Here is a 144,179-nt window from a genome sequence, read left to right as displayed (position 1 = left end):
TGGTGCTTTTCTCCATTCTATATTGTCACTCACTGCCTAATCTAATTCAGGCCCTCCGATTCACACAACCCCGTGATGTTTTTCTCACTCCTACTACTGAATGGCCTGTTAGAAAACCTTACATTGTGCACCACACCGCAATGTTTTTCAGAAACATATACTACATTGCAACTGCATGTTTCCTGACATCTACATGATGACCACCGCAGGGTGCTTTTCTCCATCCTACATTGCCACTCACTGTCTATCCTGATTCAGGCCCTCTGATTCACACCACACCATGATGTATTTCTCACTCCTACTAGTGAATGGCCTGTTCGAAACCCTCACAATGCGCATCGCCCCGCGATGCTTTTCAGAACCCTACGCTACATTGTCACAGCATGTTTCCTGACCTCCCGATCATGACCTCCCCGTGGTGCTTTTCTCCATCCTATGTTGCCACTCACTGCCTATCCTGATTCAGGCCTTCCAATTCACACCACCCCATGATGTATTTCTCTCTCCTACTAGTGAATGACATGTTAGAAACCCTTACAATGCGCACCACCCCGTTTTTTTTTTTTCAGAAACCTGTCCTATGTTGGCACTGCATGTTTCATGACCTCCCCATGCTGACCACACTGTGGTGCTTTTCTCCATCCTACATTGCCACTCACAGCCTATTCTAAATCAGGCCGTCCGATTCACACCACCCCGTGATGTTTTTTTCACTCAAACTTCTGAATGGCTTGTTAAAGAGCCTTACAATGCGCACCACCCCCCCCCGATATTTTTCCGAAACATTTCCTACATTGCCATTGCATGGTTCCTGACCTCCCCATGTTGACCACACCGTGGTGCTTTTCTCCATCCTACATTGCCACTCATGGCATACCATGATTCAGGCCCTCCGATTCACACCACCCCGTGATGTTTTTCTCACTTCTACTAGTGAATGGCCTGTTAGAAACCATTAAAATGCGCACCACTCTGCGATGTTTTTCAGAAACCTATCCTACAATGCCACTGCATGTATCCTGACCTCCCGATCCTGACCACCCCATGGTGCTTTTCTACATTCTATGTTGCCACTCAATGCCTATCATAATTGAGGCCCTCCGATTCACACCACCCCGTGATGATTTTCTCTGTCCTACTAGTGAATGGCCTGTTAGAATTCCAATTCTCACCAGCGCAATGTTTTTCAGAAACCTATCCTACATTGCCACAGTATGTTTCCTGACCTATCCATGCTCACCATGCCGTGGTGCTTTTCTGCTTCCTATGTTGCCACTCACTGCCTATCCTGATTCAGGCCTTCCAATTCACACCACCCCGTGATGTATTTCTCTCTCCTACTATTGAATTGCCTGTTAGAAACCCTTACAATTCTCACCACCCCACGATGTTTTTCAGAAACCTATCCTACATTGCCACTGCATGTTTCCTGACCTCCCCATGCTGACCACCCCGTGGTGCTTTTCTCCATCCTACATTGCCACTCATGGCATACCATGATTCAGGCCCTCCGATTCACACCACCCCGTGATGTTTTTCTCACTTCTACTAGTGAATGGCCTGTTAGAAACCATTAAAATGCGCACCACTCTGCGATGTTTTTCAGAAACCTATCCTACAATGCCACTGCATGTATCCTGACCTCCCGATCCTGACCACCCCATGGTGCTTTTCTACATTCTATGTTGCCACTCAATGCCTATCATAATTGAGGCCCTCCGATTCACACCACCCCGTGATGATTTTCTCTGTCCTACTAGTGAATGGCCTGTTAGAATTCCAATTCTCACCAGCGCAATGTTTTTCAGAAACCTATCCTACATTGCCACAGTATGTTTCCTGACCTATCCATGCTCACCATGCCGTGGTGCTTTTCTGCTTCCTATGTTGCCACTCACTGCCTATCCTGATTCAGGCCTTCCAATTCACACCACCCCGTGATGTATTTCTCTCTCCTACTATTGAATTGCCTGTTAGAAACCCTTACAATTCTCACCACCCCGCGATGTTTTTCAGAAACCTATCCTACATTGCCACTGCATGTTTCCTGACCTCCCCATGCTGACCACCCCGTGGTGCTTTTCTCCATCCTACATTGCCACTCACTGCCTATCCTAATTCAGGCCCTCTGATTCACACCACCCTGTGATGTTTTTCTCACTCTTGTAGTGAATGGCATGTTAGAAACCCTTACAATGCGCACCACCCCGTTTTTTTTTTTTTTCAGAAACCTGTCCTATATTGGCACTGCATGTTTCATGACCTCCCCATGCTGACCACCCTGTGGTGCTTTTCTCCATCCTACATTGCCAGTCAATGCCTATCCTAATTCAGACCCTCCGATTCACACAACCCCGTGATGTTGTTCTCACTACTACTAGTGAATGGCCTGTTAGAAACCCTTACAATGCTCACCACCCTGCGATGTTTATCAGAAACCTATTCTACATTTCCACTGCATGTTTCCTTGCCTCCCCATGCTGACAAACCTGTGGTGCTTTTCTCCATCCTACATTGCCACTCACAGCCTATTCTAAATCAGGCCCTCCGATTCACAACACCCCGTGATGTTTTTCTCACTTCTACTAGTGAATAGCCTGTTAGAAACCCTTAAAATGCGCACCACTCTGCGATGTTTTTCAGAAACATATCCTACATTGCCACTGCATGTATCCTGTCCTCCCGATCCTGACCACCCCATGGTGCTTTTCTCCATCCTAGATTGCCACTCAATGCCTATCATAATTCAGGCCCTCCGATTCACACCACCCCGTGATGTTTTTCTCACTCCTACTAGTGAATGGACTGTTAGAATTACAATTCTCACCAGCGCAATGTTTTTCAGAAGCCTATCCTACATTGCCACTGTATGCTTCCTTACCTATACATGCTCACCATGCCGTGGTGCTTTTCTCTTTCCTATGTTGCCACTCACTGCCTATCCTGATTCAGGCCTTCCAATTCACACCACCCCGTGATGTATTTCTCTCTCCTACTAGTGATTGGCCTGCTAGAAACCCTTACAATGCGCACCACCCCGCGATGTTTTTCAGAAACCAACCTACATTGCCAATGCGTGTTTCCTGACCTCACCATGCTGACCACCCCGTGTTGCTTTTCTCCTTACTACATTGCCATTCACTGCCTATCCTAATTCAGTACATCCAATTCACGTCACCCCGTGATATTTTTCTCACTCTTCCTAGTGAATAGCCTGTTAGAAACCCTTACAATTCGCACCACACCGCGATGTTTTTCAGAAACCTATACTACATTGCCACTGCATATTACCTAACCTCCCCATGCTGACCACACCGTGGTGCTTTTCTCCACTTTACATTGCCACTCACTGCCTATCCTAATTCAGGCCCTCCGATTCACACCACCCTGTGATGTTTTTCTCACTCCTACTAGTGAATGGCCTGTTACAAAGCCTTACAATGCACAACACCCCGCAATGTTTTTCAGAAACTTATCCTACATTGGCAATGCATGTTTCCTGACCTCCCCATGCGGACCACCCTGTGGTGCTTTTCCCCATCCTACCTTGCCACTCACTGCCTATCCTAATTCAGAACATCTGATTCACACCACCCCTTGATGTTTTTTTCACTCCTACTAGTGAATGGCCTGTCAGAAACAGTTACAATGGGCACCACCCCGTGATGTTTTTCATAAAACTATCCTACATTGCCACTGAATGTTTCGTGACATCCCCATCTGACCACCCTGTGGTGTTTTTCTCCATCCTACATTGCCACTCACTGCCTATCCTGATACAGGCCCTCCGATTCACATCACCCCGTGATGTTTTTCTCACTTCTACTAGTGAATGGCCTGTTAGATACCCTTTCAATGCGCACCACCCTGCGATGTTTTTCAGAAACCTATCCTAGATTGCCACTGAATGTTTCCTGACCTCCCGATCCTGACCAACCGTGGTGCTTTTCTCCATTCTACATTGCCACTCCCTGCCTATCATAATTCAGGCCCTCCGATACACACCACCCCGTGATATTTTTCTCACTCCTACTAGTGAACGGCCTGTTAGAAACACTTACAATTCTCACCACCACGATGTTTTTCAGAAACCTATCGTACATTGCCACTGCATGATTCCTGACCTCCACATGCTGACCACCCCGTTGTGATTTTCTCCATTCTACATTGCCACTCACTGCCTATCCTGATTCAGGCCCTCCGCTTAACACCACACTGTGATGTTTTTCTCACTCATAGTAGTGAATGGCCTGTTACAAACACTTAAAATGAGCATCACCCCGCGATGTTTATCTGAAACCTATGCTATTTTGCAACTGCATGTCTCCTGACCTCCCCATGCTGACCACCCTGTGGTGCTTTTCTCGATCCTACATTACCACTCACTGCCTATCCTAATTCAGGACCTCCGATTCACACCACCCCGTGATGTGTTTCTCACTACTACTAGTGAATGGCCTGTTAGAAAACCTTACAATGCGCACCACCCCGCGATGTTTTTCAGAAACCTATCCTCCATTGCCACTGCATGTTTCCTGACCTCCCCATGCTCACTAACCCGTGGTGCTTTTCTCCATCCTACATTGCCACTCACTGCCTATCCTAATTCAGGCCCTCCTATTCACACCACCCTGTGATGTTTTTCCACTCCTACTAGTCAATGGCCTGTTACAAACCCTTTCAATGCGCACCATCCCGCAATGTTTTTCAGAAACCTATCCTACATTGCCACTGTATGATTCCTGACCTCCCCATGCTTACCACCCGGTGGTGCTTTTCTCCATCCTACATTGCGAACTGCCTATTCAGATTCAGGCCCTCTGATTCACACCACCCCGTGATGTTTTCTCACTCCGACTATTGAATGTCCTTTTAGGAAACCTTACAATTCGCACCTCCCCGTGATGTTTTTCAGAAACATATCCTACATTGCCACTGCATGTTTCCTGACATCTCCATTCTGACCACCCCATGGTGCTTTTCTCAATCCTACATTGCCACTCACTGCCTATCCTGATTCAGGCCCTCCGATTAACACCACACCGTGATGTTTTTCTACTCCTACTACTGAATGGCCTGTTAGAAAACCTTACAATGCGCACCACCCCGCAATGTTTTTCAGAAATATATCCTACATTCCAACTGCATGTTTCCTAAAATCTCCATGCTGACCACCGCATGGTGCTTTTTCCATCCTACATTGCCACTCACTGTCTATCCTGATTCAGGCCCTCCGATTCACACCACACCATGATGTATTTCTCACTCCTACTAGTGAATGGCCTGTTCGAAACCCTAACAATGCGCATCACCCCGCGATGCTTTTCAGAAACCTATCCTACATTGTCACAGCATGTTTCCTGACCTCCCCATCCTTACCTCGTCGTGGTGCTTTTCTCCATCCTACATGGCCACTCACTGCCTATCCTGATACCGGCCCTCCGATTCACACCAGCCCGTGATGTTTTTCTCACTCCTACTAGTGAATGGCCTGTTAGAAACCCTTACAATGCGCACCACCCGCGTTGTTTTTCAGAAACCTATCCTACATTGCCACTGCATGTTTCCTGACTTCCCCATGCTGACCACCCCTGGTGCTTTCCTCCATCCTACATTGCCATTCACTGCCTATCCTAATTCAGGACCTCTGATTCACAACACACCATGATGTATTTCTCACTCCTACTAGTGAATGGCCTGTTAGAAACCCTTACAATTCTCACCACCCCGCGATGTTTTTCAGAAACCTATCCTACATTGCCACTGCATGTTTCCTGACCTCCCCATGCTGACCACCCCGTGGTGCTTTTCTCCATCCTACATTGCCACTCACTGCCTATCCTAATTCAGGCCCTCTGATTCACACCACCCTGTGATGTTTTTCTCACTCTTGTAGTGAATGGCATGTTAGAAACCCTTACAATGCGCACCACCCCGTTTTTTTTTTTTTTTCAGAAACCTGTCCTATATTGGCACTGCATGTTTCATGACCTCCGCATGCTGACCACCCTGTAGTGCTTTTCTCCATCCTACATTGCCACTCAATGCCTATCCTAATTTAGGCCCTCCGATTCACACAACCCCGTGATGTTGTTCTCACTACTACAAGTGAATGGCCTGTTAGAAACCCTTACAATGCTTACCACCCTGCGATGTTTATCAGAAACCTATTCTACATTTCCACTGCATGTTTCCTTGCCTCCCCATGCTGACAAACCTGTGGTGCTTTTCTCCATCCTACATTGCCACTCACAGCCTATTCTAAATCAGGCCCTCCGATTCACAACACCCCGTGATGATTTTCTCACTTCTACTACTGAATGGCCTGTTAGAAACCCTTAAAATGCGCACCACCCTGCGATGTTTTTCAGAAACATATCCTACATTGCCACTGCATGTATCCTGACCTCCCATGTTGACCACACCGTGGTGCTTTTCTACATCCTATATTGCCACGCAATGCCTATCATAATTCAGGCCCTCCGATTCACACCACCCCGTGATGATTTTCTCACTCCTACTAGTGAATGGCCTGTTAGAATTACAATTCTCACCAGCGCGATGTTTTTCAGAAACCTATCCTACATTGCCACTGTATGTTTCCTGACCTATCCATGCTCACCATGCCGTGGTGCTTTTCTCCTTCCTATGTTGCCACTCACTGCCTATCCTGATTCAGGCCTTCCAATTCACACCACCCCGTGATGTATTTCTCTCTCCTACTAGTGATTGGCTTGCTAGAAACCCTTACAATGTGCACCACCCCGCGATGTTTTTCAGACACCTATACTACATTGTCACTGCATGTTTCCTGACCTCCCCATGCTCACCATGATGTGGTGCTTTTCTCCATCCTACATTGCCTCTCAATGCCTATCCTGATTCAGGCCTTCCAATTCACACCACCCCGTGATATATTTCTCACTCCTACTAGTGAATGGCCTGTTAGAAAGCCTTACAATGCGCACCACCCGGCGATGTTTTTCAGAAACCAACCTACATTGCCAATGCGTGTTTCCTGACCTCACCATGCTGACCACCCCGTGTTGCTTTTCTCCTTACTACATTGCCATTCACTGCCTATCCTAATTCAGAACTTCCAATTCACATCACCCCGTGATATTTTTCTCACTCTTCCTAGTGAATAGCCTGTTAGAAACCCTTACAATTCGCACCACCCCGCGATGTTTTTCAGAAACCTATACTACATTGCCACTGCATGTTTCCTCACCTCCCCATGCTGACAACACCGTGGTGCTTTTCTCCACTTTACATTGCCACTCACTGCCTATCCTAATTAAGGCCCTCCGATTCTCACCACACCATGATGTATTTCTCACTCGTACTAGTGAATGGCCTGTTAGAAACCCTTACAATGCGCACCAACCCGCGATGTTTTTCAGAAAGCTATCCCACATTGCCACTGCATGTTTCCTGAGCTCCCCATGCTGACCACCCCGTGGTTTTTTCTACATCCTACATTGCCACTCACTGCCTCCCTGACTCAGGCCCTCCGATTCACACCACCCCGTTATGATTTTCCCACTCCTACTAGTGAATGGATTGTTAGAAACACTTACAATGCGCACCACCCCGCGATGTTTTTCAGAAACCTATACTAGATTGCCGCTACATGTTTCCTGACCTACACATGCGCACCATGTCGTGGTGCTTTTCTCCATCCTACCTTGCCACTCACTGTCTATTCTGATTCAGGCCTTCCAATTCACACAACCCCATGAAATATTTCTCACTCCTACTAGTGAATGGCCGGTTAGAAACCCTTTCAATGGGCACCACCCTGCGATTTTTTTCAGAAACCTATCTTAAATTGGCCCTAAATGTTTCCTGACTTCCACATCCTAATCACCCCGTGGTGCTTTTCTACATCCTACATTGCCACTCACTGCCTATTCTGATTCAGGCCGTCCGATTCACAGCACCCCGTGATGTTTTTCTCACTCCTATTTGTGAATGGACTGTGAGAAACGCTTACAATTCCCACCACCCCGCGATGTTTTTCAGAAAACTATAATACATTGCCACTGCATGTTTCCTAACCTGTCCATGCTGACCAACCCGTCGTGCTGTTCTCCTTCCTACATTGCCACTCACTACCTATCCTAATTCAGGCCCTCCGATTCACACCACACCATGATGTTTTTGTATTTCTACTAGTGAATGGCCTATTAGAAACCCTTACAATGCGCAACACAACTCGATGTTTCACAGAAACCTATCCTACATTGCCACCGCATGTTTCCCGACCTCCCCATCCTGACCACCCCGTGGTGCTTTTCTCCATCATACAATGCCACTCACTGCATATTCTAATTCAGGCCCTCTGATTTGCACCACCCCGTGATGTTTTTATCACTCCTACTAGTGATTTGTCTGTTAGAAACCCTTACAATGCCCACCACCCCGCGATGTTTTTCAGAAACCTTTCCTATATTCCCACTGCATGTTTCCTGACCTCCTCATGCTGACCACCCCATGGTGCTTTTCTCCATCCTACATTGTCACTCCCTGCCTATCCTAATTCAGGCCCTCCGATTCACACCACCCCTGATGTTTTTCTCACTACTACTATTGAATGGCCTGTTCGAAACCCTTACAGTGTGCACCACCCCGGGACGTTATTCACAAACCAATCCTACATCGCCACTGCATGTTTCCTGACCTCCCCATGCTAACCACCCTGTGGTGTTTTTCTCCATCCTACATTGCCACTCACTGCCTATTCTAATTCTGGCCCTCCGATTAACATCACACCATGATGTTTTTCTCACACCTACTAGTGAATGGCCTGTTAGAAACCCTTACAATGCTCACCACCGGGCGATGTTTTTCAGAAACCTATCCTACATTGCCAATGCAAGTTTCCTGACCTCCGCATGTTGACCGCCCATGGTGCTTTTCTCCATCCTACATTGCCACTCACTGCCTATCCTAAATCAGGTCCTTTGATTCACACCACAACGTGATGTTTTTCTCACTCCTACTAGTGAATGGCCTGTAAGAAACCCTTATAATGCGCCCCAACCCGCTATTTTTTTCAGAAACCTATCCTAAATTGCCACTGCATGTTTGCTGACCTCTCCATGCCGACCACCCTGTGGTGCTTTTCTCCATCCTACATTGCCACTCACTGCCTATTTTGATTCAGGCCCTCTGATTCACAGCACCCCGTGATGTTGTTCTCACTCCTATTAGTGAATGGCTTGTTAGAAACCCTTCCAAAGCGCACCACCCCGAAATGTTTTTCAGAAACCTATCCTATATTGCCACTGCATGATTTCTGACCTCCACATGCTGACCACCCCGTTGTGCTTTTCTCCATTCTACATTGCCACTCACTGCCTATCCTGATTCAGGCCTTCCGGTTAACACCACACTGTGATGTTTTTCTCACTGGTACTAGTGAATGGCCTGTTACAAACACTTAAAATGAGCATCACCCCGCGATGTTTTTCCAAAACCTATCCTACTTTGCCACTGCAAGTCTCCTGACCTCCCCATGCTGACCACCCTGTGTTGCTTTTCTCCATCCTGCATTAACACTCACTGCCTATCCTAATTCAGGACCTCTGATTCACACCACCCCGTGATGTGTTTCTCACTACTACTAGTGAATGGCCTGTTAGAAACCCTTACAATGCGCACCACCCCGCAATGTTTTTCAGAAACCTATCCTACATTGCCACTGCATGTTTCCTGACATCACCATGCTCACCAACCCGTGGTGCTTTTCTCCATCCTACATTGCCACTCACTGCCTATACTGATTCAGGCCCTCCGATTCACACCACACCGGGATGTTTTTCTCACTCCTACTAGTGAATGGCCTGTTAGAAACCCTTACAATGCGCATCACTGGGCGATGTTTTTCAGAAACCTATCCTACATTGCCACTGCAAGTTTCCTGACCTCCGCATGTTGACCGCCCCATGGTGCTTTTCTCCATCCTACATTGCCACTCACTGCCTATACTAATTCAGGCCCTTTGATTCACACCACAACGTGATGTTTTTCTCACTCCTATTAGTGAGTGGCCTGTAAGAAACCTTTATAATGCGCACCAACCCGCTATTTTTTCAGAAACCTATCCTACATTGCCACTGCATGTTTGCTGACCTCTGCATGCCGACCACTCCGTGCTGCTTTTCACCATCCTACATTGCCAATCAATGCCTATTTGGATTGATGCCCTCTGATTCACAGCACCCTGTGATGTTGTTCTCACTCCTACTAGTGAATGGCCTGTTAGAAAACCTTACAATGCGTACCACCCTGCGATGTTTTTCAGAAACCTATCCTACATTGCCACTGCATAATTCCTGACCTCCCCATGCTCACCAACCCGTGGTGCATTTCTCCATCCTACATTGCCACTCACTGCCTATCCTAATTCAGGCCCTCCGATTCACACCACCCTGTGATGTTTTTCTCACTCCTACTAGTGAATGGTCTGTTAGAAACCCTTACAATGCGCACCACCCCGTGATGTTTTTCAGAAACCTATCCTACATTGCCACTGCATGTTTCCTGACCTCCCATGCTGACCACTCCTGGTGCTTTTCTCCATCGTACATTGCCACTCACTGCCTATACTGATTCAGGCCCTCCGATTCACACCACACCATGATGTTTTTCTCAATCCTACTAGTGAATGGCCTGTTAGAAAACCCTACAATGCGCACCACCCCGCAATGTTTTTCAGAAACCTATCGTACATTGCCACTGTATGATTCCTGACCTCCCCAGGCTGACCACCCTGTGGTGCTTTTATCCATCCTACATTGCGAACTCACTGCCTAATCAGATTCAGGCCCTCTGATTCACACCACCCCGTGATGTTTTCTCACTCCTACTAGTGAATGTCGTTTAAGAAACCATTACAATGCGCAACACCCCGCGATGTTTTTCAGAAGCGTATCCTATTTGCCACTGCATGTTTTTGACCTCCACATGCTGACCAGCACTGGCAATTTTCTGCATCCTACATTGTCACTCACTGCCTATCCTGATTCAGGCACTCCAATTCACACCACACTGTGACGTTTTTCTCACTCCTACTAGTGAATGGCCTGTTAGAAACCATTATTTTGCGCACCACCCCGCGCTGTTTTTCCGAAACCTATCCTACATTGCCACTGCATGATTCCTGACCTCCCCAAGGTGACCAGCCCATTGTGCTTTTCTCCATCCTACATTGCCACTCAATGCCTATCTGATTCAAGCCCTCCGATTCACACCACACCGTGTGGTTTTTCTCACTCTTACTAGTCAGTGGCCTGTTAGAAACCCTTACAATGCACACCACCCCGCGATGTTTTTCAGAAACCTGTCCTACATTGCCACAGCATGTTTCCTGACCTCCCCATGCTGACCACCCCGTGGTGCTTTTCTCCATCCTACATTGCCACTCCCTGCCTATCCTAATTAAGGCCCTCCGATTTACACCACCCCGTGATGTTTTTCTCACTCCTACTAGTGAATGGCCTTTTAGAAACCCTTACAATGCGCACCACCCCGGGATGTTTTTCAGAAACGTATCCTACATTGCCATTGCATGTTTCCTGACCTCCCCATGCTGACCACCCCGTGGTGCTTTTCTCCATCCAACATTGCCACTCACTACCTATCCTGAGCCAGACACTCCGATTCACACCACCCCGTGATATTTTTCTCAATCCTACTTGTGAATGGTCTTTTAGAAACCCTTACAATGTGCATCACCCCTCGATGTTTTTCAGAAACCTATCCTATATTCCACTGCATGTTTCCTGACCTCCCCATGCTGACCACCCGGTGGTGCTTTTCTCCATCCTACATTGCAACTCACTGGCTATCCTTATTCAGACCCTCTGATTCACACCACCCCGTGATGTTTTTCTCACTCCTACTAGTGAATGTAATGTTACACACCCATACAAAGCGCACAACCCCGCGATGTTTTTCTCACTCCTACTAGTGAATGTAATGTTACACACCCATACAATGCGCACCACCTCGCGATGTTTTTCAGAAACCTATCCTACATTGCCACTGCAGGTTCCCTGACCTCCACATGCTGACCACCCCGCGGTGCTTTTCTCCATCCTACATTGTCACCCACTGCCTATTCTAATTTAGACCCTCCGATTCACAACACCCCGTGATGTTTTTCAGAAACCAACCTACATTGCCAATGCGTGTTTCCTGACCTCACCATGCTGACCACCCCGTGTTGCTTTTCTCCTTACTACATTGCCATTCACTGCCTATCCTAATTCAGTACATCCAATTCACGTCACCCCGTGATATTTTTCTCACTCTTCCTAGTGAATAGCCTGTTAGAAACCCTTACAATTCGCACCACACCGCGATGTTTTTCAGAAACCTATACTACATTGCCACTGCATATTACCTAACCTCCCCATGCTGACCACACCGTGGTGCTTTTCTCCACTTTACATTGCCACTCACTGCCTATCCTAATTCAGGCCCTCCGATTCACACCACCCTGTGATGTTTTTCTCACTCCTACTAGTGAATGGCCTGTTACAAAGCCTTACAATGCACAACACCCCGCAATGTTTTTCAGAAACTTATCCTACATTGGCAATGCATGTTTCCTGACCTCCCCATGCGGACCACCCTGTGGTGCTTTTCCCCATCCTACCTTGCCACTCACTGCCTATCCTAATTCAGAACATCTGATTCACACCACCCCTTGATGTTTTTCTCACTCCTACTAGTGAATGGCCTGTCAGAAACAGTTACAATGGGCACCACCCCGTGATGTTTTTCATAAAACTATCCTACATTGCCACTGAATGTTTCGTGACATCCCCATCTGACCACCCTGTGGTGTTTTTCTCCATCCTACATTGCCACTCACTGCCTATCCTGATACAGGCCCTCCGATTCACATCACCCCGTGATGTTTTTCTCACTTCTACTAGTGAATGGCCTGTTAGATACACTTTCAATGCGCACCACCCTGCGATGTTTTTCAGAAACCTATCCTAGATTACCACTGAATGTTTCCTGACCTCCCGATGCTAACCAACCGTGGTGCTTTTCTCCATCCTACATTGCCACTCCCTGCCTATCATAATTCAGGCCCTCCGATACACACCACCCCGTGATATTTTTCTCACTCCTACTAGTGAACGGCCTGTTAGAAACCCTTACAATTCTCACCACCACGATGTTTTTCAGAAACCTATCGTACATTGCCACTGCATGTTTCCTGACCTCCCATGCTGACCACTCCTGGTGCTTTTCTCCATCCTACATTGCCACTCACTGCCTATATTGATTCAGGCCCTCCGATTCACACCACACCATGATGTTTTTCTCAATCCTACTAGTGAATGGCCTGTTAGAAAACCTTACAATGCGCACCACCCCGCAATGTTTTTCAGAAACCTATCGTACATTGCCACTGTATGATTCCTGACCTCCCCAGGCTGACCACCCCGTGGTGCTTTTATCCATCCTACATTGCGAACTCACTGCCTAATCAGATTCAGGCCCTCTGATTCACACCACCCCGTGATGTTTTCTCACTCCTACTAGTGAATGTCGTTTAAGAAACCATTACAATGCGCAACACCCCGCGATGTTTTTCAGAAGCGTATCCTATTTGCCACTGCATGTTTTTGACCTCCACATGCTGACCAGCACTGGCAATTTTCTGCATCCTACATTGTCACTCACTGCCTATCCTGATTCAGGCACTCCAATTCACACCACACTGTGACGTTTTTCTCACTCCTACTAGTGAATGGCCTGTTAGAAACCATTATTTTGCGCACCACCCCGCGCTGTTTTTCCGAAACCTATCCTACATTGCCACTGCATGATTCCTGACCTCCCCAAGGTGACCAGCCCATTGTGCTTTTCTCCATCCTACATTGCCACTCAATGCCTATCTGATTCAAGCCCTCCGATTCACACCACACCGTGTGGTTTTTCTCACTCTTACTAGTCAGTGGCCTGTTAGAAACCCTTACAATGCACACCACCCCGCGATGTTTTTCAGAAACCTGTCCTACATTGCCACAGCATGTTTCCTGACCTCCCCATGCTGACCACCCCGTGGTGCTTTTCTCCATCCTACATTGCCACTCCCTGCCTATCCTAATTAAGGCCCTCCGATTTACACCACCCCGTGATGTTTTTCTCACTCCTACTAGTGAATGGCCTTTTAGAAACCCTTACAATGCGCACCACCCCGGGATGTTTTTCAGAAACGTATCCTACATTGCCATTGCATGTTTCCTGACCTCCCCATGCTGACCACCCCGTGGTGCTTTTCTCCATCCAACATTGCCACTCACTACCTATCCTGAGCCAGACACTCCGATTCACACCACCCCGTGATATTTTTCTCAATCCTACTTGTGAATGGTCTTTTAGAAACCCTTACAATGTGCATCACCCCTCGATGTTTTTCAGAAACCTATCCTATATTCCACTGCATGTTTCCTGACCTCCCCATGCTGACCACCCGGTGGTGCTTTTCTCCATCCTACATTGCAACTCACTGGCTATCCTTATTCAGACCCTCTGATTCAGACCACCCCGTGATGTTTTTCTCACTCCTACTAGTGAATGTAATGTTACACACCCATACAAAGCGCACAACCCCGCGATGTTTTTCTCACTCCTACTAGTGAATGTAATGTTACACACCCATACAATGCGCACCACCTCGCGATGTTTTTCAGAAACCTATCCTACATTGCCACTGCAGGTTCCCTGACCTCCACATGCTGACCACCCCGCGGTGCTTTTCTCCATCCTACATTGTCACCCACTGCCTATTCTAATTTAGACCCTCCGATTCACAACACCCCGTGATGTTTTTCAGAAACCAACCTACATTGCCAATGCGTGTTTCCTGACCTCACCATGCTGACCACCCCGTGTTGCTTTTCTCCTTACTACATTGCCATTCACTGCCTATCCTAATTCAGTACATCCAATTCACGTCACCCCGTGATATTTTTCTCACTCTTCCTAGTGAATAGCCTGTTAGAAACCCTTACAATTCGCACCACACCGCGATGTTTTTCAGAAACCTATACTACATTGCCACTGCATATTACCTAACCTCCCCATGCTGACCACACCGTGGTGCTTTTCTCCACTTTACATTGCCACTCACTGCCTATCCTAATTCAGGCCCTCCGATTCACACCACCCTGTGATGTTTTTCTCACTCCTACTAGTGAATGGCCTGTTACAAAGCCTTACAATGCACAACACCCCGCAATGTTTTTCAGAAACTTATCCTACATTGGCAATGCATGTTTCCTGACCTCCCCATGCGGACCACCCTGTGGTGCTTTTCCCCATCCTACCTTGCCACTCACTGCCTATCCTAATTCAGAACATCTGATTCACACCACCCCTTGATGTTTTTCTCACTCCTACTAGTGAATGGCCTGTCAGAAACAGTTACAATGGGCACCACCCCGTGATGTTTTTCATAAAACTATCCTACATTGCCACTGAATGTTTCGTGACATCCCCATCTGACCACCCTGTGGTGTTTTTCTCCATCCTACATTGCCACTCACTGCCTATCCTGATACAGGCCCTCCGATTCACATCACCCCGTGATGTTTTTCTCACTTCTACTAGTGAATGGCCTGTTAGATACCCTTTCAATGCGCACCACCCTGCGATGTTTTTCAGAAACCTATCCTAGATTGCCACTGAATGTTTCCTGACCTCCCGATCCTGACCAACCGTGGTGCTTTTCTCCATTCTACATTGCCACTCCCTGCCTATCATAATTCAGGCCCTCCGATACACACCACCCCGTGATATTTTTCTCACTCCTACTAGTGAACGGCCTGTTAGAAACCCTTACAATTCTCATCACCACGATGTTTTTCAGAAACCTATCGTACATTGCCACTGCATGATTCCTGACCTCCACATGCTGACCACCCCGTTGTGATTTTCTCCATTCTACATTGCCACTCACTGCCTATCCTGATTCAGGCCCTCCGCTTAACACCACACTGTGATGTTTTTCTCACTCATAGTAGTGAATGGCCTGTTACAAACACTTAAAATGAGCATCACCCCGCGATGTTTATCTGAAACCTATGCTATTTTGCAACTGCATGTCTCCTGACCTCCCCATGCTGACCACCCTGTGGTGCTTTTCTCGATCCTACATTACCACTCACTGCCTATCCTAATTCAGGACCTCCGATTCACACCACCCCGTGATGTGTTTCTCACTACTACTAGTGAATGGCCTGTTAGAAAACCTTACAATGCGCACCACCCCGCGATGTTTTTCAGAAACCTATCCTCCATTGCCACTGCATGTTTCCTGACCTCCCCATGCTCACTAACCCGTGGTGCTTTTCTCCATCCTACATTGCCACTCACTGCCTATCCTAATTCAGGCCCTCCTATTCACACCACCCTGTGATGTTTTTCCACTCCTACTAGTCAATGGCCTGTTACAAACCCTTTCAATGCGCACCATCCCGCAATGTTTTTCAGAAACCTATCCTACATTGCCACTGTATGATTCCTGACCTCCCCATGCTTACCACCCGGTGGTGCTTTTCTCCATCCTACATTGCGAACTGCCTATTCAGATTCAGGCCCTCTGATTCACACCACCCCGTGATGTTTTCTCACTCCGACTATTGAATGTCCTTTTAGGAAACCTTACAATTCGCACCTCCCCGTGATGTTTTTCAGAAACATATCCTACATTGCCACTGCATGTTTCCTGACATCTCCATTCTGACCACCCCATGGTGCTTTTCTCAATCCTACATTGCCACTCACTGCCTATCCTGATTCAGGCCCTCCGATTAACACCACACCGTGATGTTTTTCTACTCCTACTACTGAATGGCCTGTTAGAAAACCTTACAATGCGCACCACCCCGCAATGTTTTTCAGAAATATATCCTACATTCCAACTGCATGTTTCCTAAAATCTCCATGCTGACCACCGCATGGTGCTTTTTCCATCCTACATTGCCACTCACTGTCTATCCTGATTCAGGCCATCCGATTCACACCACACCATGATGTATTTCTCACTCCTACTAGTGAATGGCCTGTTCGAAACCCTAACAATGCGCATCACCCCGCGATGCTTTTCAGAAACCTATCCTACATTGTCACAGCATGTTTCCTGACCTCCCCATCCTTACCTCGTCGTGGTGCTTTTCTCCATCCTACATGGCCACTCACTGCCTATCCTGATACCGGCCCTCCGATTCACACCAGCCCGTGATGTTTTTCTCACTCCTACTAGTGAATGGCCTGTTAGAAACCCTTACAATGCACACCACACGCGTTGTTTTTCAGAAACCTATCCTACATTGCCACTGCATGTTTCCTGACTTCCCCATGCTGACCACCCCTGGTGCTTTCCTCCATCCTACATTGCCATTCACTGCCTATCCTAATTCAGGACCTCTGATTCACAACACACCATGATGTATTTCTCACTCCTACTAGTGAATGGCCTGTTAGAAACCCTTACAATTCTCACCACCCCGCGATGTTTTTCAGAAACCTATCCTACATTGCCACTGCATGTTTCCTGACCTCCCCATGCTGACCACCCCGTGGTGCTTTTCTCCATCCTACATTGCCACTCACTGCCTATCCTAATTCAGGCCCTCTGATTCACACCACCCTGTGATGTTTTTCTCACTCTTGTAGTGAATGGCATGTTAGAAACCCTTACAAGGCGCACCACCCCGTTTTTTTTTTTTTTTTCAGAAACCTGTCCTATATTGGCACTGCATGTTTCATGACCTCCGCATGCTGACCACCCTGTAGTGCTTTTCTCCATCCTACATTGCCACTCAATGCCTATCCTAATTTAGGCCCTCCGATTCACACAACCCCGTGATGTTGTTCTCACTACTACAAGTGAATGGCCTGTTAGAAACCCTTACAATGCTTACCACCCTGCGATGTTTATCAGAAACCTATTCTACATTTCCACTGCATGTTTCCTTGCCTCCCCATGCTGACAAACCTGTGGTGCTTTTCTCCATCCTACATTGCCACTCACAGCCTATTCTAAATCAGGCCCTCCGATTCACAACACCCCGTGATGATTTTCTCACTTCTACTACTGAATGGCCTGTTAGAAACCCTTAAAATGCGCACCACCCTGCGATGTTTTTCAGAAACATATCCTACATTGCCACTGCATGTATCCTGACCTCCCATGTTGACCACACCGTGGTGCTTTTCTACATCCTATATTGCCACGCAATGCCTATCATAATTCAGGCCCTCCGATTCACACCACCCCGTGATGATTTTCTCACTCCTACTAGTGAATGGCCTGTTAGAATTACAATTCTCACCAGCGCGATGTTTTTCAGAAACCTATCCTACATTGCCACTGTATGTTTCCTGACCTATCCATGCTCACCATGCCGTGGTGCTTTTCTCCTTCCTATGTTGCCACTCACTGCCTATCCTGATTCAGGCCTTCCAATTCACACCACCCCGTGATGTATTTCTCTCTCCTACTAGTGATTGGCCTGCTAGAAACCCTTACAATGTGCACCACCCCGCGATGTTTTTCAGACACCTATACTACATTGTCACTGCATGTTTCCTGACCTCCCCATGCTCACCATTATGTGGTGCTTTTCTCCATCCTACATTGCCTCTCAATGCCTATCCTGATTCAGGCCTTCCAATTCACACCACCCCGTGATATATTTCTCACTCCTACTAGTGAATGGCCTGTTAGAAAGCCTTACAATGCGCACCACCCGGCGATGTTTTTCAGAAACCAACCTACATTGCCAATGCGTGTTTCCTGACCTCACCATGCTGACCACCCCGTGTTGCTTTTCTCCTTACTACATTGCCATTCACTGCCTATCCTAATTCAGAACTTCCAATTCACATCACCCCGTGATATTTTTCTCACTCTTCCTAGTGAATAGCCTGTTAGAAACCCTTACAATTCGCACCACCCCGCGATGTTTTTCAGAAACCTATACTACATTGCCACTGCATGTTTCCTCACCTCCCCATGCTGACAACACCGTGGTGCTTTTCTCCACTTTACATTGCCACTCACTGCCTATCCTAATTAAGGCCCTCCGATTCTCACCACACCATGATGTATTTCTCACTCGTACTAGTGAATGGCCTGTTAGAAACCCTTACAATGCGCACCAACCCGCGATGTTTTTCAGAAAGCTATCCCACATTGCCACTGCATGTTTCCTGAGCTCCCCATGCTGACCACCCCGTGGTTTTTTCTACATCCTACATTGCCACTCACTGCCTCCCTGACTCAGGCCCTCCGATTCACACCACCCCGTTATGATTTTCCCACTCCTACTAGTGAATGGATTGTTAGAAACACTTACAATGCGCACCACCCCGCGATGTTTTTCAGAAACCTATACTAGATTGCCGCTACATGTTTCCTGACCTACACATGCGCACCATGTCGTGGTGCTTTTCTCCATCCTACCTTGCCACTCACTGTCTATTCTGATTCAGGCCTTCCAATTCACACAAGCCCATGAAATATTTCTCACTCCTACTAGTGAATGGCCGGTTAGAAACCCTTTCAATGGGCACCACCCTGCGATTTTTTTCAGAAACCTATCTTAAATTGGCCCTAAATGTTTCCTGACTTCCACATCCTAATCACCCCGTGGTGCTTTTCTACATCCTACATTGCCACTCACTGCCTATTCTGATTCAGGCCGTCCGATTCACAGCACCCCGTGATGTTTTTCTCACTCCTATTTGTGAATGGACTGTGAGAAACGCTTACAATTCCCACCACCCCGCGATGTTTTTCAGAAAACTATAATACATTGCCACTGCATGTTTCCTAACCTGTCCATGCTGACCAACCCGTCGTGCTGTTCTCCTTCCTACATTGCCACTCACTACCTATCCTAATTCAGGCCCTCCGATTCACACCACACCATGATGTTTTTGTATTTCTACTAGTGAATGGCCTATTAGAAACCCTTACAATGCGCAACACAACTCGATGTTTCACAGAAACCTATCCTACATTGCCACCGCATGTTTCCCGACCTCCCCATCCTGACCACCCCGTGGTGCTTTTCTCCATCATACAATGCCACTCACTGCATATTCTAATTCAGGCCCTCTGATTTGCACCACCCCGTGATGTTTTTATCACTCCTACTAGTGATTTGTCTGTTAGAAACCCTTACAATGCCCACCACCCCGCGATGTTTTTCAGAAACCTTTCCTATATTCCCACTGCATGTTTCCTGACCTCCTCATGCTGACCACCCCATGGTGCTTTTCTCCATCCTACATTGTCACTCCCTGCCTATCCTAATTCAGGCCCTCCGATTCACACCACCCCTGATGTTTTTCTCACTACTACTATTGAATGGCCTGTTCGAAACCCTTACAGTGTGCACCACCCCGGGATGTTATTCACAAACCAATCCTACATCGCCACTGCATGTTTCCTGACCTCCCCATGCTAACCACCCCGTGGTGTTTTTCTCCATCCTACATTGCCACTCACTGCCTATTCTAATTCTGGCCCTCCGATTAACATCACACCATGATGTTTTTCTCACACCTACTAGTGAATGGCCTGTTAGAAACCCTTACAATGCTCACCACCGGGCGATGTTTTTCAGAAACCTATCCTACATTGCCAATGCAAGTTTCCTGACCTCCGCATGTTGACCGCCCATGGTGCTTTTCTCCATCCTACATTGCCACTCACTGCCTATCCTAAATCAGGTCCTTTGATTCACACCACAACGTGATGTTTTTCTCACTCCTACTAGTGAATGGCCTGTAAGAAACCCTTATAATGCGCCCCAACCCGCTATTTTTTTCAGAAACCTATCCTAAATTGCCACTGCATGTTTGCTGACCTCTCCATGCCGACCACCCTGTGGTGCTTTTCTCCATCCTACATTGCCACTCACTGCCTATTTTGATTCAGGCCCTCTGATTCACAGCACCCCGTGATGTTGTTCTCACTCCTGTTAGTGAATGGCTTGTTAGAAACCCTTCCAAAGCGCACCACCCCGAAATGTTTTTCAGAAACCTATCCTATATTGCCACTGCATGATTTCTGACCTCCACATGCTGACCACCCCGTTGTGCTTTTCTCCATTCTACATTGCCACTCACTGCCTATCCTGATTCAGGCCTTCCGGTTAACACCACACTGTGATGTTTTTCTCACTGGTACTAGTGAATGGCCTGTTACAAACACTTAAAATGAGCATCACCCCGCGATGTTTTTCCAAAACCTATCCTACTTTGCCACTGCAAGTCTCCTGACCTCCCCATGCTGACCACCCTGTGTTGCTTTTCTCCATCCTGCATTAACACTCACTGCCTATCCTAATTCAGGACCTCTGATTCTCACCACCCCGTGATGTGTTTCTCACTACTACTAGTGAATGGCCTGTTAGAAACCCTTACAATGCGCACCACCCCGCAATGTTTTTCAGAAACCTATCCTACATTGCCACTGCATGTTTCCTGACATCACCATGCTCACCAACCCGTGGTGCTTTTCTCCATCCTACATTGCCACTCACTGCCTATACTGATTCAGGCCCTCCGATTCACACCACACCGGGATGTTTTTCTCACTCCTACTAGTGAATGGCCTGTTAGAAACCCTTACAATGCGCATCACTGGGCGATGTTTTTCAGAAACCTATCCTACATTGCCACTGCAAGTTTCCTGACCTCCGCATGTTGACCGCCCCATGGTGCTTTTCTCCATCCTACATTGCCACTCACTGCCTATACTAATTCAGGCCCTTTGATTCACACCACAACGTGATGTTTTTCTCACTCCTATTAGTGAGTGGCCTGTAAGAAACCTTTATAATGCGCACCAACCCGCTATTTTTTCAGAAACCTATCCTACATTGCCACTGCATGTTTGCTGACCTCTGCATGCCGACCACTCCGTGCTGCTTTTCACCATCCTACATTGCCACTCAATGCCTATTTGGATTGATGCCCTCTGATTCACAGCACCCTGTGATGTTGTTCTCACTCCTACTAGTGAATGGCCTGTTAGAAAACCTTACAATGCGTACCACCCTGCGATGTTTTTCAGAAACCTATCCTACATTGCCACTGCATAATTCCTGACCTCCCCATGCTCACCAACCCGTGGTGCATTTCTCCATCCTACATTGCCACTCACTGCCTATCCTAATTCAGGCCCTCCGATTCACACCACCCTGTGATGTTTTTCTCACTCCTACTAGTGAATGGTCTGTTAGAAACCCTTACAATGCGCACCACCCCGTGATGTTTTTCAGAAACCTATCCTACATTGCCACTGCATGTTTCCTGACCTCCCATGCTGACCACTCCTGGTGCTTTTCTCCATCGTACATTGCCACTCACTGCCTATACTGATTCAGGCCCTCCGATTCACACCACACCATGATGTTTTTCTCAATCCTACTAGTGAATGGCCTGTTAGAAAACCCTACAATGCGCACCACCCCGCAATGTTTTTCAGAAACCTATCGTACATTGCCACTGTATGATTCCTGACCTCCCCAGGCTGACCACCCTGTGGTGCTTTTATCCATCCTACATTGCGAACTCACTGCCTAATCAGATTCAGGCCCTCTGATTCACACCACCCCGTGATGTTTTCTCACTCCTACTAGTGAATGTCGTTTAAGAAACCATTACAATGCGCAACACCCCGCGATGTTTTTCAGAAGCGTATCCTATTTGCCACTGCATGTTTTTGACCTCCACATGCTGACCAGCACTGGCAATTTTCTGCATCCTACATTGTCACTCACTGCCTATCCTGATTCAGGCACTCCAATTCACACCACACTGTGACGTTTTTCTCACTCCTACTAGTGAATGGCCTGTTAGAAACCATTATTTTGCGCACCACCCCGCGCTGTTTTTCCGAAACCTATCCTACATTGCCACTGCATGATTCCTGACCTCCCCAAGGTGACCAGCCCATTGTGCTTTTCTCCATCCTACATTGCCACTCAATGCCTATCTGATTCAAGCCCTCCGATTCACACCACACCGTGTGGTTTTTCTCACTCTTACTAGTCAGTGGCCTGTTAGAAACCCTTACAATGCACACCACCCCGCGATGTTTTTCAGAAACCTGTCCTACATTGCCACAGCATGTTTCCTGACCTCCCCATGCTGACCACCCCGTGGTGCTTTTCTCCATCCTACATTGCCACTCCCTGCCTATCCTAATTAAGGCCCTCCGATTTACACCACCCCGTGATGTTTTTCTCACTCCTACTAGTGAATGGCCTTTTAGAAACCCTTACAATGCGCACCACCCCGGGATGTTTTTCAGAAACGTATCCTACATTGCCATTGCATGTTTCCTGACCTCCCCATGCTGACCACCCCGTGGTGCTTTTCTCCATCCAACATTGCCACTCACTACCTATCCTGAGCCAGACACTCCGATTCACACCACCCCGTGATATTTTTCTCAATCCTACTTGTGAATGGTCTTTTAGAAACCCTTACAATGTGCATCACCCCTCGATGTTTTTCAGAAACCTATCCTATATTCCACTGCATGTTTCCTGACCTCCCCATGCTGACCACCCGGTGGTGCTTTTCTCCATCCTACATTGCAACTCACTGGCTATCCTTATTCAGACCCTCTGATTCACACCACCCCGTGATGTTTTTCTCACTCCTACTAGTGAATGTAATGTTACACACCCATACAAAGCGCACAACCCCGCGATGTTTTTCTCACTCCTACTAGTGAATGTAATGTTACACACCCATACAATGCGCACCACCTCGCGATGTTTTTCAGAAACCTATCCTACATTGCCACTGCAGGTTCCCTGACCTCCACATGCTGACCACCCCGCGGTGCTTTTCTCCATCCTACATTGTCACCCACTGCCTATTCTAATTTAGACCCTCCGATTCACAACACCCCGTGATGTTTTTCAGAAACCAACCTACATTGCCAATGCGTGTTTCCTGACCTCACCATGCTGACCACCCCGTGTTGCTTTTCTCCTTACTACATTGCCATTCACTGCCTATCCTAATTCAGTACATCCAATTCACGTCACCCCGTGATATTTTTCTCACTCTTCCTAGTGAATAGCCTGTTAGAAACCCTTACAATTCGCACCACACCGCGATGTTTTTCAGAAACCTATACTACATTGCCACTGCATATTACCTAACCTCCCCATGCTGACCACACCGTGGTGCTTTTCTCCACTTTACATTGCCACTCACTGCCTATCCTAATTCAGGCCCTCCGATTCACACCACCCTGTGATGTTTTTCTCACTCCTACTAGTGAATGGCCTGTTACAAAGCCTTACAATGCACAACACCCCGCAATGTTTTTCAGAAACTTATCCTACATTGGCAATGCATGTTTCCTGACCTCCCCATGCGGACCACCCTGTGGTGCTTTTCCCCATCCTACCTTGCCACTCACTGCCTATCCTAATTCAGAACATCTGATTCACACCACCCCTTGATGTTTTTCTCACTCCTACTAGTGAATGGCCTGTCAGAAACAGTTACAATGGGCACCACCCCGTGATGTTTTTCATAAAACTATCCTACATTGCCACTGAATGTTTCGTGACATCCCCATCTGACCACCCTGTGGTGTTTTTCTCCATCCTACATTGCCACTCACTGCCTATCCTGATACAGGCCCTCCGATTCACATCACCCCGTGATGTTTTTCTCACTTCTACTAGTGAATGGCCTGTTAGATACCCTTTCAATGCGCACCACCCTGCGATGTTTTTCAGAAACCTATCCTAGATTGCCACTGAATGTTTCCTGACCTCCCGATCCTGACCAACCGTGGTGCTTTTCTCCATTCTACATTGCCACTCCCTGCCTATCATAATTCAGGCCCTCCGATACACACCACCCCGTGATATTTTTCTCACTCCTACTAGTGAACGGCCTGTTAGAAACCCTTACAATTCTCACCACCACGATGTTTTTCAGAAACCTATCGTACATTGCCACTGCATGATTCCTGACCTCCACATGCTGACCACCCCGTTGTGATTTTCTCCATTCTACATTGCCACTCACTGCCTATCCTGATTCAGGCCCTCCGCTTAACACCACACTGTGATGTTTTTCTCACTCATAGTAGTGAATGGCCTGTTACAAACACTTAAAATGAGCATCACCCCGCGATGTTTATCTGAAACCTATGCTATTTTGCAACTGCATGTCTCCTGACCTCCCCATGCTGACCACCCTGTGGTGCTTTTCTCGATCCTACATTACCACTCACTGCCTATCCTAATTCAGGACCTCCGATTCACACCACCCCGTGATGTGTTTCTCACTACTACTAGTGAATGGCCTGTTAGAAAACCTTACAATGCGCACCACCCCGCGATGTTTTTCAGAAACCTATCCTCCATTGCCACTGCATGTTTCCTGACCTCCCCATGCTCACTAACCCGTGGTGCTTTTCTCCATCCTACATTGCCACTCACTGCCTATCCTAATTCAGGCCCTCCTATTCACACCACCCTGTGATGTTTTTCCACTCCTACTAGTCAATGGCCTGTTACAAACCCTTTCAATGCACACCATCCCGCAATGTTTTTCAGAAACCTATCCTACATTGCCACTGTATGATTCCTGACCTCCCCATGCTTACCACCCGGTGGTGCTTTTCTCCATCCTACATTGCGAACTGCCTATTCAGATTCAGGCCCTCTGATTCACACCACCCCGTGATGTTTTCTCACTCCGACTATTGAATGTCCTTTTAGGAAACCTTACAATTCGCACCTCCCCGTGATGTTTTTCAGAAACATATCCTACATTGCCACTGCATGTTTCCTGACATCTCCATTCTGACCACCCCATGGTGCTTTTCTCAATCCTACATTGCCACTCACTGCCTATCCTGATTCAGGCCCTCCGATTAACACCACACCGTGATGTTTTTCTACTCCTACTACTGAATGGCCTGTTAGAAAACCTTACAATGCGCACCACCCCGCAATGTTTTTCAGAAATATATCCTACATTCCAACTGCATGTTTCCTAAAATCTCCATGCTGACCACCGCATGGTGCTTTTTCCATCCTACATTGCCACTCACTGTCTATTCTGATTCAGGCCCTCCGATTCACACCACACCATGATGTATTTCTCACTCCTACTAGTGAATGGCCTGTTCGAAACCCTAACAATGCGCATCACCCCGCGATGCTTTTCAGAAACCTATCCTACATTGTCACAGCATGTTTCCTGACCTCCCCATCCTTACCTCGTCGTGGTGCTTTTCTCCATCCTACATGGCCACTCACTGCCTATCCTGATACCGGCCCTCCGATTCACACCAGCCCGTGATGTTTTTCTCACTCCTACTAGTGAATGGCCTGTTAGAAACCCTTACAATGCGCACCACCCGCGTTGTTTTTCAGAAACCTATCCTACATTGCCACTGCATGTTTCCTGACTTCCCCATGCTGACCACCCCTGGTGCTTTCCTCCATCCTACATTGCCATTCACTGCCTATCCTAATTCAGGACCTCTGATTCACAACACACCATGATGTATTTCTCACTCCTACTAGTGAATGGCCTGTTAGAAACCCTTACAATTCTCACCACCCCGCGATGTTTTTCAGAAACCTATCCTACATTGCCACTGCATGTTTCCTGACCTCCCCATGCTGACCACCCCGTGGTGCTTTTCTCCATCCTACATTGCCACTCACTGCCTATCCTATTTCAGGCCCTCTGATTCACACCACCCTGTGATGTTTTTCTCACTCTTGTAGTGAATGGCATGTTAGAAACCCTTACAATGCGCACCACCCCGTTTTTTTTTTTTTTTTCAGAAACCTGTCCTATATTGGCACTGCATGTTTCATGACCTCCGCATGCTGACCACCCTGTAGTGCTTTTCTCCATCCTACATTGCCACTCAATGCCTATCCTAATTTAGGCCCTCCGATTCACACAACCCCGTGATGTTGTTCTCACTACTACAAGTGAATGGCCTGTTAGAAACCCTTACAATGCTTACCACCCTGCGATGTTTATCAGAAACCTATTCTACATTTCCACTGCATGTTTCCTTGCCTCCCCATGCTGACAAACCTGTGGTGCTTTTCTCCATCCTACATTGCCACTCACAGCCTATTCTAAATCAGGCCCTCCGATTCACACCACCCCGTGATGATTTTCTCACTTCTACTACTGAATGGCCTGTTAGAAACCCTTAAAATGCGCACCACCCTGCGATGTTTTTCAGAAACATATCCTACATTGCCACTGCATGTATCCTGACCTCCCATGTTGACCACACCGTGGTGCTTTTCTACATCCTATATTGCCACGCAATGCCTATCATAATTCAGGCCCTCCGATTCACACCACCCCGTGATGATTTTCTCACTCCTACTAGTGAATGGCCTGTTAGAATTACAATTCTCACCAGCGCGATGTTTTTCAGAAACCTATCCTACATTGCCACTGTATGTTTCCTGACCTATCCATGCTCACCATGCCGTGGTGCTTTTCTCCTTCCTATGTTGCCACTCACTGCCTATCCTGATTCAGGCCTTCCAATTCACACCACCCCGTGATGTATTTCTCTCTCCTACTAGTGATTGGCCTGCTAGAAACCCTTACAATGTGCACCACCCCGCGATGTTTTTCAGACACCTATACTACATTGTCACTGCATGTTTCCTGACCTCCCCATGCTCACCATGATGTGGTGCTTTTCTCCATCCTACATTGCCTCTCAATGCCTATCCTGATTCAGGCCTTCCAATTCACACCACCCCGTGATATATTTCTCACTCCTACTAGTGAATGGCCTGTTAGAAAGCCTTACAATGCGCACCACCCGGCGATGTTTTTCAGAAACCAACCTACATTGCCAATGCGTGTTTCCTGACCTCACCATGCTGACCACCCCGTGTTGCTTTTCTCCTTACTACATTGCCATTCACTGCCTATCCTAATTCAGAACTTCCAATTCACATCACCCCGTGATATTTTTCTCACTCTTCCTAGTGAATAGCCTGTTAGAAACCCTTACAATTCGCACCACCCCGCGATGTTTTTCAGAAACCTATACTACATTGCCACTGCATGTTTCCTCACCTCCCCATGCTGACAACACCGTGGTGCTTTTCTCCACTTTACATTGCCACTCACTGCCTATCCTAATTAAGGCCCTCCAATTCTCACCACACCATGATGTATTTCTCACTCGTACTAGTGAATGGCCTGTTAGAAACCCTTACAATGCGCACCAACCCGCGATGTTTTTCAGAAAGCTATCCCACATTGCCACTGCATGTTTCCTGAGCTCCCCATGCTGACCACCCCGTGGTTTTTTCTACATCCTACATTGCCACTCACTGCCTCCCTGACTCAGGCCCTCCGATTCACACCACCCCGTTATGATTTTCCCACTCCTACTAGTGAATGGATTGTTAGAAACACTTACAATGCGCACCACCCCGCGATGTTTTTCAGAAACCTATACTAGATTGCCGCTACATGTTTCCTGACCTACACATGCGCACCATGTCGTGGTGCTTTTCTCCATCCTACCTTGCCACTCACTGTCTATTCTGATTCAGGCCTTCCAATTCACACAAGCCCATGAAATATTTCTCACTCCTACTAGTGAATGGCCGGTTAGAAACCCTTTCAATGGGCACCACCCTGCGATTTTTTTCAGAAACCTATCTTAAATTGGCCCTAAATGTTTCCTGACTTCCACATCCTAATCACCCCGTGGTGCTTTTCTACATCCTACATTGCCACTCACTGCCTATTCTGATTCAGGCCGTCCGATTCACAGCACCCCGTGATGTTTTTCTCACTCCTATTTGTGAATGGACTGTGAGAAACGCTTACAATTCCCACCACCCCGCGATGTTTTTCAGAAAACTATAATACATTGCCACTGCATGTTTCCTAACCTGTCCATGCTGACCAACCCGTCGTGCTGTTCTCCTTCCTACATTGCCACTCACTACCTATCCTAATTCAGGCCCTCCGATTCACACCACACCATGATGTTTTTGTATTTCTACTAGTGAATGGCCTATTAGAAACCCTTACAATGCGCAACACAACTCGATGTTTCACAGAAACCTATCCTACATTGCCACCGCATGTTTCCCGACCTCCCCATCCTGACCACCCCGTGGTGCTTTTCTCCATCATACAATGCCACTCACTGCATATTCTAATTCAGGCCCTCTGATTTGCACCACCCCGTGATGTTTTTATCACTCCTACTAGTGATTTGTCTGTTAGAAACCCTTACAATGCCCACCACCCCGCGATGTTTTTCAGAAACCTTTCCTATATTCCCACTGCATGTTTCCTGACCTCCTCATGCTGACCACCCCATGGTGCTTTTCTCCATCCTACATTGTCACTCCCTGCCTATCCTAATTCAGGCCCTCCGATTCACACCACCCCTGATGTTTTTCTCACTACTACTATTGAATGGCCTGTTCGAAACCCTTACAGTGTGCACCACCCCGGGATGTTATTCACAAACCAATCCTACATCGCCACTGCATGTTTCCTGACCTCCCCATGCTAACCACCCCGTGGTGTTTTTCTCCATCCTACATTGCCACTCACTGCCTATTCTAATTCTGGCCCTCCGATTAACATCACACCATGATGTTTTTCTCACACCTACTAGTGAATGGCCTGTTAGAAACCCTTACAATGCTCACCACCGGGCGATGTTTTTCAGAAACCTATCCTACATTGCCAATGCAAGTTTCCTGACCTCCGCATGTTGACCGCCCATGGTGCTTTTCTCCATCCTACATTGCCACTCACTGCCTATCCTAAATCAGGTCCTTTGATTCACACCACAACGTGATGTTTTTCTCACTCCTACTAGTGAATGGCCTGTAAGAAACCCTTATAATGCGCCCCAACCCGCTATTTTTTTCAGAAACCTATCCTAAATTGCCACTGCATGTTTGCTGACCTCTCCATGCCGACCACCCTGTGGTGCTTTTCTCCATCCTACATTGCCACTCACTGCCTATTTTGATTCAGGCCCTCTGATTCACAGCACCCCGTGATGTTGTTCTCACTCCTATTAGTGAATGGCTTGTTAGAAACCCTTCCAAAGCGCACCACCCCGAAATGTTTTTCAGAAACCTATCCTATATTGCCACTGCATGATTTCTGACCTCCACATGCTGACCACCCCGTTGTGCTTTTCTCCATTCTACATTGCCACTCACTGCCTATCCTGATTCAGGCCTTCCGGTTAACACCACACTGTGATGTTTTTCTCACTGGTACTAGTGAATGGCCTGTTACAAACACTTAAAATGAGCATCACCCCGCGATGTTTTTCCAAAACCTATCCTACTTTGCCACTGCAAGTCTCCTGACCTCCCCATGCTGACCACCCTGTGTTGCTTTTCTCCATCCTGCATTAACACTCACTGCCTATCCTAATTCAGGACCTCTGATTCACACCACCCCGTGATGTGTTTCTCACTACTACTAGTGAATGGCCTGTTAGAAACCCTTACAATGCGCACCACCCCGCAATGTTTTTCAGAAACCTATCCTACATTGCCACTGCATGTTTCCTGACATCACCATGCTCACCAACCCGTGGTGCTTTTCTCCATCCTACATTGCCACTCACTGCCTATACTGATTCAGGCCCTCCGATTCACACCACACCGGGATGTTTTTCTCACTCCTACTAGTGAATGGCCTGTTAGAAACCCTTACAATGCGCATCACTGGGCGATGTTTTTCAGAAACCTATCCTACATTGCCACTGCAAGTTTCCTGACCTCCGCATGTTGACCGCCCCATGGTGCTTTTCTCCATCCTACATTGCCACTCACTGCCTATACTAATTCAGGCCCTTTGATTCACACCACAACGTGATGTTTTTCTCACTCCTATTAGTGAGTGGCCTGTAAGAAACCTTTATAATGCGCACCAACCCGCTATTTTTTCAGAAACCTATCCTACATTGCCACTGCATGTTTGCTGACCTCTGCATGCCGACCACTCCGTGCTGCTTTTCACCATCCTACATTGCCACTCAATGCCTATTTGGATTGATGCCCTCTGATTCACAGCACCCTGTGATGTTGTTCTCACTCCTACTAGTGAATGGCCTGTTAGAAAACCTTACAATGCGTACCACCCTGCGATGTTTTTCAGAAACCTATCCTACATTGCCACTGCATAATTCCTGACCTCCCCATGCTCACCAACCCGTGGTGCATTTCTCCATCCTACATTGCCACTCACTGCCTATCCTAATTCAGGCCCTCCGATTCACACCACCCTGTGATGTTTTTCTCACTCCTACTAGTGAATGGTCTGTTAGAAACCCTTACAATGCGCACCACCCCGTGATGTTTTTCAGAAACCTATCCTACATTGCCACTGCATGTTTCCTGACCTCCCATGCTGACCACTCCTGGTGCTTTTCTCCATCGTACATTGCCACTCACTGCCTATACTGATTCAGGCCCTCCGATTCACACCACACCATGATGTTTTTCTCAATCCTACTAGTGAATGGCCTGTTAGAAAACCTTACAATGCGCACCACCCCGCAATGTTTTTCAGAAACCTATCGTACATTGCCACTGTATGATTCCTGACCTCCCCAGGCTGACCACCCCGTGGTGCTTTTATCCATCCTACATTGCGAACTCACTGCCTAATCAGATTCAGGCCCTCTGATTCACACCACCCCGTGATGTTTTCTCACTCCTACTAGTGAATGTCGTTTAAGAAACCATTACAATGCGCAACACCCCGCGATGTTTTTCAGAAGCGTATCCTATTTGCCACTGCATGTTTTTGACCTCCACATGCTGACCAGCACTGGCAATTTTCTGCATCCTACATTGTCACTCACTGCCTATCCTGATTCAGGCACTCCAATTCACACCACACTGTGACGTTTTTCTCACTCCTACTAGTGAATGGCCTGTTAGAAACCATTATTTTGCGCACCACCCCGCGCTGTTTTTCCGAAACCTATCCTACATTGCCACTGCATGATTCCTGACCTCCCCAAGGTGACCAGCCCATTGTGCTTTTCTCCATCCTACATTGCCACTCAATGCCTATCTGATTCAAGCCCTCCGATTCACACCACACCGTGTGGTTTTTCTCACTCTTACTAGTCAGTGGCCTGTTAGAAACCCTTACAATGCACACCACCCCGCGATGTTTTTCAGAAACCTGTCCTACATTGCCACAGCATGTTTCCTGACCTCCCCATGCTGACCACCCCGTGGTGCTTTTCTCCATCCTACATTGCCACTCCCTGCCTATCCTAATTAAGGCCCTCCGATTTACACCACCCCGTGATGTTTTTCTCACTCCTACTAGTGAATGGCCTTTTAGAAACCCTTACAATGCGCACCACCCCGGGATGTTTTTCAGAAACGTATCCTACATTGCCATTGCATGTTTCCTGACCTCCCCATGCTGACCACCCCGTGGTGCTTTTCTCCATCCAACATTGCCACTCACTACCTATCCTGAGCCAGACACTCCGATTCACACCACCCCGTGATATTTTTCTCAATCCTACTTGTGAATGGTCTTTTAGAAACCCTTACAATGTGCATCACCCCTCGATGTTTTTCAGAAACCTATCCTATATTCCACTGCATGTTTCCTGACCTCCCCATGCTGACCACCCGGTGGTGCTTTTCTCCATCCTACATTGCAACTCACTGGCTATCCTTATTCAGACCCTCTGATTCACACGACCCCGTGATGTTTTTCTCACTCCTACTAGTGAATGTAATGTTACACACCCATACAAAGCGCACAACCCCGCGATGTTTTTCTCACTCCTACTAGTGAATGTAATGTTACACACCCATACAATGCGCACCACCTCGCGATGTTTTTCAGAAACCTATCCTACATTGCCACTGCAGGTTCCCTGACCTCCACATGCTGACCACCCCGCGGTGCTTTTCTCCATCCTACATTGTCACCCACTGCCTATTCTAATTTAGACCCTCCGATTCACAACACCCCGTGATGTTTTTCTCATTCCTACTAGAGACTGTAACGTTACACACCAATACAATGCGCACCACCCCGCTATGTTTTTCAGAAACCTATCCTACATTGCCACTGCATGTTCCTGACCTCCCCATGCTGACCACCCCGTGGTGCTTTTCTCCATCCTACATTGCCACTCACTGCCTATCCTAATTCAGACCCTCCGATTCACAGCACCCCGTGATGTTTTTCTCACTCCTACTAGTGTATGTAATGTTACACACCCATACAAAGCGCAAAACCCCGTTATGTTTTTCTCACTCCTACTAGTGAATGTAATGTTACACACACATACAATGCGCACCACCGCGCGATGTTTTCCAGAAACCTATCCTACATTGCCACTGCATGTTCCCTGACCTCCGATCCTGACAACCCCGTGGTAGTTTTTTCCCAGCTATATTGCCACTCACTGCCTATCCTAATTAAGACCCTCCGATTTACACCTCCACGTGATGTTTTTCTCACTCCTACTAGTGAATGTAATGTTACTCACCCATACAATTCGCACCACCACGCGATGTTTTTCAGAAACCTATGCTACATTGCCACTGCATGTTCCCTGATCTCCCCATGCTGACCACCCCGCGGTGCTTCTCTCCATCCTACATTGCCACTCAATGCCTAACCTAATTCAGACCCTCTGATTCACACCACCCCGTGATGTTTTTCTCACTCCTACTGGTGAATGTAATGTTACACACCCATACAATGCGCACCACCCCGCGATGTTTTTCAGAAACCTATCCTACATTGCCACTGCATGTTCCCTGATCTCCCCATGCTGAATACCCCGCGGTGCTTTTCTCCATCCTACATTGCCAATCACTGCCTATCCTATTTCAGACCCTCTGATTCACACCACCCCGTGATGTTTTTTTCACTCCTCCTAGTGAATGTAATGTTACACACCCTTACAATGCGCACCACCCCGCGATGGTTTTCAGAAACCTATCCTACAGTGCCACTGCATGTTTCCTGACCTCAACATCCTGACCACCCCGTGGTGCTTTTCTCCATCATACATTGCCACTCACTGCCTATCCTGATTCAGGCCCTCTGATTCACACCACCCCGTGTTGTTCTTATCACTCCTACTAGCCAATGGCATGTTAGAAACCCTTACAATGCGCACCATCCCGTGATGTTTTTCAGAAACCTATCCTAGATTGGCACTGCATGTTCTCTGACTTCCACATGCTGACCACCGAGTGGTGCTTTTCTCCATCTTACATTGCCCCTCACTGCCTATCCTGATGCAGGCCATCCTATTGACAGCACCCCGTGATGTTTTTCTCACTCCTACTCGTGAATGGCCTGTTAGAAACCCTTACAATGCGCACCACCCCGCGATGTTTTTCAGAAACCTATCCTACATTGCCACTGCAAGTTTCCTTACCTCCCCATGTTGACCGCCCAATGATGCTTTTCTCCATTCTACATTGCCACTCACTACTTATCCTAATCCAGCCACTCCGATTCACAACACCCTGTGATGTTTTTCTCACTCCTAGTAGTTAATGGCCTGCTGGAAACCCTTACAATGCGCACCACCCCGCGATGTTTCTCAAAAACCTACCTACATTGCCACTGCATGTTTCCTGACTTCCACATGCTGACCTCCCATGGGTGCTTTTCTCCATCCTACATTGCCACTCACTGACTATTCTAAATCAGGCCCTCCGATTCACACCACCCTGTGATGTTTCTCTCACTCCTATTAGTGAATGGCCTGTTAGAAACACTGACAATGTTCACCACCTCGCGATGGTTTTCTGAAACCTATCCTACAGTACCACTTCATGTTTCCTGACCTCAAAATCCAGACCACCCCGTGATGCTTTTCTCCATCCAATCGTTGCCACTCACTGCCTATCCTGATGCAGGCCATCCGATTCACAGCACCCCGTGATGTTTTTCTCACTCCTACTCGTGAATGGCCTGTTAGAAACCCATAAATGCGTACCACCCCGTGATGTTTTTCAGAAACCTATCCTACATTGCCACTGCATGTTTCCTGACCTCCCCATGCTGACCACCCCGTGGTGCTTTTCTCCTTCCTACATTGCCACTCACTGCCTAATAAAATTCAGGCCCTCTGATTCACACAACCCCATGATGTTTTTCTCACTCCTACTAGTGAATGTAATGTTACACTCCCATACAATGGGCACCACCCCCGGATGTTTTTCAGAAACCTATCCTACATTGCCACTGCATGTTCCCTGACCTCCCGATGCTGAGCACCCCGCGGTGTTTTTCTCCATCCTACATTGCCTCTCACTGCCTATCCTAATTCAGACCCTCCGATTCACACCACCCCGTGATGTTTTTCTCACTCCTACTAGTCAATGGCCTGTTAGCAACCCTTACAATGGGCACCACGACGTGATTTTTTTCAGAAACCTATCTTACATTGGCCCTGCATGTTTCCTGACTTCCACATTATAATCACCCAGTGGTGCTTTTCTGCATACTACATTGCCACGCACTGCCAATCCTGATTCTGGCCGTCCGATTCATACCACCCCGTGATGTTTTTCTCACTCCTACTTGTGAATGGCCTGTTAGAAACACTTACAATTCGCACAACCCAGTCATGTTTTTCAGAAAACTATCCTACATTTCCACTGCATGTTTCCTGACCTGTCCATGCTGACCACACTGTGGTGCTTTTCTCCATCCTACATTGCCACTCACTGCCTATCCTAATTCAAGCCCTCCGATTCACACAAGACTGTGATGTTTTTCTCACTCCTACAAGTGAATAGCCTGTTAGAAATCCTTAAAATGCGCACCAGCCCGCGATGTTTCTCACAAACCAATCCTAAATTGCCATTGCATGTTTCCTGACCTCCCCTTGCTGACCACCCCGTGGTGCTTTTCTCCATTCGACATTGCCACTCACTGACTATTCTGCTTCATGCCCTCCGATTCACACCTCCCCGTGATGTCTTTCTCTCTCCCACTAGTGAATGGCCTGTTAGAAACCCTTACATTTCGCACCACCCCGTGATGGTTTTCAGAAACCTATCCTACAGTGCCACTGCATGTTTCCTGACCTCAACATCCTGACCACCCCATGGTGCTTTTCTCCATCCTACATTGCCACTCACTGCCTATCCTGATTCAGGCCCTCCGATTCACACCACCCCGTGTTGTTCTTCTCACTCCTAGTAGTCAATGGCCTGTTAGCAACCCTTACAATGCGCACCATCTCGTGATGTTTTTCAGAAACCTATCCTAGATTGGCACTGCATGTTCTCTGACTTCCACAGGCTGACCACCGAGTGGTGCTTTTCTCCATCTTACATTGCCACTCACTGCCTATCCTGATGCAGGCCATCCTATTCACAGCAGCCCGTGATGTTTTTCTTACTCCTACTCCTGAATGGCCTGATAGAAACAGTTACAATGCGCACCACCCCGCGATGTTTTTCAGAAACCTATCCTACATTGCCGCTGCAAGTTTACTTACCTCCCCATGTTGAACGCCCAGTGGTGCTTTTCTCCATCATACATTGCCACTCACTGCTTATTCTAATCCAGGCACTCCGATTCACAACACCCTGTGATGTTTTTCTCACTCGTACAAGTGAATGGCCTGTTGGAAACCTTTACAATGCGCACCACTCTGTGATGTTTCTCAGAAACCTACCTACATTGCCACTGCATGTTTCCTGACCTCCCCATGCAGAACCAACACGTGGTACTTTCCTCCATGCTACATTGCCACTCACCGCCTATCCTAATTCAGGCTCTCCAATTCACACCACCACATGATGTTATTCTCACTCCTACTAGTGAATGGCCTGTTAGAAACCCGTACAATGCGCACCACCCCGCGATGTTTTTCAAAAACCTATCCTACATTGCCACTGCAAGTTTCCTGACCTCCCAATGTTGACTGCCCCATGGTGCTTTTCTCCATCCTACATTGACAAACACTGCTTATCCTAATCCAGGCCCTCCGATTCACAACACACTGTGATGTTTTTCTCACTCCTACTTGTGAATCGCCTGTTGGAAACACTTACAATGCGCACCACCCCGTGATGTTTCTCATAAACCTACCTACATTGCCACTGCTTGTTTCCTGACCTCCCCATGCTGAACCAACCCGTGGTACTTTTCTCCATGCTACATTTCCACTCACTGCCTATCCTAATTCAGGCCCTCCAATTCACACTGCCACGTGATGTTTTTCTCACTCCTACTAGTGAATGGCCTGTTAGAAACCCGTACAATGCGCACCACACCGCGATATTTTTCAAAAACCTATCCTACATTGCCACTACATGTTTCCTGACCTCCCCATGCTGAACAACCCTTGGTGCTTTTCTCTTTCCTACATTGCCACTCGCTTCCTATCTTAATTCAGGCCCTCCGAATCACACAACCCCGTGATATTTTTCTCACTCCTACTAGTGAATGGCCTGTTAGAAACCCTTACAATGCGCACCACCCCGCGATGTTTTTCAGAAACATATCCTACATTGCCACTGCATGTTTCCTGACATCTCCATGCTGACCACCCCGTGGTGCAATTCTCCATCTTACATTGCCACTCACTGCCTATCCTAATTCTGCCCCTCCGATTCACACCACCCCATGATGTTTTTCTCACTCCTACTAATGAATGGCTAGTTAGAAACTTTTTCAATGGGCACCACCACGCGATTTTTTTCAGAAACCTATCTTACATTGGCCCTGCATGTTTCCTGACTTCCACATCCTAATCACCCCGCGGTACTTTTCTACATCGTACATTGCCACTCACTGCCTATTGTGATTCAGGCCGTCTGATTCACACCACCCCATGTTGTTTTTCTCACTTCTACTTGTGAATGGCCTGTTAGAAATGCTTACAATTCGCACCACCACGCGATGTTTTTTAGAAACCTATCATACATTGCCACTGCATGTTTCCTGACTTCCACAAGCTGACCACCCATGGGTGCTTTTCTCCATCCTACATTGCCTCTCACTGACTATGCTGATTCAGGCACTCTGATTCACACCACCCCGTGATGTTTCTCTCACTCCTATTAGTGAATGGCCTGTTAGAAACCCTTACAATGCACACCACCCCGCAATGGTTTTCAGAAACCTATCATACAGTGCCACTGCATGTTTCCTGACCTCAACATCCTGACAACCCCGTGGTGTTTTTCTCCATCCTACATTGCCACTCACTGACTATCCTGATTCAGGCCCTCCAATTCACAGCACCCCGTGATGTTCTTCTCAGTCCTACTAGTGAATGACCTGTTAGAAACCCTTACATTGCGCACCACCCCGTGATGTTTCTCAGAAACCTACCTACATTGCCACTGCATGTCTCCTGAGCTCCCCATGATGACCACCCCGTGGTGCTTTTCTCCCTCCTACATTGCCACTCACTGCCTATCCTAATTGAGGCCCTCCGATTCAAACCACCCCGTGATGTTTTTCTCACTCCTGCTATTGAATGGCCTGTTAGAAACCCTTACAATGCGCACCACCCGCGATGTTTTTCTGAAAACTATCCTACATTGCCACAGCATGTTTCCTGACCTCCCCATGCTCACAATCCCGTGGTGCTTTTCTCCATTTTACATTGCCACTCACTGCCTATCCTAATTCAGGCACTCCGATTTACACCACCCTGTGATGTTTTTCTCACTCATACTAGTGAATGGCCTGTTTGAAATCCTTACAATACGCACCGCTCTGCGATGTTTTTCAGAAACCTATCCTAAAATGCCACTGCATGTTTCATGACCTCTCCATGCTGACCACCCCTGGTGCTTTTCTCCATTCTACATTTCCACTCACTGCCTATACTGATTCAGGCCCTCCGATTCACACCACACCGTGATGTTTTTCTCACTCCTACTAGAGAATGGCCTTTTACAAACCCTTACAATGCGCATCACCCCGTGATGTTTTTCAGAAACCTATCCTATTTGCCAAGGCATGTTTCCTGACGTCCACATGCTGACCACCCATGGCGCTTTTCTCCATCCTACATTGTCACTCACTGCCTATCCTAATTCAGGCCCTCCTATTCACACCACCCCCGATGTTTTTCTCACTCCTTCTAGTGAAGGCCCTTTAAGAAGCCCTTACAATGCGCACCACCATGCGATGGTTTTCAGAAACCTATCCTACATTGCCACTCCATGTTTCCTGACCTCCCCATGCTGACCACCCCGTGGTGCTTTTCTCCATCCTACATTGCCACTCACTGCCTATCCTAATTCAGACCCTCCGATTCACACCACCCCTTGATGTTTTTCTCACTCCTACTAGTGAATGTAATGTAACACACACCCATACAATGCGCACCACCCCGCGATGTTTTTCAGAAACCTATCCCACATTGCCACTGCATGTTCCCTGACCTCCCCATGCTGACCACCCCGTGGTGCTTTTCTCCATCATACATTGTCACTCACTTCCTATCCTAATTCAGGCACTCCGATTCACACAATCCCTGATGTTTTTCTCACTTCTACTACTGAATGGCCTGTTAGAAACCCTTACAATGTGCAACACCCCGGGATGTTTTTCAGAAACCTAACCTACATTGCCACTGCATGTTTCCTCACCTCCGCATGCTGACCACCCCGTGGTGCTTTTCTCCATCCTACATTGCCACTCACTGCCTATCCTAATTCAGGCCCTCTGATTCACACCACCCCGTGATGTTTCTCTCACTCCTATTAGTGAATGGACTGTTAGAAACCCTTACAATGCACACCACCCCGCAATGGTTTTCAGAAACCTATCCTACAGTGCCACTGCATGTTTCCTGACCTCAACATCCTGACAACCCCGTGGTGTTTTTCTCCATCCTACATTGCCACTCACTGACTATCCTGATTCAGGCCCTCCGATTCACAGCACCCCGTGATGTTCTTCTCAGTCCTACTAGTGAATGACCTGTTAGAAACCCTTACATTGCGCACCACCCCGTGATGTTTCTCAGAAACCTACCTACATTGCCACTGCATGTTTCCTGACCTCCCCATGCTGAACCAACCCGTGGTACTTTTTTCCATGCTACATTGCCACTCACTGCCTATCCTAATTCAGGCCCTCCAATTCACACCACCACATGATGTTTTTCTCACTCCTACTAGAGAATGGCCTGTTAGAAACCCGTACAATGTGCACCACCCCGCGATGTTTTTCAAAAACCTATCCTACATTGCCTCTGCAAGTTTCCTGAACTCCCAATGTTGACTGCCCCATGGTGCTTTTCTCCATCCTACATTGACATACACTGCTTAGCCTAATCCAGGCCCTCCGATTCACAACACCTTGTGATGTTTTTCTCACTCCTACTTGTGAATCGCCTGTTGGAAACCCTTACAATGCGCACCACCCCGTGATGTTTCTCAGAAACCTACCTATATTGCCACTGCAAGTTTCTTGACCTCCCCATGCTGAACCAACCCGTGGTACTTTTCTCCATGCTACATTTCCACTCACTGCCTATCCTAATTCAGGTCCTCCAATTCACACAACCACGTGATGTTTTTCTCACTCCTACTAGTGAATGACCTGTTAGAAACCCATAAATGCGCACCACCGCGCGATGTTTTTCAGAAAACTATCCTACATTGCCACTGCATGTTTCCTGACCTCCCGATGCTGACCACCCCGTGGTGCTTTTCTCCTTCCTACATTGTCACTCACTGCCTAATAAAATTGAGGCCCTCTGATTCACACAACCCCATGATGTTTTTCTCACTCCTACTAGTGAATGTAACGTTACACACCCATACAATGCGCACCACCCCCGGATGTTTTTCAGAAACCTATCCTACATTGTCACAGCATGTTTCCTGACCTCCCCATGCTCACCATCCCGTGGTGCTTTCTCCATTCTACATTGCTACTCACTGCCTATTCTAATTCAGTCCCTCCGATTCACACCACCCTGTGATATTTTTCTCACTCATACTAGTGAATGGCCTGTTAGAAACCCTTACAGTACGCACCACCCCGCGATGTTTTTCAGAAACCTATCCTACATTGCCACTGCATGTTTCATGACCTCTCCATGCTGACCACCCCTGGTGCTTTTCTCCATTCTATATTTCCACTCACTGCCTATACTGATTCAGGCCTTCCGATTCACACCACACCGTGATGTTTTTCTCACTCCTGCTAGTCAATGGCCTGTTAGAAACCCTTACAATGTGCACCACCACGCGATGTTTTTTAGAAACATATCCTACATTGCCCCTGCATGTTTCCTGATATCTCCATGCTAACCATCCCTTAATGCTTTTCTCCATCCTACATTGCCACTCACTGCCTCTCCTAATTCAGCCCCTCCGATTCACAACACCCCATGACGTTTTTCTCACTCCTACTAGGGAATGGTCTGTTAGAAACCATTTCAATGGGCACAACCACGTGATTTTTTTCAGAAACCTATCTTACATTGGCCCTGCATATTTCCTGAATTCCACATCCTAATCACACCGTGGTGCTTTTCTACATCCTACATTGCCACTCACTGCCTATCCTGATTCAGGCCGTCCGTTTCACACCACCCAGTGATGTTTTTCTCACTCCTTCTTGTGAATGGCCTGTTAGAAACGCTTACAATTCGCACCACCACGCGATGTTTTTGAGAAAACTAACCTACATTGCCACTGCATGATTCCTGACAAGTCCATGCTGACCACCCCGTGGTGCTTTTCTCCTTCCTACATAGCCACTCACTGCCTAACCTAATTCTGGCCCTCCAATTCACATCACACCGTGCTGTTTTTCTCACTCCTACTAGTGAATGGCCTATTAGAAATCCTTACAATGCGCACCACACCGCGATGTTTCTCATAAACTTATCCAACATTGCCACTGCATGTTTCCTCACCTCCCCATGCTGACCACCCCTTGGTGCTTTTCTCTTTCCTCTATTGCCACTTAGTGCCTATCCTAATTCAGGCCCTTCGATTCACACCTCCCAGTGATGTTTTTCTCACTCCTACTATTGATGGGCCTTTAAAAAACCTTACAATGCGCACCTCCAAACGATGTTTTTCAGAAACCTATCCTACATTGCCACTGCATGTTTCCTGCCCTCCCCATGCTGACCACCCCTGGGGGTTTTCTCCATCCTACATTACCACATACTGCCTATCCTGATTCAGATAATCCGATAGACACTACACCGTGATGTTTTTCTCGACCCTACTAGTGAACGGCCTGTTAGAAACCCTTACAATGCGCACCACTCCGCGATGTTTTTCAGAAACATATCCTACATTGCCACTGCATGTTTCCTTCCCTCCCCATGCTGACCAACCCGTGGTGCTTTTCTCCATCCTACATTGCCACGCCCTGCCTATCCTAATTAAGGCCCTCCAATTCACACCACCCCGTGATGTCTTTCTCACTCCTACTAGTGAATGGCCTGTTAGAAACCCTTACAAGGCGCACCACCCAGAGATGTTTTTCAGAAACTTATCCTACATTGCAACTGCAAGTTTCCTGATATCTCCATGCTAACCATCCCTTAATGCTTTTCTCCATCCTACATTGCCACTCACTGCCTCTCCTAATTCAGCCCCTCCGATTCACAACACCTCATGACGTTTTTCTCACTCCTACTAGGGAATGGTCTGTTAGAAACCCTTTCAATGGGAACAACCACGCGACTTTTTTCAGAAACCTATCTTACATTGGCCCTGCATGTTACCTGACTTCCACATGCTAATCACCCCGTGGTGCTTTTCTACATCCTACATTGCCACTCAATGCCTATCCTGATTCAGGCCATCCGTTTCACACCACCCCGTGATGTTTTTCTCATTCCTACTTGTGAATGGCCTGTTAGAAATGCTTACAATTCGCACCACCACGCAATGTTTTTGAGAAATCTAACCTACATTGCCACTGCATGATTCCTGACCTGTCCATGCTGACCACCCCGTGGTGCTTTTCTCCTTCCTACATTGCCACTCACTGCCTATCCTAATTCTGGCCCTCCGATTCACACCACACCGTGATGTTTTTCTCACTCCTACTAGTGAATGGCCTATTAGAAATCCTTACAATGCGCACCACACCACGATGTTTCTCATAAACTTATCCAACATTGCCACTGCATATTTCCTGACCTCCCCATCCTGTCCACCCCGTGGTGCTTTTCTCCATCATACATTGCCACTCACTGCCCATTCGAATTCAGGCACTCCGATTCGCACCACCACGTGATATTTTTCTCACTCCTACTGGTGAATGGCCTATTAGAAATCCTTACAATGCGCACCACACCACGATGTTTCTCATAAACTTATCCAACATTGCCACTGCATGTTTCCTGACCTCCCCACGCTAACAACCACGTGGTGCTTTTCGTCATTCTACATTGCCACTCACTGCATATTCTGATTCAGGCCCTCCAATTAACACCATACTGTGATGTTTTTCTCACTCATACTAGTGAATGGCCTGTTACAAACACTTAAAAGGCACATCACCACGCGATGTTTTTCCGAAAACTATCCCATTTTGCCACGGCATGTCTCCTGACCTCCCCATGATGACCACCCCGTGGTGCTTTTCTCCCTCCTACATTGCCACTCACTGCCTATCCTAATTGAGGCCCTCCGATTCAAACCACCCCGTGATGTTTTTCTCACTCCTGCTATTGAATGGCCTGTTAGAAACCCTTACAATGCGCACCACCCGCGATGTTTTTCTGAAAACTATCCTACATTGCCACAGCATGTTTCCTGACCTCCCCATGCTCACAATCCCGTGGTGCTTTTCTCCATTTTACATTGCCACTCACTGCCTATCCTAATTCAGGCCCTCCGATTTACACCACCCTGTGATGTTTTTCTCACTCATACTAGTGAATGGCCTGTTAGAAATCCTTACAATACGCACCGCTCTGCGATGTTTTTCAGAAACCTATCCTAAAATGCCACTGCATGTTTCATGACCTCTCCATGCTGACCACCCCTGGTGCTTTTCTCCATTCTACATTTCCACTCACTGCCTATACTGATTCAGGCCCTCCGATTCACACCACACCGTGATGTTTTTCTCACTCCTACTAGAGAATGGCCTTTTACAAACCCTTACAATGCGCATCACCCCGTGATGTTTTTCAGAAACCTATCCTATTTGCCAAGGCATGTTTCCTGACTTCCACATGCTGACCACCCCTGGCGCTTTTCTCCATCCTACATTGTCACTCACTGCCTATCCTAATTCAGGCCCTCCTATTCACACCACCCCCGATGTTTTTCTCACTTCTTCTAGTGAAGGCCCTTTAAGAAGCCCTTACAATGCGCACCACCATGCGATGGTTTTCAGAAACGTATCCTACATTGCCACTCCATGTTTCCTGACCTCCCCATGCTGACCACTCCGTGGTGCTTTTCTCCATCCTACATTGCCACTCAATGCCTATCCTAATTCAGACCCTCCGATTCACACCACCCCTTGATGTTTTTCTCACTCCTACTAGTGAATGTAATGTAACACACACCCATACAATGCGCACCACCCCGCGATGTTTTTCAGAAACCTATCCCACATTGCCACTGCATGTTCCCTGACCTCCCCATGCTGACCACCCCGTGGTGCTTTTCTCCATCATACATTGTCACTCACTGCCTATCCTAATTCAGGCAATCTGATTCACACAATCCCTGATGTTTTTCTCACTTCTACTACTGAATGGCCTGTTAGAAACCCTTACAATGTGCAACACCCCGCGATGTTTTTCAGAAACCTATCCTACATTGCCACTGCATGTTTCCTCACCTCCGCATGCTGACCACCCCGTGGTGCTTTTCTCCATCCTACATTGCCACTCAGTGCCTATCCTAATTCAGGCCCTCCGATTCACACCACACCGTGATCTTTTTCTCACTCCTACTAGTGAATGGCCTATTAGAAATCCTTACAATGCACACCACACCGCAATGTTTCTCATAAACTAATCCAACATTGCCACTGCATATTTCCTGACCTCCCCATCCTGTCCACCCGTGGTGCTTTTCTCCATCATACATTGCCACTCACTGCCTATTCTAATTCAGGCCCTCCGATTAACACCACACTGTGATGTTTTTCTCACTCATACTAGTGAATGGCCTGTTACAAACACTTAAAATTCGCATCACCCCGCGATGTTTTTCCGAAAACTATCCTATTTTGCCACTGCATGTCTCCTGACCTCCCCATGCTGACCACCCCGTGGTGCTTTTCTCCATCCTACATTGACACTCACTGCCAATCCTAATTGAGGCCCTCCGCTTCGCACCACCCTGTGATGTTTTTCTCACGCCTACAATTGAATGGCCTCTTAGAAACCATGACAATGCCCACCACCCGCGATATTTTACCGAAACCTATCCTACATTTCCACAGCATGTTTTCTGACCTCCACATGCTCACCACCCCGTGGTGCTTTTCTCCATCCTACATTGCCACTCACTGCCTATCCTAATTCAGGCACTCCGATTCACACCACCCCTGATGTTTTTTTCACTCCTACTACTCAATGGCCTGTTAGAAACCCTTACAATGCGCACCACCCCGCGATTTTTTTCTGAAAACTATCCTATTTTGCCACTGCATGTCTCCTGACCTCCCCATGCTGACCACTCCGTGGTGCTTTTCTCCATCCTACATTGCCACTCACGGCCAATCCTAATTGAGGCCCTCCAATTCACACCACCATGTGATGTTTTTCTCACTCCCACTATTGAATAGCCTGTTAGAAACCCCTACAATGCGCACCACCTGCGATGTTTTACAGAAACCTATCCTACATTGCCACTGCATGTTTTCTGAACTCCACATGCTCACCAACCCGTGGTGCTTTTCTCCATCCTACATTGCCACTCACTGCCTATCCTAATTCAGGCCCTCCGATTCACATCACCCTGTGATGATTTTCTCACTCCTACTAGTGAATGGCCTGTTAGAAACCCTTACAATACGCACCACCCCGCGATGTTTTTCAGAAACCTATCCTACATTGCCACTGCATGTTTCATGACCTCTCCATGCTGACCACCCCTGGTGCTTTTCTCTTTCCTAAATTGCCAGTCAATGCCTATCCTAATTCAGGCCCTCCGATTCGCACCACCACGTGATGTTTTTCTCACTCCTACTAGTGAATTGTCTGTTAGAAACCCTTACAATGCCCACCACCCCGTGATGTTTTTCAGAAACCTATCCTACATTGCCACTGCCTGTTTCCTGACCTCCCCATGTTGACCAGCCGATTGGTGCTTTTCTCCATCCTACATTGTCACTCACTGCCTATCCTAAATCAGGCACTCCGATTCACACCACCCCTGATGTTTTTTTCACTCCTACTACTCAATGGCCTGTTAGAAACCCTTACAATGCGCACCACCCCACGATGTTTTTCAGAAACCTATCCTACATTGCCACTGTATGTTTCCTGACCTCCCCATGCTAACCACCCCTATTGTTTTTCTCCCTCCTACATTGCCACTCCCTGCCTATCCTAATTAAGGCCCTCAGATTCACACCACCCAGTGATATTTTTCTCGCTCCTACTGGTGAAGGGCCTTTAAAAAACCTTACAATGCGCACCACCACAGGATGTTTTTCAGAAACCTATCCTACATTGCCACTGCAGGTTTCCTGCCCTCCACCATGCTGACCACCCTTGGTGCTTTTCTGCATCCTACATTACCACTTCCTGCCTATCCTGATTCAGCTCCACCGATTCACACCACACTGTGATGTTTTTCTCGCCCCTACTACTGAATGGCCTGTTAGAAACCCTTACAGTGCGCACCACTCCGCGATGTTTTTCAGAAACCTATCCTAAATTGGCACTGCATTTTCCTGACCTCCCCATGCTGACCATCCCGTGGTGCTTTTCTCCATCCTACATTCCCACTCCCTGCCTATCCTAATTAAGGCCCTGCAATTCACACCACCCCGTAATTTCTTTCTCACTCCTACTAGTGAAGGGCCTGTTGGAAACCCTTACAATGTGCATCACCGCGCGATGTTTTTCAGAAACCTATCCTACATTGCCATTGCAAGTTTCCTGACCTCCCCATGTTCACCACCCCATGGAGCTTTTCTCCATCATACATTGCCACTCACTGCTTATCCTAATCCAGGCCCTCCGATTCACAACACCCTGTGATGTTTTCCTCATTCCTACTAGTGAATGGCCTGTTAGAAACAGTTACAATGCGCACCACTCCTCGATCTTTTCAGAAACCTATCCTACATTGCCACTGCATGTTTCTTGACCTCCCCATGCTGAACCAAACCGTGTTACTTTTCTCCATGCTACATTGGCTCTCTCTGTCTATCCTAATTCAGGCCCTCAAATTCACACCACCAGGTGATGTTTTTCTCACTACTACTAGTGAATGGCCTGTTAGAAACCCATACAATGCGCACCACCCCGCGATGTTTTTCAGAAACTTATCCTACATTGCCACTGCATGTTTCCTGACATCTCCATGCTGACGACCCCCTGGTGCTTCTCTCCATCCTACATTCCCACTCACTGCATCTCCTAATTCAGCCCCTCAGATTCACAAACCCCATGATGTTTTTCTCACTCCTACTAGTGAATGGCCTGTTAGAAACCCTTTCCATGGGCACCAACACGCGATTTTTTTCAGATACCTATCTTACATTGGCCCTGCATGTTTCCTGAGTTCCACATCCTAATCACCCCGTGATGATTTTCTACATCCTATATTGCCACTCACTGCCTATCCTGATTCAGGCCGTCCGATTCACACCACCCCATGATGTTTTTCTCACTCCTACTAGTGAATGGCCTGTTAGAAACCCTTTCCATGGGCACCAACACGCGATTTTTTTCAGATACCTATCTTACATTGGCCCTGCATGTTTCCTGAGTTCCACATCCTAATCACCCCGTGGTGCTTTTCTACATCCTACATTGCCACTCACTGCCTATTCTAATTCAGGCCTTCCGATTCGCACCACCACATGATATGTTTCTCACTCCTACTAGTGAATTGTCTGATAGAAACCCTTACAATGCCCACCACCCCGTGATGTTTTTCAGAAACCTATCTTACATTGCCACTGCATGTTTCCTGACCTCCCCATGCTAACCACCCTATTGGTGCTTTTCTCCATCCTACATTGTCACTCATTGCCTATCCTAATTCAGGCCCTCCGATTCACACCAAACCTGATGTTTTTCACACTCCTACTACTGAATGGCCTCTTAGAAACCCTTACAATGTGCCCAACCCCGCGATGTTTTTCAGAAACCTTTTCTACATTGCCACTGCATGTTTCCTGACCTCCCCATGCTAACCACCCCGTGGTGTTTTTCTCCATCTTACATTGCCACTCCCTGCGTATCCTAATTAAGGCCCTCCGATTCACACCACCGCGTGATGTTTTTCTCACTCGTAGTAGTGAATGGCCTGTTAGAAACACTTACAATGTGCACCACCGGGCGATGTTTTTCAGAAAACTGTCCTACATTGCCACTTCAAGTTTCCTGAACTCCCCATGTTGACCGCCCCGTGGTGCTTTTCTCCATCCTACATTACCACTCACTGCCTATCCTAATTCAGGCCCTCCGATTCACACCACACCGTGATGTTTTTCTCACTCCTAGTAGTGAATGGCGTGTAAGAAAGCCTTACAATGCGCACCACGCATCGATGTTTTTCAGAAACCTACCCTATTTGCCAATTGCATGTTTCCTGACCTCCACATGCTAACCAACCCTGGCGCTTTTCTCCTTCCTACATTGTCACTTACTGCCTATCCTATTTTAGGCCCTCTGATTCACAACACCCCTGATGTTTTTCTCACTCCTACTAGTGAAGGGCCTTTAAGAAACCCTTACAATGCGCACCACCCCGCGATGTTTTTCAGAAACCCATCCTACATTACCACTCCATGTTTCTTGCCCTCCCCATGCTGACCACCCCTGGTGCTTTTCTCCATCCTACTTTGTCACTTACTGCCTATCCTGATTCAGCCACTCTGATTCACACCACACCGTGATGATTTTCTCACTCCTAATATTCAATGGCCTGTTAGAAAACCTTACAATGGGAACTACCCCTCGGTGTTTTTCACAAACCAATCCTACATTGCCAATACATGTTTCCTGACCTCCCCAGGCTGACCAACCCATGGTGCTTTTCTCCATCCTACATTGCCACTCAATGCCTATATTAATTCAGGCCCTCCGAGTCACTCCACCCCGTGATGTTTTTCTCAGTCGTACTAGTGAATGGCCGGTTAGAAAGCCTTACAATGCTCACCACGCGGAGATGCTTTTCAGAAACCTATCCATCATTGCCACTGCATGACCCCCATGCTGACCACCCGCTGGTGCTTTTGTCCATCCTACATTGCCACTCACTGCCAATCCTAATTCAGGCCCTAAGATTCATACCACCCCATGATGTTTTTCTCACTCCTACAAGGGAATGGCCTGTTAGAAACCCTTACAACACGAACCATCCCGCGATGTTTTTCAGAAACTTATCCTGCATTGCCATTGCATGTTTCCTGATCTTCCCATGCCGACCACCCCTGGTGCTTTTCTCCATCCTACATTGCCACTCACTGCCTGTACTGATTCAGGCCCTCCAATTCACACCACCCCATGATGTTTTTCTCACTCCTACAAGGGAATGGCCTGTTAGAAACCCATACAACGCGAACCAGCCCGCGATGTTTTTCAGAAACCTATCCTGCATTGCCATTGCATGTTTCCTGATCTCCCCATGCTGACCACCCCTGGTGCTTTTCTCCATCCTACAATGTCACTCACTGCCTAGCCTAATTCGGATCCTCCGATTCACATGACCCCAGATGTTTTTCTCACTGCTACTAGTGAATTGCCTGTTAGAAACCCTTACAATGCGCACCACCCCGCGATGTCTTTCAGAAACCTAACCTACATTGCCACTGCATGTTTCCTGACCACCCCAAGCTGAGCCACCCCGTGGTACTTTTCTCCATGCTACATTGCCACTCACTGCCTATCCTAATTCAGGCCCTCCAATTCACAGCACCACGTGATGTTTTTCTCACTCGTACTAGTGAGTGGCCTGTTAGAAACCCTTTCAATGGGCACCACCACGCGATTTCTTTCAGAAACTTATCTTACATTGGCCCTGCATGTTTCCTGACTTTCACATCCTAATCACCCTGTCGTGCTTTTCTACTTCCTACATTGTCAGTCACTGCCTATCCTAATTCAGGCCCACCGATTCACACGACCCCAGATGTTTTTCTCACTCCTACTACTGAATGGCCTGTTAGAAACCCTTACAATGTGCACCACCCCGCGAAGTTTTTCAGAAACCTCTCCTACATTGCCACTGCATGTTTCCTGACCTCCCCATGCTAACCACCCCGTGGTGTTTTTCTTCATCGTACATTGCCACTCCCTGCCTATCCTAATTCAGGCCCTCTGATTAACATCACCACGTGATGTCCTTCTCACTCCTACTAGTGAATGGCCTGTTAGAAACCCTTACAATGCGCAACACCCCTCGATCTCTCAGAAACCTATCCTACATTGCCACTACAAGTTTCCTGATTTCACCATGTTGACAGCCCCATGGTGATTTTCTCCATCCTACATTGCCACTCACTGCCTATCCTAATTCAGGCCCTTTGATTCACACCACAACGTGATGTTTTTCTCACTCCTACTCGTGAATGGCCTGTAAAAAACCCTTATAATGCGCACCAACAAGCTATTTTTTTCAGAAACCTATCCTACATTGCAACTGCATTTTTCCTGACCTCTCCATGCCTACCACCCCTTGGTGCTTTTCTCCTTCCTACATTGCCACTCAGTGCCTATTTTGATTCAGGCCCTCTGATTCCCAGCACCCCGTGATGTTGTTCTCACTCCTACTAGTGAATGGCCTGTTAGAAACCCTTACAATGCGCAACACCCCGCGATGTTTTTCAAAATCCTATCCTACATTGCCACTGCATGATTCCTGACCTCCTCATGCTGACCACCCCGTTCTGCTTTTCTCCATTCTACATTGCCACTCACTGCCTATCCTGATTCAGGCCCTCCGGTTAACACCACAAAGAGATGTTTTTCTCACTCATACTAGTGAATGGCCTGTTACAAACACTTAAAATGCGCATCACCCCGCGATATTTTACCGAAACCTATCCTACTTTGCAACTGCATGTCTCCTGACCTCCACATGCTGACCACCCCGTGGTGCTTTTCTCCATCCTACATTGCCACTCACTGCCTATCCTAATTCAGGACCTCGGATTCACACCACACCGTGATGTGTTTCTCACTCCTACTAGAGAATGGCCTGTTAGAAACCCTTACCATGCGCACGACGCCGCGATGTTTTACAGAAACCTAACCTACATCGCCATTGCATGTTTCCTGACCTCCCCAAGCTGAGCCAACCCATGGTAGTTTTCTCCATGCTACATTGCCACTCACTGCCTATCCTAATTCAGGCCATTTGATTCACACCACAACGTGATGTTTTTCTCACTCCTTGTCGTGAATGGCCTGTAAGAAACCCTTATAATGCGCACCAACACGCTGTTTTTTTTCAGAAATCTATCCTACATTGCCACTGCATTTTTCCTGACCTCTCCATGCCTACCACACCGTGGTGCTTTTCTACATCCTACATTGCACTCACTGCCTATCCTGATTCAGGCCGTCCGATTCACACAACCCCGTGATGTTTTTCTCACTCCTACATGTGAATGGCCTGTTAGAAACGCTTACAATTCGTCCCACCCCGCCATGTTTTTCAGAAACCTATCCTACATTGCCATTGCATGTTTCCTGACCTGTCCATGCTGACCACCCCGTGGTGCTTTTCTCCTTCCTACATTGCCACTCACTGCCCATCCTAATTCAGGCCCTCTGATTCACACCACACCGTGATGTTTTTCTACTCCTACTAGTGAAAGGACTATTAGAAACCATTACAATGCGTACCACACAGCGATGTTTCACAGAAACCTATCCTACATTGCCACTGAATGTTTCCAGACCTCCCCATTCTGACCACCCCGTGGTCCTTTTCTCCATCATAGATTGCCACTCATTGCCTATTCTTATTCAAGACCTCCGATTCGCACAACCCCGTGATGTTTTTCTCACTCCTACTAGTCAATTGTCTGTTAGAAACCCTTACAATGCGCACCACCCCGCGATGTTTTCCAGGAACTTATCCTACATTGCCACTGCATGTTTCCTGACCTCCTCATGCTGACCACCCCATGGTGCTTTTCTCCATCCTATATTGTCACACGATGCCTAACCTAATTCAGGCCCTCCGATTCACACAACCCCGTGATGTTTTTTTCACTCCTACTACTGATTGGCCTGTTAGAAAACCTTACAATGCGCACCACCCTGCAATGTTTTTCAGAAACATATACTACATTGCAACTGCATGTTTCCTGAAATCTCCATGCTGACCACCACATGGTGCTTTTCTCCAACCTACATTGCCACTCCCTGTCTATCCTGATTCAGGCCATCTGATTATCACCACACCATGATGTATTTCTCACTCCTACTAGTGAATGGCCTGAGCGAAACCCTAACAATGCGCATCACCCCGCGATGCTTTTCAGAAACCTACCCTACATTGTCACAGCATGTTTCCTGACTTCCCCATCCTGACCTCCCCGTGGTGCTTTTCTCCATCCTACATTGCCATTCACTGCCTATCCTAATTCAGGCCCTCTGATTCACACCACACCATGATGTATTTCTCACTCCTACTAGAGAATGGCCTGTTAGAAACCCTTACAATGCGCACCACCCCGCGAGGTTTTTCCGATTCCTATCCTACATTGCCACGGCATGATTCCTGCCCTCCCCATACTGACCAGCCGTGGTGCTTTTCTCCATCTTACATTGCAAATCAGTGCCTATACTAATTCAGACCCTCCAATTCAATCCTCCCCTTGGTTTTTTTCTCAGTCCTACTAGTGAATGGCCTGTTAGAAACACTTACAATGCGCACCACCCCGCGATGTTTTTCAGAAACCTATCCTATATTGCCATTGAATGTTTCCTGACCTCCCCATGCTGACCATCCCGTGGTGATTTTCTCCATTCTACATTGCCAGTCACTGCCTATCCTGATTCAGCGCCTCCGATTCACACATCCCCATGATGTTTTTCTCACTCCTACTAGTGAATGGCCTGTAAGAAACCCTTACAATTCGCAACACCCCGCGATGTTTTTCAGAAACCTATCCTTCATTGCCACTGCAAGTTTCCTGACCTCCCCATGCTGACCACCCAATGGTGCTTTTGTCCATCGTACATTTCCACTCCCTGCCTATCCTAATTCAGGCCCTCCGATTCACACCACCCCATGATGTTTTTCTCACTCCTACAAGGGAAGGGATTGTTAGAAACCCTTACAACGCGAACCAGCCCGTGATGTTTTTCAGAAACCTATCCTGCATTGCCATTGCCTGTTTCCTGATCTCCCCATGCTGACCACCCCTGGTGCTTTTCTCCATCCTACATTGCCACTCCCTGTCTATCCTGATTCAGGCCCTCTGATTAACACCACACCATGATGTATTTCTCACTCCTACTAGTGAATGGCCTGAGAGACACCCTAACAATGCGCATCACCCCGCGATGCTTTTCAGAAACCTACCCTACATTGTCACAGCATGTTTCCTGACCTCCCCATCCTGACCTCCCCGTGGTGCTTTTCTCCATCCTACATTGCCATTCACTGCCTATCCTAATTCAGGCCCTCTGATTCACACCACACCATGATGTATTTCTCACTCCTACTAGTGAATGGCCTGTTAGAAACCCTTACAATTATCACCACCCCACGATGTTTTTCAGAAACCTATCCTACATTGCGACTGCATGTTTCCTGACCTCCCCATCCTGACCTCCCCGTGGTGCTTTTCTCCATCCTACATTGCCACTCACAGCCTATTCTAAATCAGGCCGTCCGATTCACACCACCCCATGATGTTTTTTTCACTCCTACTTCTGAATGGCTTGTTAAAAAGCCTTACAATGCGCACCACCCCCCGATGTTTTTCAGAAACCTATCCTACATTGCCATTGCATGTTTCCTGACCTCCCCATGTTGACCACCACGTGGTGCTTTTCTCCATTCTTCATCGCCCTTACTGCCTATCCTGATTCAGGCCCTCCGATTCACACCACCCTGTGATGTTTTTCTCATTCCTACTAGTGAATGGGCTGTTAGAAACCCTTACAATGCGCACCACCCCGCGATGTTATTCAGAAACCTATTCTACATTGCCACTGCATGTTTCCTTGCCTCCCCTTGCTGACAAACCCGTTGTGCTTTTTTCCATCCTACATTGCCACTCACAGCCTATCCGAATTCAGGCCCTCCGATTCACACCACCCCGTGATGTTTTTCTCACTCCTACTTGTGAATGGCCTGCTACAAAACCTTACAATGCGAATGACCCCGCGATGATTTTCAGAAATTTATCCTGCATTGCCATTGCATGTTTCCTGACCTCCCCATGTTCACCATCCTGTGGTGCTTTTCTCCGTCCTACATTGCCACTCACTGTCTATCTTGATTCAGGCCCTCCGATTCACACCACACCCTGAAGTATTTCTCACTTCTACTAGTGAATGGCATGTTAGAATCCCTTACAAGGTGCACTACCCCGCAATGTTTTTCTGAAACCTATCCTACATTGCCACTGCATGTTTCCTGACCTCCCCATCCTGACCACCCCGTGCTGCATTACTCCATTATACATTGCCACTCACTGCCTATTCTAATTCAGGCCCTCCGATTCGCACCACCCCGTGATGTTTTTCTCACTCCTACTAGTGAATTGTGTGTTAGAAACCCTTACAATGTGCACCACCCTGCGATGTTTTTCAGATACCTATCTTACATTGCCACTGCATGTTTCCTGACCACCTCATGCTGACCACCCCATGGTGCTTTTCTCCATCCTACATTGTCACTCACTGCCTATCCTAATTCAGGCCCTCCGATTCACACCACCCTGATATTTTTCTCACTCCTACTACTGAATGGCCTGTTACAAACCCTTACAATGCGCAACACCCCGCGAAGTTTTTCAGAAACTTATCCTACATTGCCACTGCAAGTTTCCTGACCTCACCATGTTGACTGCCCCTTGTTGCTTTTCTCCATCTTACATTGCCACTCATTGCCTATTCTAATTCAGGCCCTTTGATTCACACCACAACCTGATGTTTTTCTCACTCCTACTAGTGAATGGCCTGTAAGAAACCCTTATAATGCGCACCATCCCGCTATTTTTTTCAGAAACCTATACTACATTGCCACTGAATGTTTCCTGACCTCTCCATGCCTACCACCCTATGGTGCATTTCTCCTTCCTACATTGCCACTTAGTGCCTATTTTGATTCAGGCCCTCTGATTCCCTGCACCCCGTGATGTTGTTCTCACTCCTACTATTTAATGGCCTGTTAGAAACCCTTACAATGCGCACCACCCCGCGATGTTTCTCAGAATCGTATCCTACATTGCCACTGCATGATTCCTGACCTCCACATGCTGACCACCCCGTTGTGCTTTTCTCCATTCTACATTGCCACTCACTGCCTATCCTGATTCAGGCCCTCCGGTTAACACCACAATGAGATGTTTTTCTCACTCGAACTAGTGAATGGCCTGTTAAAAACACTTAAAATTCGCATCACCACGCGATATTTCACCGAAACCTATCCTACTTTGCCACTGCATGTCTCCGGACCTCCCCTTGCTGACCACCCGCTGGTGCTTTTGTCCATCCTACATTGCCACTCACTGCCTATCCTAATTCAGGCCCTAAGATTCATACCACCCCACGATGTTTTTCTCACTCCTACTACTGAATGGCCTGTTAGAAACCCTTACAATTCGCACCATGCCACGATGTTTTTCAGAAACCAATCTACATTGCCATTCCATGTTTCCTGACCTCCTCATGCTCACCACCCCAAGGTGCTTTTCTCCATCCTATATTGTCACTCACTGCCTAACCTAATTCAGGCCCTCCGATTCACACAACCCCATGATGTTTTTCTCACTCCTACTACTGAATGGCCTGTTAGAAATCCTTACAATGCGCACCACCCCGCAATGTTTTTCAGAAACCTAGCATACATTGCCACTGCATGTTTCCTGACATCAGCATGCTGACCACCGCATGGTGCTTTTCTCCATCCTACATTGCCACTCACTGTCTATCCTGATTCAGGCCCTCTGATTCACACCACACCATGATGTATTTCTCACTCCTACTAGTGAATGGCCTGATCGAAACACTAACAATGCGCATCACCCCGCGATGCTTTTCAGAAACATACCCTACACTGTCACAGCATGTTTCCTGACCTCCCCATCCTGACCTCCCCGTGGGGCTTTTCTCCATCCTACATTGCCACTCACTGCCTATCCTGATTCAGGCGCTCCGATTCACACAACCTCGTTATGTTTTTCTCACTCCTACTACTGAATGGCCTGTTAGAAACCTTTACAATGCGCACCACACAGCGATGTTTCACAGAAACCTATCCTACATTGCCACTGCATGTTTACAGACCTCCCCATCCTGACCACACCGTGGTGCTTTTCTCCATCATACATTGCCACTCACTGCCTATTCTAATTCAAGCCCTCCAATTCGCAAAACCCTATGATGTTTTTCTCACTCCTACTAGTGAATTGTCTGTTAGAAACCCTTACAATGCACACCACGCCACGATGTTTTTCAGGAACCTATCCTTCATTGCCACTGCAGGTTTCCTGACCTCCTCATGTTGACCACCCCATGGTGCTTTTCTCCATCCTACATTGTCACTCAATGCCTATCCTAATTCAGGCCCTCCGATTCACAACCCCGTGATTTTATTCTCACTCCTACTACTGAATCGCCTGTTAGAAAACCTTACTATGCGCACCACCCCGCGATGTTTTTCAGAAACATATCCTACATTGCAACTGCATGTTTCCTGACATCTCCATGCTGACCACCGCATGGTGCTTTTTCCAACCTACATTGCCACTCACTGTCTATCCTGATTCAGGCCCTCTGATTCACACCTCAACATTATGTATTTGTCACTCCTACTAGTGAATGGCCTGTTCGAAACCCTAACAATGCGCATCGCCCCGCGATGCTTTTCAGAACCCTACGCTACATTGTCACAGCATGTTTCCTGACCTCCCGATCCTGACCTCCCCGTGGTGCTTTTCTCCATCCTACATTGTCACTCACTGCCTATCCTGATTCAGGCCTTCCAATTCACACCACCCCGTTATGTTTTTCTCACTCCTACTATTGAATGGCCTGTTAGAAGCCCTTACAATGCACACCACCCGGGTTGTTTTTCAGAAACCTATCCTACATTGCCACTGCATGTTTCCTGAATTCCCCATGCTGACCACCCTATAGTGCTTTTCTCCATTCTACATTGCCACTCAATGCCTATCCTAATTCAGGCCCTCCGATTCACACCACCCCGTGATGTTGTTCTCACTACTACTACTGAATGGCCTGTTAGAAACCCTTACAATGCGCACAACCCTGCGATGCTTATCAGAAACGTATTCTACATTGCCACTGCATGTTTCTTGCCTCTCCATGCTGACAAACCTGTGGTGCTTTTCTCCATCCTACATTGCCACTCACAGCCTATACTAAATCAGGCCGTCCGATTCACACCAACACGTGATGTTTTTTTCACTCCTACTTCTGAATGGCTTGTTAAAAAGCCTTACAATGCGCACCACCCCCCGATGTTTTTCAGAAACCTATCCTACATTGCCATTGCATGTTTCCTGACCTCCCCATGTTGACCACCCCGTGGTGCTTTTCTCCATTCATCATTGCCCTCACTGCCTATCCTAATTCAGGCACTCCGATTCACACCACTGTGTGATTGTTTTCTCACTCCTACTAGTGAATGGCCTGCTACAAACCCTTACAATGCGAACGACCCCGCGATGATATTCAGAAATTTATCCTACATTGCCATTGCATGTTTCCTGACCTCCCCATTCTCACCAACCTGTGGTGCTTTTCTCCATCCTACATTGCCACTCACTGTCTATCCTGATTCAGGCCCTCTGATTCACACCACACCATGATGTATTTCTCACTCCTACTAGTGAATGGCCTGATCGAAACACTAACAATGCGCATCACCCCGCGATGCTTTTCAGAAACCTACCCTACACTGTCACAGCATGTTTCCTGACCTCCCCATCCTGACCTCCCCGTGGGGCTTTTCTCCATCCTACATTGCCACTCACGGCATATCCTGATTCAGGCCCTCCGATTCACACCACCCCGTGATGTTTTTCTCACTTCTACTAGTGAATGGCCTGTTAGAAACCATTAAAATGCGCACCACCCTGCGATGTTTTTCAGAAACCTATCCTACATTGCCACTGCATGTATCCTGACCTCCTTATCCTGACCACCCCATGGTGCTTTTCTACATTCTATATTGCCACTCAATGCCTATCATAATTGAGGCCCTCCGATTCACACCACCCCGTGATGATTTTCTCAGTCCTACTAGTGAATGGCCTGTTAGAATTACAATTCTCACCAGCGCGATATTTTTCAGAAACCTATCCTACATTGCCACTGTATGTTTCCTGACCTATCCATGCTCACCATGCCGTGGTGCTTTTCTGCTTCCTATGTTGCCACTCACTGCCTATCCTGATTCAGGCCTTCCAATTCACACCACCCCGTGATGTATTTCTCTCTCCTACTAGTGAATGGCCTGTTAGAAATCCTTACAATTCTCACCACCACGCGATGTTTTTCAGAAACGTATCCTACATTGCCACTGCATGTTTCCTGACCTCCCCATGCTGACCACCCCGTGGTGCTTTTCTCCATTCTACATTGCCACTCACTGCCTATCCTAATTCAGGCCCTCTGATTCACACCACCCTGTGATGTTTTTCTCACTCTTGTAGTGAATGGCATGTTAGAAACCCTTACAATGCGCACCACCACGTTTTTTTTTTTTTTTTTTTTTTTCAGAAACCTGTCCTATATTGGCACTGCATGTTTCATGACCTCCCCATGCTGACCACCCTGTGGTGCTTTTCTCCATCCTACATTGCCACTCAATGCCTATCCTAATTCAGGCCCTCCGATTCACACAACCCCGTGATGTTGTTCTCACTACTACTAGTGAATGGCCTGTTAGAAACCCTTACAATGCTCACCACCCTGCGATGTTTATCAGAAACCTATTCTACATTTCCACTGCATGTTTCCTTGCCTCCCCATGCTGACAAACCTGTGGTGCTTTTCTCCATCCTACATTGCCACTCACAGCCTATTCTAAATCAGGCCCTCCGATTCACAACACCCCGTGATGTTTTTCTCACTTCTACTAGTGAATGGCTTGTTAGAAACCCTTAAAATGCGCACCACCCTGCGATGTTTTTCAGAAACATATCCTACATTGCCACTGCATGTATCCTGACCTCCCGATCCTGACCACCCCATGGTGCTTTTCTCCATCCTAGATTGCCACTCAATGCCTATCATAATTCAGGCCCTCCGATTCACACCACCCCGTAATGTTTTTCTCACTCCTACTAGTGAATGGGCTGTTAGAATTACAATTCTCACCAGCGCGATGTTTTTCAGAAGCCTATCCTACATTGCCACTGTATGTTTCCTGACCTATCCATGCTCACCTTGCCGTGGTGCTTTTCTCCTTCCTATGTTGCTACTCACTGCCTATCCTGATTCAGGCCTTCCAATTCACACCACCCCGTGATGTATTTCTCTCTCCTACTAGAGATTGGCCTGCTAGAAACCCTTACAATGCGCACCACCCCGCGATGTTTTTCAGACACCTATACTACATTGCCACTGCATGTTTCCTGACCTCCCCATGCTGACCACCCCGTGGTGCTTTTCTCCATTCTACATTGCCACTCACTGCCTATCCTAATTCAGGCCCTCTGATTCACACCACCCTGTGATGTTTTTCTCACTCTTGTAGTGAATGGCATGTTAGAAACCCTTACAATGCGCACCACCACGTTTTTTTTTTTTTTTTTTTTTTTTTCAGAAACCTGTCCTATATTGGCACTGCATGTTTCATGACCTCCCCATGCTGACCACCCTGTGGTGCTTTTCTCCATCCTACATTGCCACTCAATGCCTATCCTAATTCAGGCCCTCCGATTCACACAACCCCGTGATGTTGTTCTCACTACTACTAGTGAATGGCCTGTTAGAAACCCTTACAATGCTCACCACCCTGCGATGTTTATCAGAAACCTATTCTACATTTCCACTGCATGTTTCCTTGCCTCCCCATGCTGACAAACCTGTGGTGCTTTTCTCCATCCTACATTGCCACTCACAGCCTATTCTAAATCAGGCCCTCCGATTCACAACACCCCGTGATGTTTTTCTCACTTCTACTAGTGAATGGCCTGTTAGAAACCCTTAAAATGCGCACCACCCTGCGATGTTTTTCAGAAACATATCCTACATTGCCACTGCATGTATCCTGACCTCCCGATCCTGACCACCCCATGGTGCTTTTCTCCATCCTAGATTGCCACTCAATGCCTATCATAATTCAGGCCCTCCGATTCACACCACCCCGTAATGTTTTTCTCACTCCTACTAGTGAATGGGCTGTTAGAATTACAATTCTCACCAGCGCGATGTTTTTCAGAAGCCTATCCTACATTGCCACTGTATGTTTCCTGACCTATCCATGCTCACCTTGCCGTGGTGCTTTTCTCCTTCCTATGTTGCTACTCACTGCCTATCCTGATTCAGGCCTTCCAATTCACACCACCCCGTGATGTATTTCTCTCTCCTACTAGAGATTGGCCTGCTAGAAACCCTTACAATGCGCACCACCCCGCGATGTTTTTCAGACACCTATACTACATTGCCACTGCATGTTTCCTGACCTCCCCATGCTGACCACCCCGTGTTGCTTTTCTCCTGACTACATTGCCATTCACTGCCTATCCTAATTCAGAACATCCAATTCACGTCACCCCGTGATATTTTTCTCACTCTTCCTAGTGAATAGCCTGTTAGAAACCCTTACAATTCGCACCACCCCGCGATGTTTTTCAGAAACCTATACTACATTGCCACTGCATGTTTCCTGACCTCCCCATGCTGCCCACACCGTGGTGCTTTTCTCCACTTTACATTGCCACTCACTGCCTATCCTAATTCAGGCCCTCTGATTCACACCACCCCGTGATGTTTTTCTCACTCCTACTAGTGAATGGCCTGTTACAAAGCCTTACAATGCACAACACCCCGCAATGTTTTTCAGAAACCTATCCTACATTGGCAATGCATGTTTCCTGACCTCCCCATGCGGACCACCCCGTGGTGCTTTTCCCCATCCTACCTTGCCACTCACTGCCTATCCTAATTCAGAACATCTGATTCACACCACCCCTTGATGTTTTTCTCACTCCTACTAGTGAATGGCCTGTCAGAAACAGTTACAATGGGCACCACCCCGTGATGTTTTTCATAAAACTATCCTACATTGCAACTGAATGTTTCGTGACATCCCCATCTGACCACCCTGTGGTGCTTTTCTCCATCCTACATTGCCACTCACTGCCTATCCTGATACAGGCCCTCGGATTCACACCACCCCGTGATGTTTTTCTCACTTCTACTAGTGAATGGCCTGTTAGATACCCTTACAATGCGCACCACCCTGCGAAGTTTTTCAGAAAACTATCCTACATTGCCACTGCATGTTTCCTGACCTCCCGATCCTGACCAACCATGGTGATTTTGTCCATTCTACATTGCCACTCCCTGCCTATCATAATTCAGGCCCTCCGATACACACCGCCCCGTGATATTTTTCTCACTCCTACTAGTGAACGGCCTGTTAGAAACCCTTACAATTCTCACCACCGCGATATTTTTCAGAAACCTATCGTACATTGCCACTGCATGATTCCTGACCTCCACATGCTGACCACCCCGTTGTGATTTTCTCCATCCTACATTGCCACTCACTGCCTATCCTAATTCAGGCCCTCCTATTCACACCACCCTGTGATGTTTTTCCACTCCTACTAGTGAATGGTCTGTTACAAACCCTTGCAATGTGCACCAACCCACGATGTTTTTCAGAAACCTATCCTACATTGCCACTGCATGTTTCCTGACCTCCCATGCTGACGACTCATGGTGCTTTTCTGCATCCTTCATGGCCACTCACTGCCTATAATGATTCAGGCCCTCCTATTCACACCACACCGTGAGATTTTTCTCACTCCTACTAGTCAATGGCCTGTTACAAACCCTTACCATGCGCACCATCCCGCAATGTTTTGCAGAAACCTATCCTACATTGCCACTGTATGATTCCTGACCTCCCCATGCTTACCACCTGGTGGTGCTTTTCTCCATCCTACATTGCGAACTAACTGCCTATTCAGATTCAGGCCCTCCGATTCACACCACCCCGTGATGTTTTCTCACTCCTACTAGTGAATGTCCTTTTAGGAAACCTTACAATTCGCACCACCCCGCGATGTTTTTCAGAAACATATCCTACATTGCCACTGCATGTTTCAGGACCTGTCCATGCTGACCACTCCGTGGTGCTTTTCCCTTCCTACATTGCCACTCACTGCCTATCCTAATTCAGGCCCTCCGATTAACAAGACACCGTGATGTTTTTCTACTCCTACTAGTGAATGGCCTATTAGAAACCTTTACAATGCGCACCACACAGCGATGTTTCACTGAAACCTATCCTACATTGCCACTGCATGTTTCTGGACCTGTCCATGCTGACCACTCCGTGGTGCTTTTCCCTTCCTATATTGACACTCACTGCCTATTCTAATTCAAGCCCTCCGATTCGCACAACCCCGTGATGTTTTTCTCACTCCTACTAGTGAATTGTCTGTTAGAAAACCTTACATTGCGCACCACTCCGCGATGTTTTTCAGGAACCTATCCTTCATTACAACTGCATGTTTCCTGACCTCCTCATGCTAACCACCCCATGGTGCTTTTCTCCATCCTACATTGTCACTCACTGCCTATCCTAATTCAGGCCCTCCGATTCACAACCTCGTGATGTTTTTCTACTCCTACTACTGAATGGCCTGTTAGAAAACCTTACAATGCGCACCAACCCGCGATGTTTTTCCGAAATATATCCTACATTCCAACTGAATGTTTCCTGACATCTCCATGCTGACCACAACATGGTGCTTTTTCCATCCTACATTGCCACTCACTGTCTATCCTGATTCAGGCCCTCCGATTCACACCACACCATGATGTATTTCTCACTCCTACTAGTGAATTTCCTGTTCGAAACCCTAACAATGCGCATCACCCCGCGATGCTTTTCAGAAACCTATCCTACATTGTCACAGCATGTTTCCTGACCGCCCCATCCTTACCTCCCCGTGGTGCTTTTCTCCATCCTACATTGCCACTCACTGCCTATCTTGATTCCGGCACTCCGATTCACACCACCCGTTATGTTTTTCTCACTCCTACTATTGAATGGCCTGTTAGAAACCCTTACAATGCGCACCACCCGCGTTGTTTTTCAGAAACCTATCCTACATTGCCACTGCATGTTTCCTGACTTCCCCATGCTGACCACCCCTGGTGCTTTTCTCCATCCTACATTGCCATTCACTGCCTATCCTAATTCAGGCCCTCTGATTCACACCACACCATGATGTATTTCTCACTCCTACTAGTGAATGGCCTGTTAGAAACCCTTACAATTCTCACCACCCCGTGATGTTTTTCAGAAACCTATCCTACATTGCCACTGCATGTTTCCTGACCTCCCCATGCTGACCACCCCGTGGTGCTTTTCTCCATCCTACATTGCCACTCACTGCCTATCCTAAATCAGGCCCTCTGATTCACATCACCCCGTGATGTTTTTCTCACTCTTGTAGTGAATGGCATGTTAGAAACCCTTACAATGCGCACCACCCCGTTTTATTTTTCGGAAACCTGTCCTATATTGCCACTGCATGTTTCATGACCTCCCCATGCTGGCCACCCTGTGGTGCTTTTCTCCATCCTACATTGCCACTCAATGCCTATCCTAATTCAGGCCCTCCAATTCACACAAAGCCGTGATGTTGTTCTCACTACTACTAGTGAATGGCCTGTTAGAAACCCTTACAATGCTCACCACCCTGCGATGTTTATCGGAAACCTATTGTACATTTCCACTGCATGTTTCCTTGCCTCCCCATGCTGATAAATCTGTGGTGCTTTTTTCCATCCTACATTGCCACTCACAGCCTATTCTAAATCAGGCCATCCGATTCACACCACCCCGTGATGTTTTTTTCATTTCTAGTAGTGAATGGCCTGTTAGAAACCCTTACAATGGGCACCAGAACCCCGATGTTTTTCCGAAACCTATCCTACATTGCAATTGCATGTTTCCTGACCTCCACATGTTGACCACACCGTGGTGCTTTTCTCCATCCTACATTGCCACTCAAGGCATATCCTGATTCAGTCCCTCCGATTCACACCACCCCGTGATGTTTTTCTCACTTCTACTAGTGAATGGCCTGTTAGAAACCCTTAAAATGCGCACCACCCTGCGATGTTTTTCAGAAACCAATCCTACATTGCCATTGCATGTATCCTGACCTCCCGATCCTGACCACCCCATGGTGCTTTTCTCCATCCTAAATTGCCACTAAATGCCTATCATAATTCTGGCCCTCCGATTCACACCACCCTGTGATGTTTTTCTCACTCCTACTTGTGAATGGCCTGTTAGAAACGCTTACAATTCGCACTACCCGCCATGTTTTTCAAAAAACTATCCTACATTGCCACTGCATGTTTCCGGACCTGTCCATGCTGACCACTCCGTGGTGCTTTTCCCTTCCTACATTGCCACTCACTGCCTATCCTAATTCAGGCCCTCCGATTAACAAGACACTGTGATGTTTTTCTACTCCTACTAGTGAATGGCCTATTAGAAACCTTTACAATGCGCACCACACAGCGATGTTTCACTGAAACCTATCCTACATTGCCACTGCATGTTTCTGGACCTGTCCATGCTGACCACTCCGTGGTGCTTTTCCCTTCCTACATTGACACTCACTGCCTATTCTAATTCAAGCCCTCCGATTCGCACAACCCCGTGATGTTTTTCTCACTCCTACTAGTGAATTGCCTGTTAGAAACCCTTACAATGCGCACCACTCCGCATTGTTTTTCAGGAACCTATCCTTCATTACAACTGCATGTTTCCTGACCTCCTCATGCTAACCACCCCATTTTGCTTTTCTCCATCCTACATTGTCACTCACTGCCTATCCTAATTCAGGCCCTCCGATTCACAACCTCGTGATGTTTTTCTACTCCTACTACTGAATGGCCTGTTAGAAAACCTTACAATGCGCACCAACCCGCGATGTTTTTCTGAAATATATCCTACATTCCAACTGCATGTTTCCTGACATCTCCATGCTGACCACAACCTGGTGCTTTTTCCATCCTACATTGCCAAACACTGTCTATCCTGATTCAGGCCCTCCGATTCACACCACACCATGATGTATTTCTCACTCCTACTAGTGAATGGCCTGTTCGAAACCCTAACAATGCGTATCACCCCGCGATGCTTTTCAGAAACCTATCCTACATTGTCACAGCATGTTTCCTGACCGCCCCATCCTTACCTCCCCGTGGTGCTTTTCTCCATCCTACATTGCCACTCACTGCCTATCCTGATTCCGGCACTCCGATTCACACCACCCGTTATGTTTTTCTCACTCCTACTATTGAATGGGCTCTTAGAAACCCTTACAATGCACACCACCCGCGTTGTTTTTCAGAAACCTATCCTACATTGCCACTGCATGTTTCCTGACTTCCCCATGCTGACCACCCCTGGTGCTTTTCTCCATCCTACATTGCCATTCACTGCCTATCCTAATTCAGGCCCTCTGATTCACACCACACCATGATGTATTTCTCACTCCTACTAGTGAATGGCCTGTTAGAAACCCTTACAATTCTCACCACCCCGTGATGTTTTTCAGAAACCTATCCTACATTGCCACTGCATGTTTCCTGACCTCCCCATGCTGACCACCCCGTGGTGCTTTTCTCCATCCTACATTGCCACTCACTGCCTATCCTAAATCAGGCCCTCTGATTCACATCACCCCGTAATGTTTTTCTCACTCTTGTAGTGAATGGCATGTTAGAAACCATTACAATGCGCACCACCCCGTTTTATTTTTCGGAAACCTGTCCTATATTGCCACTGCATGTTTCATGACCTCCCCATGCTGACCACCGTGTGGTGCTTTTCTCCATCCTACATTGCCACTCAATGCCTATCCTAATTCAGGCCCTCCAATTCACACAAAGCCGTGATGTTGTTCTCACTACTACTAGTGAATGGCCTGTTAGAAACCCTTACAATGCTCACCACCCTGCGATGTTTATCGGAAACCTATTCTACATTTCCACTGCATGTTTCCTTGCCTCCCCATGCTGATAAATCTGTGGTGCTTTTTTCCATCCTACATTGCCATTCACAGCCTATTCTAAATCAGGCCATCTGATTCACACCACCCCGTGATGTTTTTTTCATTTCTACTAGTGAATGGCCTGTTAGAAACCCTTACAATGGGCACCACGACCCCAATATTTTTCAGAAACCTATCCTACATTGCAATTTCATGTTTCCTGACCTCGACATGTTGACCACACCGTGGTGCTTTTCTCCATCCTACATTGCCACTCAAGGCATATCCTGATTCAGTCCCTCCGATTCACACCACCCCGTGATGTTTTTCTCACTTCTACTAGTGAATGGCCTGTTAGAAACCCTTAAAATGCGCACCACCCTGCGATGTTTTTCAGAAACCTATCCTACATTGCCATTGCATGTATCCTGACCTCCCGATCCTGACCACCCCATGGTGCTTTTCTCCATCCTAAATTGCCACTAAATGCCTATCATAATTCTGGCCCTCCGATTCACACCACCCTGTGATGTTTTTCTCACTCCTACTTGTGAATGGCCTGTTTAAACGCTTACAATTCGCACTACCCCGCCATGTTTTTCAAAAAACTATCCTACATTGCCACTGCATGTTTTCAGACCTGTCCATGCTGACCACTCCGTGGTGCTTTTCCCTTCCTACATTGCCACTCACTGCCTATCCTAATTCAGGCCCTCCGATTAACAAGACACTGTGATGTTTTTCTACTCCTACTAGTGAATGGCCTATTAGAAACCTTTACAATGTGCACCACACAGCGATGTTTCACTGAAACCTATCCTACATTGCCACTGCATGTTTCTGGAACTGTCCATGCTGACCACTCCGTGGTGCTTTTCCCTTCCTACATTGACACTCACTGCCTATTCTAATTCAAGCCCTCCGATTCGCACAACCCCGTGATGTTTTTCTCACTCCTACTAGTGAATTGCCTGTTAGAAACCCTTACAATGCGCACCACTCTGCGTTGTTTTTCAGGAACCTATCCTTCATTACAACTGCATGTTTCCTGACCTCCTCATGCTAACCACCCCATGGTGCTTTTCTCCATCCTACATTGTCACTCACTGCCTATCCTAATTCAGGCCCTCTGATTCACAACCTCGTGATGTTTTTCTACTCCTACTACTGAATGGCCTGTTAGAAAACCTTACAATGCGCACCAACCCGCGATGTTTTTCCGAAATATATCGTACATTCCAACTGCATGTTTTCTGACATCTCCATGCTGACCACAACATGGTGCTTTTTCCATCCTACATTGCCAAACACTGTCTATCCTGATTCAGGCCCTCCGATTCACACGACACCATGATGTATTTCTCACTCCTACTAGTGAATGGCCTGTTCGAAACCCTAACAATGCGTATCACCCCGCGATGCTTTTCAGAAACCTATCCTACATTGTCACAGCATGTTTCCTGACCGCCCCATCCTTACCTCCCCGTGGTGCTTTTCTCCATCCTACATTGCCACTCACTGCCTATCCTGATTCCGGCACTCCGATTCACACCACCCGTTATGTTTTTCTCACTCCTACTATTGAATGGGCTCTTAGAAACCCTTACAATGCGCACCACCCGCGTTGTTTTTCAGAAACCTATCCTACATTGCCACTGCATGTTTCCTGACTTCCCCATGCTGACCACCCCTGGTGCTTTTCTCCATCCTACATTGCCATTCACTGCCTATCCTAATTCAGGGCCTCTGATTCACACCACACCATGATGTATTTCTCACTCCTACTAGTGAATGGCCTGTTAGAAACCCTTACAATTCTCACCACCCCGTGATGTTTTTCAGAAACCTATCCTACATTGCCACTGCATGTTTCCTGACCTCCCCATGCTGACCACCCCGTGGTGCTTTTCTCCATCCTACATTGCCACTCACTGCCTATCCTAAATCAGGCCCTGTGATTCACATCTCCCCGTGATGTTTTTCTCACTCTTGTAGTGAATGGCATGTTAGAAACCCTTACAATGCGCACCACCTCGTTTTATTTTTCGGAAACCTGTCCTATATTGCCACTGCATGTTTCATGACCTCCCCATGCTGACCACCGTGTGGTGCTTTTCTCCATCCTACATTGCCACTCAATGCCTATCCTAATTCAGGCCCTCCAATTCACACAAAGCCGTGATGTTGTTCTCACTACTACTAGTGAATGGCCTGTTAGAAACCCTTACAATGCTCACCACCCTGCGATGTTTATCGGAAACCTATTTTACATTTCCACTGCATGTTTCCTTGCCTCCCCATGCTGATAAATCTGTGGTGCTTTTTTCCATCCTACATTGCCATTCACAGCCTATTCTAAATCAGGCCATCTGATTCACACCACCCCGTGATGTTTTTTTCATTTCTACTAGTGAATGGCCTGTTAGAAACCCTTACAATGGACACCACCACCCCGATGTTTTTCCGAAACCTATTCTACATTGCAATTGCATGTTTCCTGACCTCCACATGTTGACCACACCGTGGTGCTTTTCTCCATCCTACATTGCCACTCACGGCATATCCTGATTCAGTCCCTCCGATTCACACCACCCCGTGATGTTTTTCTCACTTCTACTAGTGAATGGCCTGTTAGAAACCCTTAAAATGCGCACCACCCTGCGATGTTTTTCAGAAACCTGTCCTACATTGCCATTGCATGTATCCTGACCTCCCGAACCTGACCACCCCATGGTGCTTTTCTCCAAACTAAATTGCCACTAAATGCCTATCATAATTCTGGCCCTCCGATTCACACCACCCCGTGATGTTTTTCTCACTCCTACTAGTCAATGGCCTGTTAGAATTACAATTCTCACCAGCGCGAATTTTTTCAGATACCTATCCTACATTGGCAATGCATGTTTCCTGACCTCCCCATGTGGACCACCCCGTGCTGCTTTTCCCCATCCTACATTGCCACTCACTGCCTATCCTAATTCAGAACATCTGATTCACACCACCCCTTGATGTTTTTCTTACTCCTACTAGTGAATGGCCTGTAAGAAACCCTTACAATACACACCACCCCGTGATGTTTTTCAGAAAACTATCCCACATTGCCACTGAATATTTCGTGACATCCCCATGCTGACCACCCTGTGGTGTTTTTCTCCATCCTACATTGACACTCACTGCCTATCCTGATTCAGGCCCTCCGATTCACACCACCCCGTGATGTTTTTCTCACTTCTACTAGTGAATGGCCTGTTAGATACCCTTACAATGCGCACCACCCTGCGATGCTTTTCAGAAACCTATCCTACATTGCCACTGCATGTTTCCTGACCTCCCGATCCTGACCAACCGTGGTGCTTTTCTCCATTCTACATTGCCACTCACTTCCTATCATAATTAAGGCCCTCCGATACACACCGCCCCGTGATGTTTTTCTCACTCCTACTAGTGAATGGCCTGTTAGAAACCCTTACAATTCTCACCACCGCGATGATTTTCAGAAACCTATCCTACATTGACACTGCAGGTGTCCTGACCTCTCCATGCTGTCCACCCCTTGGTGCTTTTCTCCATCCTACATTGCCACTCACTGCCGATCCTAATTCAGCCCCTCCGATTCTCACCACACCATGATGTATTTCTCACTCGTACTAGTGAATGGCCTGTTAGAAACCCTTACAATGCGCACCAACCCGCGATGTTTTTCAGAAAGCTATCCCACATTGCCACTGCATGTTTCCTGAGCTCCCCATGCTGACCACCACGTGGTTTTTTCTACATCCTACATTGTCACTCACTGCCTCCCTGACCCAGGCCCTCCGATTCACACCACCCCGTTATGATTTTTCCACACCTACTAGTGAATGGATTTACAATGCGCACCACCCCGCGATGTTTTTCAGAAACCTATACTACATTGCCGCTACATGTTTCCTGACCTCCACATGCTCACCATGTCGTGGTGCTTTTCTCCATCCTACATTGTCACTCACTGTCTATTCTGATTCAGGCCTTCCAATTCTCACAACCCCATGAAATATTTCTCACTCCTACTAGTGAATGGCCGGTTAGAAAACCTTTCAATGGGCACCACCCCGCAGTTTTTTTCAGAAACCTATCTTAAATTGGCCCTAAATGTTTCCTGACTTCCACATCCTAATCACCCCGTGGTGCTTTTCTACATCCTACATTGCCACTCACTGCCTATTCTGATTCAGGCCGTCCGATTCACAGCACCCCGTGATGTTTTTCTCACTCTTATTTGTGAATGGACTGTTAGAAACGCTTACAATTCCCACCACCCCGCGATGTTTTTCAGAAAACTATAATACATTGCCACTGCATGTTTCCTAACCTGTCCATGCTGACCAACCCGTCGTGCTGTTCTCCTTGCTACATTGCCACTCACTGCCTATCCTAATTCAGGCCCTCCGATACACACCACACCATGATGTTTTTGTATTTCTACTAGTGAATGGCCTATTAGAAACCCTTACAATGCGCAACACAACTCGATGTTTCACAGAAACCTATCCTACATTGCCACTGCATGTTTCCCGACCTCCCCATCCTGACCACCCCGTGGTGCTTTTCTCCATCATACAATGCCACTCACTGCCTATTCTAATTCAGGCCCTCTGATTTGCACCACCCCGTGATGTTTTTATCACTCCTACTAGTGATTTGTCTGTTAGAAACCCTTACAATGCCCACCACCCTGCGATGTTTTTCAGAAACCTTTCCTACATTCCCACTGCATGTTTCCTGACCTCCTCATGCTGACCACCCCATGGTGCTTTTCTCCATCCTACATTGTCACTCCCTGCCTATCCTAATTCAGGCCCTCCGATTCACACACCCCCTGATGTTTTTCTCACTACTACTATTGAATGGCCTGTTTGAAACCCTTACAGTGTGCACCACCCCAGGATGTTTTTCAGAAACCAATCCTACATCGCCACTGCATGTTTACTGACCTCCCCATGCTAACCACCCCGTGGTGTTTTTCTCCATCCTACATTGCCACTCTCTGCCTATCCTAATTCACGCCCTCCGATTAACATCACACCATGATGTTTTTCTCACACCTACTAGTGAATGGCCTGTTAGAAACCCTTACAATGCGCACCACCGGGCGATGTTTTTCAGAAACCTATCCTACATTGCCACTGCAAGTTTCCTGACCTCCGCATGTTGACCGCCCAAGGTGCTTTTCTCCATCCTACATTGCCACTCACTGCCTATCCTAAATCAGGTCCTTTGATTCACACCACAACGTGATGTTTTTCTCACTCCTACTAGTGAATGGCCTGTAAGAAACCCTTATAATGCGCACCAACCCGCTATTTTTTTCAGAAACCTATCCTAAATTGCCACTGCATGTTTGCTGACCTCTCCATGCCGACCACCCTGTGGTGCTTTTCTCCATCCTACATTGCCACTCACTGCCTATTTTGATTCAGGCCCTCTGATTCACAGCACCCCGTGATGTTGTTCTCACTCCTATTAGTGAATGGCTTGTTAGAAACCCTTCCAATGCGCACCACCCCGAAATGTTTTTCAGAAACCTATCCTACATTGCCACTGCATGATTTCTGACCTCCACATGCTGACCACCCCGTTGTGCTTTTCTCCATTCTACATTGCCACTCACTGCCTATCCTGATTCAGGCCTTCCGGTTAACACCACACTGTGATGTTTTTCTCACTCGTACTAGTGAATGGCCTGTTACAAACACTTAAAATGAGCATCACCCCGCGATATTTCACCGAAACTTATCCTACTTTGCCACTGCATGTCTCCGGACCTCCCCATGCGTACCACCTGCTGGTGCTTTTGTCCATCCTACATTGCCACTCACTGCCTATCCTAATTCAGGCCCTCTGAACACACCATCTTGTGATGTTTTTCCACTGCTACTAGGGAATGGTCTGTTAGAAACCCTTGCAATGCACACCACCCCGCGCTGTTTTTCAGAAACCTATACTACATTGCCACTGCATGTTTCCTGACCTCCCATGCTGACCACCCCTGGAGCTTTTCTCCATCCTACATTGCCAATCACTGCCTATACTGATTCAGTCCTTCCAATTCACACCACACCGTGATGTTTTTCTTACTCCTACGAGTGAATGGCTTGTTAGAAACCCTTATAATGCGCACCATCCGGCAATGTTTTTTAGAAACCTATCCTACATTGCCACTGTATGATTTCTGATCTCCCCATGCTGACCACCGGTGGTGCTTTTCTCCATCCTACATTGCGAACTCACTGCCTATTCAGATTCAGGCCCTCCGATTCACACCACCCCGTGATGTTTTCTCACTCCTACTAGTGAATGGCCTTTTAGAAACCATTACAATGCGCAACACACCACGATTTTTTTCAGAAAACTATCCTATTTGCCACTGCATGTTTCTTGACCTAACCATGCTGACCACCACTGGCGCTTTTCTCCATCCTACATTGTCACTCATTGCCTATCCTGATTCAGGCACTCCGATTCACACCACCCCTTGATGCTTTTCTGACTCCTACTAGTGAATGGCCTTTTAGAAACCCTTACAACGCACATCACCCTGCGATGTTTTTCAGAAACCTATCCTATTTGCCACTGCATGGTTCCTGACCTCCACATGCTGACCACCGCATGATGATTTTTCCATCCTACATTGCCACTCACTGTCTATCCTGATTCAGGCCCTCCAATTCACACCACACTATGATGTATTTCTCACTCCTACTAGTGAATGGTCTGTTCCAAACTCTAACAATGTGCATCACCCCGCGATGCTTTTCAGAAACCTACCCTACATTGTCACAGCATGTTTCCTGACCTCCCCATCCTGACCTCCCCGTGGTGCTTTTCTCCATTCTACATTGCCACTCACTGCCTATCCTGATTCAGGCCCTCCAATTCACACCACCCCATTATGTTTTTCTCACTCCTACTATTGAATGACCTGTTAGAAACCCTTACAATGCGCACCACCCGCGTTGTTTTTCAGAAACCTATCCTACATTGCCACTGCATGTTTCCTGACTTCCCCATGCTGACCACCCTTGGTGCTTTTCTCCATGCTACATTGCCATTCACTGCCTATCCTAATTCAGGGCCTCTGATTCACACCACACCATGATGTATTTCTCACTCCTACTAGTGAATGGCCTGTTAGAAACCCTTACAATTCTCACCACCCCGCGATGTTTTTCAGAAACCTATCCTACATTGCCACTGCATGTTTCCTGACCTCCACATGCTTACCGCCCCGTGGTGCTTTTCTCCATCCTACATTGCCACTCACTGCCTATCCTTATTCAGGCCCTCTGATTCTCACCACCCCGTGATGTTTTTCTCACTCTTGTAGTGAATGGCATGTTAGAAACCCTTACAATGCGCACCACCCCGTTTTTTTTTTTTTCAGAAACCTGTCCTATATTGCCACTGCATGTTTCATGACCTCCCCATGCTGACCACCCTGTGGTGCTTTTCTCCATCCTACATTGCCACTCAATGCCTATCCTAATTCAGGCCCTCCGATTCACACAACCCCGTGATGTTGTTCTCACTACTACTAATGTATGGCCTGTTAGAAACCCTTGCAATGCGCACCACCCTGCGATGTTTATCAGAAACCTATTCTACATTTTCACTGCATGTTTCCTTGCCTCCCCATGCTGACAAACCTGTGGTGCTTTTCTCCATCCTACATTGCCACTCACAGCCTATTCTAAATCAGGCCGTCCGATTCACACCACCCCGTGATGTTTTTTTCACTCCTACTTATGAATGGCTTGTCAAAAAGACTTACAATGCGCACCACACCCAAATGTTTTTCCGAAACCTATCCTACATTGCCATTGCATGTCTCCTGACCTCCCCATGTTGACCACACCGTGGTGCTTTTATCCATCCTACATTGGCACTCAGGGCCTATCCTAATTCAGGCCCTCGGATTCACACCAAACCATGATATATTTCTCACTCTTACTAGTGAATACCCTGGTAGAAACCCTTACAATGCCCACCACACAGTGATGCTTTTCAGAAAACTATCCTACATTGCCACTGCATGTTTCCTGACCTCCCCATGCTGAACACACCATGGTGCTTTTCTCCACTTTACATTGCCACTCACTGCCTATCCTAATTCAGGCCCTCCGATTCACACCACCCCGTGATGTTGTTCTCACTCCTACTAGTGAAAGGCCTGTTAGAAAGCCTTTCAATGCACAACACCCTGCAATGTTTTTCAGAATCCTATCCTTCATGGGCAATGCATGTTTCCTGACCTCCCCATGCAGACCACCCCGTGGTGCTTTTCGCCATCCTACATTGCCACTCACTGCCTATCCTAATTCAGAACATCTGATTCACACCACCCCTTGATGATTTTCTCACTCCTACTAGTGAATGGCCTGTCGAGAACCCTTACAAAGTGCACCACCCCGTGATGTTTTTCAGAAACTATCCTACATTGCCACTGCATGTTTCCTGAACTCCCCATGCTGACCACCCCTTGCTGTTTTTCTCCATCCTACATTGCCACTCACTGCCTATCCTGATTGAGGGCCTCTGATTCACACTACCCCGTGAGGTTTTTCTCACTCCTACTAGTGAATGGCCTGTTAGAAACACTGACAATACGCACCACCCTGCGATGTTTTTCAGAAACCTATCCTACATTGCCACTGAATGTTTCGTGACATCCCCATGCTGACCACCCTGTGGTGCTTTTCTCCATCCTACATTGCCACTCACTGCCTATACTGATTCAGTCCCTCCGATTCATACCACCCCGTGATGTTTTTCTCACTTCTACTAGTGAATGGCCTGTTAGATATCCTTACAATGCGCACCACCCTGCGATGTTTTTCAGAAACCTATCCTACATTGCCACTGCATGTTTTCTGATCTCCCGATTCTGAGCAACCGTGGTGCTTTTCTCCATTCTACATTGCCACTCACTGCCTATCATAATTCAGGCCCTCCGATACACACCACCCCGTGATGTTTTTCAAACTCCTACTAGGAAATGCACTGTTAGAAACCCTTACAATGCGCACCACCCCGCGATGTTTTTCAGAAACCTATACTACATTGCCACTGCATGTGTCCTGACCTCTCCATGCTGTCCACCCCTTGGTGCTTTTCTCCATCCTACATTGCCACTCACTGCCTATACTGATTCAGGCCTTCCAATTCACACAACCCCTTGATGTATTTCTCACTCCTACTAGTGAATGGCCTGTTAGAAACCCTTTCAATGGGCACCACCACGCGATTATTTTCAGAAACCTATCTTACATTGGCCCTACATGTTTCCTGACTTCCACATCATAATCACCCATGTGGTGCTTTTCTACATCCTACATTGCCTCTCACTGCCTATCCTGATTCAGGCCCTCGGATTCACACCACCCCGTGATGTTTTTCACACTTGTACTAGTGAATGGCCTGTTAGAAACCCTTACAATGCGCACCACCCTGCGATGTTTTTCAGAAACCTATCCTACATTGCCACTGCATGTATCCTGACCTCCCAATCCTGACCACCCGATGGTGCTTTTCTCCATCCTACATTGCCACTCAATGCATATCATAATTCAGGCCCTCCGATTCACACCACCCCGTGATGTTTTTCTCACTCCTACTAGTGAATGGCCTGTTAGAAACCCTTACAATGCGCACCACCACGCGAAGTTTTTCAGAAACCTATCCTACATTGCCACTGCATGTTTCCTGACCTCCCCACCCTGACCACCCCTTGTTGCTTTTCTCCATACTACATTGCCACTCACTGTCAATCCTGATTCGGGCCCTCTGATTCACACCAAACCATGAGGTATTTCTCACTCTTACTAGTGAATGCCCTGGTAGAAACCCTTACAATGCCCACCACACAGTGATGCTTTTCAGAAAACTATCCTACATTGCCACTGCATGTTTCCTGACCTCCCCATGCTGAACACACCGTGGTGCTTTTCTCCAATTTACATTGCCACTCACTGCCTATCCTAATTCAGGCCCTCCGATTCACACCACCCCGTGATGTTGTTCTCACTCCTACTAGTGAAAGGCCTGTTAGAAAGCCTTTCAATGCACAACACCCCGCAATGTTTTTCAGAATCCTATCCTACATTGGCAATGCATGTTTCCTGACCTCCCCATGCGGACCACCCCTTGGTGCTTTTCCCCATCCTACATTGCCACTCACTGCCTATCCTTATTCAGAACATCTGATTCACACCACCCCTTGATGTTTTTCTCACTCCTACTAGTGAATGGCCTGTTAGAAACCCTTACAATGCGCACCACCCTGCGTTGTTTTTCAGAAACCTATCCTACATTGCCACTGCATGTATCCTGACCTCCCGATCCTGACCACCCCATGGTGCTTTTCTCCATCCTACATTGCCACTCAATGCCTATCCTAATTCAGGCCCTCCGATTAACATCACCCCATGATGTTTTTCTCACGCCTACTAGTGAATGGCTTGTTAGAAACCCTTACATTGCGCACCACCCCGAAATGTTTTTCAGAAACCTATCCTACATTGCCACTGCCTTTTACAAAAACTTAAAATGAGCATCACCCCACGATGTTTTTCCAAAACCTATCCTACTTTGCCACTGCAAGTCTCCTGACCTCCCCAAGCTGACCACCCATGCTGCTTTTCTCCATCCTGCATTACCACTCACTGCCTATACTTATTCAGGACCTCCGATTCACACCACCCCGTGATGTGTTTCTCAGTACTACTAGTGAATGGCCTGTTAGAAACCCTTACAATGCACACCACCCCGCGATGTTTTTCAGAAACCTATCCTACATTGCCACTGCATGTTTCCTGACATCACCATGCTCACCAACCCGTGGTGCTTTTCTCCATCCTACATTGCCACTCACTGCCTATACTGATTCAGGCCCTCCGATTCACACCACACCGGGAAGTTTTTCTCACTCCTACTAGTGAATGGCCTGTTAGAAACCCTTACAATGCGCATCACTGGGCGATGTTTTTCAGAAACCTATCCTACATTGCCACTGCAAGTTTCCTGACCTCCGCATGTTGACCGCCCCATGGTGCTTTTCTCCATCCTACATTGCCACTCACGGCCTATCCTAATTCAGGCCCTTTGATTCACACCACAACGTGATGTTTTTCTCACTCCTATTAGTGAGTGGCCTGTAAGAAACCTTTATAATGCGCACCAACCCGCTATTTTTTCAGAAACCTATCCTACATTGCCACTGCATGTTTGCTGACCTCTGCATGCCGACCACTCCGTGCTGCTTTTCACCATCCTACATTGCCACTCAATGCCTATTTTGATTGATGCCCTCTGATTCACAGCACCCTGTGATGTTGTTCTCACTCCTACTAGTGAATGGCCTTTTAGAAAACCTTACAATGCGTACCACCCTGCGATGTTTCTCAGAAACCTATCCTACATTGCCACTGCATATTTCCTGACCTCCCCATGCTCACCAACCCGTCGTGCTTTTCTCCATCCTACATTGCCACTCACTGCCTATCCTAATTCAGGCCCTCCGATTCACACCACCCTGTGATGTTTTTCTCACTCCTACTAGTGAATGGCCTTTTAGAAACCCTTACAACGCACATCACCCTGCGATGTTTTTCAGAAACCTATCCTATTTGCCACTGCATGTTTCTTGACCTCCCCATGCTGACCACCACTGGCGCTTTTCTCCATCCTACATTGTCACTCACTGCCTATCCTGATTCAGGGACTCCGATTCACACCACCCCTTGATGCTTTTCTGACTCCTAGTAGTGAATGGCGTTTTAGAAACCCTTACAAAGCACATCACCCTGCGGTGTTTTTCAGAAACCTATCCTATTTGCCACTGCATGTTTCCTGACCTCCACATGCTGACCAACCCTGGAGCTTTTCTCCATCCTCCATTGCCACTCACTGCGTATACTGATTCAGGCCCTCCAATTCACACAACCCCGTGATGTTTTTCTCACTCCTACTCCTGAATGGCCTGTTAGAAAACCTTACAATGCGCACCACCCCAGGATGTTTTTCAGAAACATATCTTACATTGAAACTGCATGTTTCCTGACATCTCCATGCTGAGCACCACATGGTGATTTTCTCCATCCTACATTGCCACTCACTGCCTATCCTGATTCAGCCACTCAGATTCACAACACCCCATGATGTTTTTCTCACTCCTACTAGTGTATGGCCTGTTAGAAACCCTTTCAATGGGCACCACCACGCGATTTTTTTCACAAACCTATCTTACATTTGCCTTGCATGTTTCCTGACTTCCACATCCTAATCACCCCGTGGTGCTTTTCTACATCCTACATTGCCACTCACTGCCTATCCTGATTCAGGCCGTCCGATTCTCAGCACCCCGTGATGTTTTTCTCACTCCTACTCCTGAATGGCCTGTTAGAAACCCTTATAATCTGCACCACCCCGCGATGTATTTCAGAAACCTATCCTACATTGCCACAGCATGTTTGCTGACCTCCCCATGCTGACCACCCAGTGGTGCTTTTATCCATCTTACATTGCCACTCACTGCGTATACTGATTCAGGCCCTCCGATTCACACCACACCGTGATGTTTTTCTCAATCCTACTAGTGAATGGCCTGTTAGAAACCCTTACAATGCGCACCACCCCGCAATGTTTTTCAGAAACCTATCCTACATTGCCACTGCATGATTCCTGTCCTCCCCATGCTGACCACCCCGTGGTGCTTTTATCCATCCTAAATTGTGAACTCACTGCCTATTCAGATTCACACCCTCTGATTCACACCACCCCGTGATGTTTTCTCACTCCTACTAGTGAATGTCGTTTTAGAAACCATTACAATGCACAACACCCCGCGATGTTTTTCAGAAACCTATCCTATTTGCCACTGCATGTTTCTTGACCTCCACATGCTGACCACCACTGGCACTTTTCTGCATCCTACATTGTCACTTACTGCCTATCCTGATTCAGGCACTCCAATTCAAACCACACTGTGAAGTTTTTCTCACTCCTACTAGTGAATGGCCTGTTAGTAACCATTATTTTGCGCACCACCCCGCGATGTTTTTCCGAAACCTATCCTACATTGCCACTGCATGATGCCTGACCTCCCGATGGTGACCACCCCATGGTGCTTTTCTCCATCCTACATTGCCATTCAATGCCTATGCTGATTCAAGCCCTTGGATTCACACCACACCGTGTGGTTTTTCTCACTCTTACTAGTCAGTGGCCTGTTAGAAACCCTTACAATTCGCACCACTCCACGATGTTTTTTAGAAACCTATCCTACATTGCCACTGCGTGTTTCCTGCCCTCCCCATGTTGACCACCCCTGGTGCTTTTCTCCATCCTACATTGCCACTTACTGAATATCCTGATTCAGCCCCTCCGATTCACACCACACCGTGATGTTTTTCTGGATCCTACTAGTCAATGGCCTTTTAGAAAGCCTTACAATGCACACCACCCCGTGATGTTTTTCAGAAACCTATCCTACATTGCCAAAGCATGTTCCAGACCTCCCCAGGCAGACCAACCCGTGGGGCTTTTCTCCATCCTACATTGCCACTCACTGCCTATACTCATTCAGGCCCTCCGATTCACCCCACACCGCGATCTTTTTATCACTCCCTCTAGTGAATGGCATGTTAGAAACCCTTACAATGCACACCCCCCCGCAATGTTTTTCAGAAACCTATCCTACATTGCCACTGCATGATTCCTGACCCCATGCTGACCACCCCGTGGTGCTTTTATCCATCCTACATTGCGAACTCACTGCCTATTCAGATTCTGGCCCTCCGATTCACACCATCCCGTGATGTTTTCGCACTCCTACTAGTGAATGGCCTGTTAGAAACCATTACAATTCTCACCACTCCGCGATATTTTTCAGAAACCTATCCTACATTGCCACTGCATGTTTCCTGACCTCCGATGCTGACCACCCCTGGTGCTTTTCTCCATCATACATTGCCACTCACTGCCTATACTGATTCAGGCCCTCCGATGCACACCACCCCGTGATGTTTTTGCACTCCTACTAGTGAATGGCGTTTTAGAAACCATTACAATGCACAACACTCCGCGATGTTTTTCAGAAACCTATCCTATTTGCCACTGCATGTTTCTTGACCTCCACATGCTGACCACCACTGGCACTTTTCTGTATCCTACATTGTCACTCACTGCCTATCCTGATTCAGGCATTCCAGTTCACACTACACTGTTAAGTTTTTCACACTCCTACTAGTGAATGGCCTGTTAGAATCCCTTACAATGTGCACCACCCCGCAATGTTTTTCAGAAACCTATCCTACATTGTCACTGCATGATTCCTGACCCCATGCTGACCACCGCGTGGTGCTTTTATCCATCCTACATTGCGAACTCACTGCCTATTCAGATTCTGGCCCTCCGATTCACACCACCCCGTGATGTTTTCGCACTCCTACTAGTGAATGGCCTGTTAGAAACCATTACAATTCTCACCACCCTCGATGTTTTTCAGAACCCTATCCTACATTGCCACTGCATGTTTCCTGACCTCCCCATGCTGACCAACCCGTGGTGCTATTCCCCTCCCTACATTGCCACTCACTGCCAAACCAGATTCAGGCCCTCCGATTCACACCACCCGGTGATGTTTTCGCACTCCTACTAGTTAATGGCCTGTTAGAAACCCTTACAATGCGCACCACCCCGCAATGTTTTTCAGAAACCTATCCTACATTGCCACTGCATGATTCCTGACCTCCCCATGCTGACCAGCCCGTGGTGCTTTTCTCCATCCTATATTGCAAACTCACTGCCTATGCAGATTCAACCTCTCCGATTCACCGCACCCCGTGACGTTTTCTCACTCCTACTAATGAATGGCCTTTTAGAAACCATTACAATGCGCATCACCCAGCGATGTTTTTCAGAAACCTATCCTATTTGCCACTTCATGTTTCTTGACCTCCCATGCTGACCACCCCTGGTGATTTTCTCCATCCTACATTGCCACTCACTGCCTATACTGATTCAGGTCCTCCGATTCACACAACATCGTGAAGTTTTTCTCACTCCTACTAGTGAATGGCCTGTTAGAAACCCTTACTTTGCGATAACCCCGCGATGTTTTTCAGAAACCTATCCTACATTGCCACTGCATGATTCCTGACCTCCCCATGCTGACCACGCCGTGGTGCTTTTCTCCATCCTACATTGCCACTCAATGGCTATCCTGATTCAAGCCCTCCGATTAACACAACCCCGTGATGTTTTTCTCACTCTTACTAGTCAGTGGCCTGTTAGAAACCCTTACAATGTGCACCACCCCGCGATGTTTTTCAGAAACCTGTCCTACTTTGCGACTGCATGTTTCCTGACCTCCTCTTTCTGACACCGCCTTGGTGCTTTTCTCCATCCTACATTGCCACTCCCTGCCTATCCTAATTAAGGCCCTCCGATTCACACCACCCCGTGATGTTTTTCTCATTCCTACTAGTGAATGGCCTTTTAAAAACCCTTACAATGCGCGCCACGCGGGGATGTTTTTCAGAAACAGATCCTACATTGCCATTGCATGTTTCCTGACCTCCCCATGCTGACCATGCTGCGGGGCTTTCTCCATGCTGCATTGTCACTCAGTGCCTGTACTAATTCAGGCCCTCCGATTCACACCATCCCATGATGTTTTTCTCACTACCACTAGTGAATTGCCTGTTAGAAAGCCTTACAAAGCGCACCACCCCGCGATGTTTTTCAGAAACCTATCCTACATTGCCACTGCCTGTTTCTTGACGTCCCTATGTTGACCACCCGGTGGTGTTACTCCATCCTTCATTGCCACTTACTGTCTATCCTAATTCAGGCCCTCCGATTCACACCACCCCTAATGTTTTTCTCACTCCTACTAGTGAAAGGCCTGTTAGAAACCCTTACAATGCGCACCACCCCGTGACGTTTTTCAGAAAACTATCCTACATTGCCATTGCATGTTTCCTGCCCTCCCCATGCTGACCACTCCTGGTGCTTTTCTCCATCCTACATTGCCACTTACTGCCTATCATGATTCCGCCCCTCCAATTCACACCACACCGTGATGTTTTTCTTGCTCCTACTAGTGAATGGCCTGTTAGAAACCCTTACAATGCAAACCACACCGAGATGTTTTTCAGAAACCTATCCTACAGTGCCATTGCATGATTCCTGACCTCCCCATGCTGACCACCCCTGGTGATTTTCTCGATCCTACATTGCCAATCCCTGCCTATCCTGATTCAGGCCCTCCGATTCACACCACGCCGTGATGTTTTTCTCACTCCTATTAGTGAATGGCCTTTTAGAAACCCATAAAATTCGCATCACCCCGCGATGTTTTTCAGAAACCTATCCTATTTGCCACTGCATTTTTCCTGAACTCCCGATGCTGACCACCCCGTGGTTTTTTCTACATCCTACATTGCCACTCACTGCCTATCTTAATTCAGGCCCTCCGATTCACACCACCCCTGATGTTTTTCTCACTCCTCCTAGTAAATGGCGTGTTAAAAACCCTTACAATGCGCACCACCCTGTGATGTTTTTCAGAAACCTATCCTACATTGCCACTGCATGTTTCCTGATGTCCCCTTGCTGACCGCCTATGGTTCTTTTCTCCATCTTACATTGCCAATCAATGCCTATCCTGATTCTAGCCCTTCGATTAACACCACCCCGTGATGTTTTTCTCCCTCTTACCAGTCAGTGGCCTGTTAGAATCCCTTACAATGCGCAAAACCACGCGTTGTCATTCAGAACCCTATCCTACATTGCCAATGCATGTTTGCTGACCTCTCCATGCCGACCACCCCGTGGTGCTTTCTCCATCCTACATTGCCACTCACTGCCTATTTTGATTCAGGCCCTCTGATTCACAGCACCCCGTGATGTTGTTCTCACTCCTACTAGTGAATGGCTTGTTAGAAACCCTTACAAAGCGCACCACCCCGTAATGTTTTTCAGAAACCTATCGTACATTGCCACTGTATGATTCCTGACCTCCCCATGCTGACCACCCCGTGGTGCTTTTCCCCATCCTACATTGCCACTCACTGCCTATCCTAATTCAGAACATCTGATTCACACCACCCCTTGATGTTTTTCTTACTACTACTAGAGAATGGCCTGTCAGAAACCCTTACAATACACACCAACCCGTGATGTTTTTCAGAAAACTATCCCACATTGCCACTGAATATTTCGTGACATCCCCATGCTGACCACCCTGTGGTGTTTTTCTCCATCCTACATTGACACTCACTGCCTATCCTGATTCAGGCCCTCCGATTCACACCACCCCGTGATGTATTTCTCACTTCTACTAGTGAATGGCCTGTTAGATACCCTTACAATGCGCACCACCCTGCGATGCTTTTCAGAAACCTATCCTACATTGCCACTGCATGTTTCCTGACCTCCTGATCCTGACCAACCGTGGTGCTTTTCTCCATTCTACATTGCCACTCACTTCCTATCATAATTAAGGCCCTCCGATACACACCGCCCCGTGATGTTTTTCTCACTCCTACTAGTGAATGGCCTGTTAGAAACCATTACTTTGCACACCACCCCGCGATGTTTTTCTGAAACCTATCCTACATTGCCACTGCATGATTCCTGACCTCCCCATGCTGACCACCCCGTGGTGCTTTTCTCCATCCTACATTGCCACTCAATGCCTATCCTGATTCAGCCCCTCCGATTCACACCACACCGTGATGTTTTTCTGGCTCCTACTAGTCAATGGCCTGTTAGAAAGCCTTACAATGCGCACCACCCCGTGATGTTTTTCAGAAACCTGTCCTACATTGCCAAAGCATGTTCCAGACCTCCCCAGGCAGACCAACCCGTGGTGCTTTTCTCCATCCTACATTGCCACTCACTGCCTATACTCATTCAGGCCCTCCGATTCACACCACACCGTGATCTTTTTATCACTCCCTCTAGTTAATGGCCTGTTAGAAACCCTTACCATGCGCACCACCCCGCGATGTTTTTCAGAAACCTATCCTACATTGCCACTGCATGATTCCTGACCTCCACATGCTGACAACCCCGTTGTGCTTTTCTCCATTCTACATTGACACTCACTGCCTATCCTGATTCAGGCCCTCCGGTTAACACCACACTGTGATGTTTTTCTCACTCTTACAAGTGAATGGCCTGTTACAAACCCTTAAAATGAGCATCACCCCGTGATGTTTTTCCGAAACCTATCCTGCTTTGCCATGGCATGTCTCCTGACCTCCCCATGCTGAACACCCGTGGTGCTTTTCTCCATCCTACGTTACCACTCACTGCCTATCCTAATTCAGGAACTCCGATTCACATCACCCCGTGATGTGTTTCTCACTCCTACTAGTGAATGGCCTGTTAGAAAATCTTACAATGCGCAACACCCTGCGATGTTTTTAAGAAACCTATCCTACTTTGCCACTGCATGTTCCCTGACCTCCCCATGCTGACCACCCCGCGGTGCTTTTCTCCATCCTACATTGCCACTCACTGCCTATCCTAATTCAGACCCTCTGATACACACCACCCCGTGATGTTTTTCTCACTCCTACTAGTGAATGATCTGTTAGAAACCCTTACAATGCACACCACCCCGTGATGTTTTTTAGAAACCTATCCTACATTGCCACTGCATGTTTCCTGACCTCCCATGCTGACCACTCCTGGTGCTTTTCTCCATCCTACATTGCCACTCACTGCCTATACTGATTTAGGCCCTCCGATTCACACCACACCGTGATGTTTTTCTCAATCCTACTAGTGAATGGCCTGTTAGAAACCCTTACAATGCGCACCACCCCGCAATGTTTTTCAGAAACCTATCGTACATTGCCACTGTATGATTCCTGACCTCCCCATGCTGACCACCCCGTGGTGCTTTTATCCATCCTACATTGCCACTCACTGCCTATACTGATTCAGGCCCTCCGATTCACACCACCCCGTGATGTTTTTGCACTCCTCCTAGTGAATGGCGTTTTAGAAACCATTAAAATGCGCAACACCCCGCGATGTTTTTCAGAAACCTATCCTATTTTCCACTGCATGTTTCTTGACCTCCACATGCTGACCACCACTGGCACTTTTCTGCATCCTACATTGTCACTCACTGAATATCCTGATTCAGGCACTACAATTCACACCACACTGTGAAGTTTTTCTCACTCCTACTAGTGAATGGCCTGTTAGAAACCATTACTTTGCGCACCACGCCGCGATGTTTTTCAGAAATCTATCCTACATTGCCAATGCATGATTCCTGACCTCCCCATGTTGACCACCTCGTGGAGCTTTTCTCCTTCCTACATTGCCACTCAATGCCTATCCTGATTCAAGCCTTCCGATTCACACCACACCGTGTGGTTTTTCTCACTCTTACTAGTCAGTGGCCTGTTAGAAACCCTTACAATGCGCACCACCCCACGATGTTTATCCGAAACCTGTCCTACATTGCCACAGCATGTTTCCTGACCTCCCCATGTTAACCACACCGTGGCGCTTTTCTCCATCCTACATTGCCAATCCCTGCCTATCCTAATTAAGGCCCTCCGATTCACACCACCCCTGATGTTTATCTCACTCCTACTAGTGGATGGCATGTTAGAAACCCTAACAATGCGCACCACCCGCCGATGTTTTTCAGAAATCTATCCTACGTTGCCACTGCATGTTTCCTGATATCCCCATGCTGACCAACCCATGGTGCTTTTACCCCTCCTACTTTGCCCCTCACTGCCTATCCTAATTCAGGCCCTCCAATTCACACCACCCCTGATGTTTTTCTCACTCCTACTAGTGAAGGGCCTTTAAGAAACCCTTACAATGCGCACCACTCCACGATGTTTTTCAGAAACCTATCCTACATTGCCACTGCATGGTTCCTGCCCTCCCCATGCTGACCACCCCTGGTGCTTTTCTCCATCCTCCATTGCCACTCACTGCCTATACTGATTCAGGCCCTCCAATTCACACAACCCCGTGATGTTTTTCTCACTCCTACTCCTGAACGGCCTGTTAGAAAACCTTACAATGCGCACCACCCCACGATGTTTTTCAGAAACTTATCCTACATTGCAACTGCATGTTTCCTGATATCTCCATGCTGACCACCCCATGGTGCTTTTCTCCATCCTACATTGCCACTCACTGCCTAACCTGATCCAGCCACTCAGATTCACAACACCCCACGATGTTTTTCTCACTCTTGCTAGTGAATGGCCTGTTAGAAACCGTTACTTTGCGCCCCACCCCGCGATGTTTTTCCGAAACCTATCCTACATTGCCACTGCATGATTCCTGACCTCCCCATGCTGACCACCCCGTGGTGCTTTTCTCCATCCTACATTGCCACTCAATGCCTATCCTGATTCAAGCCCTCTGATTCACACCACACCGTGTGGTTTTTCTCACTCTTACTAGTCAGTGGCCTGTTAGAAACCCTTACAATTCACACCACCCCGCGATGTTTTTCCGAAAACTGTCCTACATTGGCACAGCATGTTTCCTGACCTCCCCATGCTGATCACCCCGTGGTGCTTTTCTCCATCCTACATTGCCACTCCCTGCCTATCCTAATTAAGGCCCTCCGATTCACACCATCCCGTGATGTTTTTCTCACTCCTTCTAGTGAATGGCCTTTTAGAAACCCTTACAATGCGCACCAAATCGGGATGTTTTTCAGAAACCTATGCTACATTGCCATTTCATGTTTCCTGACCTCCCCATGCTGACCATCCTGTGGTGCTTTTCTCCATTCTACATTGCCACTCACTGCCTATCCTGATTCAGGCCCTCTGATTCATACCACTCCTTATGTTTTTCTCATTCCTGCTAGTGAATGGCCTGTTAGAAACCCTTACAATGCGCACCACCCCACGATGTTTTTCAGAAACCTATCCTACATTGCCACTGCATGATTCCTGACCTCCCATCCTGACCACCAATTGGTGCTTTTCTCCATCATACATTGCCACTCACTGCCTACTCTAATTCAGGCCCTCCGATTCGCACAACTCCTTGATGTTTTTCTCACTCCTACTAGTGAATTGTCTGTTAGAATCCCTTACAATGCGCACCACCCAACGATGTTTTTCAAAAACCTATCCTAATTGCCACTGCATGTTTCCTGACCTCCTCATGCAGACCACCCCATGGTGCTTTTCTCCATCTTACATTGTCACTCACAGCCTATCCTAATTCAGGGCTTCCGATTCACACCACCCCTGATGTTTTTTTCACTCCTACTGAATGGCCTGTTAGAAACCCTTATAATGTGCACCACCCCGCGATGTTTTTCAGAAACCTATCCTACATTGCCACTGCATGTTTGCTGACCTCCCATGCTGACCACCCCGTGGTGCTTTTATCCATCCTACATTTCCACTCACTGCCTATACTGATTCAGGCCCTCCGATTCACAACACCCCTTGATGCTTTTCTGACTCCTACTATTGAATGGCCTTTTAGAAACCCTTACAATGCGCACCACCCCGCAATGTTTTTCAGAAACCTATCCTACATTGCCACTGCATGATTCCTGACCTCCCCATGCTGACCACCCCGTGGTGCTTTTATCCATCCTACATTGCGAACTCACTGCCTATTCAGATTCAGGCCCTCCGATTCACACCACCCCGTGATGTTTTCGCACTCCTACTAGTGAATGGCGTTTTAGAAACCATTACAATGCACAGCAGCCCGAGATGTTTTTCAGAAACCTATCCTATTTGCCACTACATGTTTCTTGACCTCCACATGCTGACCACCACTGGCGCTTTTCTGCATCCTACATTGTCACTCACAGCCTATCCGGATTCAGGCACTCCAATTCACACTACACTGTGAAGTTTTTCTCACTCCTACTAGTGAATGGCCTGTTAGAAACCATTACTTTGCGCACCACCCCGCAATGTTTTTCAGAAACCTATCCTACATTGCCACTGCATGATTCCTGACATCCCCATGCTGACCACCCCGTGGTGCTTTTCTCCATCCTACATTGCCACTCCCTGCCTATCCTAATTAAGGCCCTCAGATTCACACCATCCCGTGATGTTTTTCTCACTCCTTCTAGTGAATGGCCTTTTAGAAACCCTTACAATGCGCACCAAATCGGGATGTTTTTCAGAAACCTATGCTACATTGCCATTTCATGTTTCCTGACCTCCCCATGCTGACCATCCCGTGGTGCTTTTCTCCATTCTACATTGCCACTGACTGCCTATCCTGATTCAGGCCCTCTGATTCACACCACTCCTTATGTTTTTCTCATTCCTGCTAGTGAATGGCCTGTTAGAAACCCTTACAATGCGCACCACCCCACGATGTTTTTCAGAAATCTATCCTACATTGCCACTGCATGATTCCTGACCTCCACATGCTGACCACCCCGTGTTGCTTTTCTCCATTCTACATTGCCACTAACTAGCTATCCTGATTCAGGCCCTCCGATTAACACCACACTGTGATGTTTTTCTCACTCGTACTAGTGAATGGCCACTTACAATACCTTACAATGTGAATCGCCCCGCGATGTTTTTCCGAAAACTATCCTACTTTTCCACTGCATGTTTCCTGACCTCCCCATGCTGACCACCCCGTGGTGCTTTTCTCCATCCTAATTTGCCACTCACTACCTATCCTGAGCCAGACCCTCCAATTCACACCACCCCGTGACATTTTTCTCAATCCTACTTGTAAATGGCCTTTTAGAAACCCTTACAATGCGCATCACCCCGCGATGTTTTTCAGAAACCTATCCTATTTTCCACTGCATTTTTCCTGACCTCCCCATGCTGACCACACTTGGAGCTTTTCTCCCTTCTTCATTGCCACTCAGTGCCTATCCTAATTCAGGCCCTCTGATTCACACCACCCCTGATGTTTATCTCACTCCTACTAGTGGATGGCATGTTAGAAACCCTAACAATGCGCACCACCCGCTGATGTTTTTCAGAAATCTATCCTACATTGCCACTGCATGTTTCCTGATCTCCCCATGCTGACCAACCCATGGTGCTTTTACCCCTCCTACTTTGCCCCTCACTGCCTATACAAATTCAGGCCCTCCGATTCACACCACCCCTGATGTTTTTCTCACTCCTACTAGTGAAGGGCCTTTAAGAAACCCTTACAATGCGCACCACTCCACGATGTTTTTCAGAAACCTATCCTACATTGCCACTGCATGTTTCCTGCCCTCCCCATGCTGACCACCCATGGTGCTTTTCTCCATCCTACATTGCCACTTACTGCCTATCCTGATTCAGCCCCTCCGATTCACACCTCACCGTGATGTTTTTCTGGCTCCTACTAGTCAATGGCCTGTTAGAAAGCCTTACAATGCGAAACAACAACGAGATGTTTTTCAGAAACCTATCCTACATTGCCAAAGCATGTTCCAGACCTCCCCATGCAGACCAACCGGTGGTGCTTTTCTCAATCCTACATTGCCACTCACTGCCTATACTCATTCAGGCCCTCAGATTCACACCACACCGCGATCTTTTTATCACTCCCTCTAGTGAATGGCCTGTAAGAAACCCTTACCATGCGCACCACACCGCGATGTTTTTCAGAAACCTATCCTACATTGCCACTGCATGTTTCCTAACCTCCCATGCTGACCAACCATGGTGCTTTTCTCCATCCTTCATTGCCACTCACTGCCTATACTGATTCAGGCCCTCCGATTCAAACCACACTGCGATCATTTTATCACACCCTCTAGTGAATGGACTGTTAGAAACCCTTACAATACGCACCACCCCGCGATGTTTTTCAGAAACCTATCCTACATTGCCACTGTATGATTCCTACCTCCCCATGCTGACCACCTGGTGGTGCTTTTCTCCATCCTACATTGCGAACTCACTGCCTATTCAGATTCAGGCCCTCCGATTCACACCACCCCGTGATGTTTTCTCACTCCTACTAGTGAATGGCCTTTTAGAAACCATTACAATGCGCAACACCCTGCGATGTTTTTCAGAAACCTATCCTATTTGCCACTGCATGTTTGCTGACCTCCCCATGCTAACCACCCCGTGGTGTTTTTCTCCATCCTACATTGCCACTCCCTGCCAATCCTAATTCAGGCCCTCCGATTAACATCACCCCATGATGTTTTTCTCACTCCTACTAGTGAATGGCCTGTTAAAAACTCTTACAATGCGCACCACCGGGCGATGTTTTTCGAAACCTATCCTACATTGCCTCTGCAAATTTCCTGACCTCCGCATGTTGACCGCCCCATGGTGCTTTTCTCCATCCTACATTGCCACTCACTGCCTATCCTAAGTCAGGCCCTTTGATTCACACCACAACGTGATGTTTTTCTCACTCCTACTAGTGAGTGGCCTGTAAGAAACCCTTGTCATTGGCACAAACTGGCTATTTTTTCAGAAACCTATCCTACATTGCCACTGCATGTTTGCTGACCTCTCAATGCCGACCACCCCGTGGTGCTTTTCTCCATCCTCCTTTGCCACTCACTGCCTATACTGATTCAGGCCCTCCAATTCACACAACCCCGTGATGTTTTTCTCACTCCTACTTGTGAATGACCAGTTAGAAACGCTTACAATTCACACCACCCCGCGATGTTTTCCAGAAAGCTATAATATATTGCCACTGCATGTTTCCTGACCTGTCCATGCTGACCACTCCGTGGTGCTTTTCTCCTTCCTACATTGCCACTCACTGCCTATCCTAATTCAGGGACTCCGATTCACACCACACCGTGATGTTTTTCTACTCCTACTAGTGAATGGCCTATTAGGAACCCTTACAATGCACAATACACCGCGAGGTTTCACAGAAACCTATCCTACATTGACACTGCATGTTTCCTGACCTCCCATCCTGACCACCAATTGGTGCTTTTCTCCATCATACATTGCCACTCACTGCCTACTCTAATTCAGGCCCTCCGATTCGCACAACTCCTTGATGTTTTTCTCACTCCTACTAGTGAATTGTCTGTTAGAATCCCTTACAATGCGCACCACCCCACGATGTTTTTCAAAAACCTATCCTAATTGCCACTGCATGTTTCCTGACCTCCTCATGCAGACCACCCCATGGTGCTTTTCTCCATCTTACATTGTCACTCACAGCCTATCCTAATTCAGGGCTTCCGATTCACACCACCCCTGATGTTTTTTTCACTCCTACTGAATGGCCTGTTAGAAACCCTTATAATGTGCACCACCCCGCGATGTTTTTCAGAAACCTATCCTACATTGCCACTGCATGTTTGCTGACCTCCCATGCTGACCACCCCGTGGTGCTTTTATCCATCCTACATTTCCACTCACTGCCTATACTGATTCAGGCCCTCCGATTCACAACACCCCTTGATGCTTTTCTGACTCCTACTATTGAATGGCCTTTTAGAAACCCTTACAATGCGCACCACCCCGCAATGTTTTTCAGAAACCTATCCTACATTGCCACTGCATGATTCCTGACCTCCCCATGCTGACCACCCCGTGGTGCTTTTATCCATCCTACATTGTGAACTCACTGCCTATTCAGATTCAGGCCCTCCGATTCACACCACCCCGTGATGTTTTCGCACTCCTACTAGTGAATGGCGTTTTAGAAACCATTACAATGCACAGCAGCCCGAGATGTTTTTCAGAAACCTATCCTATATGCCACTACATGTTTCTTGACCTCCACATGCTGACCACCACTGGCGCTTTTCTGCATCCTACATTGTCACTCACAGCCTATCCGGATTCAGGCACTCCAATTCACACTACACTGTGAAGTTTTTCTCACTCCTACTAGTGAATGGCCTGTTAGAAACCATTACTTTGCGCACCACCCCGCAATGTTTTTCAGAAACCTATCTTACATTGCCACTGCATGATTCCTGACATCCCCATGCTGACCACTCCGTGGTGCTTTTCTCCATCCTACATTGCCACTCAATGCCTATCCTGATTCAACCCCCCCGATTCACGCCACACCGTGATGTTTTTCTAATCCTACTAGTGAATGGCCTATTAGAAACCCTGACAATGCCCACCACACCGCGATGTTTCACAGAAACCTATCCTACATTGCCACTGCATGTTTCCTGACCTCCCATCCTTTCCAACAATTGGTGTTTTTCTCCATCATACATTGCCACTCACTGCCTACTCTAATTCAGGCCCTCCAATTCGCACAACTCCTTGACGTTTTTCTCACTCCTCCTAGTGAATTGTCTGTTAGAAACCCTTACAATGTGCACCACCCCGCGATGTTTTTCAAAAACCTATCCTAATTGCCACTGCATGTTTCCGGACCTCCTCATGCAGACCACCCCATGGTGCTTTTCTCCATCCTGATTTGTCACTCACTGCCTATCCTAATTCAGGCCCTCTGATTCACACCACTCCTGATGTTTTCTCACTCCTACTACTGAATGGCCTGTTAGAAACAATTATAATGTGCACCACACCGCGATGTTTTTCAGAAACCTATCCTACATTGCCCCTGCATGTTTGCTGACCTCCCCATGCTAACCACCCCGTGGTGTTTTTCTCCATCCTACATTGCCACTCCCTGCCAATCCTAATTCAGGCCCTCCGATTAACATCACCCCATGATGTTTTTCTCACTCCTACTGGTGAATGACCTGTTAGAAACTCTTACAATGCGCACCACCGGGCGATGTTTTTCAGAATCCTATCCTACATTGTCGATGTCGCTCCCGGCCGGCAGGAAGGACACACGACAAAGTCTGGCAGTGGACAACCTTGTCTTTTATTTTTCTTTCTCCGTACAGCCTGCCCTGGGATCGCTCCCAGCCGAAGCCTCCTCTGGTCCGCTCCCCACGGCTCCTTCTGGGCTTCTACTTCCGGGCTTCTTCTTCCCCCCCAGGGGTGGCACCAGTATATATATGGATACAGTGTCCAATCATGTTAAAGTGAGCAAGGCAAGCTGATTGGCTAACATCATCAGTTGCCAGGCAGACTATATTGTTGAGCGGGTTGCTTACGCAGTAAGCAGGAAACTAACGTGCTCGATGGGAGGGGTAATCTACCTCAGGCTTTACTCTTTACTACAGGCCTCACGTCCGCCAAGTGAGGTGACCGGGCTCGGGGCTGCGGCTCCCAACACTACATTGCCACTGCATGATTCCAGACCTCCACATGCTGACCACCCCATTGTGCTTTTCTCCATTCTACATTGCCACTCACTGCCTATCCTGATTCAGGCACTCCGGTTAACACCACACTGTGATGTTTTTCTCACTCGAACTAGTGAATGGCCTGTTACAAACCCTTAAAATGAGCATCATCCCACGATGTTTTTCCGAAACCTATCCTACTTTGCAACTGCATGTCTCCTGACCTCCCCATGCTGACCAACCCGTGGTGCTTTTCTCCATCCTATATTGCCACTCACTGCCTATACTGATTCAGGCCCTCCGATTCACACCACACCGTGATGTTTTTCTCAATCCTACTAGTGAATGGCCTCTTAGATACCCTTACAATGGGCACCACCCCGCAATGTTTTTCAGAAACCTATCCTACATAGCCACTGCATGATTCCTGACCTCCCCATGCTGACCACCCCGTGGTGCTTTTATCCATCCTACATTGCGAACTCACTGCCTATTCAGATTCAGGCCCTCCGATTCGCACCACCCCGTTATGTTTTCGCACTCCTGCTAGTGAATGGCCTGTTAGAAACCCTTACAATTCTCACCACCCCGCGATGTTTTTCAGAAACCTATCCTACATTGCCACTGCATGTTTCCTGACCTCCCCATGCTGACCAACCCGTGGTGCTATTCTCCTCCCTACATTGCCACTCATTGCCAATCCTGATTCAGGCCCTCCGATTCTCACCACCCCGTGATGTTTTCGCACTCCTACTAGTGAATGGGCTGTTAGAAACCCTTACAATGCGCACCACCTCGCAATGATTTTTAGAAACCTATCCTACATTGCCACTGTATTTTTCCTGACCTCCACATGCTGACCAACCTTGGAGCTTTTCTCCACCCTCCATTGACACTCACTGCCTATACTGATTCAGGTCCTCCGATTCACACCACACGCGATCTTTTTATCACTCCCTCTAGTGAATGGCCTGTTAGAAACCCTTACAATAAGCACCACCCCGCAATGTTTTTCAGAAACCTATCCTACATTGCCACTGCATGATTCCTAATATCCCCATGCTGTCCAGCCCGTGGTGCTTTTCTCCATCCTACATTGCGAACTCACTGCCTATTCAAATTCAGGTCCTCCGATTCAGACCACCCCGGGACGTTTTCTCACTCCTACTAGTGAATGGCCTTTTAGAAAGCATTACAATGCGCATCACCCTGCGATGTTTTTCAGAAACCTATCCGATTGCCACTGCATGTTTCTTGACCTCCCATGCTGACCACCCCTGGTGCTTTTCTCCATCCTACATTGCCACTCACTGCCTATACTGATTCAGGTCCTCCGATTCACACCACACCGTGAAGTTTTTCTCACTCCTACTAGTGAATGGCCTGTTAGAAACACTTACTTTGCCACAACCCCGCGATGTTTTTCAGAAACCTATCCTACATTGCCAGTGCATGATTCCTGACCTCCGCATGCTGAACACGCCGTGGTGCTTTTCTCCATCCTACATTGCCACTCAATGGCTATCCTGATTCAAGCCCTCCGATTAACACAACCCCGTGATGTTTTTCTCACTCTTACTAGTCAGTGGCCTGTTAGAAACCCTTACAATGTGCACCACCCCGCGATGTTTTTCAGAAATCTGTCCTACTTTGCGACTGCATGATTCCTGACCTCCCGATGCTGACCACCCCTGGAGCTTTTCTCCATCCTACATTTCCACTCACTGCCTATCTTAATTCACGCCCCCGATTCATACCACTCCGTGATGTTTTTAACCCTCCTACCAGAGAATGGCATGTTAGAAACTCTTACAATGCGCACCGCCACGCGATGTTTTTCAGAAACCTATCCTACATTGCCACTGCATGTTTCCTGATGTCCCCATGTTGACCACCCGGTGGTGCTTTTCTCCATCCTTCATTGCCACTCAGTACCTATCCTAATTCAGGTCCTCCGATTCACACCACCCCTGATGTTTTTCTCACTCCTCCTAGTGAATGGCGTGTTAAAAAACCTTACAATGCACACCACCACGCGATGTTTTTCAGAAACCTATCCTACATTGCCACTGCATGTTTCCTGATGTCCCCTTGCTGACCGCCTATGGTTCTTTTCTCAATCCTACATTGCCACTCACTGCCTATCCTAATTCAGGCACTCCGATTCACACCACCGCTGATGTTTTTCTCGCTCCTACTAGTGAAGGGCCTTTAAGAAACCCTTACAATGCCTACCACCCCACGATGTTTTTCAGAAACCTATCCTACATTGCCACTGCATGTTTCCTGACCGCCACATGCTGACCAACCCTGGAGCTTTTCTCCACCCTCCATTGCCACTGACTGCCTATACTGATTCAGGCCCTCCGATTCACACCACACCGTGTAGTTTTTCTCACTCCTACTTGTGAATGGCCTGTTAGAAACCCTTACTTTGCGACAACCCCGCGATGTTTTTCAGAAACCTATCCTACATTGCCACTGCATGATTCCTGACCTCCCCATGCTGACCACGCCGTGGTGCTTTTCTCCATCCTACATTGCCACTCAATGACTATCCTGATTCAAGCCCTCCGATTTACACCACCCCGTGATGTTTTTCTCACTCTTACCAGTCAGTGGCCTATTAGAAACCCTTCCAATGCGCACCACCCCGCGATGTTTTTCAGAAACCTGTCCTACATTGCCACTGCATGTTTCCTGACCTCCCCATGCTGACCACGCCGTGGTGCTTTTCTCCATCCTACATTGCCACTCACTGCCTATACTGATTCAGCCCCTCCGATTCAAACCACCCTGTGATGGTTTTCTCACTCCTACTACTGAATTGCCTATTAGAAACCCTTACAATGCGCACCACCCCGCGATGTTTTTCAGAAACCTATCTACATTGTCACTGATTGTTTCCTGACCTCCCCATGCTGAACACCCCATTGTGCTTTTTTCCATTATTCATTGCAACTCACTGTCTATACTAATTCAGGCCCTCCGATCCGCAACACCCCGTGATGTTTTTCTCACTCCTACTCGTTAATGGCCTGTTAGAAACCCTTACAAAGCGCACCAGCCCGCGATGTTTTTCAGAAACCTATCCTACATTGCCACAGCATGTTTCCTGACATCCCTATGTTGACCACCCTGTGGTGTTACTCCATCCTCCATTGCCACTCACTACCTATCCTAATTCAGGCCCTCCGTTGCACACCTCTCCTAATGTTTTTCTCACTCCTACTAGTGAATGGCCTGTTAGAAACCCTTAAAATTCGCATCACCCCGGGATGTTTTTCAGAAACCAATCCTATTTGCCACTGCATTTTTCCTGAAATCCCGATGCTGACCACCCCTGGAGCTTTTCTCCATCCTACATTGACACACACTGCCTATCTTAATTCAGGCCCCCGATTCACCACTCCATGATGTTTTTAACCCTCCTACTAGAGATTGGCCTGTTAGAAACCCTTACAATGCGAACCACCACGCGATATCATTCAGAACCCTATCCTACATTGCCAATGCATGTATCCTAACCTCCCCAGGCTTACGAACCTGTGGTGCTTTTCTCCATCCCACATTGCCACTCACTGCCTATCCTAATTCAGGCCATCCGATTCACACCATCCCGTGATGTTATTCGCACTCCTACTAGTGAATGGCCTGTTAGAAACCCTTACAATTCTCACCACCCTGCGATGTTTTTCAGAAACCTATCCTACATTGCCACTGCATGTTTCCTGACCTCCCCATGCTGACCAACCCGTGGTGCTATTCTCCTCCCTACATTGCCACTCACTGCCAATCCTGATTCAGGCCCTGCGATTCACACAACCCTGTGTTTTTTTCTCACTCCTACTAGTGAATGGCCTGTTAGAAACCCTTACAATGCGCACCACCCCGCGTTGTTTTTCAGAAACTTATCCTACATTGCCACTGCATGTTTCCTGACCTCCCATGCTGACCACCCCTGGTGCTTTTCTCCATCCTACTTTGCCACTCACTGCCTATACTGATTCAGGCCCTCCGATTCACACCACACCGTGATGTTTTTCTCAATCCTACTAGTGAATGGCCTCTTAGATACCCTTACAATGGGCACCACCCCGCAATGTTTTTCAGAAACCTATCCTACATAGCCACTGCATGATTCCTGACCTCCCCATGCTGACCACCCCGTGGTGCTTTTATCCATCCTACATTGCGAACTCACTGCCTATTCAGATTCAGGCCCTCCGATTCGCACCACCCCGTTATGTTTTCGCACTCCTGCTAGTGAATGGCCTGTTAGAAACCCTTACAATTCTCACCACCCCGCGATGTTTTTCAGAAACCTATCCTACATTGCCACTGCATGTTTCCTGACCTCCCCATGCTGACCAACCCGTGGTGCTATTCTCCTCCCTACATTGCCACTCATTGCCAATCCTGATTCAGGCCCTCCGATTCTCACCACCCCGTGATGTTTTCGCACTCCTACTAGTGAATGGGCTGTTAGAAACCCTTACAATGCGCACCACCTCGCAATGATTTTTAGAAACCTATCCTACATTGCCACTGTATTTTTCCTGACCTCCACATGCTGACCAACCTTGGAGCTTTTCTCCACCCTCCATTGACACTCACTGCCTATACTGATTCAGGTCCTCCGATTCACACCACACGCGATCTTTTTATCACTCCCTCTAGTGAATGGCCTGTTAGAAACCCTTACAATAAGCACCACCCCGCAATGTTTTTCAGAAACCTATCCTACATTGCCACTGCATGATTCCTAATATCCCCATGCTGTCCAGCCCGTGGTGCTTTTCTCCATCCTACATTGCGAACTCACTGCCTATTCAAATTCAGGTCCTCCGATTCAGACCACCCCGGGACGTTTTCTCACTCCTACTAGTGAATGGCCTTTTAGAAAGCATTACAATGCGCATCACCCTGCGATGTTTTTCAGAAACCTATCCGATTTGCCACTGCATGTTTCTTGACCTCCCATGCTGACCACCCCTGGTGCTTTTCTCCATCCTACATTGCCACTCACTGCCTATACTGATTCAGGTCCTCCGATTCACACCACACCGTGAAGTTTTTCTCACTCCTACTAGTGAATGGCCTGTTAGAAACACTTACTTTGCCACAACCCCGCGATGTTTTTCAGAAACCTATCCTACATTGCCAGTGCATGATTCCTGACCTCCCCATGCTGAACACGCCGTGGTGCTTTTCTCCATCCTACATTGCCACTCAATGGCTATCCTGATTCAAGCCCTCCGATTAACACAACCCCGTGATGTTTTTCTCACTCTTACTAGTCAGTGGCCTGTTAGAAACCCTTACAATGTGCACCACCCCGCGATGTTTTTCAGAAACCTGTCCTACTTTGCGACTGCATGATTCCTGACCTCCCGATGCTGACCACCCCTGGAGCTTTTCTCCATCCTACATTTCCACTCACTGCCTATCTTAATTCACGCCCCCGATTCATACCACTCCGTGATGTTTTTAACCCTCCTACCAGAGAATGGCATGTTAGAAACTCTTACAATGCGCACCGCCACGCGATGTTTTTCAGAAACCTATCCTACATTGCCACTGCATGTTTCCTGATGTCCCCATGTTGACCACCCGGTGGTGCTTTTCTCCATCCTTCATTGCCACTCAGTACCTATCCTAATTCAGGTCCTCCGATTCACACCACCCCTGATGTTTTTCTCACTCCTCCTAGTGAATGGCGTGTTAAAAAACCTTACAATGCACACCACCACGCGATGTTTTTCAGAAACCTATCCTACATTGCCACTGCATGTTTCCTGATGTCCCCTTGCTGACCGCCTATGGTTCTTTTCTCAATCCTACATTGCCACTCACTGCCTATCCTAATTCAGGCACTCCGATTCACACCACCGCTGATGTTTTTCTCGCTCCTACTAGTGAAGGGCCTTTAAGAAACCCTTACAATGCCTACCACCCCACGATGTTTTTCAGAAACCTATCCTACATTGCCACTGCATGTTTCCTGACCGCCACATGCTGACCAACCCTGGAGCTTTTCTCCACCCTCCATTGCCACTGACTGCCTATACTGATTCAGGCCCTCCGATTCACACCACACCGTGTAGTTTTTCTCACTCCTACTTGTGAATGGCCTGTTAGAAACCCTTACTTTGCGACAACCCCGCGATGTTTTTCAGAAACCTATCCTACATTGCCACTGCATGATTCCTGACCTCCCCATGCTGACCACGCCGTGGTGCTTTTCTCCATCCTACATTGCCACTCAATGACTATCCTGATTCAAGCCCTCCGATTTACACCACCCCGTGATGTTTTTCTCACTCTTACCAGTCAGTGGCCTATTAGAAACCCTTCCAATGCGCACCACCCCGCGATGTTTTTCAGAAACCTGTCCTACATTGCCACTGCATGTTTCCTGACCTCCCCATGCTGACCACGCCGTGGTGCTTTTCTCCATCCTACATTGCCACTCACTGCCTATACTGATTCAGCCCCTCCGATTCAAACCACCCTGTGATGGTTTTCTCACTCCTACTACTGAATTGCCTATTAGAAACCCTTACAATGCGCACCACCCCGCGATGTTTTTCAGAAACCTATCTACATTGTCACTGATTGTTTCCTGACCTCCCCATGCTGAACACCCCATTGTGCTTTTTTCCATTATTCATTGCAACTCACTGTCTATACTAATTCAGGCCCTCCGATCCGCAACACCCCGTGATGTTTTTCTCACTCCTACTCGTTAATGGCCTGTTAGAAACCCTTACAAAGCGCACCAGCCCGCGATGTTTTTCAGAAACCTATCCTACATTGCCACAGCATGTTTCCTGACATCCCTATGTTGACCACCCTGTGGTGTTACTCCATCCTCCATTGCCACTCACTACCTATCCTAATTCAGGCCCTCCGTTGCACACCTCTCCTAATGTTTTTCTCACTCCTACTAGTGAATGGCCTGTTAGAAACCCTTAAAATTCGCATCACCCCGGGATGTTTTTCAGAAACCAATCCTATTTGCCACTGCATTTTTCCTGAAATCCCGATGCTGACCACCCCTGGAGCTTTTCTCCATCCTACATTGACACACACTGCCTATCTTAATTCAGGCCCCCGATTCACCACTCCATGATGTTTTTAACCCTCCTACTAGAGATTGGCCTGTTAGAAACCCTTACAATGCGAACCACCACGCGATATCATTCAGAACCCTATCCTACATTGCCAATGCATGTATCCTAACCTCCCCAGGCTTACGAACCTGTGGTGCTTTTCTCCATCCCACATTGCCACTCACTGCCTATCCTAATTCAGGCCATCCGATTCACACCATCCCGTGATGTTATTCGCACTCCTACTAGTGAATGGCCTGTTAGAAACCCTTACAATTCTCACCACCCTGCGATGTTTTTCAGAAACCTATCCTACATTGCCACTGCATGTTTCCTGACCTCCCCATGCTGACCAACCCGTGGTGCTATTCTCCTCCCTACATTGCCACTCACTGCCAATCCTGATTCAGGCCCTGCGATTCACACAACCCCGTGTTTTTTTCTCACTCCTACTAGTGAATGGCCTGTTAGAAACCCTTACAATGCGCACCACCCCGCGTTGTTTTTCAGAAACTTATCCTACATTGCCACTGCATGTTTCCTGACCTCCCATGCTGACCACCCCTGGTGCTTTTCTCCATCCTACTTTGCCACTCACTGCCTATACTGATTCAGGCCCCCCGATTCACACCACACCGTGACCTTTTTCTCACTCCTTCAAGTGAATGGCCTGTTAGAAACCCATACAATGCGCACCACGCCGCGATGTTTTTCAGAAACCTAACCTACATTGCCACTGCATGTTTCCTGACGTCGCTGTGTTGACTACCCGGTTGTGTTACTCCATCCTTCAATGCCACTCACTGTCTATCCTAATTCAGGCCCTCCGATTCACACCACCCCTAATGTTTTTCTCACTCCTACTAGTGAATGGCCTGTTAAAAACCCTTACAATGTGCACCACGCCGCAATTTTTTTCAGAAACCTATCCTACATTGCCACTGCATGTTTCCTGCCCTCCCCATGCTGACCACCCCTGGTGCTTTTCTCCATCCTACATTGCCACTTACTGCCTATCCTGATTCCGCCCCTCCGATTCACACCACACCCAGTTGTTTTTCTTGCCCCTACTAGTGAATGGCCTGTTGGAAACCCTTACAATGCGCACCACACCGCGACGTTTTTCAGAAACTTATCATATAGTGCCACTGCATGATTCCTGACCTATCCATGCTGACCACCCCGTGGTGATTTTCTCAAACCTACATTGCTACTCACTGCCTATCCTGATTCAGGCCCTCCAATGCACAACACACCGTGATGTTTTTCTCACACCTATTAGTGAATGGCCTTTTAGAAACCCTTAAAATTTGCATCACCCCGCGATGTTTTTCAGAAACCGATCCTATTTGCCACTGCATTTTTCCTGACCTCCCGATGCTGACCACCCCCGGAGCTTTTCTCCATCCTACATTTCCACTCTCTGCCTATCTTAATACAGGGCCCCGATTCACACCACTCCGTTATTTTTTAACACTCCTATTAGAGAATGGCCTGTTAGAAACCCTTACACTGCGCACCACCTCGCGATGTTTTTCAGAAACCTATCCTACATTGCCACTGCATGTTTCCTGACGTCCCCATGTTGACCACCCGGTGGTGCTTTTCTCCATCCTTCATTGCCACTCAGTAACTATCCTAATTCAGGCCCTCCGATTCACACCACCCCTGATGTTTTTCTCACTCCTCCTAGTGAATGGCGAGTTAAAAACCCTTACAATGCGCACCACCCCGCGATGTTTTTTAGAAACCTATCCTACATTGCCACTGCATGTTTACTGATGTCCCCATGCTGACGGCCTATGGTTCTTTTCTCCATCCTACATTGCCACTCACTGCCTATCCTAATTCAGGCCCTCCAATTCACACCACCGCTGATGTTTTTCTCGCTTCTACTAGTGAAGGGCCTTTAAGAAACCCTTACAATGCCTACCACACCACGATGTTTTTCAGAAACCTATCATACATTGCCACTGCATGTTTCCTGACCTCCACATGTTGACCAACCCTGGAGCTTTTCTCGATCCTCCATTGACACTCACTGCCTATACTGATTCAGGCCCTCCGATTCACACCACTCCGTGTTGTTTTTAACACTCCTACTAGTGAATGGCCTGTTAGAAACCCTTACAACCCGCACCACCCCGCAATGTTTTTCAGAAACCTATCCTACATTGCCACTGCATGTTTCCTAACCTCCCCATGCTGATCAACTCGTGGTACTTTTATACATCATATATTGCCACTCACTGCCTATCTTAATTCTGGCCCCTGATCACACCACGCCTGATGTTTTTCACACTCCTACTAGGGAATGGCCTGTTAGAAACACATACAATGCGCACCACCCCGCGATGTTTTTCAGAAACCTAACCTACATTGCACCTGCATGTTTCCTGACGTCCCCATGTTGACCATACGGTGGTGTTACTCCATTCTTCATTGCCATTCAATGCCTATCGCAATTCAGGCCCTCCAATTCACACCACCACTAATATTTTTTTCACTCCTACTAGTGATTGGCCTGTTAGAAACCCTAACAATGCGCACCATCTCGCGATTTATTTCAGAAACCTATCCTACATTGCCACTGCATGTTTCCTGCCCTCCCCATGCTGACCACCCCTTTTGCTTTTCTCCATCCTACGTTGCCATTTACTGCCTATCCTGATTCCGCCCCTCCAATTATCACCACACCATGATGTTTTTCTCGCCCCTACTAGTGAATGGCATGTTAGAACCCCTTACAATGCGCACCACCCCATGATGTTTTTCAGAAACCTATCCTGCCTTGCCACTGCATGTTTCTTGACCTCCCAATGCTGACCACCCCGTGGTGCTGTTCTCCGTCCTACATTGCCATTCCCTGCCTATCCTAATTAAGGCCCTCCAATTCACACCACCCCGTGATGTTTTTCTCAATCCTACTAGTGAATGGCCTGTTAGAAACCCTTACAATGTGTACCACCCTGCAATGTTTTTCAGAAACCTATCCTCATTGCGAGTGTAAGTTTCCTAACCTCACCATGTTGACCGCCCCATGGTGCTTTTCTCCATCCTACATTGCCACTCACTGCCTATCCTAATTCAGGCCCTCCAATTCACCCCACACCGTGATGTTTTACTCACTCCTACTAGTGAAGGGCCTGTAAGAAACCCTTACAATGCGCACCAAACTGCTATTTTTTTCAGAAATCCATCCTACATTGCCACTGCATGTTTCTTGACCTCCCAATGCCGACCACCCCGTGGTGATTTTCTCCTTCCTACATTGCCACTCAGTGCCTATTTTGATTCAGGCCCTCTGATTCACAGCACCCCGTGATGTTGTTCTCACTCCTACTAGAGAATGGCTTGTTAGAAACCCTTACAATGCGCACCATCCCGCGATGTTTTTCAGAAACCTATCCTACATTGCCACTGCATGATTCCTGATCTCCACATGCTGACCACCCCGTGGTGCTTTTCCCCATTCTACATTGCCACTCACTGCCTATCCTGATTCAGGCCCTCCGATTAACACCACACTGTGATGTTTTTCTCACTTGTACTAGTGAATGGCCTGTTATAAAACCTTACAATGCCCATCACCCCGCGATGATTTTCCGAAACCCATCCTACTTTGCCACTGCATGTCTCCTGACCTCCCCATGCTGACCACCCCGTGGTGCTTTTCTCCATCCTTCATTGCCACTCACTGCCTATTCAAATTCAGGCCCACCGATTCACACCACCCCGTGATGTTTTTCTCACTTCTACTAGTGAATGGCCTTTTAGAAACCCTTTCAATGCGCATCACCCTGCGATGTTTTTCAGAAACCTATCCTATTTGACACTGCATGTTTGCTGACCTCCCCATGCTGTCCACCCCTGGAGCTTTTCTCCATTCTTCATTGCCACTCAGTGCCTATCCTAATTCAGGCCCTCCGATTCACACCACCCCTGATGATTTTCTCACTCCTAATAGTGAATGGCGTGTTAGAAACCCTTATAATGAACACCACCCCGCAATATTTTTCAGAAACCTATCCTACATTGCCACTGCATGATTCCTGACCTCCCCATGCTGACCAGCCCGTGGTACTTTTCTCCATGCTACATTGCCACTCACTGCCTATCCTGATTCAGGCCATCCGATTCTCACAACCCTTGATGTTTTTCTGACTCCTACTGGTGAATGGCCTTTTAGAATCCCTTACAATGCGCATCACCCCGCTATGTTTTTCAGAAACCTATCCTATTTGCCACTGCATGTTTCCTGACCTCCCCATGCTGATCACACCTGGAGCTTTGCTTCATCCTACATGGCCACTCACTGCCTATACAGATTCAGGCCCTCCGATTCACACCACACTGTGAAGTTTTTCCTCACTCCTACTAGTGAATTGCCTGTTAGAAACCCTTACAATGCGCAACAACACGCAATGTTTTTCGGAAACCTATCCTACATTGCCACTACATGATTCCTGACCTCCTCATGCTGACCAGCCCGTGTTGCTTTTCTACATCCTACATTGCCACTCACTGCCTATCCTGATTCAGGCCCTCCGATTCACACGACCCCTTGATGTTTTTCTGACTCATATTAGTAAATGGCCTTTTAGAAACCCTTACAATGTGCATCACCCGGTGATATTTTTCAGAAACTTATCCTATTTTCCACTGCATATTTCCTGACCTCACCATGCTGACCACCCCTGGAGCTTTTCTCCATCCTACATTGCACTCACTGTCTAAACTGATTCAGGCCCTCCGATTCACACCACACCGTGAGGTTTTTCTCACTTCTACTAGTGAATGGCCTGTTAGAAACCCTTACAATGCGCACCACCCTGCGATGTTTTTCAGAAACCTATCCTACAGTGCCACTGCATGATTCATGACCTCCCCATGCTGACCACCCCATGGTGATTGTCTCCATCCTACATTGCCACTCCCTGCCTATACTGATTCAGCCCCTCCGATTCAAACCACCCTGTGATGGTTTTCTCACTCCTACTACTGAATTGCCTATTAGAAACCCTTACAATGTGCCCCACCCCGTGATGTTTTTCAGAAACCTATCTACATTGTCACTGATTGTTTCCTGACCTCCCCATGCTGAACACCCCATTGTGCTTTTTTCCATTATACATTGCAACTCACTGTCTATACTAATTCAGGCCCTCCGATCCGCAACACCCCGTGATGTTTTTCTCACTCCTACTCGTGAATGGCCTGTTAGAAACCCTTACAAAGCGCACCAGCCCGCGATGTTTTTCAGAAACCTATCCTACATTGCCACAGCATGTTTCCTGACGTCCCTATGTTGACCACCCTGTGGTGTTACTCCATCCTCCATTGCCACTCACTACCTATCCTAATTCAGGCCCTCCGTTTCACACCTCTCCTAATGTTTTTCTCACTCCTACTAGTGAATGGCCTGTTAGAAACCCTTAAAATTCGCATCACCCCGGGATGTTTTTCAGAAACCTATCCTATTTACCACTGCATTTTTCCTGAAATCCCGATGCTGACCACCCCTGGAGCTTTTCTCCATCCTACATTGCCACACACTGCCTATCTTAATTCAGGCCCCCGATTCACCACTCCATGATGTTTTTAACCCTCCTACTAGAGATTGGCCTGTTAGAAACCCTTACAATGCGAACCACCACGCGATATCATTCAGAACCCTATCCTACATTGCCAATGCATGTATCCTAACCTCCCCAGGCTTACGAACCTGTGGTGCTTTTCTCCATCCCACATTGCCACTCACTGCCTATCCTAATTCAGGCCATCCGATTCACACCATCCCGTGATGTTATTCGCACTCCTACTAGTGAATGGCCTGTTAGAAACCCTTACAATTCTCACCACCCCGCGATGTTTTTCAGAAACCTATCCTACATTGCCACTGCATGTTTCCTGACCTCCCCATGCTGACCAACCCGTGGTGCTATTCTCCTCCCTACATTGACACTCACTTCCAATCCTGATTCAGGCCCTGCGATTCACACAACCCCGTGTTTTTTTCTCACTCCTACTCGTGAATGGCCCGTTAGAAACCCTTACAATGAGCACCACCCCGCGTTGTTTTTCAGAAACTTATCCTACATTGCCACTGCATGTTTCCTGACCTCCCATGCTGACCACCCCTGGTGCTTTTCTCCATCCTACATTGCCACTCACTGCCTATACTGATTCAGGCCCCCCGATTCACACCACACCCTGACCTTTTTCTCACTCCTTCAAGTGAATGGCCTGTTAGAAACCCATACAATGCGCACCACGCCGCGATGTTTTTCAGAAACCTAACCTACATTGCCACTGCATGTTTCCTGACGTCGCTGTGTTGACTACCCGGTTGTGTTACTCCATCCTTCAATGCCACTCACTGTCTATCCTAATTCAGGCCCTCCGATTCACACCACCCCTAATGTTTTTCTCACTCCTACTAGTGAATGGCCTGTTAAAAACCCTTACAATGTGCACCACGCCGCAATTTTTTTCAGAAACCTATCCTACATTGCCACTGCATGTTTCCTGCCCTCCCCATGCTGACCACCCCTGGTGCTTTTCTCCATCCTACATTGCCACTTACTGCCTATCCTGATTCCGCCCCTCCGATTCACACCACACCCAGTTGTTTTTCTTGCCCCTACTAGTGAATGGCCTGTTGGAAACCCTTACAATGCGCACCACACCGCGACGTTTTTCAGAAACTTATCATATAGTGCCACTGCATGATTCCTGACCTATCCATGCTGACCACCCCGTGGTGATTTTCTCAAACCTACATTGCTACTCACTGCCTATCCTGATTCAGGCCCTCCAATGCACAACACACCGTGATGTTTTTCTCACACCTATTAGTGAATGGCCTTTTAGAAACCCTTAAAATTTGCATCACCCCGCGATGTTTTTCAGAAACCGATCCTATTTGCCACTGCATTTTTCCTGACCTCCCGATGCTGACCACCCCCGGAGCTTTTCTCCATCCTACATTTCCACTCTCTGCCTATCTTAATACAGGGCCCCGATTCACACCACTCCGTTATTTTTTAACACTCCTATTAGAGAATGGCCTGTTAGAAACCCTTACACTGCGCACCACCTCGCGATGTTTTTCAGAAACCTATCCTACATTGCCACTGCATGTTTCCTGACGTCCCCATGTTGACCACCCGGTGGTGCTTTTCTCCATCCTTCATTGCCACTCAGTAACTATCCTAATTCAGGCCCTCCGATTCACACCACCCCTGATGTTTTTCTCACTCCTCCTAGTGAATGGCGAGTTAAAAACCCTTACAATGCGCACCACCCCGCGATGTTTTTTAGAAACCTATCCTACATTGCCACTGCATGTTTACTGATGTCCCCATGCTGACGGCCTATGGTTCTTTTCTCCATCCTACATTGCCACTCACTGCCTATCCTAATTCAGGCCCTCCAATTCACACCACCGCTGATGTTTTTCTCGCTTCTACTAGTGAAGGGCCTTTAAGAAACCCTTACAATGCCTACCACACCACGATGTTTTTCAGAAACCTATCATACATTGCCACTGCATTTTTCCTGACCTCCACATGCTGACCAACCCTGGAGCTTTTCTCGATCCTCCATTGACACTCACTGCCTATACTGATTCAGGCCCTCTGATTCACACCACACCATGTTGTTTTTAACACTCCTACTAGTGAATGGCCTGTTAGAAACCCTTACAACGCGCACCACCCCGCGATGTTTTTCAGAAACCTATCCTACATTGCCACTGCATGTTTCCTAACCTCCCCATGCTGATCAACTCGTGGTACTTTTATACATCATATATTGCCACTCACTGCCTATCTTAATTCTGGCCCCTGATCACACCACCCCTGATGTTTTTCACACTCCTACTAGGGAATGGCCTGTTAGAAACACATACAATGCGCACCACCCCGCGATGTTTTTCAGAAACCTAACCTACATTGCACCTGCATGTTTCCTGACGTCCCCATGTTGACCATACGGTGGTGTTACTCCATTCTTCATTGCCATTCAATGCCTATCGTAATTCAGGCCCTCCAATTCACACCACCACTAATATTTTTTTCACTCCTACTAGTGATTGGCCTGTTAGAAACCCTAACAATGCGCACCATCTCGCGATTTATTTCAGAAACCTATCCTACATTGCCACTGCATGTTTCCTGCCCTCCCCATGCTGACCACCCCTTTTGCTTTTCTCCATCCTACGTTGCCATTTACTGCCTATCCTGATTCCGCCCCTCCGATTATCACCACACCATGATGTTTTTCTCGCCCCTACTAGTGAATGGCATGTTAGAACCCCTTACAATGCGCACCACCCCATGATGTTTTTCAGAAACCTATCCTGCCTTGCCACTGCATGTTTCTTGACCTCCCCATGCTGACCACCTCGTGGTGCTGTTCTCCGTCCTACATTGCCACTCCCTGCCTATCCTAATTAAGGCCCTCCAATTCACACCACCCCGTGATGTTTTTCTCAATCCTACTAGTGAATGGCCTGTTAGAAACCCTTACAATGTACCACCCTGCAATGTTTTTCAGAAACCTATCCTCATTGCGAGTGTAAGTTTCCTAACCTCACCATGTTGACCGCCCCATGGTGCTTTTCTCCATCCTACATTGCCACTCACTGCATATCCTAATTCAGGCCCTCCAATTCACCCCACACCATGATGTTTTACTCACTCCTACTAGTGAAGGGCCTGTAAGAAACCCTTACAATGCGCACCAAACTGCTATTTTTTTCAGAAATCCATCCTACATTGCCACTGCATGTTTCTTGACCTCCCAATGCCGACCACCCCGTGGTGCTTTTCTCCTTCCTACATTGCCACTCAGTGCCTATTTTGATTCAGGCCCTCTGATTCACAGCACCCCGTGATGTTGTTCTCACTCCTACTAGAGAATGGCCTGTTAGAAACCCTTACAATGCGCACCCTCCCGCGATGTTTTTCAGAAACCTATCCTACATTGCCACTGCATGATTCCTGACCTCCACATGCTGACCACCCCGTGGTGCTTTTCCCCATTCTACATTGCCACTCACTGCCTATCCTGATTCAGGCCCTCCGATTAACACCACACTGTGATGTTTTTCTCACTCATACTAGTGAATGGCCTGTTATAAAACCTTACAATGCCCATCACCCCGCGATGATTTTCCGAAACCCATCCTACTTTGCCACTGCATGTCTCCTGACCTCCCCATGCTGACCACCCCGTGGTGCTTTTCTCCATCCTTCATTGCCACTCACTGCCTATTCAAATTCAGGCCCACTGATACACACCATCCCGTGATGTTTTTCTCACTTCTACTAGTGAATGGCCTTTTAGAAACCCTTACAATGCGCATCACCCCGCGATGTTTTTCAGAAACCTATCCTATTTGACACTGCATGTTTGCTGACCTCCCCATGCTGTCCACCCCTGGAGCTTTTCTCCATCCTTCATTGCCACTCAGTGCCTATCCTAATTCAGGCTCTCCGATTCACACAACCCCTGATGATTTTCTCACTCCTAATAGTGAATAGCCTGTTAGAAACCCATACAATGCGCACCACCCAGCGATGTTTTTCAGAAACCTATCCTACATTGCCACTGCATGATTCCTGACCTCCCCATGCTGACCAGCCCGTGGTACTTTTCTCCATCCTACATTGCCACTCACTGCCTATCCTGATTCAGGCCATCCGATTCTCACCACCCCTTGATGTTTTTCTGACTCCTACTAGTGAATGGCCTTTTAGAATCCCTTACAATGCGCATCACCCCGCGATGTTTTTCAGAAACCTATCCTACATTGCCACTGCATGTTTCCTGATGTCCCCATGCTGACGGCCTATGGTTCTTTTCTCAAACCTACATTGCCACTCACTGCCTACCCTAATTCAGGCCCTCGATTCACACCACCGCTGATGTTTTTCTCGCTCCTACTAGTGAAGGGCCTTTAAGAAACCCTTACAAGGCGCATCACCCCGCGATGTTTTTCAGAAACCTATCCTACATTGCCACTGCATGTTTCCTGAAGTCCCCATGTTGACCACCCTGTGGTGCTTTTCTCCATTCTTCATTGCCACTCAGTACCTATCCTATTTCAGGCCCTCCGATTCACACCACCCCTGATGTTTTTCTCACTCCTCCTAGTGAATGGCGTGTTAAAAACCCTGACAATGCGCACCAACCCGCGATGTTTTTCAGAAACCTATCCTACATTGCCACTGCATGTTTCCTGATGTCCCCATGCTGACGGCCTATGGTTCTTTTCTCCATCCTACATTGCCACTCACTGCCTACCCTAATTCAGGCCCTCGATTCACACCACCGCTGATGTTTTTCTCGCTCCTACTAGTGAAGGGCCTTTAAGAAACCCTTACAATGCCTACCACACAACGATGTTTTTCAGAAACCTATCCTACATTGCCACTGCATGTTTCCTGACCTCCACATGCTGACCAACCCTGGAGCTTTTCTCGATCCTCCATTGCCACTCATTGCCTATACTGATTCAGGCCCTCCGATTCACACCACTCCGTGTTGTTTTTAACACTCCTACTAGTGAATGGCTTGTTAGAAACCCTTACAACGCGCACCATCCCGCGATGTTTTTCAGAAACCTATCCTACATTGCCACTGCATGATTCCTGACCTCCCCATGCTGACCAGCCCGTGGTGCTTTTCTCCATCCTACATTGCCACTCACTGCCTATCCTGATTCAGGCCCTCCGATTAACACCACACTGTGATGTTTTTCTCACTCGTACTAGTGAATGGCCTGTTACAAAACCTTACAATGCCCATCACCCCGCGATGATTTTCCGAAACCCATCCTACTTTGCCACTGCATGTCTCTTGACCTCCCCATGCTGACCACCCCGTGGTGCTTTTCTCCATCCTTCATTGCCACTCACTGCCTATTCAAATTCAGTCCCACCGATTCACACCACCCCTGATGATTTTCTCACTCCTAATAGTGAATGGCGGGTTAGAAACCCTTATAATGCACACCACCCCGCAATGTTTTTCCGAAACCTATCCTACATTGCCACTGCATGATTCCTGACCTCCCCATGCTGACCAGCCCGTGGTGCTTTTCTCCATCCTACATTGGCACTCACTGCCTATCCTGATTCAGGCCCTCTGATTCTCACCACCCCTTGATGATTTTCTGACTCCTACTAGTGAATGGCCTTTTAGAATCCCTTACAATGCGCATCACCCCGCGATGTTTTTCAGAAACCTATCCTATTTGCCACTGCATGTTTCCTGACTTCCCCATGCTGATCACACCTGGAGCTTTTCTTCATCCTACATGGCCACTCACTGCCTATACAGATTCAGGCCCTCCGATTCACACCACACTGTGACGTTTTTCCTCACTCCTACTAGTGAATGGCCTGTTAGAAACCCTTACAATGTGCAACACCCCGCAATGTTTTTCAGAAACGTATCCTACAGTGCCACTGCATGATTCATGACCTCCCCATGCTGACCACCCCGTGGTGATTATCTCCATCCTAAATTGCCACTCACAGCCTATCCTGATTCAGGCCCTCCGATTCACACCACCCCTAATGTTTTTCTCACTCCTACTAGTGAATAGCCTGTTAGAAACCCTTACAATGCACACAACCCCACCTTGTTTTTCAGAAACCTATCCTACATTGCCACTGCATGATTCCTTACCTCCACATGATGACCACCCCATGTTGCTTTTCTCCATTCTACATTGCCACTCACTGCTTATCCTGATTCAGGCCCTCCGATTAACACCACACTGTGTTGTTTTTCTCACTCGTACTAGTGAATGGCCTGTTACAAAAAGTTACAATGCGAATCACCCCGCGATGTTTTTCTGAAACCTATCCTACTTTGCCACTGCATGTCTCCTGACCTCCCCATGCTGACCACCCCGTGGTGCTTTCTACATCCTACATTGCCACTCACTACCTATCCTGAGCCAGACCCTCCGATTCACACCACCTCGTGTCATTTTTCTCAATCCTGCTTCTGAATGGCCTTTTAGAATCCCTTACAATGCGCATCACCCCGCGATGTTTTTCAGAAACCTATCCTATTTGCCACTGCATGTTTTCTGACCTCCCCATGCTGACAACCCCTGGAGATTTTCTCCATCCATTATTGCCACTCAGTGCCTATTCTAATTCAGGCCCTCCAATACACACCCCCCCTGATATTTTTCTCACTCCTATTAGTGAATGGCCTGTTAGAAAGCCTTACAATGCGCACCACCCCGCGATGTTTTTCAGAAACCTATCCTACAATGCCACTGAATGATTCCTGCCCTCCCCATGCTGACCACCCCTGGTGCTTTTCTCCATCCTACATTGCCACTTACTGCCTATCCTGATTTCGCCCCTCCGATTCACACCACACCGTGATGTTTTTCTCGCCCCTACTAGGGAATGGCTTGTTAGAAACCCATACAATTTGCACCACCCCGCGATGTTTTTCAAAAACCTATCCTACATTGCCACTGCATGTTTCCTGACCTACCCATGCTGACCACCCCGTGGTGCTTTTCTCCATCCTACATTGCCACTCCCTACCTATCCTAATTCAGGCCGTCCAATTCACACCACAACTGATGTTTTTCTCACTCCTACTAGTGAAGGGCCTCTAAGAAACCCTTAAAATTCGCACCAACCCGCTATTTTTTTCGGAAACCTATCCTACATTGCCACTGCCTGATTCCTGACCTCCACATGCTGACCACCCCTTGTTGCTTTTCTCCATTCTACATTGCCACTCACTGGGTATCCTGATTCAGGACCCCAGATTAACACCACCCCGTGCTGTTTTTCTCACTCCTACTAGTTAGTGGCCTTTTAGAAACCCTTACAATGCGCATCACCCCGCGATGCTTTTCAGAAACGTATCTTATTTGCCACTGCATGTTTCTTAACCTCCCCATGCTGACCACCCCTGGAGATTTTCTCCATCCTTGATTGCCACTCAGTGCCTATCCTAATTCAGGCCCTCCGATTCACACCACCCCTGATGTTTTTCTCACTCCTACTAGTGCAGGGCCTTTAAGAAACTTTTACAATGCACACCACCCCACGATGTTTTTCAGAAACCTATCCTACGTTGCCACTGCATGTTTCCTGACCTCCACATGCTGACCAACCCTGGAGCTTTTCTCCATCCTCCATTGCCACTCACTGCCTATACTGATTCAGGCCCTCCGATTCACACCCACCATGAAGTTTTTTCACTCCTACTAGTGAATCGCCTGTTAGAAACCCTTACAATGCGCACCACCCCGCGATGTTTTTCATAAACCTATCCTACATTGCCAATGCATGTTTCCTGACCTCCCAATGCTGACCAACCCGTGAGGCTTTTTTCCATGCTACATTGGCAATCACTGCCTATCCTAATTAGGCCCTCCGATTCACACCACCCCATAATGTTTTTCTCACCCCTACTAGTGAATGGCCTTTTAGAAACCCTTACTATGCACACCATCCCACGATGTTTTTCAGAAACCTATCCTACATTGCCACTGCATGATTCCTGATCTCCACATGCTGACCACCCCGTGGTGCTTTTCCCCATTCTACATTGCCACTCACTGCCTATCCTGATTCAGGCCCTCCGATTAACACCACACTATGATGTTTTTCTCACTCGTACTAGTGAATGGCCTGTTATAAAACCTTACAATGCCCATCACCCCGCGATGATTTTCCGAAACCCATCCTACTTTGCCACTGCATGTCTCCTGACCTCCCCATGCTGACCACCCCGTGGTGCTTTTCTCCATCCTTCATTGCCACTCACTGCCTATTCAAATTCAGGCCCACCGATTCACACCACCCCGTGATGTTTTTCTCACTTCTACTAGTGAATGGCCTTTTAGAAACCCTTACAAAGCGCATCACCCCGCGATGTTTTTCAGAAACCTTTCCTATTTGACACTGCATGTTTGCTGACCTCCCCATGCTGTCCACCCCTGGAGCTTTTCTCCATCCTTCATTGCCACTCAGTGCCTATCCTAATTCAGGCCCTCCGATTCACACCACCCCTGATGATTTTCTCACTCCTAATAGTGAATGGCGTGTTAGAAACCCTTATAATGCACACCACCCCGCAATGTTTTTCAGAAACCTATCCTACATTGCCACTGCATGATTCCTGACCTCCCCATGCTGACCAGCCCGTGGTACTTTTCTCCATGCTACATTGCCACTCACTGCCTATCCTGATTCAGGCCATCCGATTCTCACCACCCCTTGATGTTTTTCTGACTCCTACTAGTGAATGGCCTTTTAGAATCCCTTACAATGCGCATCACCCCGCGATGTTTTTCAGAAACCTATCCTATTTGCCACTGTATGTTTCCTGACCTCCCCATGCTGATCACACCTGGAGCTTTGCTTCATCCTACATGGCCACTCACTGCCTATACAGATTCAGGCCCTCCGATTCACACCACACTGTGAAGTTTTTCCTCACTCCTACTAGTGAATTGCCTGTTAGAAACCCTTACAATGCGCAACAACACGCAATGTTTTTCGGAAACCTATCCTACATTGCCACTACATGATTCCTGACCTCCTCATGCTGACCAGCCCGTGTTGCTTTTCTACATCCTACATTGCCACTCACTGCCTATCCTGATTCAGGCCCTCCGATTCACACGACCCCTTGATGTTTTTCTGACTCATATTAGTAAATGGCCTTTTAGAAACCCTTACAATGTGCATCACCCGGTGATATTTTTCAGAAACTTATCCTATTTTCCACTGCATATTTCCTGACCTCCCCATGCTGACCACCCCTGGAGCTTTTCTCCATCCTACATTGCACTCACTGTCTAAACTGATTCAGGCCCTCCGATTCACACCACACCGTGAGGTTTTTCTCACTTCTACTAGTGAATGGCCTGTTAGAAACCCTTACAATGCGCACCACCCTGCGATGTTTTTCAGAAACCTATCCTACAGTGCCACTGCATGATTCATGACCTCCCCATGCTGACCACCCCATGGTGATTGTCTCCATCCTACATTGCCACTCACTCCCTATACTGATTCAGCCCCTCCGATTCACACCGCACCGTGATGTTTTTCTCGCTCCTACTAGTGAATGGCCTGTTAGAAACCCTTACAATGCGCACCACCCCGCGATGTTTTTCAGAAACCTATCTACATTGTCACTGATTGTTTCCTGACCTCCCCATGCTGAACACCCCATTGTGCTTTTTTCCATTATACATTGCAACTCACTGTCTATACTAATTCAGGCCCTCCGATCCGCAACACCCCATGATGTTTTTCTCACTCCTACTCGTGAATGGCCTGTTAGAAACCCTTACAAAGCGCACCAGCCCGCGATGTTTTTCAGAAACCTATCCTACATTGCCACAGCATGTTTCCTGACGTCCCTATGTTGACCACCCTGTGGTGTTACTCCATCCTCCATTGCCACTCACTACCTATCCTAATTCAGGCCCTCCGTTTCACACCTCTCCTAATGTTTTTCTCACTCCTACTAGTGAATGGCCTGTTAGAAACCCTTAAAATTCGCATCACCCCGGGATGTTTTTCAGAAACCAATCCTATTTGCCACTGCATTTTTCCTGAAATCCCGATGCTGACCACCCCTGGAGCTTTTCTCCATCCTACATTGCCACACACTGCCTATCTTAATTCAGGCCCCCGATTCACCACTCCATGATGTTTTTAACCCTCCTACTAGAGATTGGCCTGTTAGAAACCCTTACAATGCGAACCACCACGCGATATCATTCAGAACCCTATCCTACATTGCCAATGCATGTATCCTAACCTCCCCAGGCTTACGAACCTGTGGTGCTTTTCTCCATCCCACATTGCCACTCACTGCCTATCCTAATTCAGGCCATCCGATTCACACCATCCCGTGATGTTATTCGCACTCCTACTAGTGAATGGCCTGTTAGAAACCCTTACAATTCTCACCACCCCGCGATGTTTTTCAGAAACCTATCCTACATTGCCACTGCATGTTTCCTGACCTCCCCATGCTGACCAACCCGTGGTGCTATTCTCCTCCCTACATTGCCACTCACTGCCAATCCTGATTCAGGCCCTGCGATTCACACAACCCCATGTTTTTTTCTCACTCCTACTAGTGAATGGCCTGTTAGAAACCCTTACAATGCGCACCACCCCGCGTTGTTTTTCAGAAACTTATCCTACATTGCCACTGCATGTTTCCTGACCTCCCATGCTGACCACCCCTGGTGCTTTTCTCCATCCTACATTGCCACTCACTGCCTATATTGATTCAGGCCCCCCGATTCACACCACACCGTGACCTTTTTCTCACTCCTTCAAGTGAATGGCCTGTTAGAAACCCATACAATGCGCACCACGCCGCGATGTTTTTCAGAAACCTAACCTACATTGCCACTGCATGTTTCCTGACGTCGCTGTGTTGACTACCCGGTTGTGTTACTCCATCCTTCAATGCCACTCACTGTCTATCCTAATTCAGGCCCTCCGATTCACACCACCCCTAATGTTTTTCTCACTCCTACTAGTGAATGGCCTGTTAAAAACCCTTACAATGTGCACCACGCCGCAATTTTTTTCAGAAACCTATCCTACATTGCCACTGCATGTTTCCTGCCCTCCCCATGCTGACCACCCCTGGTGCTTTTCTCCATCCTACATTGCCACTTACTGCCTATCCTGATTCCGCCCCTCCGATTCACACCACACCCAGTTGTTTTTCTTGCCCCTACTAGTGAATGGCCTGTTGGAAACCCTTACAATGCGCACCACACCGCGACGTTTTTCAGAAACTTATCATATAGTGCCACTGCATGATTCCTGACCTATCCATGCTGACCACCCCGTTGTGATTTTCTCAAACCTACATTGCTACTCACTGCCTATCCTGATTCAGGCCCTCCAATGCACAACACACCGTGATGTTTTTCTCACACCTATTAGTGAATGGCCTTTTAGAAACCCTTAAAATTTGCATCACCCCGCGATGTTTTTCAGAAACCGATCCTATTTGCCACTGCATTTTTCCTGACCTCCCGATGCTGACCACCCCCGGAGTTTTTCTCCATCCTACATTTCCACTCTCTGCCTATCTTAATACAGGGCCCCGATTCACACCACTCCGTTATTTTTTAACACTCCTATTAGAGAATGGCCTGTTAGAAACCCTTACACTGCGCACCACCTCGCGATGTTTTTCAGAAACCTATCCTACATTGCCACTGCATGTTTCCTGACGTCCCCATGTTGACCACCCGGTGGTGCTTTTCTCCATCCTTCATTGCCACTCAGTAACTATCCTAATTCAGGCCCTCCGATTCACACCACCCCTGATGTTTTTCTCACTCCTCCTAGTGAATGGCGAGTTAAAAACCCTTACAATGCGCACCACCCCGCGATGTTTTTTAGAAACCTATCCTACATTGCCACTTCATGTTTACTGATGTCCCCATGCTGACGGCCTATGGTTCTTTTCTCCATCCTACATTGCCACTCACTGCCTATCCTAATTCAGGCCCTCCAATTCACACCACCGCTGATGTTTTTCTCGCTTCTACTAGTGAAGGGCCTTTAAGAAACCCTTACAATGCCTACCACACCACGATGTTTTTCAGAAACCTATCCTACATTGCCACTGCATGTTTCCTGACCTCCACATGCTGACCAACCCTGGAGCTTTTCTCGATCCTCCATTGACACTCACTGCCTATACTGATTCAGGCCCTCCGATTCACACCACTCCGTGTTGTTTTTAACACTCCTACTAGTGAATGGCCTGTTAGAAACCCTTACAACGCGCACCACCCCGCGATGTTTTTCAGAAACCTATCCTACATTGCCACTGCATGTTTCCTAACCTCCCCATGCTGATCAACTCGTGGTACTTTTATACATCATATATTGCCACTCACTGCCTATCTTAATTCTGGCCCCTGATCACACCACCCCTGATGTTTTTCACACTCCTACTAGGGAATGGCCTGTTAGAAACACATACAATGCGCACCACCCCGCGATGTTTTTCAGAAACCTAACCTACATTGCACCTGCATGTTTCCTGACGTCCCCATGTTGACCATACGGTGGTGTTACTCCATTCTTCATTGCCATTCAATGCCTATCGTAATTCAGGCCCTCCAATTCACACCACCACTAATATTTTTTTCACTCCTACTAGTGATTGGCCTGTTAGAAACCCTAACAATGCGCACCATCTCGCGATTTATTTCAGAAACCTATCCTACATTGCCACTGCATGTTTCCTGCCCTCCCCATGCTGACCACCCCTTTTGCTTTTCTCCATCCTACGTTGCCATTTACTGCCTATCCTGATTCCGCCCCTCTGATTATCACCACACCATGATGTTTTTCTCGCCCCTACTAGTGAATGGCATGTTAGAACCCCTTACAATGCGCACCAACCCATGATGTTTTACAGAAACCTATCCTGCCTTGCCACTGCATGTTTCTTGACCTCCCCATGCTGACCACCCCGTGGTGCTGTTCTCCGTCCTACATTGCCACTCCCTGCCTATCCTAATTAAGGCCCTCCAATTCACACCACCCCGTGATGTTTTTCTCAATCCTACTAGTGAATGGCCTGTTAGAAACCCTTACAATGTGTACCACCCTGCAATGTTTTTCAGAAACCTATCCTCATTGCGAGTGTAAGTTTCCTAACCTCACCATGTTGACCGCCCCATGGTGCTTTTCTCCATCCTACATTGCCACACACTGCCTATCTTAATTCAGGCCCCCGATTCACCACTCCATGATGTTTTTAACCCTCCTACTAGAGATTGGCCTGTTAGAAACCCTTACAATGCGAACCACCACGCGATATCATTCAGAACCCTATCCTACATTGCCAATGCATGTATCCTAACCTCCCCAGGCTTACGAACCTGTGGTGCTTTTCTCCATCCCACATTGCCACTCACTGCCTATCCTAATTCAGGCCATCCGATTCACACCATCCCGTGATGTTATTCGCACTCCTACTAGTGAATGGCCTGTTAGAAACCCTTACAATTCTCACCACCCCGCGATGTTTTTCAGAAACCTATCCTACATTGCCACTGCATGTTTCCTGACCTCCCCATGCTGACCAACCCGTGGTGCTATTCTCCTCCCTACATTGCCACTCACTGCCAATCCTGATTCAGGCCCTGCGATTCACACAACCCCATGTTTTTTTCTCACTCCTACTAGTGAATGGCCTGTTAGAAACCCTTACAATGCGCACCACCCCGCGTTGTTTTTCAGAAACTTATCCTACATTGCCACTGCATGTTTCCTGACCTCCCATGCTGACCACCCCTGGTGCTTTTCTCCATCCTACATTGCCACTCACTGCCTATATTGATTCAGGCCCCCCGATTCACACCACACCGTGACCTTTTTCTCACTCCTTCAAGTGAATGGCCTGTTAGAAACCCATACAATGCGCACCACGCCGCGATGTTTTTCAGAAACCTAACCTACATTGCCACTGCATGTTTCCTGACGTCGCTGTGTTGACTACCCGGTTGTGTTACTCCATCCTTCAATGCCACTCACTGTCTATCCTAATTCAGGCCCTCCGATTCACACCACCCCTAATGTTTTTCTCACTCCTACTAGTGAATGGCCTGTTAAAAACCCTTACAATGTGCACCACGCCGCAATTTTTTTCAGAAACCTATCCTACATTGCCACTGCATGTTTCCTGCCCTCCCCATGCTGACCACCCCTGGTGCTTTTCTCCATCCTACATTGCCACTTACTGCCTATCCTGATTCCGCCCCTCCGATTCACACCACACCCAGTTGTTTTTCTTGCCCCTACTAGTGAATGGCCTGTTGGAAACCCTTACAATGCGCACCACACCGCGACGTTTTTCAGAAACTTATCATATAGTGCCACTGCATGATTCCTGACCTATCCATGCTGACCACCCCGTTGTGATTTTCTCAAACCTACATTGCTACTCACTGCCTATCCTGATTCAGGCCCTCCAATGCACAACACACCGTGATGTTTTTCTCACACCTATTAGTGAATGGCCTTTTAGAAACCCTTAAAATTTGCATCACCCCGCGATGTTTTTCAGAAACCGATCCTATTTGCCACTGCATTTTTCCTGACCTCCCGATGCTGACCACCCCCGGAGTTTTTCTCCATCCTACATTTCCACTCTCTGCCTATCTTAATACAGGGCCCCGATTCACACCACTCCGTTATTTTTTAACACTCCTATTAGAGAATGGCCTGTTAGAAACCCTTACACTGCGCACCACCTCGCGATGTTTTTCAGAAACCTATCCTACATTGCCACTGCATGTTTCCTGACGTCCCCATGTTGACCACCCGGTGGTGCTTTTCTCCATCCTTCATTGCCACTCAGTAACTATCCTAATTCAGGCCCTCCGATTCACACCACCCCTGATGTTTTTCTCACTCCTCCTAGTGAATGGCGAGTTAAAAACCCTTACAATGCGCACCACCCCGCGATGTTTTTTAGAAACCTATCCTACATTGCCACTTCATGTTTACTGATGTCCCCATGCTGACGGCCTATGGTTCTTTTCTCCATCCTACATTGCCACTCACTGCCTATCCTAATTCAGGCCCTCCAATTCACACCACCGCTGATGTTTTTCTCGCTTCTACTAGTGAAGGGCCTTTAAGAAACCCTTACAATGCCTACCACACCACGATGTTTTTCAGAAACCTATCCTACATTGCCACTGCATGTTTCCTGACCTCCACATGCTGACCAACCCTGGAGCTTTTCTCGATCCTCCATTGACACTCACTGCCTATACTGATTCAGGCCCTCCGATTCACACCACTCCGTGTTGTTTTTAACACTCCTACTAGTGAATGGCCTGTTAGAAACCCTTACAACGCGCACCACCCCGCGATGTTTTTCAGAAACCTATCCTACATTGCCACTGCATGTTTCCTAACCTCCCCATGCTGATCAACTCGTGGTACTTTTATACATCATATATTGCCACTCACTGCCTATCTTAATTCTGGCCCCTGATCACACCACCCCTGATGTTTTTCACACTCCTACTAGGGAATGGCCTGTTAGAAACACATACAATGCGCACCACCCCGCGATGTTTTTCAGAAACCTAACCTACATTGCACCTGCATGTTTCCTGACGTCCCCATGTTGACCATACGGTGGTGTTACTCCATTCTTCATTGCCATTCAATGCCTATCGTAATTCAGGCCCTCCAATTCACACCACCACTAATATTTTTTTCACTCCTACTAGTGATTGGCCTGTTAGAAACCCTAACAATGCGCACCATCTCGCGATTTATTTCAGAAACCTATCCTACATTGCCACTGCATGTTTCCTGCCCTCCCCATGCTGACCACCCCTTTTGCTTTTCTCCATCCTACGTTGCCATTTACTGCCTATCCTGATTCCGCCCCTCTGATTATCACCACACCATGATGTTTTTCTCGCCCCTACTAGTGAATGGCATGTTAGAACCCCTTACAATGCGCACCAACCCATGATGTTTTACAGAAACCTATCCTGCCTTGCCACTGCATGTTTCTTGACCTCCCCATGCTGACCACCCCGTGGTGCTGTTCTCCGTCCTACATTGCCACTCCCTGCCTATCCTAATTAAGGCCCTCCAATTCACACCACCCCGTGATGTTTTTCTCAATCCTACTAGTGAATGGCCTGTTAGAAACCCTTACAATGTGTACCACCCTGCAATGTTTTTCAGAAACCTATCCTCATTGCGAGTGTAAGTTTCCTAACCTCACCATGTTGACCGCCCCATGGTGCTTTTCTCCATCCTACATTGCCACTCACTGCATATCCTAATTCAGGCCCTCCAATTCACCCCACACCGTGATGTTTTACTCCTACTAGTGAAGGGCCTGTAAGAAACCCTTACAATGCGCACCAAACTGCTATTTTTTTCAGAAATCTATCCTACATTGCCACTGCATGTTTCTTGACCTCCCAATGCCGACCACCCCGTGGTGCTTTTCTCCTTCCTACATTGCCACTCAGTGCCTATTTTGATTCAGGCCCTCTGATTCACAGCACCCCGTGATGTTGTTCTCACTCCTATTAGTGAATGGCCTGTTAGAAAGCCTTACAATGCGCACCACCCCACGATGTTTTTCAGAAACCTATCCTACAATGCCACTGAATGATTCCTGCCCTCCCCATGCTGACCACCCATGGTTCTTTTCTCCATCCTACATTGCCACTTACTGCCTATCCTGATTTCGCCCCTCCGATTCACACCACACCGTGATGTTTTTCTCGCCCCTACTAGGGAATGGCTTGTTAGAAACCCATACAATTTGCACCACCCCGCGATGTTTTTCAAAAACCTATCCTACATTGCCACTGCATGTTTCCTGACCTACCCATGCTGACCACCCCGTGGTGCTTTTCTCCATCCTACATTGCCACTCCCTACCTATCCTAATTCAGGCCGTCCAATTCACACCACAACTGATGTTTTTCTCACTCCTACTAGTGAAGGGCCTCTAAGAAACCCTTAAAATTCGCACCAACCCGCTATTTTTTTCGGAAACCTATCCTACATTGCCACTGCCTGATTCCTGACCTCCACATGCTGACCAGCCCGTGGTGCTTTTCTCCATTCTACATTGCCACTCACTGCGTATCCTGATTCAGGCCCTCAGATTAACACCACCCCGTGCTGTTTTTCTCACTCCTACTAGTGAATGGCCTTTTAGAAACCCTTACAATGCGCATCACCCCACGATGCTTTTCAGAAACGTATCTTATTTGCCACTGCATGTTTCTTAACCTCCCCATGCTGACCACCCCTGGAGATTTTCTCCATCCTTGATTGCCACTCAGTGCCTATCCTAATTCAGGCCCTCCGATTCACACCACCCCTGATGTTTTTCTCACTCCTACTAGTGCAGGGCCTTTAAGAAACTTTTACAATGCACACCACCCCACGGTGTTTTTCAGAAACCTATCCTACGTTGCCCCTGCATGTTTCCTGACCTCCACATGATGACCAACCCTGGAGCTTTTCTCCATCCTCCAATGCCACTCACTGCCTATACTGATTCAGGCCCTCCGATTCACACCCACCATGAAGTCTTTTCACTCCTACTAGTGAATCGCCTGTTAGAAACCCTTACAATGCGCACCACCCCTCGATGTTTTTCATAAACCTATCCTACATTGCCAATGCATGTTTCCTGACCTCCCAATGCTGACCAACCCGTGAGGCTTTTTTCCATGCTACATTGGCAATCACTGCCTATCCTAATTAGGCCCTCCGATTCACACCACCCCATAATGTTTTTCTCACCCCTACTAGTGAATGGCCTTTTAGAAACCCTTACTATGCACACCATCCCACGATGTTTTTCAGAAACCTATCCTACATTGCCACTGCATGTTTCCTTGCCAGGTGCCGCGGCCAGTGCGGGTAAGGAGTCAGGCGAGAGACTGAAGACACAGGGAGACCAGTTGCTCAGGAGGCAAAAGGCGATTTATTGAAAGACTACAGAGTTTTTATAATGTTTCAAAACAAAGAGCAGTACAAGTCACTTCAGGACACTTTCTTGTGCCCACAGCAAAGGTAAACATGCTCCTGGGCCTGTGAGAAACTTCTATGTTGTGCAGCCCAGGAGGTAAACATGTTCTTGGGCCCATGAGAAACTTCTATTGTTTATGTTATGAAGCTTTTCCCAGGTTAATATCAACGCGATGCTTTGTCTAGAAGGCTGAGGTCACTGTAGGATGAGGAACTGATTGAGGTCCAGCTTCAGTGTGTGGTTTCCCACACCCGTTCACTGCCGGACCCCTGGCTCCTGCTCCCAACATATCCCCCTTATTTCTTAGACAAAGCGTCGCATGGGAATTTCATTAGCAGTTGATTCTAACTTAAAAGGTTTCAAGTCCAAACGCACATTTCTCATTTGCCCAACAACAGTTCTCACAAAATATGGAAAAATTGTTATCATGGTGATAAATGCTAGAGCTCCAATCACACAGATCTTTGTAACATATAGTATAATTATGATGGCACAAATGCCGTGAGAGTCCATATACACTTTTGCTTGGGTATTTTTGTCTACATTTTGAAATATGCTCAGGGGGATTACCTTTTCCCACTCTAGTTTCACTACTGTTGTGAAATACATACATCATATCTACTCCCCAGTGCATTCCATTAGTAAAGTTTTCATCCCAATCAGAATATCTTTTTATTAATGTACAATTCTTATTTGTTTTAGAAAAACATAGGGGTAATGAAGCAGACATTCCAGTATAATTATATACAATAGAGATAGGTTGTATATGAGTGGAAGAAGGAAAACTTAAGACACGAGTATTATTTACATAAACAGTAACATCATCGTTGTCGCCCCATGACATAGGGTGCAACAAAGCAGGATTAGGTACAAATGCCCCATAATTATCTGCCCACACAGGCATATAAAATGTATGCAAAACCCAAATAATGCTTAACAGTTGAGCCAAAAACAGAAGAGTTTCATCTCTTGTCGCAGGAGGCCTTCTGGTCGTTGTTCTCGTCCTCGAGGTCATGGTTAGTCGAAGCATCGTCCTGCGCAATTTTTTTATCTTGCTCTTGGGCATGTCGTACACAGCATTTTGGGATCCACCTGGGTGTATCAGCGTCTGTGGGAAAAACACAAACATACCCTCTTCCCCATATCAATACTGGGTCAGGGCCATGTAATAGATTAGTTAACGGGTCTTTCCAATAAACCATTGGCTTGGAGGGCAAATCAGGAGACCAATGTCTCTCAGCTGCAGATCTGTTGGAAGCATCAAAAGTTAAAAAATTAAGAATGTAAAAAGCATGGTTAAGAAGGGTTTTGGGAGAATACTTATACCATCTCCCCCTTTTTAATTTCTTTAATGTGTTTCTTAGTGAGAGATTAGCACGTTCAACAATTCCTTGTCCTTGAGGATTATAAGGCAATCCAGTAACATGTTTAATATGTAAAGTCTGACAGAATTTGGCAAAGGGTTTACTAACATATGCTGGGCCATTATCAGTTTTAATGGATCAAGGAATGCCCAGGATAGAGAAACAATATAGTAGGTGTTGTATTACATGGGTGGCGGTTTCTCCAGTCATAGGTGAAACAAGCATGTAATGAGAAAAGTTGTCTATGGTAACGTGTAGGTATTTTAATGACCCAAAAAAGGATAATGAGTGACATCCATCTGCCAGAAGTCATTTGGACGGAGTCCTCGAGGGTTGACTCCAAAATGCGGTACTGGAAGGAGAGGCGCACATGAAGGACAGTTTTTAACAATTTCTCGTGCCTGCTGCCATGTTATACCATATTGATAACGTAAAACCTGCTGTTTTCAGTACTATAACCAAGACAAATAAAATTTACATCATCTCGAGCTTTCTATAACTTACAATATACCTCCAAGTTTTATCTTCTTTCATATTCTGGCATAGCCAGACATTTTACTTGAAGACGAATCACTTTCTTTGTCCCTCCTTTTTACTATCACCAGTCAATTACCTTTTCTCTCGCTTCTCAGACAACATTAAAACTCACAACAAAACCCTTGAAGTCACCTTCTAGTAGTCTAAATCATATTTAATTATTTTAATTTATGTCTTTTTACCATATTAAAAATGCTGTTTTGTTTTGTTTTGTTTTGTTTAAAAAAAAAAACTATAACCTTTTTACTGGCTCAATTACAGCATGACCTGGTTTTCACTTAGTAAAGTTGATATGATTCTTAAAAACCATACATATACACATATATGTGCACATGTTTACATTTTAACTAGAAAGAAAAATACTCTTTTTAAAAGGTATGCCAAGGTTGCAAGCAATCAGTTGAAGACTTACATATTAAACAAGGCGCTACAACATTAAAGACACAAACAAACAAAGGTTGTTTCTTGCACAGTTTGGTGAGCTAAAGGAAATAATTTTTCTTATCATGAACCTTGAGTCTAATAAGCCATATGGATCCTGCAACAGAAATGGGCAACAAGCCCCTAAGTTACTAACAAGTTTAAACAGGCAACCAAGGAGAGGGCATTTTTTTTTTCTCAGCTGTACCATCATTAATCATGTCCTTTTTAACCTGGAGAGAAAGATTGTGAGCTCACTCTCAAACCTCGGGCCAATGGTCTAAGATAAGGGAGAGAGGAGATGAAGTTGTCTGTCCCATCTTATCCTGGAGAAAAAGAGAATAATAACAACAAACAGGGAAGACACAGACAAACACAAAAAGTTTACATTTTAGAACACAACTCACAAGCTGGCATCACGTACACACATACCAAAACCACCAGGTGGAAATGAACCGGTGGAGTATTCCACTGCGAAAGTAGCCATGCCTGAGATTAAGAGTCTCATGCTTTACCCACTGAGCTAACTGGGCTGCTTGTAACAGGGTGGCTCAGAGAGCGTTGGCAGAGCAGAGGGCGGGGGTGGAGGGTATAAGGAGGATGCCACATTCTCTGAAGATTTGGTTTTTCTTATAAAACTTTCTCGAGTTCTTTTTTCCCATTTACTAGACTCAGAGTCCCCTTTTAAACAGTCCTTAATTAGAGTCCAAATCGGAAACACATCCACAGGAACCTTCTCAGGACCCCAAGCACAATAATAATCTTTAATCTTTTCCCCTACTGTTTTCAAAGTCTCAACATTAACTGTTCCCTGTTCAAGAAACCAGAGGCAAACCTGATGCACAAAATCAACAAACAGATGAATTTGAAGCTTAGCCACAGGAATGCCCCTACTCTTTAACAAAGAGGAAATAACTTGTTCAAAAAGTTCCCGTTCTGATGACGGGGAGTTACCCATTCTCAATCCCTGCGTATATGCCACTCCCTGCTACTTTCACTTTTCACTTACCCGGGTCCTAGTAGCAGCGGTCTTCTCGGAACTCCCGATTCTCCTTCCACTGGAAGAACACTCCGAATGCTTATATTCCAAGCCCAACGTTGGGCGCCAAGTGCCAGGTGCCGCGGCCAGCACGGGGAAGGAGTCAGGCGAGAGACTGAAGACACAGGGAGACCAGTTGCTCAGGAGGCAAAAGGTGATTTATTGAAAGACTACAGAGTTTTTATAATGTTTCAAAACAAAGAGCAGTACAAGTCACTTCAGGACACTTTCTTGTGCCCACAGCAAAGGTAAACATGCTCCTGGGCCTGTGAGAAACTTCTATGTTGTGCAGCCCAGGAGGTAAACATGTTCTTGGGCCCATGAGAAACTTCTATTGTTTATGTTATGAAGCTTTTCCCAGGTTAATATCAACGCGATGCTTGTTCTAGAAGGCTGAGGTCACTGTAGGATGAGGAACTGATTGAGGTCCAGCTTCAGTGTGTGGTTTCCCACACCCGTTCACTGCCGGACCCCTGGCTCCTGCTCCCAACATTTCCTGACCTCCCCATGCTGACCAACCCGTGGTGCTTTTCTACATCCTAAATTGCCACTCACTGCCCATCCTAATTCACGCCCTCCGATTCACAGAATCCCTGATGTTTTTTTCACTCCTATTAGTGAATGGCCTGTTAGAAACCCTTACAATGCGCACCACACCGCGATGTTTTTCAGAAACCTATCCTACATTGCCACTGCATGTTTCCTGCCCTCCCCATGCTGACCACCCCTGGTGCTTTTCTCCATCCTACATTGCCACTTACTGCCTATCCTGATTTCGCCCCTCCGATTCACACCACACCGTGATGTTGTTCTCGCCCCTACTAGTAAATGGCTTGTTAGAAACCCATACAATTTGCACCACCCAGCGATGTTTTTCAAAAAACTATCCTACATTGCCACTGCATGTTTCCTGACCTCCACATGCTGACCATCCCGTGGTGCTTTTCTCCATGCTTCATTGCCACTCCCTACCTATCCTAATTCAGGCCGTCCCATTCACACCACAACTGATGTTTTTCTCACTCCTACTAGTGAATGGCCTCTAAGAAACCCTTAAAATTCGCACCAACCCGCTATTTTTTTCAGAAGCCTATCCTACATTGCCACTGCCTGATTGCTGAGCTCCACATGCTGACCACCCCGTGGTGCTTTTCTCCATTCTACATTGCCACTCACTGCCTATACTGATTAAGGCCCGCAGATTAACACCACTCCGTGCTGTTTTTCTCACTCCTACTAGTGAATGGCCTTTTAGAAACCCTTACAATGCGCATCACCCCGCGATGCTTTTCAGAAACGTATCTTATTTGCCACTGCATGTTTCTTAACCTCCCCAAGCTGACCACACCTGGAGCTTTTCTCCATCCTTGATTGCCACTCAGTGCCTATCCTAATTCAGGCCCTCCAATTCACACCACCCCTGATGTTTTTCTCACTCCTACGAGTGAATGGCGTGTTAGAAACCCTTACAATGTGCACCACCCGACCATGTTTTTCAGAAACCTATCCTACAGTGCCACTGCATGATTCATGATATCCCCATGCTGACCACCCCGTGGTGATTGTCTCCATCCTACATTGCCACTCACAGCCTATCCTGATTCAGGCCCTCCAATTCACACCACCCCTAAAGTTTTTCTCACTCCTACTAGTGAATGGCCTGTTAGAAACCCTTACAATGCGCACCACCCCGCCATGTTTTTCAGAAACCTATCCTACAGTGCCACTGCATGATTCCTGACCTCCACATGCTGACCACCCCGTGTTGCTTTTCTCCATTCTCCATTGCCACTCACTGCCTATCCTGATTCAGGCCCTCCGATTAACACCACACTGTGATGTTTTTCTCACTCGTACTAGTGAATGGCCTGTTACAAAAAGTTACACTGCGAATCACCCCGCGATGTTTTTCTGAAACCTATCCTACTTTGCCACTGCATGTCTCCTGACCTCACCATGCTGACCACCCCGTGGTGCTTTCTACATCCTACATTGCCACTCACTACCTATCCTGAGCCAGACCCTCCGATTCACACCACCTCGTGTCATTTTTCTCAATCCTGCTTCTGAATGGCCTTTTAGAAACCCTTACAATGAGAATCACCCCGCGATGTTTTTCAGAAACCTATCCTATTTGCCACTGCATGTTTTCTGACCTCCCCATGCTGACAACCCCTGGAGATTTTCTCCATCCATTATTGCCACTCAGTGCCTATTCTAATTCAGGCTCTCCGATACACACCACCCCTGATATTTTTCTCACTCCTATTAGTGAATGGCCTGTTAGAAACCCTTACAATGCGCACCACCCTGCGATGTTTTACAGAAACCTATCCTACAATGCCACTGAATGATTCCTGCCCTCCCCATGCTGACCACCCCTGGTGCTTTTCTCCATCCTACATTGCCACTTACTGCCTATCCTGATTTCGCCCCTCCGATTCACACCACACCGTGATGTTTTTCTCGCCCCTACTAGGGAATGGCTTGTTAGAAACCCATACAATTTGCACCACCCCGCGATGTTTTTCAAAAAACTATCCTACATTGCCACTGCATGTTTCCTGACCTCCCCATGCTGACCACGCCGTGGTGCTTTTCTCCATCCTACATTGCCACTCCCTACCTATCCTAATTCAGGCCGTCCAATTCACACCACAACTGATGTTTTTCTCACTCCTACTAGTGAATGGCCTGTAAGAAACCCTTAAAATTCGCACCAACCCGCTATTTTTTTCAGAAACCTATCCTACATTGCCACTGCCTGATTCCTGACCTCCACATGCGGTCCACCCCGTGGTGCTTTTCTCCATTCTACATTGCCACTCACTGCCTATCCTGATTCAGGCCCTCAGATTAACACCACCCCGTGCTGTTTTTCTCACTCCTACTAGTGAATGGCCTTTTAGAAACCCTTACAATGCGCATCACCCCGCGATGCTTTTCAGAAACGTATCTTATTTGCCACTGCATTTTCTTAACCTCCCCATGCTGACCACCCCTGGAGCTTTTCCCCATCCTTGATTGCCACTCAGTGCCTATCCTAATTCAGGCTCTCCGATTAACACAACCCCTGATGTTTTTCTCACTCCTACTAGTGAATGGCGTGTTAGAAACCCTTACATTACACACCACTCCACGATGTTTTTCAGAAACCTATCCTACATTGCCACTGAATGTTTCCTGATGTCCCCATGCCCACCACCCCGTGGTGCTTTTCTCCTTCCTCCATTGACACTCAGTGCCTATTTTGATTCAGGCCCTCTGTTTCACAGCACCCCGTGATGCTGTTCTCACTCCTTCTAGTGAATGCCTGTTAGAAACCCTTACAATGCGCACCACCCCGTGATGTTTTCAGAAACCTATCCTACAATGCCACTGCATGTTTTCTTATCTCCCCATGCACCAACCCGTGGTGCTATTCTCCATTCAAATTGTCACTCACTGCCGATCCTAATTCAGGCCCTCTAATTCACACAACCCCTGATGTTTTTCTCACTCCTACTAGTGAAGGGCCTTTAAGAAACTTTTACAATGCACACCACCCCACGATGTTTTTCAGAAACCTATCCTACGTTGCCACTGCATGTTTCCTGACCTCCACATGATGACCAACAATGGAGCTTTTCTCCATCCTCCATTGCCACTCACTGCCTATACTGATTCAGGCCCTCCGATTCACACCCACCGTGAAATTTTTCTCACTCCTACTAGTGAATGGCCTGTTAGAAACCCTTATACAATGCGCACCACCCCGCGTTGTTTTTCAGAAACCTATCCTACACTGCCACTGCATGTTTCCTGACCTCCGCATGCTGACCACCCCGTGGTGCTTTTCTCCATCCTACATTGCAATCTCACTGCATATTCAAATTCAGGCCCTACGATTCACACCACCCCGTGATGTTTTCTCACTCCTACTAGTGAATGGGCTTTTAGAAACCATTACAATGCGCATCACCCAGCGATGTTTTTCAGAAACCTATCCTATTTGCCACTGCATGTTTCTTGACCTCCACATGCTGAACACCACTGGAGCTTTTCTCCATCCTACATTGCCACTCACTGCCTATACTGATTCAGGCCCTCCGATTCACACCACACCGTGAAGTTTTTCTCACTCCTACTAGTGAATGGCCTGTTAGAGACGCTTACTATGCGACAACCCCGCGATGTTTTTCAGAAACCTATCCTACATTGCCACTGCATGATTCCTGACCTCCCCATGCTGACCACGCCGTGGGGCTTTTCTCCATCCTACGTTGCCACTCAATGCCTATCCTGATTCAAGCCCTCCGATTAACACCACCCAGTGATGTTTTTCTCACACATACTAGTGAATGGCCTGTTAGAAACCCTTACAAGGCACACCACCCCGCGATATTTTTCAGAAACCTGTCCTACATTGCCACTGCATGTTTCCGGACCTCCCCATGCTGGCCACCCCGTGGTGCTTTTCTCCATCCTACATTGCCACTCACTGTATATACTGATTCAGGCCCTCCGATTCCCATCACACCGTGAAGTTTTTCTCACATATACTAGTGAATGGCCTGTTAGAAACCCTTACAATGCACACCACCCCGCGATATTTTTCAGAAACCTATCCTTCATTTTCAATGCATGTTTCCTGACCTCCCCATGCTGACCACCCCGTGGTGCTTTTGTCCATCTTACAATGCCACACACAGCCTATCCTGATTCAGTCCCTGCGATTTACACCACCCCGTGATGTTTTTCTCACTCCTACAATTGAATGGCCTGTTAGAAACCCTTACAATGCGCACCACCCCGGAATGTTTTTCAGCAACCTATCCTACATTGCCACTGCATGTTTCCTGACCTCCCCATGCTGACCACCCCTGGTGCTTTTCTCCATCCTACATTGCCACTCTCTGACTATACTGATTCAGCCACTCGGATTCAAACCACCCTGTGATGGTTTTCTCACTCCTACTACTGAATTGCCTATTAGAAACCCTTACAATGCGCACCACACCGCGATGTTTTTCAGAAACGTATCTACCTTGCCACTGCATGTTTCCTGACCTCCCCATGCTGACCAGGCTGTGGGGCTTTCTCCACGATGCATTGTCACTCAGTGCCTATCCTAATTCAGGCCCTCCTATTCACACCATCCCATGATGTTTTCCTCACTCCTACTAGTGTATGGCCTGTTAGATACACTTACAATGCGCACCACCCCGCGATGTTTTTCAGAAACCCATCCTACATTGCCACTGCATGTTTCCTGCCCTCCCCATGCTGACCACCCCTGGTGCTTTTCTCCATCCTACATTGCCACTTACTGTCTATTCTAATTTCGCCCCTCCGATTCACACCACACCGTGATGATTTTCTCGCCCCTACTAGGGAATGGCCTGTTAGAAACCCTTACAATTTGCACCACCGCGCGATGTTTTTCAAAAAACTATCCTACATTGCCACTGCATGTTTCCTGACCTCCCCATGCTGACCACCCCGTGGTGCTTTTCTCCATCCTACATTGCCACTGCTTGCCTATTCTAATTCAGGCCGTCCGATTCACATCAAAACTGATGTTTTTCTCACTCCTACTAGTGAATGGCCTGTATGAAACACTTAAAATTCGCACCAACCCGCTATTTTTTTCAGAAACCTATCCTACATTGCCACTGCATCTTTCCTGAACTCCCCATGCCGAGCACCCAATGGTGCTTTTCTCCTTCCTACATTTACACTCGGGGCCTATTTTGATTCAGGCCCTCTGATTCACAGCACCCCGTGATGTTGTCCTACTAGTGAATGGCCTGTTAGAAACACTTACAATGCGCACCACCCCGCGATGTTTTTCAGAAACCTATCCTACATTGCCACTGCATGTTTCCTGACTCCCCCATGCTGACCTACCCGTGGGGCTTTTCTCCATCCTACATTGTCATTCACTGCCTATCCTAATTCAGACCCTCCGATTCACACCACCCCGTGATGTTTCTCTCACTCCTACTAGTGAATGTAATGTTACACACCCATACAATGCTCACCACCCCACGATGTTTTTCAGAAACCTATCCTACATTGCCACTGCGTGTTTCCTGCCCTCCCCATGCTGACCACCCCTGGTGCTTTGCTCCATGCTACATTGCCACGTACTGCCTATCCTGATTTCACCCCTCCAATTCACACCACACCGTGATGGTTTTCTCGCCCCTACTAGGGAATGGCCTGTTAGAAACCCATACAATTTGCACCACCCTGCGATATTTTTCAAAAAAACTCTCCTACATTGCCACTGCAAATTTCCTGACCTCCCCATGCTGACCACCCCGTGGTGCTTGTCTCCTTCCTACATTGCCACTCCCTGCCTATGCTAATTCAGGCCGTCTGATTCACACCACAACTGATGTTTTTCTCACTCCTACTAGTGAATGGCCTGTAAGAAACCTTAAAATTCGCACCAACCCACTATTTTTTTGAGAAACTTATCCTACATTGCCACTGCATGTTTCCTGCCCTCCCCATGCTGACCACCCCTGGTGCTTTTCTCCATCCTACATTGCCACTTACTGTCTATTCTAATTTCGCCCCTCCGATTCCCACCACACCGTGATGATTTTCTCGCCCCTACTAGGGAATGGCCTGTTAGAAACCCTTACAATTTGCACCACCGCGCGATGTTTTTCAAAAAACTATCCTACATTGCCACTGCATGTTTCCTGACCTCCCCATGCTGACCACCCCGCGGTGCTTTTCTCCATCCTCCATTGCCACTGCTTGCCTATTCTAATTCAGGCCGTCCGATTCACATCAAAACTGATGTTTTTCTCACTCCTACTAGTGAATGGCCTGTAAGAAACACATAAAATTCGCACCAACCCGCTATTTTTTCAGAAACCTATCCTACATTGCCACTGCATGTTTCCTGAACTCCCCATGCCGAGCACCCAATGGTGCTTTTCTCCTTCCTACATTTACACTCGGGGCCTATTTTGATTCAGGCCCTCTGATTCACAGCACCCCGTGATGTTGTCCTACTAGTGAATGGCCTGTTAGAAACACTTACAATGCGCACCACCCCGCGATGTTTTTCAGAAACCTATCCTTCATTGCCACTGCATGTTTCCTGACTTCCCCATGCTGACCTACCCGTGGGGCTTTTCTCCATCCTACATTGTCATTCACTGCCTATCCTAATTCAGACCCTCCGATTCACACCACCCCATGATGTTTCTCTCACTCCTACTAGTGAATGTAATGTTACACACCCATACAATGCTCACCACCCCACGATGTTTTTCAGAAACCTATCCTTCATTGCCACTGCATGTTTCCTGACCTCCACATGCTGACCAACCCTGGAGCTTTTCTCGATCCTCCATTTCCACTCACTGCCTATACTGATTCAGGCCCTCCGATTCACACCACTCCGTGTTGTTTTTAACACTCCTACTAGTGAATGGCTTGTTAGAAACCCTTACAACGCGCACCATCCCGCGATGTTTTTCAGAAACCTATCCTACATTGCCACTGCATGATTCCTGATCTCCACATGCTGACCACCCCGTGGTGCTTTTCCCCATTCTACATTGCCACTCACTGCCTATGCTGATTCAGGCCCTCCGATTAACACCACACCGTGATCTTTTCTCACTCCTTCTAGTGAATGGCCTGTTAGAAACCCCTACAATGCGCACCACCCCGCAGTGATTTTCAGAAACCTATCCTACATTGCCACTGCACGATTCCTGACCTCCGCATGCTGACCACCCCGTGGTGCTTTTCGCCATCCTAAATTGCAATCTCACAGCCTATTCAGATTCAGGCCATCCGATTCACACCACCCCGTGATGTTTTCTCACTCCTACTAATGAATGGGCTTTTAGAAACCATTAAAATGCGCATCACCCCAAGATGTTTTTCAGAAACCTATCCTATTTGCCACTGCATGTTTCTTGACCTCCACATGCTGAACACCACTGGAGCTTTTCTCCATCCTAAATTGCCACTCACTGCCTATACTGATTCAGGCCCTCCAATTCACACCACACCGTGAAGTTTTTCTCACTCCTACTAGTGAGTGGCCTGTTAGAAACGCTTACTATGCTACAACCCCGCGATGTTTTTCAGAAACCTATCCTACATTGCCACTGCATGATTCCTGACCTCCCCATGCTGACCACGCTGTGGGGCTTTTCTCCATCCTACGTTGCCACTCAATGCCTATCCTGATTCAAGCCCTCCGATTAACACCACCCAGTGATGTTTTTCTCACACATACTAGTGAATGGCCTGTTAGAAACCCTTACAAGGCACACCACCCCGCGATATTTTTCAGAAACCTGTCCTACATTGCCACTGCATGTTTCCGGACTTCCCCATGCTGACCACCCCGTGGTGCTTTTCTCCATCCTACATTGCCACTCACTGTATATACTGATTCAGGCCCTCCGATTCCCATCACACCGTGAAGTTTTTCTCACATATACTAGTGAATGGCCTGTTAGAAACCCTTACAATGCACACCACCCCGCGATATTTTTCAGAAACCTATCCTTCATTTTCAATGCATGTTTCCTGACCTCCCCATGCTGACCACCCCGTGGTGCTTTTGTCCATCTTACAATGCCACACACTGCCTATCCTGATTCAGTCCCTGCGATTTACACCACCCCGTGGTGTTTTTCTCACTCCTAAAATTGAATGGCCTGTTAGAAACCCTTACAATGCGCACCACCCCGGAATGTTTTTCAGAAACCTATCCTACATTGCTACTGCATGTTTCCTGACCTCCCCATGCTGACCACCCCTGGTGCTTTTCTCCATCCTACATTGCCACTCTCTGACTATACTGATTCAGCCACTCGGATTCAAACCACCCTGTGATGGTTTTCTCACTCCTACTACTGAATTGCCTATTAGAAACCCTTACAATGCGCACCACACCGTGATGTTTTTCAGAAACCTATCCTACATTGCCACTGCATGTTTCCTGACTTCCCCATGCTGACCTACCCGTGGGAATTTTCTCCACGCTGCATTGTCACTCAGTGCCTATCCTAATTCAGGCCCTCAGATTCACACCATCCCATGATGTTTTCCTCACTCCTACTAGTGTATGGCCTTTTAGATACACTTACAATGCGCACCACCCCGCGATGTTTTTCAGAAACCTATCCTACATTGCCACTGCATGTTTCCTGCCCTCCCAATGCTGACCACCCCTGGTGCTTTTCTCCATCCTACATTGCCACTTACTGTCTATCCTTATTTCGCCACTCCGATTCACACCACAACGTGATGTTTTTCTCGCCCCTACTAGGGAATGGCCTGTTAGAAACCCTTACAAATTGCACCAACACGCGATGTTTTTCAAAAAACTATCCTACATTGCCACTGCATGTTTCCTGACCTCCCCATGCTGTCCACCCCGTGGTGCTTTTCTCCATCCTACATTGCCACTGCTTGCCTATTCTAATTCAAGCCGTCCGATTCACATCAAAACTGATGTTTTTCTCACTCCTACTAGTGAATGGCCTGTAAGAAACACTTAAAATTCGCTCCAACCCGCTATTTTTTTCAGAAACCTATCCTACATTGCCACTGCATGTTTCCTGAACTCCCCATGCCGAGCACCCTATGGTGCTTTTCTCCTTCCTACATTTACACTCAGGGCCTATTTTGATTCAGGCCCTCTGATTCACAGCACCCCGTGATGTCCTACTAATGAATGACCTGTTAGAAACACTTACAATGCGCACCACCCCGCGAAGTTTTTCAGAAACCTATCCTACATTGCCACTGCATGTTTCCTGACTTCCACATGCTGACCTACCCTTGGGGCTTTTCTCCATCCTACATTGTCATTCACTGCCTATCCTAATTCAGACCCTCCGATTCACACCACCCCGTGATGTTTCTCTCACGCCTACTAGTGAATGTAATGTTACACACCCATACAATGCGCACCACCCCGTGATGTTTTTCACACTCCTACTGGTGAAGGACCTTTAAGAAACCCTTACAATGCTCACCACCCCACGATGTTTTTCAGAAACCTATCCTACATTGCCACTGCGTGTTTCTTGCCCTCCACATGCTGACCACCCCTGGAGCTTTGCTCCATCCTACATTGCCACTTACTGCCTATCCTGATTGAGCCCCTCCGATTCACACCACACCGTCATGTTTTTCTCGCTCCTACTAGTGAATGGCCTGTTAGAAACCCTTACAATTGGCATCAACCCTCAATGTTTTTTTAGAAACCTATCCTACATTGCCACTGCATGTTTCATGACCTCCCCTTGCTGACCACTCCTGGTGCTTTTATCCATCCTACATTGCCACTCAGTGCCTATACTGATTCAGGCCCTCCAATTCACACCACCACTGATCTTTTTCTCACTCGTTCTAGTGAATTGCCTGTTAGAAACCCTTACAATGCGCACCACCCCGCAATGTTTTTGAGAAACCTATCCTACATTGCCATTGCATGATTCCTGACCTCCACATCCTTACCACCCCATGGTGCTTTTCTCAATCCTACATTGCCACTTGCTGCCTATCCTGATTCGGGCCATCTGATTCACATCACCCCGTGATGTTTTTCACACTCCTACTAGTGAATGGCCTGTTAGAAACCCTTACAATTCGCACCATCCCGCGATGTTTTTAGAAACCTATCCTACATTGCCACTGCATGTTTCCTGACTTCCCCATGCTGACCTACCCGTGGGACTTTTCTCCATCCTACATTGTCATTCACTGCTTATCCTAATTCAGGCCCTCCAATTCACACCAGCCCTGATGTTTTTCTCACTCCTACTAGTGAAGGGCCTTTAAGAAACACTTACAATGCGCAACACACCACGATGTTTTTCAGAAACCTATCCTACATTGCCACTGCATGTTTCCTGCCCACTCCATGCTGACCACCCCGTGGTGCTTTTCTCCATCATACATTGCCACTTACTGCCTATCCTGATTCAGCCCCTGCGATTCACACCACACCGTGATGTTTTTCCCGCTCCTACTTGTGAATGGCCTGTTAGAAACCCTTACAATGCGCACCACCCCGCGATGTTTTTCAGAAACCTATCCTACATTGCCACTGCATGTTTCATGACCTCCCCATGCTGACCACCCCGTGGTGCTTGTTTCCTTCCTACATTGCCACTCCCTGCCTATGCTAATTCAGGCCGTACGATTCACACCAAACTGATGTTTTTCTCACTCCTACTAGTGAATGGCCTGTAAGAAACCTTAAAATTCGCACCAACCCGCTATTTTTTTCAGAAACTTATCCTACATTGCCACTGCATGTATCCTGACCTCCATATGCCGACCACACTGTGGTGCTATTCTCCTTCCTACATTGACACTCACGGCCTATTTTGATTCAGGCCCTCTGATTCACAGCACCCCGTGATGTTGTTCTCATTCCTACTAGTGAATGGCCTGTTAGAAACCCTTACAATGCGCACAACCCCGCAAAGTTTTTCAGAAACCTATACTACATTGCCACTGCCTGATTCCTACTCTCCACATGCTGACCACCCCGTGGTGCTTTTCTCCATTCTACATTGCCACTCACTGCCTATCCTGATTCAGGCCCTCAGATTAACACCACCCCGTGCTGTTTTTCTTACTCCTACTAGTGAATGGCCTTTTAGAAACCCTTACAATGCACATCACCCCGCGATGATTTTCAGAAACGTATCTTATTTGCCACTGCATGTTTCTTTACCTCCCCATGCTGAATACCCCTGGAGCTTTTCTCCATCCTTGATTGCCACTCAGTGCCTATGCTAATTCAGGCCCTCCGATTCACACCACGTCTGATGTTTTTCTCACTCCTACTAGTGAATGGCGTGTTAGAAACCCTTACAATGCGCACCACCCCACGATGTTTTTTAGAAACCTATCCTACATTGCCACTGCATGTTTCCTGACATCCCCATGCTGACCACCCCTGGATCTTTTCTCCGTCCTACATTGCCACTCACTGCCTATCCTAATTCAGGCCCTCCAATTCACACCACACTGTGATGTTTTTCTCACTCCTACTAGTGAATGGCCTGTAAGAAACCCTTAAAATTCGCACGAACCCGCAATTTTTTTCAGAAACCTAGCATACATTGCCACTGCATGTTTCCTGACCTCCCCATGCCGACCACCCCGTGGTGCTTTTCTCCTTCCTACATTGACTCTCAGTGCCTAATTTAATTCAGGCACTCTGTTTCACAGCACCCCGTGATGTTGTTCTCACTCCTACTAGTGAATGGCCTGTTATAAACCCTTACAATGTGCACCACCCAGCCATGTTTTCAGAAACCTATCCTACATTGCCACTGCATGTTTTCTTATCTCCCCATGCACCAACCCGTGGTGCTTTTCTCCATCCAAATTGTCACTCACTGCCTATCCTAATTCAGGCCCTCTAATTCACACAACCCCTGATGTTTTTCTCACTTCTACTAGTGAACGTTCTTTAAGAAACCTTTACAATGCGCACCACCCCGCGATGTTTTTCAGAAACCTGTCCTATATTGCCACTGCCTGATTCCTGCTCTCCACATGCTGACCACCCCTGGTGCTTTTCTCCATCCTACATTGCCACTCACTGCCTATACTGATTCAGCCACTCTGATTCAAACCACCCTGTGATGGTTTTCTCACTCCTACTACTGAATTGCCTATTAGAAACCCTTACAATGCGCACCACACCACGATGTTTTTCAGAAACCTATCTACATTGCCACTGCATGTTTCCTGACCTCCCCATGCTGACCACGCTGTGGGGCTTTCTCCATGCTGCATTGTCACTCAGTGCCTATCCTAATTCAGGCCCTCCGATTCACACCATCCCATGATGTTTTCCTCACTCCTACTAGTGTATGGCCTGTTAGAAACCCTTACAATGCGCACCACCCCGCGATGTTTTTCAGAAACCTATCCTACATTGCCACTGCATGTTTCCTGCCCTCCCCATGCTGACCACCCCTGGTGCTTTTCTCCATCCTACATTGCCACTTACTGCCTATCCTGATTTGGCGCCTCCGATTCACACCACACCGTGACGTTTTTCTCGCCCCTACTAGGGAATGGCCTCTTAGAAACCCTTACAATTTGCACCACCGCCTGATGTTTTTCAAAAAACTATCCTACATTGCCACTGCATTTTTCCTGACCTCCGCATGCTGACCACCCCGTGGTGCTTTGCTCCATCCTACATTGCCACTGCTTGCCTATTCTCATTCAGCCCCTTCGATTCACACTACATCGTGGTGTTTTTCTCACTCCTACTAGTGAATGGCCTGTAAGAAACTCTTAAAATTCGCACCAACCCGCTATTTTTTTTCAGAAATCTATCCTACATTGCCACTGCATGTTTTCTTATCTCCCCATGCACCAACCCGTGGTGCTTTTCTCCATCCAAATTGTCACTCACTGTCTATCCTAATTCAGGCCCTCCAATTCACACAACCCCTGATGTTTTTCTCACACCTACTAGTGAATGGCCTTTAAGAAACCTTTACAATGCGCACCACCCCGCGATGTTTTTCAGAAACCTATCCTACATTGCCACTGCATGTTTCCTGACCTCCACATGCTGACCAACCCTGAAGCTTTTCTCCATCCTCCATTGCCACTCACTGCCTATACTGATTCAGGCCCTCCGATTCACACCACACCGTGAAGTTTTCTCACTCGTACTAGTGAATGGCCTGTTGAAACCCTTACTTTGCGCACAACCCCGCGATGTTTTTCAGAAACCTATCCTACATTGCCACTGCATGATTCCTGACCTCCGCATGCTGACCACGCCGTGGTGCTTTTCTCCATCCTACATTGCCTCTCAATGCCTATCCTGATTCCAGCCCTCCGATTAACAACCCCCCGTGATGTTTTTCTCACTCTTACTAGTCAGTGGCCTGTAAGAAACCCTTACAATGCGCACCACCCCGTGATGTTTTTCAGAAACCTGTCCTACATTGCCACTGCATGTTTCCTGAACTCCCCATGCTGACCACCCCGTGGTGCATTTCTCCATCCTACATTGCCACTCACTGTATATACTGATTCAGGCCCTCCAATTCCCACCACACCATGAAGTTTTTCTCACACCTACAAGTGAATGGCCTGTTAGAAACCCTTACAATGCACACCACCCCGTGATATGTTTCAGAAACCTATCCTTCATTGCCAATGCATGTTTCCTAAACTCCCCATGCTGACCACCCCGTGGTGCTTTTGTCCATCTTACATTGCCACTCACTGCCTCTCCTGATTCAGGCCCTGCGATTTACACCACCCCGTGATGTTTTTCTCACTCCTACAAGTGAATGGCCTGTTAGAAACCCTTAAAATGCGCACCACCCCGGAATGTTTTTCAGAAACCTCTCCTACATTGCCACTGCATGTTTCCTGACCTCCCCATGCGGACCACCCCTGGTGCTTTTCTCCATCCTACATTGCCACTGACTGCCTATATTGATTCAGCCCCTCCAATTCAAACCACCCTGTGATGGTTTTCTGACTCCTACTACCTAATTGCCTATTAGAAACCCTTACAATGCGCACCACCCCGCGATGTTTTTCAGAAACCTATCTACATTGCCACTGCATGTTTCATGACCTCCCCATGCTGACCACACTGTGGGGCTTTCTCCATGCTGCATTGTCACTCAGTGCCTATCCTAATTCAGGCCCTCTAATTCACACCGTCCCATGATGTTTTCCTCACTCCTACTAGTGTATGGCCTGTTAGATACCCTTACAATGCGCACCACCCCGCGATGTTTTTCAGAAACCTATCCTACTTTGCCACTGCATGTTTCCTGACCTCCCCTTGCTGACCACCCCGTTGTGCCTTTTTCCATCATACATTGCCACTCACTGTCTATCCTAATTCAGGCCCTCCGATCTGCAACACCCCGTGATGTTTTTCTCACTCCTACTAGTGAATTGTCTGTTAGAAACCCTTACAAATTCCCTTCTATGTTTAGAGCTACTGGGACTCTGGCGCCGCACTACTCCAAGCCATTAAGCCTACAGAACCAGTGGCCCTCCTCTGCCTGCTCAGAACTCCACAGTTCCAGACAAGCTGGGCCTCAGGGTCACTGTGCGCCCACCTGCCCCTTGGAAGCTCCACAGTTCTTCAATCGCAGCCGGGTTAGGGTACTCACCACAGGCCGCAGTGCTTCAGGAACCTGTGGACCCTCCCTGGTTGCAGAGATATCCACAGTCCTCCAGACACGCAGAGAGGCCAGTGAGGGCACCCCAGATCTGCCCAGCTCCTCCTATGCAGACCTGTGGCCAGGCACGGCAGCTAAACAGACTGGGCTAGGCTGGTAGTGTGGGCCAGCCCACCTATTGGGAGCTCAGCAGGTCTCCAAATGAAGCCGGGAATGGGGAGGCTGATGTGGAAGCCTTAAACCCACCTCTCTCCTTCACTGCACCTGGAAGCCTGAGGGAACTCCAGCAGTCTGGGCGCAGAAATCCAGAGTTCTCCAGACACGCAGAGAGGCCAGTGAGGGCACCCCAGATCTGCCCAGCTCCTCCTCTGCAGACCTGTGGCCAGGCGCGGCAGCTAAACAGGCTGGGCTAGGCTGGTAGTGTGGGCCAGCCCACCTATCGGGAGCTCAGCAGGTCTCCAAATGAAGCCGGGAATGGGGAGGCTGATGTGGAAGCCTCAAACCCACCTCTCGCCTTCACTGCACCTGGAAGACTGAGGGAACTCCAGCAGTCTGGGAGCAGAAATCCAGAGTCCACCAGACACGCAGAGAGGCCAGTGAGGGCACCCCAGATCTGCCCAGCTCCTCCTCTGCAGACCTGTGGCCAGGCGCAGCAGCTAAACAGGCTGGGCTAGGCTGGTAGTGTGGGCCAGCACCGAGATGTTTTTCAGAAACCTATCCTACATTTCCAATGCATGTTTCCTGACCTCCCCATAGTGACCAATCCGTGGTGCTTTTCTACATCATATATTGCCACTCACTGCCTATCTTTATTCAGGCCCCTGATTCACACCACACCGTGAAGTTTTTCACACTCCTAATAGAGAATTGCCTGTTAGAAACCTATACAATGAGCACCACCCCGCGATGTTTTTCAGAAACCTAAACTACATTGCCACAGCATGTTTCCTGAAGTCCCTAAGTTGACTACCCAGTGGTGTTACTCCATCCTTCATTGCCACTCACTGTCTATCCTAATTCAGGCCCTCTGATTCACACCACCCCTAATGTTTTTCTCACTCCTAC

This window comes from Cavia porcellus, unplaced genomic scaffold (genome assembly GCF_034190915.1).
Source record: "Cavia porcellus strain 051 isolate PalLab524CR breed Dunkin Hartley unplaced genomic scaffold, mCavPor4.1 scaffold_34, whole genome shotgun sequence".
Taxonomy (NCBI): domain Eukaryota; kingdom Metazoa; phylum Chordata; class Mammalia; order Rodentia; family Caviidae; genus Cavia; species Cavia porcellus.
Note: the sequence above shows the minus strand (reverse complement) of the source record.